Consider the following 144179-nt stretch of genomic DNA (forward strand, 5'->3'; position numbering starts at 1 on the left):
GCTAATGTGTTGAATTTTAATGTTGAGAGTAATGTCTGTTTTTTTTTGAGAACGCGATTTTCTCAACAATTTCGGCCTTTTTATAAGAAACGAAACCCCTATAACTTTTATGATTCAAATATATTGGAAAATGTGTTGAAATCAAGCCCTTTGCAAGGCCAATTAAATTTATGTGGGAATAAGTGTTTGTTGGGTTATCATATGAGTTTATGTGAATGAGTCAGCTGTTGACATACTGCCAGATCCATTGTGAATGAACATTTATTGTCACAGTAGGACATTTTAACAATTGCCGAAAATACGTGAGGAACAATCTGAAAAGTTAGTACATTCTGCGAAGACGTGTGAAGTTAAAATTGTATAAATAAGTTGTATGACGTATGAGAGTACAATTCTAATTCATTTGTCTACAGTCATACAGTAAAAGTCAAGTGAATCAACATGAGCGATACATCTGACGAAGATTGGGGCGAGTCATGGATACCATATAGTCAACGAAATGACTGGAAGGATGTAGTACCCTTGGCACAGGATGATGGAGAGAATCCCGTGGTTGAAATCGCTTATAGTGCGAAATGTAAGTAATGATGAAATGAATGTTTATACCACCAAGAAAATGATTTTGGTATACTTTACCCACTTCCCATTTTTAGTTAGGGAAATATTCGATTATTTCCGGGCAATATTAGCCAATAAGGAGAAGTCTGCCCGAGCTTTGGAGCTTACTACAAACGCTTTAAACCTTAATCCTGCTAACTACACTGTGTGGCAGTATCGAAGAGATATTCTACGTGAATTGGGAAGCGATTTAAATGAGGAGCTGAAATACATTGAAGAAGTTATTACGGAAAATGCAAAGAATTATCAAGTTTGGCACCATCGCCGTGTTATTGTTGAAATGCTGAATGATCCCTCAAAGGAACTGGAATTGACTGAGATGGCTTTGTGTACTGATGCCAAAAATTATCATGCCTGGCAGCACAGGCAATGGGCCATAAGCACCTATAAGTAAGTAGTATTTCAATGTATTCTACAATAATTTTGCAAAGTCATCTCAAACGAATGGAAGGACATTTCCAAATACAGAATATAGTTGAAACCGGAGTAGGACCAAACATAATTCCGTACCACTTTGGCAAATATGATTAGGACCCCTCTATCCCAGTTTGATAGAAGGATGTTTTAACAATACAGAAAAACTCATTTGTACACTCGCAATATGAAACTCTATTTATTTATTTTTATTTTTTAAATATCCATTACTTTGTGGAAAGCCCCTGAGTATGCTGTAAAAAACAATATTTTCTTAAATAATAACGTATATGTAGAAAACATTGATTTTATTTCATACACAGTGAATATAAAATAAGCCAGATAGACCAATACATAGGTTAGGTGGCAACCCGATGTATCAGGTTCACTTAGACTATTCAGTCCATTGTGATACCACAGTGGTGAACTTCTCTCTTATCACTGAGTGCTGCCCGATTCCATATTAAGCTCAATAACAAGGGACCTCCTTTTATAGCCGCGTCCGAACGGTGTTCCACATTGCAGTGAAACCACTTAGAGAAGCTTTGAAACACTCAGAAATATCACCGGCATTTCTGAGGTGGGATAATCCACCGTTGAAATAGTTTTTGGTGTTCGGTCGAAGCAGGAATCGAACCCACGACCTTGTGTATGCAAGGCGGGCATGCTAACTATTGCACTACGGTGGCTCCCAATACATAGATAGGGTGGAAACGGTTTACAGCTGTTCAGTGTTTGATATTTCGAAAATTCATTTAGACAAATTTGAAATATAGACAAAACTGTGGGATTTTATTTATTGCTCATATTTTAGACCCATTGTTATATTAAATTTAGCCGCCAATTATTTATTTATTTATTTTCTTGACCAAGCCGCAAGGCCATATACCGTAAATTCGTATAGTTTTTATTCATATCTCTTTTCAAATTATTTCTCTTTCAGTCTCTATGACGATGAACTGGCATTTGTTGACCGTCTTATATCTGAAGATATACGAAATAATTCCGCATGGAACCAACGATTTTTTGTTGTCAAACACTTTGGTTTCATGCCAGAAGTCATTCAACGCGAACTTCAATATGCAATGAATCGTATACGCATTGTTAAGAATAATGAAAGCTCCTGGAATTACCTTAAAGGTATATTACGACGTAGTGATAACGGTTCACTATCGCAATTCCCTGAAGTCATAGCATTTTGCGAAGAGCTCTACACAAATAATTCAAGATCACCGTACCTTATAGCATTTTTAATCGATGTCTACAATGAGAGATGCCTACAAACTACAGATATGAGTGAAAGAGAAACCTTATCACGAAAAGTATATTCCCTGTGTGATGACATGTCAAAGAAACACGATGTAATTCGTCGCAAATATTGGCAATATGTAGCTGATCAATTAAAAATGAAATTGGACTCAAAAAAATTGTAATAATCATGAACATCGAAGTCGTAGAATGAAGTTCTGCAACAAATGGTCTACTGAAAAAGTGTACTCTAGTTTAGACTCTGTATTTGGAATCAGTCGATTTTTTTTAAAGTTTTTAATGTATGTCATTGTCTATTTTGTATGAAATAAACTTCAACTAAATACGAGATTGTATATATTTTTCTCATTTGAATTTATGTCGCCATAAATATCGCTAATGTTGTTTAGTCAGGTATTTATTTTGCTGTATATGTACAAGATAGCTATCCATGTTGTTTGTCAACAAAATAACAGCGTTATCTGAAACATCCGTCACTTTGTTGAGATATTTCGAAATCAAAATTTGAGATTATATATGTTGGTGCTGTTGATGTATTTCGGCATACTGGTTTGACTTACAAAGTTATTTCGTATTGCATGACCTCTCCTCAAAAGCATTCTAAGACTCTAGAATTACAAATATTCTACTTCGAAATTGAATTTATATTTATCCAGCCGGTTTCCTGTCGTTTCGAAGGAAATTGTTTCATTTTTTCACAAAATCTAAAAATTGATTATTGGTAGATAGCATAGTACTTCTTGTTAATGTTGGAATTAGGTATACGATATGTATCAACAGTAGCACGATAAGAGTTATGAAAAGATTATACATCATTAGATAACATCTTGGGAAATACAATGCGACAAAACGTGAGTCGCAAAAATGGTTTGACTAAAAACAATTTGAACATTTCTTTCTGTTCATCGTGCACATTTGATTTTAATGCTATTCTTCATAGAGATAAGTTCATACAATCGTTCTCACACATTTAGCTTTTTTTAAGGATCCACGCAGTAATTCGTTAGATGTAATAAAAGAAAACACGGCTAACATAAGCCGAATCTGCTGCTGTTGTCCATAAAAAACTGATGACCTCTTCGCATATCTTTCATATTTCAAACGAAAGAAATTTGTTTTTGTGTACTATGATGGTGAAAACTATGTTCGGTTTTCGAGCCGAAAACAAGCTTATTTACGCGGTTATTTTTTTCAATCGAATAATTTCAAGATATGAAATGTCACAAAATCATTGCCCTATATAAACTGGGGATCAAACTGAATATAAACTGAATTGGTTTTCTTCTAAATTAATAATTTTTTCAATGGAAAACTGAAAAAAGCTTGTCCGATTCCAAAGATTTTATCTTTACTGTAATGGTTTGTGCAATGATGTCAAGCCAAAGAAGCCACGACTAATTAAGGATGTATATAAGACGCAATACAAATTCAAAAATTTGGTCTTCAGTTCAGTTTTACGTAAAGATACACATTTTTAAGTTAAATTTCCTAACTGTAAGAACAAAACGGCTTCAGTGGAAAGTTTATCGGCCCTTGGTTAAGTAAAAATATTTTGTATCAGAGAAATGCGTTCTCTGTTCTAAGTAAAACTCGTATACGTATTTTAAGGGAGAGAGATCTTTGAGCTCACTGAGCTCCATTTACGGCACAAGTCTATTTTTCCATAAATTCGTGTAAATGTGAAGAACACAGAATATGTAGTGATAGTTTTAAGGAATAATCTGCACGGTGTTCAGCAAGGCAAAACTAATTCATTCCTCCCGAACGAAACATTGAACACAGGAAGTTCTTTTATAGGTAATGTTGTCTATGTAAGGACAAATTAATCTGTGTTTTTTGTACACTACAAAAGCTTACCCTGTTCCAAAGATTTTGTTTTTGCTTATATTATTTTGATATTGATTGCGTACTTGCTAAGACACACGTCTTTATTTTTTTTTTAGATTTTCTGTTATTTGAATGCTTTTTAGTTTTGTAGTCAAGATACAAAAAGACGAGGAATATAAAGACAATTTCATTAATTTTGAAGAATTTTTTAAAGCCAAGTTTACTTTAGTCCAAGAGAATTTTCTTTCATGGAATGATGCCGATTTTAAAGCCGAATCACCTAACGCCTTCAAAAGCTTATCAACTTTTTGTCAAGTAAAAATTTCTAACCAGCTTATTTCTTTTAGTTCTGTCAGTTCCATTTGTAGACCAAATGGTTGGGCACACACAAGCCGATGTAAAGAATCTTTAATTGCGTAAAACAAAACACCTTAAATCCTGTTTCCGATTGTTGAACGAGCTCTATTGATCGACCGAAATACATAGAAATAGTTGCACCGAAAAAAGTAAACTGTTTTATAGGAAGAATAAACTAACTAAATTTTGCTACACATTTTGAGATTTCCTCAAAGTGTTGTTAAAACCAGGAAAATTTAATGTCCTGTTGTACTTTTTAACTAAAGGGTGATACGGTCAAAATTTGGTCAATATAAACTTGACGTATTTCTTTCAATTTTGCATTTAAAAAACCTGAACACCCCTCATTTTGAAGGTGTGTGTGTGTAGAATGTTGCCCCTATTTTGATTTTGGAATTCACTCTTCAGTTGTCAAAATGCCGTCCAAGCAAGAAGAGCAGCGTATCAAAATTTTGCTCGCGCATCGCGAAAATCCGAGCTACTCACACGCAAAGCTGGCAAAACCGCTAAAAGTTGCCAAATCAACCGTTACAAATATAATTAAAGTGTTTGAGGAACGTTTGTCGACAGCCAGGACTTACAAGAAGGTAGTGACTCCAAATCGCGATGATAAACAAAATACGACGGCCAAAGCGCGATCCCGGAGGCTGTATACGACGATGCTGACGAAGTTTGACTGCGTGGTAATGGACGACGAAACCTACGTCAAAGCCGACTACAAGCAGCTTCCGGGACAGGAGTTTTAGACGGCAAAAGGAAGGGGAAAGGTAGCAGATATTTTCAAGCACATACAACTGTCAAAGTTCGCAAAGAAATATCTGGTTTGGCAAGCCATCTGTACCTGTGGGTTGAAAAGCAGCATTTTCATAGCTTCCGGGACTGTCAACCAAGAAATTTACGTGAAAGAGTGTTTGAATAAACGTCTGCTGCCTTTCCTGAAGAAACACGGTTATTCCGTACTGTTTTGGCCGGATTTGGCATCTTGCCATTACGGTAAAAATGCCATGGAGTGGTACGCCGCCAACAACGTGCAGGTGGTTCCCAAGGACAAGAACCCTCCCAACACGCCAGAGCTCCGCCCAATTGAGACATACTGGGCTATTGTCAAGCGACGCCTAAAGAAGACCAAAAAAACTGCTAAGGACAGCAGCAGTTCAAGGCAATCTGGCTTTCTGCGGCGAAGAAGGTGGCTGTACAAAATCTGATGGCAGATGTCAAGCGTGAGGCCCGGCAATTCGGATTTGGAAAAGCGAAAGCCTAACTGAATATTTTTCCTGAATTTTATACTAATTGAACTTGAAAAAGAAATTTAATTTGATTTTTTAAATAAACGATTTCACCGATTTACACGCGTTTTCCCTTGACCAAATTTTGACCGTATCACCCTTTACAGTTCACGAAATTACACTCTCTTATAAAGGGTGATTCTTTTGAGGTTAGGATTTTCATGCATTAGTATTTGACAGATCACGTGGGATTTCAGACATGGTGTCAAAGAGAAAGATGCTCAGTATGCTTTGACATTTCATCATGAATAGACTTACTAACGAGCAACGCTTGCAAATCATTGAATTTTATTACCAAAATCAGTGGCAGAAAATCCGCTTTTTTATCGACAAATTTTGTTCAGCGATGAGGCTCATTTCTGGTTGAATGGCTACGTAAATAAGCAAAATTGCCGCATTTGGAGTGAAGAGCAACCAGAAGCCGTTCAAGAACTGCCCATGCATCCCGAAAAATGCACTGTTTGGTGTGGTTTGTACGCTGGTGGAATCATTGGACCGTATTTTTTCAAAGATGCTGTTGGACGCAACGTTACGGTGAATGGCGATCGCTATCGTTCGATGCTAACAAACTTTTTGTTGCCAAAAATGGAAGAACTGAACTTGGTTGACATGTGGTTTCAACAAGATGGCGCTACATGCCACACAGCTCGCGATTCTATGGCCATTTTGAGGGAAAACTTCGGAGAACAATTCATCTCAAGAAATGGACCGGTAAGTTGGCCACCAAGATCATGCGATTTGACGCCTTTAGACTATTTTTTTTGGGGCTACGTCAAGTCTAAAGTCTACAGAAATAAGCCAGCAACTATTCCAGCTTTGGAAGACAACATTTCCGAAGAAATTCGGGCTATTCCGGCCGAAATGCTCGAAAAAGTTGCCCAAAATTGGACTTTCCGAATGGACCACCTAAGACGCAGCCGCGGTCAACATTTAAATGAAATTATCTTCAAAAAGTAAATGTCATGGACCAATCTAACGTTTCAAATAAAGAACCGATGAGATTTTGCAAATTTTATGCGTTTTTTTTTAAAAAAAAGTTATCAAGCTCTTAACAAATCACCCTTTAGAAGAAAATATTAACTAAAAGTTAAGAAGAAAATCATTGGCGCCAGAACAAAATATTAACTAAAAGTTAAGAAGAAAATCATTGGCGCCAAATCATGGCCATTTTAACCATACAGTAGTTCATTCTTACTAATTTTTTGGGAATCGTACGAAAAGTTTAATTTGCTTTAGTTCGTATTGAACTTATGTGTACGGTCATCGAACTTTATACTCACGTTTAGTTCATAAAATATTTGAGACATACTTAAAAAAACGAAAATTGCATTGGGCTGTGGAAAATTTCGCAAAAAGTAATAAAATTTAACTACTAACAAATATTTTTTTACAATAAAAATACGTTACATTTAGCGTTAGTTTAACTACGGAAATTTTTTCAGTGTATGTGAACCATTGCACCACGGCATTATAAATTTTTTTTTTTTATGTTATTTTCACATGTCAATGATTGTTTATTCTTTTTTTCTATGAAACTTATTTCAATATTTTGACATATTTTTTGAATAGGGTATGTTATTCGGGTTATATTCCAAATTTGGTGGGTTCACATTCTAAAATAGACGTGTTTTGGAGGAAAACTTGTGTTTTAAACTTGTTTTTAGTATGGCGAAAACGACTCGTTTTGAAGTGCTTATAAAGGGAAAACATTTCAAACCCCAAAACACCGTGTTACTCATAATAGCAAAAATGTTTGCTAAAACAGCAGATTTTGGTTGCTGAAAAAGGGACAACAGTAGCATGTAGTTGTTTCAGCAAACATTCGTTAGTTGAAACAGCAAACATTTTTATACCCTCCACCATAGGATGGGGGGTATATTAACTTTGTCATTCCGTTTGTAACACATCGAAATATTGCTCTAAGACCCCATAAAGTATATATATTTTGGGTCGTGGTGAAATTCTGAGTCGATCTGAGCATGTCCGTCCGTCCGTCTGTTGAAATCACACTAACTTCCGAACGAAACAAGCTATCGACTTGAAACTTGGCACAAGTAGTTGTTATTGATGTAGGTCGGATGGTATTGCAAATGGGCCATATCGGTCCACTTTTACGTATAGCCCCCATATAAACGGACCCCCAAATTTGGCTTGCGAGGCCTCTAAGAGAAGCAAATTTCATCCGATCCGGCTGAAATTTGGTACAGGGTGTTAGTATATGGTCTCTAACAACCATGCAAAAATTGGTCCACATCGGTCCATAATTATATATAGCCCCCATATAAACCGATCCCCCGATTTGGCTTGGGAGGCCTCTAAGAGAAGCAAATTTCATACGATCCGGCTGAAATTTGGTACATGGTGTTAGTATATGGTCTCTAACAACCATGCATAAATTGGTCCATATCGGTCCATAATTATATATAGCCCCCATATAAACCGATCCCCCGATTTGGCTTGCGAGGCCTCTAAGAGAAGCAAATTTCATCCGATCCGGCTGAAATTTGGTACATGGTGTTAGTATATGGTCTCTAACAACCATGCATAAATTGGTCCATATCGGTCCATAATTATATATAGCCCCCATATAAACCGATCCCCAGATTTGGCTTGCGAAGCCTCTAAGAGAAGAAAATTTCACATGATCCGGCTGAAATTTGGTACATGGTGTTAGTATATGGTATCTAACCACTATGCAAAAATTGGTCGAAATCGGTCCATAATTATATATAGCCCCCATATAAAATGATCCCCAGATTTGACCTCCGGTGCCCCTTGGAAGAGCAAAATTCATCGGATTCGGTTGAAATTTGGTACGTGATGTTAGTATATGGTATCCAACAACCATGCATGAATTGGTTCATATCAGTCCATAATTATATATAGCCCCCATATAAACCGATCCCCAGATTTGACCTCCGGAGCCCCTTGGAAGAGCAAAATTCACCCAATCCGGTTGAAATTTGGTACGTTTAAACCAATCCCCAGATTTGACCTCCGGAGCTCTTAGAGGACCAAAATTCATCGGATCCGGTTAAGATTTGGTACGTGGTGAAATTTTGTACATTGTGCAGTATATGGCCGCTAACAACCATGCCAAAATTGGTCCATATCCGTCTATAGTTATATAAGCCGATCCCCAAAAGTAATCTAGCAAAATTTTATTTCTATAGAAAATTTTGTCAAAATTTTATTACTATCGAAAATTTTGTCAACATTTTATTTCGATAGAAAATTTTGTTAAAATTTTATTTCTATAGAAAATTTTGTCAAAATTTTATTACTATAGAAATTTTTGTCAAAATTTTATTTCTATACAAATTATGTAAAAATTTTATTTCTATAGAAAATTTTGTCAAAATTTTATTTCTATAGAAAAATTTTGTCAACATTTTATTTCTATAGAAAATTTTGTCAAACTGAATTATATAGTATTTAATCGACCTTTTTTGTTTAATATATACTCCGTATGGACTAACTTACAATTGAGTAGACGGTGTTAAGAAGTTTTAAGAAACCTTGCCATCGCAAGTGTTACCGCAACCCAAGTAATTCGATTGTGGATGGCAGTCTTTAGTACAAGTTTCAATGTAATCCATGGTGGAGGGTACATAAGATTCGGCCTGGCCGAACTTACTGCCGTTTATACTTGTTTACAGCTAAAATAGCAAACAACTGCTGTTGAATTAGCAAACGTGTTTGCTTAAATTTTTTTGACAAACATCGCTGCTGAAATTGATTGTAGTCCTATTTTTTTTAATTTTTTTAGGTAAATTTAGTGTAATTCTTTATTTTGAGTATCCCTGTAACCGTATATGGCCATTTCGGTTTGGTTGTAAAATGAGTTAAATAAATAAAAATAAAAAATGTATAGAAAACTGCGTTAGTTGAAATAGCTAACATTTTTACTGCTATAACAACTACAAATGTTTGTTTTCCCAGCAACCTAATTTGTCGTTTTTAAGGATAAGTTGAAATGAAACCCGTAAATCATTTAATACAATATCTTCTACATTTATTAAATGTGTGAAATAAATTGAATTCCATCAAAGTATTGGAAGTTGAGTTAAAGTGCTGTACAGGATTTATATTCGTTTATTTTTCTTCTTTGGCCTTATACATACAAAAAATTATCACCAACATTTTTTCAATTAAACACTTAATTGAATTTGGAAACGGATTCAATTAATATGTTAATTGATTCAATTAATTATTTAATCAAATCCGAATAAAATCCAATTAAAAAAATGATTGATATTTGTTACGTTTCCAAATAAAATCTTAATTGATTCAATCAATTTGTTAATCAATTCGGAAATAATTTTCAATTACAAACGTGATTGAAATTTTTTCCGTTTCCAATTACACATGTGATTGATCCAATCACCTTTGTGATTGAAATTGAATAATTTTGAGCAATGGAAAGAGCGAAAAGAGAACAAGAGAATGGGTATTTATTCAACATTGTATGATGGAGAGATCAGTCTGTAGAAGTAACTTGTAACGAACGGTTGGGTTTTTGTTTTTCGCGTAAATTGAAAAACATGATTGGCGACATTCTGTCTGCTGCATTGAAAATGTGTACATAAATATTTTGAACGCAACAACAAATCATAGCAAAGGGTTGAAATAAATAAAGTGTGCAACAACAAATGGCCACGTGGTAGAGGTTTGAAAAAATATATGAGAGAGCGCATTTGAAATTACCTGTGTTTGTGTTTTGTGGTATTGTAAAAATGGAAAACAATCTACGTTTATTGAAGGTAAGAAATTGTGAAATGTGAATACCGTTTTCCATTGAAGCCTGTTTACATTAAACGGACTAAAATAATATATTTTTTATTCATTTCTTTTAGTACCCAATTTTATTTCGTGAAATTGACCAATCAATCCCATCAACTCCATCATTTTATCAAATATGTAAGAAAATGTTTGCAACAAAAAAGTGGGTACCGTATTGATCTTTTAAAATTATAATTTTTTTTCACTCCTAGTTTTCTTAAAACCAAGAACGGTATGGGTTTGTTGGAAGATTCACCTTGAAGTTGCGAAGTGGCGTTGGCATTAAATTGTATTTTTGTTTTACCTGCCTTTTTCAGTTTGAACCCAAGTAGAGAGCAGTATATCTGATATATAAACTAATGAGCTGAATTATGTAATGGTAAAAAAGTTCTTTCTTTTGGATTTACAAATATGAAAAATATTCGAAAATAATAAAAATATGTATTTCCCATTTATATATTTTTTCTATTTTAAGAATTTGCAAAGTATCATCAATATAATACCAAATACTACATTGCTTTCCCATTATTTTTGTCTATGATTGGTTCAAATTTTAATAGACGATTTCAATGTGCGGAAATTTTGGAAAGGAATTGTTACTAAAATTAAATTACCGAGCTCCTTAATACACCTTTTTATGCTAAAAGACTACAACTGCAAAAGAAGATTATAAATCTGCAACCTGGAACTAAGAATTGAACTTGATATTCTATGCAGGTAATGTTTAACAAAATTAACTTTTAATTTAACAAAATTTAATTCGAATTATTCTGTTTACTTTCAGAAAAACTAATTCAGCTTACAGGCTGCAGATTTATTGGAAATCTAGGCGCATCTACATATTAGAAGGACCATGCTAACATGGTTATTATTATAAGGAAGATAATGATTTATATAATTTATGTAATTGTATTTGTAAGTTATGTTAGAACAAACCACAAATGACAAGAACCAAATTTATTTGTCTATTGCATAATTCAAAAAATAATAAAATATTAAATATGTTTTATAAGAAACACATATTTTCTTTTATTTCAAATAAAATTAAATACGATTTTGGGGTCGCAATATATAAATTTTTTGATTGAATTGTATAGCCAATTTCAATTAATTATTTAATTGAATGAATCAAATAGTTGATTGATTTTTGTCGCGAAATTAATTAAAATTTTAATTGATTCAATTAGAACTGTGATTGAATTTTATGTTAAAAATCAATCACGTTTTTAATTGATTCAATCACACAATTAATTGATTCCGTGACAAAAGTCAATTAAATTTTTAATTGAAAATCGTGATGGTTTTCAATCAAAATGGGTGATTGATACTATCATTTTCGTGATTGAAGACATTTCAATTAAAAAAATGATTGAATCCGCGATTTTCGTGATTGAAATCAAAAAAAAATTTTTTGTGTGTACACGAGGATAAAACATAACAATCTGTAATAAAAAGAAGTAAAAAAAGCAATTAGAAATTACACAAGTTTACACTAAAATTTACGTTTGATTAGTGGTTGCTTTTTATGTATTTTCATCTACTGAATTCGAAAATAGAGTTTAACAATTTTTTAATTTAACAGTTTTTGAGATATTTTTATATTTTTAGTTATTCGTCCATTTTTCATTGAAAAAATCATTTCTCGAGCTAAAAATGTACGATTATATCATTAATGGTACTTAAATGCAAGGTATTGAGATGACGAACAAATGTGGATATGTGATAAGTTAAGTGGTTCAAAATATTTTTGATTTCAGCTTAAAACCATGCATGTCTCTGTAGCTTAACCAACAGAGGAAAATAATGTTTGTCAAATTTATTTGGGCAAAGCCCCATACACTGCAAGAAACCAACAATAACAAAACAAAACTAATGAATCTGCGTTAGCCCACTTTGGACTCTGTCCATAGGAGAAAGTCTTAAACTCCGGCTGAAGGCCGGCTACTCTCCCCCCTTGGGTCCACGTTAGCCCACTTTGGACTCTGTCCGGTCGGCCACTTTTCCCCCTTGGGTTAATACTTACAACATACAAAAATTATTTCAGTAATAAAACAATTTTTTTGCTACTCAGAATAAAAGCTCAATAACTAAAAATGGACCTATAAACCATGTTGTACATCAATCGAAAGGCCAGAATATAGGCTTTCAAGCTTTGTATAAAAAATAATAGGGTATAATATTAATATTATGTTGTTAATAGCAAACGCTGTCTGCTGTTTTTCAGCAAACAAAATGCTGCTGTTTTAGCAGTTGTTTTGCTAAAACAGCAAACAATCTGTTATTTTGGAACAGCAGGCAAACTGCAGAAAAGTCAGTAGTTTGCTGAAAATTTCTGCTGGTCCGAATAAAATTATAAATTCACTTCAGTCTATTTGAAAGTAGAATTACTGTTGCAGTAAGCCAAAAATAGTCAAATTGTACACATTAAAAAACTTTAACCCGTATTCACCCGAGTTATAAAATAATCATCCGATTATAATAATGTTTGATTCATATCATGTATAGGCTACCTTTAGTATATATATGAAAAAAAAATTGTCATATCGGGTTTAGGTTTCCGGAAAATGGGTGTCGCAATTAACAAAGAATACCCTTGTTGTTTTTTTTATTTTTTTCTGTGCAGCGATAATGGTACACTGGTGCATTGAATATGCCAATGTTTCTGTCGTCATATGACGACGCTATCAGAATATGGGTTAAACATTAAAAACACTTGGGAACAAGTCGCCGGGGTTTTTACAGAGAGATTTTTATATAACAAACCTCTATGAAAATGTGGTTGGCATAAATATATATTGCCGTTCTATAAAGACCCTTTTTCATTTCACGTGCAAAACCAAACTCGATGAAGATATTCTAGAAGGACTATATTTTTGAAACGGATTTTCTAATACGAGCAGAATAATATAATTTTTTGAGATAGATATTCATGTAATTCATGAGATATATATTCATGTAAATTTGCATAACCAAATCGGAAAGTGGGTAGCCCTTTTGTCCTCGATAGTCTTACGAATTCTAACATATCGTTGAGGTGTTTATTGGATGCTGGGTTGATGACGTTCTTTCACAGGGTCCGACAGGAAGAAGGAAAATCACAAGTATTTGGTGGCTAATTTGCAAGAAAACGTCTCCCGGCCCGGAAACGTTTCCTGCAAAAGAACAACGGTTTGGTTGCTTGTGTGGCACATAATTATTAAATATAAACGCTGTCCAGATCAACACCAACCAGCTGCAACCATGAAACCTAACTGGTGATACAATTTGCGAGAAAAAAAGAAGAAACTCCGCAAGATCACTAAACAAACTAAACAGTCGTACGTTGAGAATGGAGAACCATGAGATAAAATAATTTTGCATTTTGACGTAGACGCCGAGTGGGAAATGAGCCTCATTTGTCAATATGATTTTCCGATGAAAATCCGGATTCTGTGACAAAAAATTATTTTTACCTCCTCTTTCATATGATAGCATGCTTATTTAGTGTTAGGTCTGTTCGCGTATTTTTATAGTAAAAATTATCAGTAAAACCTAGCAAGAGAGAAATTTACTCTCTTTGCTTAAAATTGCAAAAAACTACGCAAATGGCATCCAGTAACTATTTGCGCATTCAAATTTCAGCTTCTAAAACATTAAAGTGAGAGAGACTGCGTTTGACAGTTATCAGATTGAGAAATTGTAAATTTTTGCTAGAGTGTTTGATAAAAAAAAAAAAACACCAGTGAAATGTATATATTCCGCAATTATACTGGAAGCTAAAAAAAATGGATACGTTAAATGTTTTTTATGTTTTAGAAGCTGAAATTTGGAATATACAAATAGTTACTGGATTGCGTTCGCATACTTTTCAGCAATTTTAAGCAAAGATAGCAAAATACACTCTTACTCTCTTGCTAGTTTTTACTGTATATTTTTTGCTGGAAAAGTACACGAACAGACCTATTATGTCAAATGTCAACGCGGCGAAAGCATCACATTTAAAAGACTTTAACACGAGGCAAGCCGGGAAATTAAAAAAAAAATCATATTATTATTTTGTGTTATTTTGGAATATATTTTCCAAAATTTTATTGTGGAGATCATATTTGGTAAGTATTGTGTTTGTCATTTAGGAAATTTCATACTCTTTTAGGAAATGCACATATTGTTTTAACCCTGGAAAGTCATCCTTATTTTTTGTACACTAACGTCATCCTTCGTCATTTTGACTACGGCTTATTTCAAGACGCTATAATTTACATCGTAAGCAAAAATGAGAACCAAAATTGACTTTATTTTCTTATTCTATTTGTGTTTAATTAGTATAAAATAAAAATTCCCAAAATAGTTCAATTAGTATAACTAAAATTTATGATTTCCCAATCGACTAAAATGCATTTTAAATCGAAAATGAAATTACGCGTCGTCATTTTGACGAACGATGACTGTCCAGGGTTAATAATTTTTTAGATTGGAAAATTACTATTATACTCGGATGTATGGGAGCAACCGTCGTACAATCCTTATCATGCTCGCCTTGTTTCGACAAAACACCATAAAATTTTGCAACGGTGGATTACTCCCTGTGAATTGCTGTTGAAATTTCTGAATGTTTTAAAGCTTCTCTAAAATTTTTAACGCAATGGAAATAATGTTCAGACTCGGCTATAAAAAGGAGATTCATTGTCTTTGATCTAAACATGGAATTGGGCAGCAATCAATGATAAGATAGAAGTTCGCCACTTGCGGTATCACAATTGGCAAAGTTCACCTTAAATGTGAGTACTAAACCATTACAACCTTGCTATTTTAGCGAAATAATGCCAACTAAATGTGGCCTAAGTGAATAATATATATAATATATAGGTACTTTTTTTAGCAAAAAATCAAAGCAATTCATACTAAACGAATTGCTTTGATTTTTTGCTAAAAAAAGTACCTATTTTATTGGCCACCTTTGATGGCATCGTTCTTTTCATTACAGGTTGTCTTAACATTGTTATGTTTTATCTGCGTGTATAAGGCCAAAGAAGAAAAGCAAACAAAAATAAATCATGGACAACACTCCAACTCAACTTCCAATAGCTCTTTAATTGACTTCGATGGAATTCAATTTAATTCACACTTTTACATAAATGTAGAAGTTATAGTATTAAATGATTTACGCGTTTTATTTTAAAATATCGTTAAAAAAAGTCAAATTTTGTTGCTGGCACAACAAACATTTGTTGTTGTTATAGCAATAAAAATGTTAGCTATTACATCTAACGCAGTTTGCTATTTCAGCAGCGATGTTTGTCAAAAACGTTCCAGAAGCGTTTGTTTGCTATTTTAGCTGTAAACAATGTTTGCTTTTTCAACTAACGAACGTTTTCTGAAACAGCTACACCCTACTGCTGTCCCTTTTTCAGTAAACCAAAACAAACATTTTTGCTGTTATGAATAACAAACTTTTTTGGGTGTATGATAACAACAATTGTTATCATATACCCGTTGTATTTCTTTGCCTGTAGTAGGTAACATTTTCTGTTATTTTTCTATATTGACAAATATATCCTTTACGTACTACTAATTACTACTTTTACTAGTTTTTACTAGAAACCGTTCCTCAACTCCAAAAAATAGTAAAAGTAGTAAACAATTTTAAGGGAACAATGTCAAAATGCATGCCTCTTTTAAATTTTTTTACTACAAGTTACTCGACAAATTCTTTCGAATAAAAGTAGTAGATATGTCATGACAAAAATAATTATTTCTTTTTAAATTTTGCAAACCAAAGTAGTTCCAAATCGCTTTTTTTTAATATAATACTGTAACTTTTGAATGAATTAAAATATCAACAAAATTTTTTCTTTGTGTCAAAGCCATAAGCGTAGTAAGGCCTCTGGTGGGAGGGCTTAGCCCCCTCCAGAAAAAAATTAGCCCCCCTAGAATGTGAAAACCTATATATGATTTTCCATTATATATTGTTACTGTAGTATAGATAGGGAGGTTAAAAATGTCTAGATACGGCAATGGTCAAAGCTGAGATGTTTTTCTCTATGTTTACAGGTTTGTAGGTCCCTAGTGGGTTCACGGGCTGGCCTATAGACGTTGGAAGTTGGACACCTTGGGTGTATGAAATTTTGTTTTACTTTGCAAACGCGCAATTATGAACCGATTTTTTAGTTTTATGATTAGTTTTATGATCGATTATTGTTATATTTTCTTAACTATGTTCCTTATAAAATTCTACGTTTTTTAGAGGAAAATTATGTGTACCTTTGTGCTTTAGACTCAACGTGTAGACTCCACATTTTGGAATTTCAAAACAATACCGAACAAATACCACTTGTTGCGAAAAAAGTACCAAAACATTGACCGACTCACACCAAATTCGGCAACCTATTAATGGACCAAAAGTACCTCTACGTTTTGAATTTCATTCAAATCGGATAAAAGTTTTTATGTCTATCTGCTGAAGACCCCAACTGGGGGGGTCGGTTTATATGGGGGCAAAATCGATACTTAGGCCGATGTAGCCCATCTTCGAACTGGACCTGGTTGTAGACAAAATACGTGTCCGCGCAAAATTTCAGCACTATAGGTTCAATATTGAAGACTGTAGCGTGATTACAACAGACAGGCAGACGGACAACGTTATATCGTCTTATACACGCAGAGAAGAAACGTGATTGTCACAATCATATTCGAAGAGCAAAATAATATGATAGGAGCTATTTTTGTCCTCATCTAAAATATTTTTATATTGATAAAAAAATTTTGTTTCCATTAAAAGACAATGGTCAGGATCTAAAATGTTATGGTATTCGTCAAAAAAAAGTTTTCCTTCCAGAACATGGTCACAAGGTAAAATGTTTTGATCTTTATGAAAAAAACTTTTTTCGTCGTCGAGAAAAGGACGAGAAAAGAAAACATAAAATTAACTTTATTTATTTATAAACTAATTCATTGTTTATTTGTATTTATAATGTCGTGCAAGCAAACATCACATATTTTTAAACACTCTATTTTGGTTCAATTTCAACAATAAGTAATCATTCCATATTTACTTCGGGCCCATCAAATTACCATCAGACATCATGTAACTGCAAATAAAAATAAATTATACCATAAATTAAAAAAAAAAAAAACAGAACAAAAAACAGGTACATTTTTTTTCAATTACACTTCCATTTTTTTGTGTTCATATAAAACCACGTGCCACTTCTGAATAAATAAATTAACACAAAACACAGTAATTCCGTATTCTCCATCCATTCCAAGAAACAATCAACACACGACTGACGCGCAAAATGAAAATCGTGTGTACCTGCTCAATGCTTTTATAAAATTCTTTTCGCTGCAAAAAACTTAAAAAATTAAATGGTCACGAAAAATGTACATGGTCTTTATGGCCATCCCAGCAAAAAAAGCGTCGCCAAAAAAGTAATGAAAATATTCTTTTTGGATCCGGAAGTGATGCAAAATTGACGCAGAAGCGATGAATTTAACATGGGCTTGTCATAGGACGGAAGTCCTCCATTTCAACAGCCGTAGCACTGAATTTGCATCACTTCTTTAGGTGTGAGTCGAGTTCAATGTTTTGGATGTAAATTAAAAAATTTTGTGATATTTTGTCAAATAAGTAATTTTTATAATTTTTAATGGATTCTAACGCTTGTCGGAAACGTTTGACTTCAAATATTTTTAAAAATTCATAATTTTTTCAGATATGATTTAGCATTTTTTCTGACAAAATTTAAATGATTTGTACCATTTTATATATTCTTACTCTGTTTTTAACCTATTTGAAACAAAAAAAGTTAAAATTACCCATTAAAAGTATGAAAACCCCAAGTTATAAAAAATTGAATTAAAAGAACTTCCTAGATAGTTAAAATAAAGAAAATCATTAGGAGAGAATCTTCTGGAAGTGCTTTTAAAGTTGTGCCTTTGGAAGAACTTCCATTTTTTTTGCTGGGATGTAATGGTTCTAGACATGTCTATACGTAACCCATAAAAATACCTTTTCCCCTGCAAAAAGGTAAAAAAATTGGATGGTCAGTTACATGATTTTCCCGACCCTCAAATTCTATCATTTAAATAATAGAACATGTTGCGGTATTTGACAACCATTTAAATGCTTATTGCTTATTACATGGTTTTCGCGACAATTACATACTCTAGATAAGCATTAAATGGATGCGGCAACCCTGTCCAAACATGTTTTTTCTGTGCGTGTAAATTCTCTCTGTTCAAGACTATATTTACCCTACGGGAAATGGGTCAACCACAGGATGGTGTGTATGGACCAGTCCAAGTTCAATTGGGATATCCGAAACGCACCCAAAATGAAAAAAAACTTTTGAAATATGTCGAATTGAAATAAAATACGAAATAGACGCGTAGATCCAATAAGATTTTAATATCAAACGAGTACGGAAATCAATAAATTACGACTACTTAAAAATTGCAACTAACTGAAGCACCGGTACTAGTTCTTTGATAGGTCCTTCAGTGGCTATTTACACCAATTTCCCGTAGTGTACTTTCTATAGTCAGAAATAGTTATTTGTATGTGTTACAAACCCCCCATATAAGATACTGATAATATGGGCTATTACTGTTCTTATATGGCCCAGAAGCCAGAGTTTTACTTTGATATCAAATTTTGCACAAGGAGTATTATTAATAACACAGTAAAACCCATAGCTCCTTTGCATTGCAATAAGGATTTCAAAGTTTCCTGCAAATAATCAGCAATTTGTCAAAATAATTGCGATATAAAAGTATTTAACTTACCTGTTAAAAAAAAATTAAATCACAATACTTCTTTTGTTTTTTGTTTGGCATTTTTACAATTTTTTACTATATCTTCATTCCTGTACATTTAACAAATATTGAACTCAGAGAGGATTTTCAATATTTCTCTCTTTTACTACTTTTTACTACGAGTAAAGTAAAGGAAGACAGCTGATACGAGAAGTGTAAATTACTATAGCATCCTCAAATAAAATACACAAATTTAGTTTTTTTTTCCAATATTTTCTTTTATTATTTTTTTGTTTCTTTCTGTATCATATTTCTCATCCCTTTCCGTTTGGTATATTTTTTTTTTTTTGCGTTTCATTCACACCAGAACATTTTTTCTTTACTTCCTCCTTTTTTTGTTTAAAATTCATCAGCTTCGGAATTTTGATTTTTATCTTGCAGATATTGTTGTTGCTTTGGGTTCTTTCTTCAAAGTTTTATGTTTTGTTTTTCATAAAACGTTTGCTGTTGTTGTAGCTGCTGATCTGTGGTGTGTTTTTTTTTTTTCTTTTTGTTTCATATATATTTTTCTTGTTTCTTAGGGGGTTTGTTGTTAATAAAAATATTTAAATTTTATTTATCGCTTAACTTAAAGCAGAAGACTTTAATTAAAAAAAATATACGAATTACATTATCTGGGAATTTGTCATTCATTTTTTTGTTGTTTTTATTGTTAATAAGTTGTGTTATTTATTTTTTATTTATATAAATATATATATATGTACGTAAATTTAATAATAAATAGTAAATATTTGGGCAAAAAAGCTTCAAATTTTTATATAAAAAAGAACAAAAACAAAAAAATTACAAGTTCTAAACAGAGTACAAATAAATACTAAGAGACATTTTTAATGTCCTTTATTGTATGTAGTGTAGTTAAAAATGGATAAAAAATGTAATTTTGTCATACACACTAAATTAATAAGATTGAGGTTAGATCATTTGCCATACATTTGGTTGCTGATTTAGGAAAACTAGATTGAGAGTGTTTAAAATTATTTGACTTTTCTGATATTCTCCTAGTAGTGTTTTCTCACTATTTTATCATAAAAAAATTATATAAATGAACGAAATGTATATTTCTAATATAAATTATAAGGTTTTAGCTAATGAGCTGTATAGATATAAAATTAAGATGTATCTTTAACCAGTTCTAGATTTTTTGTTTTTGTTTTTTACTTTAACTTCCAACTCACTTTATAAGTTTGTTAACTACATAGGCCTTTGGATATCATTACGAATACATGCATACATTTGTATTCTTATGTGATATTTTAATAACTTATAGTAATAATCGAATTATGATAATTGAAATCATGTGTTAATAAGCAATATTTCCTATCATGGTTAATGTAACACTAAAAAGGTAGTGGAAAACAATTAGTTGATTAGTTTCTTGACATTATATTCGTGTTGTGTATGTCATCTGTTGTTTTTTTTATATTTTCATATACGATCTTAGAAAATACCCTGTTAATAATTACACACGCCGATTACTGTTTTCCAGTTTACAATTACTTATTTTCTAGCAGTCTTTTTTGCTGTTTGTAATTTGCCGAAAATTTTAGTTATTTCACGCTGACTAAAGTTAAGTTAGGTTAAAGTGGCAGTCTGATTAAATTTCAGGCTCACTTAGACTTTTCAGTCCATTGTGATACCACATTTAACTAAAAGTACCTATTACATATGGGCACTTCTAGTGTTAACCACTGAACCTTCTCTATTATTTACTTTTGTGGAACCAACCAGATTGCTCCAAAAACATTAACAAACTGCTTAAGTTAACGTTTGCATATTTCACTTTTTTCGAAATTGATTTTAACTTTACCCGAAGAAATTTGTTAGTAGACGCAGGAAAAGCAGTAACTGTTTAATGAAATAGCAATCATTGTCTGCTAGTTTTTAAACCCGATTATTCCTAAGGCTTGGGTTGGACATTAGAGGGTTAATAAATTGCTTTTATTTAATTAATTGACCAATTTTCTTAAAGATTTGGTTAATTAATTAATTCAAACGTTTTCGTAATTCATATAATTCAATAACATATTGACAGACAACGAGGATCTAATATGAAGGGTTAAGCAACCTAAATTTTAGGATACACGATTTACACAACATTAATAACAAAATTTCTTTCAAATAAACAAATTTTAATCTAAAAAATGTTCATAAACTTTGCATTAAAATTTATTTCATTAAATTTTTGATTGCAGAGATCTTTGAAATTTGAATACTTCCGTGAAAGCCATTTGTCTTTGAGATAAAGCGAATTTTTCTTAAAGTAACAAAAAACATTTTTGATTTAAGGAAATACCCTCATATGCAAAAAAGTTAAAGAAAACTTTTACCATATAAATTCCTTCGATAAACTGTCAATAAATTATTTTGCATATGGCCAATAGTCTTTGAAATAACTGAATTAACTGTATTAAAAATAAAAAAAGGTTTAAAAATAGGCTAAGATTTATATTGAGGATTTTGAATCTTTGGTTCAAAGTACCTTTTTAAGAAAAAATTTGTTATTTTCAAGTAGTTTCATATTTATTTATTAATTCAATAACGTATTTGTTACAATTTGGATTTTTAAACTGGCATTTATTGTTTCGTGAGTAGCTTTGTTCATACACGCCAATAAGGAATATGATCACATCCCAGATCAGTGTTATTTTTGGATGGGGACTTTGAAACATTTTTGCCGAAAAATTATATTTTCTCGAGCCATTCTTAAAGAATGGTTCGGAATTAATACCAATATTTTTGCAGGAAGTTCAAAATCTTTCGTTGGATCTAAATAAACGTGTAGGTTTAAAATTTACTTTTAATTCAAATGGATTTTATCTATTGTTACCTTTACTTTATTATATATTGGGAGTTAATGTTAACATTTCATAGGGATTGAAAGAGCAATGTGTAGCTTTTCCGGTTCCAAAAAGTTTGCCTTTACACTAATGATTTTGGTTATGATTCCGAGCCATAGAAGCAGAGAGTTGAAGTAAGGATATCTTTAAGACAAAACTCCCTTTTACATTGGAGTTTCGGTGTACTTGATACTAGGAAACAAATTTGTGTTTATACTTTTTTCTTAATGTGCTATCAGAGTCCTTTAACGATGGGTTATCGACAACTTAAATTCCCAAATTCAGACTCGACTTTAAGTAGAAAGTATGCTATGTTTTAAGTAAAAACATCTTAAAAAGAATGTTTTGAAAGGCATCTCCTATTTTTGAATATTGTTCTGCTTTGTTGTCAAGATGCAAAAAGTCAATAACGCTTTCATTAATTTTGAGGAATTTATCAGAATTATTATAGCCAGGATACCCATTTTAAGTCGAATCACTTAAGAAGGACAAATATAAATTCAAAGTCGTATTCAAATTTTAAGGAAAAGAAATCTTTGGTATCAAGATAATGTTTTTTCAGTGTATAAACTTCAGTAGCATGGCTCCTTCAAAATTTTTGATGTTTTGCTGTTTCAGTAAAACAGCTAAAATATTGTAAGCTGAAGAATATCAATCGGTGTTTGCATTAATAATAGAGTTTTTTCCAGTGTATTTTCGTCAATCATTTCATTTAAAGGGAAATTAGATGCTTTCTCCATACAGTCACTACTGCTGATTTTTAGAAATGTTTTTGGATTTTTCACCAGACCTTTTTGTTGTTGGTACAAAAAAGTTCGTTGATTGTGGCCTTATGACCTATGACTGCACATCTTGCAACCAAGGCTGTGGAGTCGAGTCAATTTTGCTCGACTCAGGCTCCGACTCCGACTCCAGCATTTCTTATTAGCCTCGTCTCTGACTCCGACTCCGGAGTCGACTCCAGGTGGTATACCTAAATCTCATTTTAACAGTATTCCAATTGTATTTTTAAGGTTCCAAAAATAGACCGACATAAGTATTCTATTTTGCCATATGTGTTTATATGCCCAAGAGAACTCTAATTTTAAATGTTGATATGACTCAACGACAAACCTCAGCAATTTTGGGATGTAAAGAACTCTACATTTTAATATCAGATCAATAAATTAAAATACGACACAAGACTATACCACAACAATATCCAGAATATGTACATATTTATAAAAACACAACATTTCAATAATAATTAAGCTTCCAGAAGTTTTAGAAGTAAAATTCTGGTATTGGTCTATATAGGCATTTTATAAAAAATAAATTTACATAAAAAAGAAAAATAATAATAAAATCAAAATGTCGGACTAATCAGATAGAATGTTTAGATGTTAAATAATGTAATGTGTCGGATATATAAAGCAAACATAAGCTGCCAAAAATTAGGACAAGCGCAATTTTAAATACAACATACAATATATAACAGGAATAGCTGGACAGTTACGAATTAAAATGGTGAAACATCGATGTAAAGAATTTCGAGTGACTTTCTCCCAAAAGACCAGCAGTGGTTTAATTTAAAATTACAGCTTCCAAAGACATCGGGTGTATATTTCTCAAGTAATTATGTAGGGCTATCTCAAAATCTGGGCCGACGGGAAAATTCCGCATTTGTTTATGAATCTCAAGTAGCTCTTAATTCAAAATTTCTGATAAATCTTATGAAAATTTTAGACTGGAAAAATTTCTTAAAAAAAATCGGAAGTTGAGTTTAAATGTGTTGCTATATCACAAAATCGTCCGGTATGACCTATCTTCGAACTCGACATGCCTGACAAAAATTCAGAACGTTAGGTTCTACTGTTATATTGCCTAACCTAACCTATTGCCTTAAAATTGTACATTTATCATGAGTATATATAGGGTCAAAAATCGATAATTTAATATGTTAAACATGGACAATGCAAATGACCAATTCAGCCCATATTCTAGTCAAAGCTAATTTTTACATCACCGTGAAATTCAGTGGCCTGAAATCCAGTACTTCGTTTTTCGATTGAAAACCCTAATTGAATCTAATTTGTCGAAATATTTCTTTAGTTAGAAAGATATGAAGTGTTTTTCAAATTTTGTTTCGCCGGAGTCGGAGTCGAGCAAAATTTCTACGACTCCGGCTCCGACTCCAGCAAAATCCTCAGACTCCGACTCCAAGTCTCCGGCTCCGGCTCCGACTCCACAGCCCTGGTCGTAACGCCAAATTTCTTTAGGAAAAAATTTTTAAAAAAGTTCATAAAAAACCTTTTTTGCATTTTGGCCACTCAACGATGTCATAAAAAATAAAACCAAAAATTTCCCGTTTTTTTTTTTCAATGAAATAAAAGTGAAGTAGTTTCTTCGCAAACGAGTGCATATTATATTATAAATTAGCCTAATGATTAATTTTAAAATTTCATTTTTTCAAAAATTATTTATAAAAAGAAGTATACTTTTTGGATGGCAACGCAGTACTATACAATAAACATAAGCCTTTGAAAAAGATTGGAATTCAATACATTTGCCCACATTATTCTTCTATAAAGAGTGGAAATTCAAGTATATGACAACCATTTATGGTTTGCTTAATATTTGAGTTCTACATGCTTTCATGCAATGTGGCTTAAGAAAAATGTTCAATTTATAAATTTTTCAAAGGTTTATGTTTATTGGGATAATTCAATTATCTTATGTATGTATGCATGTATTGTAAAGTTATATACGAATAAATTATTACAGTTTTTTTGGTTTTCAATAATTTTGTAACCTAGGTTTTTCTGTCCTTGTTAAATTTTCATGGAAAATGTAATTTTTGTAAAATAATAAATATTTGAAAATCTTTTCTTAAAATCCAATATAGATATAATTTTCAGTTTTTTAGTTGCTGTTCTTTTCTTTTATTTTTTTGTAAGTAGAGTAAAGATAAATTTCTTTTTTTTTTGTTTTCAAAGCGTTAAAATAAATAGAAAAAAGGAAGGATATATATTTTTTTGTGAGGTTTCCTCGCTAGTTGTGTTGAATTTTAGCTTCTTTTGCGTGGGAGGAATTTTGGTTTTGCTTTTCTTTTTTGTGTGTGTCATCAGTGAGTTTTCTCTTTCGTGTTTTCTTATTTCAATATTGTTGTAGTTTATATTAGGGTTTCGCTTGTGGGTTTTCTTTCTTTCTTTTGTTGGTTTTCTTTATTTTGTAATATATGTTGAGTGTATATAGAGAGAGATTCTTTAAATACTTCAATTCATTTAATAATAAACTTAATAGAGCATTGTTTCATTTAGTTTGTGTGTTTTTGTTTCTTTTTGGAAATTTTATTTTATATTTGTTTTGTATATAGTTTGGGTTTTTATTTATTTTTTTTTTTTGTTTCCGCTTTCCATTTCATATATAATAATAATAATTTATTTTGTTTCATCTATTCATCACTACTGATTTGGTTTACGGCTTTTAGCAAGGAAAATTGCAGCTTGCTTTATATTCTTTTTTTTTTTAATAATAAACCATTATTCAAAAATTTTATTTCTGCGTGTATACGTGTGTTTGTTTGTGTGTGTATTTGTGTATGGTGTTTCCTTGATAATCCCTAACTAATTATTTACTTATCCTCACCGATACCTTCATCGGCCGTAGTGGCCTTTTTGGTTTTGCCCGTTGCTTCATCAGCCTTGATATCACACTTTTCAGCCAGCATATCTTCGATGCCTTCATCAATCGGTTGATTTTCTTTATTCGCCTCGGCCGCATCTACCTTAAATTCGGGGGCCGATGGTTCGACAGCACCATTTGTATGCATAGGATATGGTGTCATTTTGACGCGGCACGTTTCAAAAGCTTTTTCAAAGCCTAACTTAGTATAAAGGTTACGAGAAGCATCGTTTTGTGGACGTATCACAACAAATGGTTTATAGCCTCGTTCAATAACAATTTTCGTTAAAGCTGTGGCCAAACGAATGCCATATCTATGAAATATAAAATTAATTATTAATATAATATTATCAAATGCTAATTGATTATGTAATGTTGTCTTTGGGGGAAAAATAATATCTAACAAAGATTCCCTTCACCATAGGTATATATATAAGAAAGTCCCTTGAAGACAATGTCTTGAAACGGATAAGGGCTTGTGAATTTTCGCTCACGCTCCCAAAGAAATTTGTTAGTAGACACAAATTTCAGTCCTTTGTATCCTATTGATGAGTGCTGGCTAAACGCGAACGGCGTTTCGCAGTACAGTAAAACCACTTGGAGAAGATTTGAAATGGTTAGAAAATTAATCAGCTTAACTATGGCAGAACAAGTTTTTGGTATTCCATCGAAACTGGGATTGAATACACGGCCCTTTGTATTCTGACATGCTAGCAATTGCACCACGTAATTCCTATTTTTGGAAAATCGACTAAATGTCTTTTTAAAGTAACCAAACCCGACTTATGGAAAAAGTAAAGAAGTAAATATAAATGCTAATAAGATTCAGATCTCTTTATGCTGAAAACACTAGTTTACAAAATAAATTTCTTTTCGTGTACGTTTGATGAGAGGTGACTTTTCTTATGTATTTTGATCTGCTAAATTCGTAAGATGATACTTAAATGTAAGAAATAAGACCAACCGAAAAATGACAAAGTTATAAGCCTTTGAGTGAATAAATTCGATGCCAAATCATATAAATAAATATATGCTGCAAAGCCTCAGGAACAGTTTTAACTAAGTTTTCTTTTTATTTTACCCATTTTTGTTATGTTAAGGTGTGGTTTACTAAAAGCTTCCTGATATAATGAAGCCCGCCTAAAGGCGGGATTGGGCATTAGAGGGTTAAATCTCTTTATACTGTAATAGATCCCGGCAATAAAAAGAACATCCAAAATGTAGTATGGATCCCTGACTTTTGATCCAGAAGTACTGAAAATTGGGAATTTTACATGGGCTTGTCATAGGATGGAAATACTCTGTTTTCGGATTCTTTGCACAGCATTCGAAGTTATCCAATGGAAGTTCATTTGAATGAAGAATTTTAAAAAGCAAAATACAAAATGCCAATTTCACTTTTTATTTTTATTACATTGTTATTTTCTTATTATCTAATTTTTACAATTTTAAAAAACTTTTTCGGTCCGACCTGGGGTTGAACCATACTCGTCCACAAAGGCAATTACACACGAAAAATTGAAAATTCAAGTATTTGGCAGAAAATGAGCTACCATGGAATTGACCAAAATTTTAAATTTCCAAAAGAACTTTATCGGTAGTGGAAAAAATAGATGTACGATCCCGGGATACACTTAAAAAGAAATGTTTGTGGCATAACTATCAATTTTTTGCTGGCATATGTTTTTTGTTTTAATTTTGATTCGAAATCCTACACACAAAAAATTATCACCGACTTTTTTTCAATTAAACACTTAATTGAATTTGCAAACGGATTCAATTAATATGTTTATTGATTCAATTAATTATTTAATCAAATTCGAATAAAACCCAATTAAACAAATGATTGATATTTTTTACGTTTCCAAATTAAAATATTAATTGATTTAATCAATTTTTTAATCAATTCGGAAATAATTTTCAATTACAAACGTGATTGAAAATTTTTGTGTTTCCAATTACACATGTGATTGACCTTCGTGATTGATTTTTAATAATTTTGAGCGATGGAAAAAGCGAAAAGAGGACAAGAGAATGGGTATTTATTCAACAACGTATGATGAAGAGATCAGTCTGTGGAAGTTACTCGTAACGAACGGTTGGGTTTTTGTTTTTCGCTTCAATTGAAAAACATGATTGGCGACATTCTATCTGCTGCATTCAAAACGTGTGCATAAATATTTTGAACGCAACAAATCATAGCAAAGGGTTGAAATAAATAAAGTGTGCAACAACAAATAGCCGCGTGGTATGTGACAGAACACATTTGAAATTACCTGGGTTTGTAGTATTGTAAAAATGGAAAACAATGCACGTTTAGTGAAGGTAAGCAATTGTGAATTAAACGGACTAAAATAATATAGTTTTTATTCATTTCAGTTTATTCATTATTTTTTATTCATTTCTTTTAGTGTGCAATTTTGTTTCGTGAAATTTACAATCAACTCTATCATTTCATCAAATATATAGGGTGATACGGTCAAAATTTGGTCAAGGGAAAACGCGTGTAAATCGGTGAAATCGTTTATTTAAAATATCAAATTAAATTTCTTTTCTCAAGTTCAAATCCAAATCCGAATTGCCGGGCCTCACGCTTGACACCTGCCATCAGATTTTGTACAGCCACCTTGCCCACCTTCTTCGCCGCAGAAAGCCAGTTTGCCGTGAACTGCTGCTCGTCCTTAGCAGTTTTTTTTTTGGTCTTCTTTAGGTTCCGCTTGACAATAGCCCAGAATTTCTCAATTGGGCGGAGCTCTGGCGTGTTGGGAGGGTTCTTGCCCTTGGGAACCACCTGCACGTTGTTGGCGGCGTACCACTCCATGGCCTTTTTACCGTAATGGCAAGATGCCAAATCCGGCCAAAACAGTACGGAACAACCGTGTTTCTTCAGGAAAGGCAGCAGACGTTTATTCAAACACTCTTTCACGTAAATTTCTTGGTTGACAGTCCCGGAAGCTATGAAAATGCTGCTTTTCAACCCACAGGTACAGATGACTTGCCAAACCAGATATTTCTTTGCGAACTTTTATGTGCTTGAAAATATCTGCTACCTTTCCCCTTCCTTTTGCCGTATAAAACTCCTGTCCCGGAAGCTGCTTGTAGTCGGCTTTGACGTAGGTTTCGTCGTCCATTACCACGCAGTCAAACTTCGTCAGCATCGTCGTGTACAGCCTCCGGGATCGCGCTTTGGCCGTCGTATTTTGTTTGTCATCGCGATTTGGAGTCACTACCTTCTTGTAAGTCGATAGTCCGGCTCGTTTTTTGGCTCGATGCACGGTTGTAGACGATACACCCAGCTTATTTACGGCATATCGGAGAGAGAGGTTAGGGTTTCGCTTGAAACTACCGGCAACTCTCTTTGTCGTCTCAGCGGCTTCCGGGTTTCGATTTCCCCCCGATCCAGACTTCCTGGCTGTCGACAAAAGTTCCCCAAACACTTTAATTACATTTGTAACGGTTGATTTGGCAACTTTTAGCGATTTTGCCAGCTTTGCGTGCGAGTGGCTCGGATTTTCGCGATGTGCGAGCAAAATTTTGATACGCTGCTCTTCTTGTTTGGACGGCATTTTAACAACTGAAGAGTGAATTCCAAAATCAAAATAGGAGCAACATTCTACACACACACCTTCAAAATGAGGGGTGTTCAGGTTTTTAAATGCAAAATTGAAAGAAATACGTCAAGTTTATATTGACCAAATTTTGACCGTATCACCCTTTATAAGAATAAAAGAATATGTTTGTTATCAAAAGGTGGGTACCGTATTGATCTTTTAAAATTTAAAATTTTTTCACTCCTAGCGGTATGGGCGGTATGGGTTTTTTTCGGAAGATTCACCTTGAAGTTGCGAAGTAGCGTTGGCATTAAATTGCATTTTTATTTTACCTGCCTTTTTCAGTTTGAACCCAAGTAGAGAGCAGTATATCGGATAGATAAACTAATGAGCTGAATTATGTAATGGTAAAAAAGTTCTTTCTTTTGGATTTAAAAATATGAAAAATATCCGAAAATAATAAAAATATGTATTTTCCATTTATATTTTCCAGAATTTGCAAAGTATCATCAATATAATATCAAATATTACATTGCATTGCCATTATTTTTGTCTTTGATTGATTCAAATTTTAATAGACGATTTCAATGTGTGGAAATCTTGGAAAGGAATTGTTACTAAAATTAAATTACCGAGCTCCTTAATACACTTTTTCATGCTAAAAGACTACAACTGCAAAAGAAGATTAAAAATCTTCAACCTGGAACTTAGAATTGAACTTGATAGTCTAGGCAGGTAATGTTTAACAAAATTAACTTTTAATTGAACAAAATCAAATTCGAATTATTCTGTTTACTTTCGGAAAAACTAATTTAGCTTACAGGCTGCTGATTTATTGGAAATCTAGGCGCATCTACATATTAGAAGGAACATGGTAGAGGTGTGCACATGAATAATATTTTGCTAACGCTCATGCACACTCACGCACGATATTTTTTGGTAGAACTCACGCTCACGAAAAGAAAATTTGTACTCACGCACGCAAATCTTTTTAATGTCGTGACTCACGAAAAGTGTCGTTATTCACGAAAAACCTCGTGACTCACGAATAATTTTATGAGTGATTTACATATAGAACCTAACTGAAAACAGTATGTATATATGAGTATGGTTAAAATCGAGTGCGTTATAAAACTCTTACCACCTAGGATGTCATTAAAATTGTAAATGAATTCAACTCGTAAGCATTTTATGTTCTTAAGCGGGATTATTTTCGTGAGCATGTTTTTCCGAAATTCGTTACTCACGTAAACTCACGAAGATATTATTTTCGTGAATCACGCTCACGCACGATATTTGGTTGGTTAATCACGCACACTCACGCCATAGCCGTCAGCGTGACTCACGACTCACGCGTGAGTCACGAAAATTTTAGTGAGTCACGACAATTTCGTGTCACGTGCATAACTGTAGAACATGCTGACATCGTTAATATGATAAGGAAGATAATGATTTATATAGTTTATTTTTTAACCCTTTAGTTGTTATTGATCATAATAGTATGTCTAAGTTATGTTATACCTCATTCACATTACACTTCCAAAATCCACTTTAACTAGATTTCAACTGTCAATTGCCTTATAAAAAGGGAATTTCAAATCCACTTTTACTCGATTTCGAGCGTAATGTGAATGAGCTATTAGAACAAAACACAAAAATAACAAAAACCAAATTCTTTAATCTATAGCATAATTCAGGAAAATAAAATATTGAAGATTTTTTATAAGAAACGCATATTTTCTTTTATTTCAAATAAAATTAACTAAGATTTTAGGGGCGCAATATATAAATTTTTTGATTGAAATTTATTGCTAATATCAATTAATAATTTAATTGAATCAATCAAATAGTTGATTGATTTTTGTCTCGAAATTAATTAAAAGTTTAATTGATTCAATTAAATGTGTGATTGAATTTTATGTCAAAAACCAATCACGTTTTTAATTGATTCAATCACACAATTAATTGATTCCGTTACAAAATTCAATTACATTTTTAATTGAAATCGCGTTGGTTTTCAATCAAAATGATTGATACTATCATTTTCGTGATTGAGGACATTTCAATTAAAAAAATGATTGAATCCGCAATTTTCGTGATTGAAATCAAAAATTTTGTTTGTGTGTAGTGGCTTAGAAAATAATGTCATTTACACTACAGAAATACTGTATTTGTGATCACTACACTTCCCTTTTATATACAACAATGTATTCAAGTGGATACATATGTCGCCTAAAGCTATGCAACAAAAATTTTCTAGAGTAGGTAAAAGAGAACGGATGCAATCGGCCAGTGTATTTAGTAAATACCAGTATTTGCAATCTTAAAATACAAATTGGTAAATGAATTTCAACCATCAATATTCAACGCAACCGACAACTGTCGGTGGTTGCTAGTATGAGTGCTGGTCTCTCAAAAAAAATAAAACGTAGTAAAACAACCATTCAAATTGGTTACCTCATATCTCATATTGGTTACCTCATATCTCATATTGGTTACCTCATATTCTCTCAATTCTCTTAAGGTGATGCCAACTGCCGCTAGTAGTTGTTTTTGAGTGCAATCGCACCCTTGAGTGCAATCGCGCCGTGCATTCCTACGATGCCGATTGGTTTAACACCGCCAAACACTGCAAACGAATATTGGTATATACTAGTGGTGTTTTTATTCTTGCATTTATAGTAATGCAAAATATCGTATGGGAATAGGTGTCTTACCCACTGTCACCGACATTTTGTGATTAAGAATGCAATACGAAAAATAGCCATCGGTTGTAGTTCTCTGGTAAATCCCCAGAACTACAAAGTTCAAGTGGTGACTTTCAATGAAATCGAGATAAAATGATTATTAGGATAATTTAAAAAATTAAAAACAGCATTTCACTATTCTGGTCAGAAAAGCCGATACAAATGCATTTAATTTTGTATTTTTTCTTTATGTGAAAGTGTGCCACTTTTTAGTGATAATTGCACCACGTATTATTTCGAGTGTCACCAGTAGGATAAAGACACGCAATGATTATCATCAATCTTCTAACGAGATGGAGGCCAAATAGATTCAACGGTAATTACGATATTCTTGTCTACAACTAGTGATAAATAAAAAAATATGTAATAAGTATAAAACGTTTTCCTCACCCCAATCGTCTGTAATTTGGACGTGTTTGCATAGAAAACATAGCGCCATAGTAAGAATGTACCATCCAAGCGGCCAACTCATTTGTATCCTTTCGGAAGACACCTAAGCCGGGCAGCACTCTTACCAGCACATTAAAAACATCAACGCACTCAATTTCATTGGCCGGATACAGATCGTGTATGTGCTCGCAATCTTCCACTTTGAGTGGACGCATTTCAGCATCTTCGGGCAGCTCATCCAAATTTAAGTCCGTATTGAGTTTATTGCACACATAAATGTCACCCTCTAGCCTCTCCATGACGCCCATTTTCTTATAGAAATCATCCAGGCGATTCATAATAGCAATGTGCGTAAAATTCAGGTACAATGGTAGCTTCCAGTCGATCAGTATGTCTTCGGTTTCCATTAGATCCACATGTTCGATTTGTTGTGAGGGGCAAAAGATGCCAAAACTTCGATATATGTTGTTCTCGGGCTATATAAAACCAAAAATAAAACCAACACCCACATTAATTGAAGAAACATTTGATAGGACCATGAAGTGTAAATTAACTTTACCGTTAGAGTACATCCTGGAAAATGTAAGATGATGGGTTTCTCTGGCCAATCTTTGGAAACATAAAACTTAAAATCCCAAACACGATCATTCAGGTACGTTCGTATTGTTTGATGAAACTGAAATAGAAAAAATATGGAATGATCGTATTAATGGAATTGAAATGGCAGGAAATATGTAGAGAATTTGTTGCAATATTTTTTGAAATTAAACCATTTCTGGGACTTCCCGAACGAATATCAGAGAGAGAGATAATTATAACACCGATGAATCAAAGATGTATGAGAGGCGGAACTGGGTGGAAACAGAAGCTTACCGTTATCCCGCTTTAGTGCCATATTTGCCATTTTTTAGTGTTAACAAATTTGTGCCACTAAATGCAATACTTATTATATTTCTGTGCTACCCTTTGGACATAATGTGACACTTTGTAATTATTTTACTTTTAAAGTTGGGTCTACAGGGAAAGTTTTTTTAATTAAATCTTTTTTTAACTCGTTTTTCATAGTTCTAATAGGTAAATTTAACTTTTTTGTTTCAATTGGGTTAAAAACAGAATTAAGAATTAATAAAATGGTAATTTTATAAATTTTTGAGGTCAAACGTTTCAGACAAGCGTTAGAATGTATACAAAATCAAGAAAAACAAGTAAGAAAAGTAGAAAGTCGGGCGGGGCCGACTATATCATACCCTAAACCACCATTACAGAATTAGTAATCATAAGCATTTGTGGGGTAACATATAGGTCTGGGAGATAAACCGCAGTTGCATATTTAAGAAAATTAAGGGGTACATGTCTATGGGTGCTTTGTGTCAATCTGACTATAAGTCATAGCTAATGTTGCCAGGGAAAATGTTCGGTTTACCCTACAAGGACAAAAAAAGTTCCCTACTTTCCTATACATTCCCAAACAATTTTCCCTACTATATTTTTTTGACAATAAATTCTTTCCCCTACTTCTAGCAACACTGGCTGTGTTGATATTGCACATACGGAGTTAGTATGCCACTAATATTGAGCCCATTATTAAAAAAGAGAAAATCGTTAAATTAGTGTGGGTAATAAATACAAATTTGTAAAAATCGAGCAATATTCTTATGTAAGAGCTACAAGTACGTATAAGTACGATCGGCTAGTACATCAAAATTTGAAATTTGGGTAACATTGGTTAATAAATAAGAGTACTATGGCCAAATTTGGGAAAATCGAGCGATGCATATATATGGAAGCTATATCTAAATCTGAACCAATTTGCATAATATTTTGCGGGTTTGATTAATACCACAAAAGGTTACCTTTTGCAAGATTTGAGTAAGATCAGTTAAGAAATGAGGCCTGTATGGTCAAACATAAGGTTATCAGGGGCGAATTTTTCAAAATCGGGTGATACATATATGGGAGCTATATCTACATCTGAACCGATTTCGATGAAATTTTGCACATATAGTTAGTACTATAGAGGTCTGGATCTAGCCAACTTTTAATAAGATCGGTTAATAAATAAGGGTTCTATGGCCAAATTTGGGAAAATCGGGCTATACATATATATGGGAGCTATATATAAATCTGAACCGATTTCAATGATTTTTTGCACATATAGTTAGTGCTATAGAAGACTACATTTTTTCTTACTTTGAGTAAGAACGATTGATAAATAAAGGTTTTGTGGCCAAATTTGGAAAAATCGGGCGATACATATATATGAGAGCTATATCTAAATCTCAACCGATTTGGATGAAATTTTGCAGACTTGAAGGGCGATGGAAAATATTACCTTTTGCCAAATTTGGTGACGATCCGTTTGAAAAAAAGCGCAACGTGACCCCATTTGTCGAAATCGGGCGATACATATATAGGGAAGCTATATCTAAATTTGATCCGATTTCTTCAAATTCAATAGCGTTCGTCCTTGTGCCCAAAAAACTCCCTGTACTAAATTTCATCAAAATCGGTTAATAATTGCGACCGGAATCCTGTGAACAACAAATACATGGACAGACGGACGGACGGACACCAAGCGCTAGATCCAAAGATAATAAAAGAGGAAGATGGGAGATTTGCTACTGAGCACATCAAACCATTTACCGCATTAGTTTAATACTCGAACCAAACGCGTATACGACAAGTATTGACATAGCATTAAAATGCACATAAAAAGAAATTAAGAGCACGAAATAAATTTCCATAAAGGAGAAAATGTAATTTTTTTGTTGTTGTCTAAAATTTATCATTGTTTCATTAAGAATATTAAATTTTTCATTTAAAAAATAAAAACTAAAAACAACTAAAAGGTTACAAACATGTATTAAACTAATGTGGTAAATGCAACATTTGGTATGACGCAAGCCAATCTCCCATCTTCCTCAAATCTATAATCTTTTGCTAGATCGACTCAGGAGGTGATTCTGAGTCGATCGGTATATATTTTATGGGGTCTAAAATCAATATTTCTGGTAGGCACATTTTTTGGCCGATCAAACTTATTATACCCTGACCACTATGTGGTTTAGGGTATAAAAACTTATATAATTTATTTAATTAGCAAAATATCACAACATTTTTTATTTCACATCCAAAACACTGAAGTCGGATCACACCTTAAGAAGTGATGTAAATTCAGTGCAACGTCTGTTGAAATGGTGAACATCCGTCCTATGACAAATCCATGTTAAATTCATCGCTTCTGCGCCATTTTTGCACCACTTCCGGATCCAAAAAGAACATTTTCACTGCTTGTTTTTTGGCGACGCTTTTTTTTCTAGGATGTTTCCTGGTGATGAGATAAATATATCATTTAGAACAAGAATTTACATGGCAGACATATTTAACGACATATTTTTGGTATGTTCTGCATTATTAAATGTCATATGGAACAATATCGTATACTCTTCCTAGATGAGACCCAAACGTGGAAATGTACTCGAGAAACACCTGCAAATATGAAAGCATTTGGTTACAAATTGAATCTGTTGCTGCATTTGTTACTTAGCGGCATCGGGGAACACATATCACCGGAAGCTATCACCATTGATGTGTGATTGTGTATAACCTCTTATAGGTTGTTGCTTTCAATGCATCATCACTTAAAGTCACTTACAGACAACAGTTTTCCTCTTACATCGAACACTCGAGAGACCTTGTCATTGGAATGAAGAAGGATAATGGTGATATGGGGATAAAGAAAATGACACATAACATAAGCAAACTTTTCGAAGAATGGCATCGACATCAGGAATGAATTTCTAGGTTGGATTATTGTCCATTTGAAATGTTTCGGAATACGCAACACGGCTGCCGTGACATTTCTATTGCCTATTTCGGGTAGAGAAAAAAATGTATGTCAGTTTACATGTAAGGAAATCGTTTGTGAGTTTTTTCACCGACTACTGTTCTTGGGAAATGCGATTCATTTTACAACAACTACAACTATCCCTTTCATTTGCAAAAGGGAATGGTAGAAATGGTCATATTTTCAGCTAACACAACCAATCAAATTCTTTTGGGAGCATTTGCAAAACCTCAGTTATTACACCTTAAAACTATATTTTTAGCTTCAATGTTGCTACCTATCAAAGTCCGTTGTAATTTTGTAGGTTGAATTGGAAAAGGCTATGATCTACCCCCATAGAAAAATAGTCTGCTATAATAGGGTAGTGGGTGTCTGTTGTAATATGGTTGTACTTTAGGAACTAACGAACAACAAATTGTTAAATGGCTAAGTTTTAAAATGTTACCCAAAGCATATTTATGAATCAAAAAAAGCTTATTGTATATTCCTGCTCTAAAATATTTTTTCTGCTGTGGCTTCACATGATAAAGGACGAATTAATGAAAATAAACTCTGGACTCCTTGATATTGATTCCGAGCCAAAGAAGCGGAGAATTGAAGTAAGGATATATGTAAGACACAATTTTCTTTTAAATTTGAGTTTTGCGTACTTCATTTTAGGAAATACTTTTTAATATAATAGTTTTTCACCTTTTTTCTTCGTGTGCTATCAAAGTCCTTTAAAATCGAGTTAACGACAACTTTAATTTCCAACTTCAGACCCGACTTCAAGTAGAAATTATGCTATGTTTCAAGTATAAAGGGTGATACGGTCAAAATTTGGTCAATATAAACTTGACGTATTTCTTTCAATTTTGCATTTAAAAAACCTGAACACCCCTCATTTTGAAGGTGTGTGTGTAGAATGTTGCTCCTATTTTGATTGTGGAATTCACTCTTCAGTTGTCAAAATGCCGTCCAAGCAAGAAGAGCAGCGTATCAAAATTTTGCTCGCGCACGCAAAGCTGGCAAAATCGCTAAAAGTTGCCAAATCAACCGTTACAAATGTAATTAAAGTGTTTGGGGAACGTTTGTCGACAGCCAGGAAGTCTGGATCGGAAACCGGAAGCCGCTGAGACGACAAAGAGAGTTGCCGGAGTTTCAAGCGAAACCCTAACCTCTCTCTCCCAGATGCCGCACATAAGCTGGGTGTATCGTCTACAACCGTGCATCGAGTCAAAAAACGAGCCGGACTATCGACTTACAAGAAGGTAGTGACTCCAAATCGCGATGATAACCAAAATACGTCGGCCAAAGCGCGATCCCGGAGGCTGTACACGACGATGCTGACGAAGTTTGACTGCGTGGTAATGGACGACGAAACCTACGTCAAAGCCGACTACAAGCAGCTTCCGGGACAGGAGTTTTATACGGCAAAAGGAAGGGGAAAGGTAGCAGATATTTTCAAGCACATAAAACTGTCAAAGTTCGCAAAGAAATATCTGGTTTGGCAAGCCATCTGTACCTGTGGCTTGAAAAGCAGCATTTTCATAGCTTCCGGGACTGTCAACCAAGAAATTTACGTGAAAGAGTGTTTGAATAAACGTCTGCTGCCTTTCCTGAAGAAACACGGTTGTTCCGTACTGTTTTGGCCGGATTTGGCATCTTGCCATTACGGTAAAAAGGCCATGGAGTGGTACGCCGCCAACAACGTGCAGGTGGTTCCCAAGGACAAGAACCCTCCCAACACGCCAGAGCTCCGCCCAATTGAGAAATACTGGGCCATTGTCAAGCGGAACCTAAAGAAGACCAAAAAACTGCTAAGGACGAGCAGAAGTTCAAGGCAAACTGGCTTTCTGCGGCGAAGAAGGTGGACAAGGTTAGGTTAGGTTAGGTTAGGTTAAAGTGGCAGCCCGATTAAATTTCAGGCTCACTTAGACTACTCAGTCCATTGTGATACCACATTTAACTAAAAGTACCTATTACATATGGGCACTTCTAGTCTTAACCACTGAACCTTCTCTATTATTTACTTTTGTGGAACCAACCAGATTGCTCCAAAAACATTAACAAACTGCTTAAGTTAACGTTTTCCAGGTCAGCCAGTAATCTAAAGCTATATGCTCCTAAAATTCGCTTACGCCTTACACAAAAAGCAGGACACTCACACAAGAGGTGTTTAATTGATTCCTTTTCCTCCACATCATGACAGCTTATACAATAGTCATTATACTTCGCACCTATAGTTTTTGCAAATTCGCCTATCAGGCAGCGACCCGTTATAGCAGATATCAGGAGTGCTATCTGACGCCTTGAGAACACTAGCATATCTAGTGTGCGGTTTAAGTTAAAATGGGGCCATATTTGCTTGGTGTCGTTACAACCCTTGCAATTTTCCCATCGAATATTGGCCATCATAACAGCCTTCTCACGCAGTAAAAGCTTGCAGGTGGCCAGAGGCATACCAACAGATTCTAGTTCCCCTGGAATATGTAAGGTAGTTCCTAGCTTTGCTAACACATCTGCTTCACAGTTCCCCGGTATGTTCCTATGACCAGGCACCCATATTAGGTGAATATTGTACTGCTCAGCCATCTCGTTGAGAGATTTGCGGCAGTCTATGGCCGTTTTTGAGTTAAGGAACACAGAGTCCAAGGATTTGATTGCAGGTTGACTGTCTGAGTATATATTAATGCCAATATTTGTTGGAACATTACTTCTCAGCCAATTCACCACCTCTCTTATTGCCAATATTACAGCCTGAAAAACACTACAGTGATTAGGTAATCTTTTCGCTATTCGAATTTCCAGATCTTTAGAATATACTCCGAACCCCACTTGTCCATTCAATTTGGAGCCATCAGTATAGAAATCTATATATCTTTTATTCCCCGGGGTCTGTGTACATCACGCCTCACTGTAGGGAATTAGAGTTTCAAACTTTTTGTCGAAAAGTGGTTTTGCCAGGGTGTAATCCACTACGTTAGGCACATCTGGCATTACTTTGAGGACCGAACTATGACCGTACATTTTTTCCGACCACAGCGATAGCTCGCGCAACCGCACAGCCGTTGTTGCAGCTGACTGTTTGGCCAAAATGTCTAAAGGCAATAGATGTAGCATTAGGTGGACAAGGTGGCTGTACAAAATCTGATGGCAGGTGTCAAGCGTGAGGCCCGGCAATTCGGATTTGGAAAAGCGAAAGCCTAACTGAATATTTTTCCTGAATATTATACTAATTGAACTTGAAAAAGAAATTTAATTTGATTTTTTAAATAAACGATTTCGCCGATTTACAGGCGTTTTCCCTTGACCAAATTTTGACCGTATCACCCTTTAAAGTCTACACATTTAACGACGATTTCATTAATTTTTAAGAATTTTTCAGAATTATTAAAACCAAGTTGATCTTAGTCAAACAAGTTGATCTCGTGTAAAGACACACAGTTTTATAAAAACAACGACTTCATTTGAAAGTTTATGGACAAAGAAAACAACTTTACATCAGAGAAATGTGTCTTCTAAGCAAAATTCGTATTCGAATTTTAAAGACATGAAATCTTTGGGCTCACGACAATACACTCAGATCGAAATTGAACTCACCATTAAAGAAAATGTGGGTTTATTCTAGGAAATTTTAATCGTGCTAACTGCTACATGACCAAAATAAGTTTATAATATTTATCAACATGAAGAAAATTTATTGAAAATAATATTTTTTTCTGTTGGTTGAGAAAAATTTCATATTTTGAATGAAAAATTTGGAGCTAGAAATTGTGAAAACGTCTTTAGCTTAGCTTGTTACCACAACAACCAAAGTTATTCGATTGAGAATGACAGTCTTTTGAAGAACTTCGTACGCCATCTATGGCAGCAAAAGATTTGGCAGTATGTATTTGTTTTTTTTTTTTTTTAAACTCTGTTAGTAGAAAAGTCGATTACCAACCATTGTATCCCTATGTAGGTGTACAAATAGTACACATGCCAGTCACATTGCTATAAATTCCAAATAAGGAGGACTTGAGGCGGCTTCGCTAACATAATTTTAGTTTAACCAAAATTATCCTAGGTTCATACGACGAAAAGAACAAGATAACCTTGTCGCTGTTTGTCGCTTCCACCACAATATTTCGATGTATCATTTTTAAATCTGATATAGTTAAGACAATGCTTTTCTGGTGCCCGTTTTTCAACTTTTTATTAGTACTTAACCGAAGGATAAACTACCAGTAGGGGGTTTTCCCGTACTTTTTCCATTCCCGGGAAAGCGGGGTTTTTTTAATTTCCCGGGATCCCGGTCAAAGGGAAACTTTCTTCGTGGCATATAAATATTAAGATATTTGAATAAATTAGAAATCGCCTAAAGCTACGGTTATAAGACGCTGTCTGGATAACTAACAATGTATATTATCTTAATCTATTACATCAGCCATAAATCAAACCAAAATAAGAAATATTTCTTAATACACAAAATGAAACAAAAAATTACAATGGACTCTTTCGGTACAGTGGGATTTTTTGTATCATTAAAAATTGTATGGAAATGAAAGTATGTTATTTCGACTTCACCATCGTAAAAAAGACTCACGGTATTTCACTATATGCACACCCCAGCAAAACATTTGGAAATTTTTCTAAAGGAACAACTTTTAAAGCACTTCCAAAAATGTCCTCCAAAAGATGTTATTCTTTTAACTACACAGGAAGTTTTTTTTAATTCAATTTTTATATTTCGCTTTTTTCATATTTTTAATGGGTAATTTTAGCTTAGGTTAAAAACGGAGTAAAAATTAATAATATGGTACAAACTATTAAATGGTTCTCATATGCCGCAAACTTGTTCTATTATTTAAATAATAGAGAGACCATTACATGGTCGGGAAAATCATGTACCTGACCATTGAATTTTTTGACTTTTTTTAAGGAAAAAAAGTATTTTTATAGGTTAGGTATAGGCGTGTCTAGAACCATTACATGGCCATAAAGACCATGTATATTTTGTCATGACCATGTAATTATTTAACTTTTTTGCAGCGAAAAGGGTTTTATAAAAACATTGAGTAGGTACACACGATTTTCATTTTGCGCGTCAGTCGCGTGTTGATTGTTGCTTGGAATGGACGAAGAATACGGAATTAATATGTTTTGTGTTAATTTATTTATTTAGAAGAGGCACGTGGTTTTATGTGAACACAAAAAAAGAAAATTGTAATTGAAAAAAAATTATCTGTTTTTGCTTATGGTATAATTTATTTTTATTTGCAGTTACATGATGCCTGCATTTGTAAATTTGACGGGCACGAAGTAAATATGGAATGATTACTTATTGTTGAAATTGAACCAAAATAGAGTGTGTAAAAATATGTGATGTTTGCTTGCACGACATTGTAAATACAAATAAACAATTAATTGTTTATAAATAAATAAAAACAAATAAATAAAGTTAATTTTGTGCTTTCTTTTCTCAAGTGGCGTCCTTTTTTCAACGACAAAAAAAGTTTATTCATAAATATCTACTAAAATTGGATTTGAAATCTACTAAAATTGGATTTGAAATCCTTTATTTACAATGAAAAAAGTAGATTTTGGATGTGTAATGCTACAAAAAAAATGTTTTTGTAGTATGTATCCCTCTATTTTATATAAAGTGTTGTAAAGAAAAATTCCCAGGAATTCACGAACTTAATTCCCGGGAAAGCAGGAGTTACCGTTCTCGGGAAAACACCCTAACTACCTGTTAGTAAAATTTTTATACGCGATCAGCTTTGTTATCGACACGATAAATACTAACAAGTTATTGAAAAAGTCGCCCTAAGTAAGCCTAAAATATTAGCCTCCAACTGTACCTAACCCAACTAACGTATTATTTATTTATTACTTAATTTATTATAATTATAAATTATAATAAACTTATTTATACGGGCACTAGCAACTATCGGCCTATAACTAGCGTTGCGACGATTTCCGGTAAAACGCCTTTGATAAATTGCGGCTTAAACTGTTTAAAATCGGGATTGATAGATTTTGCTTCTGTAACAACGCTGGGCCGATCCATCACTTGGAGCTAAACGTTACCAAAGAGGTAACGTTTAGCTCTCTGGTACCAAAGAGACACCAATCGACTATGAGCACTCAACAGGGTATTAAATAATATGTGGAGCGAACTACAACACTTAGCAAAATGTTCGTCTTTGATGTTCCATGACTTTCTACATATACATACAAACTAATGGAAAAGGCATATCTTTCCATGAATATTTCTGATTACCTACATTTGAATTCAATTCAAATGACTGGATCCCAGTCATAGACCACTACGTTATATTAAATAATGTATGTTATGCTTGTGTGCACTCCGATCGTATACTTTAGATTTTTTTTATTTGGCTTCAACCACAGCTACCACCATGGACGAATATAATAAAAATTTACCTTTTGCAATGACTCACGCGAAGTACGAAACCAGGAGAATGGGAAGTGCAAACACAGTTGAATTGGAATGAGCGGACAAAGGTAGTTTAGCTAGTCGCTCAGATACTATAAATCAATCGCATTGAATTTGTATGTGAGAGCTTAAAGTGCTGAAAACATTTCGTAATCCTAAAGAAATCAATATGGCTTTAAAGGATGAAAGTGGAGTACATGTAAGAGCATTTTGTAAGTTATGGCAATGGTGCTATGGTGTTGACAGAATAAAAGTGAGCTACAATAACGGAAGATTATCAATCTTTAGACCGTATACTGAGAGAGTTTTTTTGTTGATTCTGGAGATTTCATACATACATACATACTATCTATACATGAATGTAATTTGTCTTAGGAATTGCAATCAGAATGAAAAGATTTGGCGTATCGATTATACAACTTTTTCAAAATTTGAGATTTCTCGTTTTTACTTGAAAATTTAGAAAAATGGACTATCTGTAAAATTGAACAGGTTTATTTCTCGACTTTTTATACTTTTTAAGTAGCGGTTAAATTCATACGTAATTTAGCGTTGAGTAATTATTGCGAAATGCAAGTGATTTTGTATGTTGAAAGTCGATTAGTCGAAAATGGTCATCATTAAAAGTTGATTAGCAAATTTTCAAACATACAAAAAATCGAATTCCAAAATTACAAAACGTCGATTCTCGACTTTTGTGTCCCTACTTCGTTGTGCATAGTTATTTTGCACGCATTGCACACAAAGCGTTATGGAAATAACCCTTTCTAGGCTCAGATAAAACAATAAAACCATTTTGCAGCACTGGTTACACTCGGCAGTAAGAAGTTCCTACTTCTCTCTCACCAGATGCCCTTTAGAATTAAAGAGTGATTTTTTAGCTATTATCTTTTTGCCCAACCATCAATCGTATTGCAAACGAACAATACTTTGCAAATTATTGAATTTTATTATCAAAATGATAATATCTGTTAAGAAAGTTCATCGCGCGCTTCTCGAAAAATTGTGTTCAGCGACGAGCTCATTTTTGGTACGAAAATAAGCAGAATTGTCGATTTGGGAGAAGCATTGTAATGTATCCAGAAATAGTCACAGCTTGGTGGGATTTACGGGCATCCTTGGACCGTACTACTTCAAAGATTATGCGAATCGTAACGTAACTTTGAAAGGTGAAATGTTATCTATTTTTTTTTCACAAAATGAGAGAGCTTGACTTGCGTGATATGTAGTTTCAACAACACGGTGCCACATGCCAGCAGTGTACTTAACCAAAAACTGTCAGAATTTTTCCTTCTTTTTTTGCTTCCTCAAGCTTCCTTCGTCAGACTTTGTACTACATCCCAGCAAAAAAATCTTGGAAGTACTTCTAAGTGCACAACTTTAAAAGTACTTCCAAAAATGTCCTCCCAAAGATGTTCTTTATTATACCCACACCATAGAATGGTTACGGGGGTATAATAAGTTTGTCATTCCGTTTGTAACACATCGAAATATCGATTTTCGACTATATAAAGTATTCTTGATCAGGGAGAAATTCTAAGACGATATAAGCATGTCCGTCTGTCTGTCTGTTGTAATCACGCTACAGCCTTCAATAATGGCGCTACCGTCCTGAAATTTGGCACAGATTCGTCTTTTGTTTGCAGGCAGGTCAAGTTCGAACATGGGCTATATCGGTCCAAGTTTTGATATAGTCCCCATATAAACCGACCTCCCGATTTGGGGTCATGGGCTTATAAAAACTGGAGTTTTTATCCAATTTGCCGGAAATTGGAAATCTAAAGGTATTTTAGGTTCGGTCCATGTTTTGGTATAGCCACAATATGGACCGATTTCCCGATTTTGCTTCTTGGGCATCTAGAATGTGTATTTTCTATCCGACTTGCCTCAAATCGGAAATCTAGAGGTATTCTAGGACCTTAACGAGGTGCGCCGAAAATGGTGAGTATCGGTCCATGTTTTGATATAGCCCCCATATAGACCGATCTCCCGATTTTACTTCTTGGGCTTCTAGAATCCGTAGTTTTTATCCAATTTGCCTAAAATTTGAAATCTAGAGGTATTCCAGGACCATAAAGACGTGTGTGGAAAATGGTGAGTACCGGTCCATGTTTTGATATAGCCCCCATATAGACCGATCTCCCGATTTTACTTCTTGGGCTTCAAGAATCCGTAGTTTTTACCCAATTTGCCTGAAATTGGAAATCTAGAGGTATTCTAGAAAAATAAAGAGATGTGCCGAAAATGATGATTATCGGTCCATGTTTTGATATAGCCCCATATAGACCGATCTCCCGCTTTTACTTCTTGGGTTTCTAGAATCCGTAGTTTTTATCTAATTTGCCTGAAATTGGAAATCTAGAGGTATTCTAGGAACATAAAGAGATGTGCCGAAAATGGTGATTATCGGACCATGTTTCGATATAGCCCCCATATAGACCGATCTCCAGATTTACTTCTTGGGCTTCTAGAATCCGTAGTTTTTATCCAATTTGCCTGAAATTTGAAATCTAGAGGTATTTTAGAGGTATCTGTGCCGAATATATTGATTATCGGTACAGTTTTTGATATAGCCCCCTTATAAACCGGCCCTCCGATTTGAGATCTAGATTCTAGAACTACAATTAAATGTGCTGAATACTGTGTGTATCCTTCTATGTTTTGGTATAGCCCACATTACACCGAACTCCCGATTTAACTCCTAGGGTTTCTAGAAATTGTACTTTTTATCCGATTTGCCACAAATTGAAAATATACTGGCATTTTAGACCCATAACAAAGTGTATATGATTTAGTTTTATCGGTCCATTTGGACCGATATGGACCTCCATATGGACCGATTTCACTTATTGAGGATATAGAAGGCGCACTGATCATGAAAATTGCTTGAAACTGAATGCAAAATTTCCAGATTATACTTCTCGTAGTCATTTAAATAATTGGGATGAAAATCCGATTATAGATTATAGATTTCAAATCAAGGCGTTATTTCATAATTTTCTTGCACACTTACAAGAGATGTTTATGATTCCTCTAAAACTCAAACAAAAAATGGTTCTTATAAATTCAGAAAGCGTACTGGTTGAACTTATCTGCTTGGGAAAATATCTGTCATCAAACCCCCCTGAAATTTTCAAAGAAAACTATTATATTTGATTCATGGTGGTGGGTATTTAAGATTCGGCCAGGCCGAACTTACTACTGTATATACTTGTTTTAATTACACAGAAAGTTCTTTTGATTCAATTTGTTATAACTCGCTTTTTAAAGGGTAATTTTAACTTTTTTTGTTTCAAATAGGTTAAAAATAGAGTAAGAATTAATAAAATGGCACAAGTTATACAAAATTTTGGCGAAAAAATGCTAAATCCATTCTATAAAAATTGCAAGAATGCATTCTAACGCTTGTTTGCAACGTTTGACCTCAAATATTTTCAAAAATTTGCAATTTTTATAGAATGGATTTAGCATTTTGTCGCCAAAATTTTGTCAAAAAACAAAAATTAAAAATTGTTTATTTATCAAAATATCACAACATTTTTCAATTCACACCCAAAACTCTGGATTCGGACCACACCTAAATCGTGGATATGCGTTCACTATAACAAAAGGGTGTCTACATTATAGCAATCATATTCTTTGTCAAAAAAAGTAAAAAAAGTTTATGTCGGCTTTTGGCTTCAAATTCGACTAATCAACTTTTGCACAAAATCGACTACTTGATATTTGTTGTTTGGCAAAACCGACTTTTAACGACAAAGTCGAAAATACGGCATTAAATGGAAAGAGGAAGAAGATGTAAATATTTCCTATTGTACGTGTAATTGATAGTTTTTCATCGATTAATTAAACTCATCTTGTAGTTTATTCAAGATATGGGGTTAAGCTGAAATTAAATCAGTAATGTGAAGATCAAAGCTCAAAATTAAAAAAAAGTTGAAAAGTTAAGGTTTGCAAAATTTAGAAAAATGAAAAAATTCAAAATTGACCTTTGCAAAATTGGAAAGTCGATTTTTTTCCAACTTTTAAAAAGTCCACCTTTTGGTTCCGATTACAATGCCTGTTTTCAAACTCCATTCCACATTTTGTTGACAAACTCATTGTTATGACAAATAAATTAACTTGTACTCTGTGGCGTATACCTGACGTCTAATAAACAAAAATTACTCATACAACCCCATGTAAACATTTGAACCATATGGTGTGCATGCTTTAACGTGAAATAGGGGTAAAAATTAGGGTGGCTCTATATACAATTTCTTAGGAAACCCTACATTCGTATGTACGGTTCATACAACTTTATTAAAAACCTTAATATTTAATTTTTGCGTTATTGTCACTGTCTAATGGTAAACATTAGGATATTAGTACTAATTGTAAAAACTTTTGGATTATTGAAGATGTAAATCGATGGTGGTTTGAAATAAATTCAGCCAGCACACACAAAGTGTTCATACTAACATATCTGCCAAACTATAAGTGGCAGCTATTGATTGTTTACAATCCAAAAATGTCATTTGCGTCCGAGTTTATTTGGAATGAAAATTAAAAGTCGTCATATAATTCAGTTGTAATAGTATAATATTTTGCCTATTGCACCCTCAAAAAAAAAAAATCGCTTCTCTAACATATGTTCCAAACATATTTTGCAGGAAGCACATATAGTATTGGACACCGCCGAAACATTAATATGTTTGTTTTATGTAAACATATTATATGTTTGGAAGCATTTTGAGTCCAAAATTAGTATATGCTTGGAATAATCCCCCAAAGAAAATTGTGTTCATTCCCTCACATAATTTTCACTTCCACGACATTTTTGAGTTCTTCGCATCTTTTTCTGTAATACAAATATGCTGTTTTTTAATGTCTATTCTCTTGGTTCCGAATGTCTATTCATTATTATTCCGAATACTCATTCTAATATTCAAATTAAATAATATTTAGATTTAAGCATATTAAATGTTTGGCCTTATCATGAAACAGTTTTCCGAAACAACATACAAGCGGTTTCACAGAAATTGCTCTCATTTCATTCTCTCGCTGTGTTATGTTGATATCTTTTTATGCAACCCTCCCGGTTTCCATCTCTATTTCTTTCTCTATACTAACTCTCACAACATATATATGTTTACTCGAAATTTGTAAATTTATATATGTTTACATTCACACATTCATGCCCCAAACATAATATATTCTAACATATTAACATATGTGTCCCAAACATTCTGTGCTAGTTTAGGAACATTACATGTTTGCACTTAAATATATTGTGTTTAAAAATTGTACCCGAAACACATTTTGTTTATATCGGAACATATGAAAAACATATTTTTCTAACAGTGTGTAGACGAGCACAAAAATCCGAAAGCGATGTATCGCACCATAAATCGTTACACCATGGTAACGGTAACAAACATGCAACAGCATTTTGGTTATTTTAGCATATGGGTTATGAGCACCTACAATTTTATTTTGTTTTAGTTCATTTTTAGAACTTTGTAAAATTTTAATTTTAAATTTTTTAATAAATTGAACTAAATGACAATAAAATTTCAATGAATTGTAAAGTAGTTCAATTCCAACTAAAACAGAAGAATTTTTTCGTACACGTCTCAAAAATAGTAAGAATGAACTACAGCGTTGTTAAAATTGGAATGATCTGGCGCTTAAGATTTTTTCTTTATTTTTAGTTCATTTTTTCTTTCCGAGAAAGAAAAATGTCGGAAAATTTTCGTCAATTTAAAGAATCTTAAAATTCGGAATACAATTTAGTTCAATTTTCGCACGAGATAGTTCATTTTTCCCATAATGTAGTTTACTTTTTACCTGTGTACACGGTCGGAAAATTCTACGACACAACACGTTGCAGCGACAAATCTGCTATTATAGGGCTAGTATAATGTTCGCGTATGTTGGAACAAAATCAAACGAACTTTGATTTTTGCATGTTGCATATGTTAAAAAAGTGAGTTCCAGGTTTTGAAAAATTTTGCGTCGCAAACCATGTACCAAGAAGATTGGGCATCGCCACACAATGCACGATTAAGCCAAATTTAGCTAAAAATGATGTTCTTCATTGTCGTCAATACAGTGTTTGTTCAATTTGCTAGATGTCAATCCAATGAAATTTTCTAATTGGACGCAAATATTGTGTATTTTCGGTACACCCTAATAGAGCAATATCTTTTCATGGCTGTATACATGAACTATATGTTTTAACTGATGGCTATTGTAGAGACACTCACAAGTGCAATTATAATAGGTGGTCTATTGCTTTCAATGAACCTTTTTATCAACAGGGACACACTGAACATCTGTCGATGGGTATTATTTTTATTGAGATCCCATATGTTCCACTTTGATAATTTTATTTAGCCGCAGACAAACCAAATATTTATTGAACAATAACATACAAAATTCAGGTATGTGATAATAACTAGAATATATATAAAATATTCATATTCAAGTCGATAATTCCATAGTGTTCTAAAACTATTTACTTTTTTTTGATGAGGTCTTAGTTTTAATTTTATGTTAGTCTGATATTAATGCGGACTGGTTTTACGTCCAAATTAATAATTATGCACTATTGTTACAATTTTATATAAGTTTATTGAAGACGAAAGAATTGGTATTATTAAGTGATTGAAAAGAAAATGCTAGATTGCAATCTACACAAGTCTAGCTATACATCAGCGAATTTCCACAGTACAGATTTGGGGGTGGGATGACTTTGGGTCTTATATGTTAATTTCTAATGGAAATAACATACGCGAAATATTCTTCAAAAACGGAACCAATTCCATCATCATTGTGCAGATGAAATAGATTTTAGTTGAAGGGAGTCTATCACATGATTTGTTACCTTTAGTTAGTTTAGTTTGGAATGTTGCTTAATAGATTCTACTACTCTTAGAAAAATAAAGGATAAAAGGTGTTAGAATACGCAGATGACTTGGCACCAACAGTTTGTGGAGGGGTCTAGGTGTAAAAAAGTCATATTCTGCCAAGAACTTTAGATCGCCATAGTTTAATCAATCTCCTTAGGTGTGATTCGAATTCCTTTGGTGAATGCACAAAGATCAATATATATATATATATATATATATATATATATATATATATATATATATATATATATATATATATATATATATATATATATATATATATATATATATATATATATATATATATATATATATATATATATATATATATATATATATATATATATATATATATATATATATATATATATATATATATATATATATATATATATATATATAAACAAAAGAGTGTGAACTACAATCTATAATTGTACATAGGCAGTGGTATGACATATACAGCATTATCTGATCTAGTTGTCACCATTATCTGGTCTTACATCCTCATAAGAAAAAATCGCCTCTGTAACATATACTCCCAAACATATTTTGCTTCAAGCATATATATTTCCGGAATTTGTTCAAACAAAAAAATGTTTTTACAATGCGAACATATTATATTTCATCCCAATCATATCATTTTTTCAAACATTTCAAATTTTGGTGCATTCATTCGCCAAAAATTCATGTGCAGACGCATTCCAAAATGAATGCAAGCACATCCGAAAAAATATATTTCTCAGATAGAGCACCATTTACCAGGGATGTTAAAGTTGGTACTTTTGTACTAAATTTGGAACATACCACTTTCTAAAAGTACAATTGTACTACACTGACCTATTTGGTACAATTTGAAATAATAATAATTTTGTCCAATAAAAATTATATTGTTCACATCTTCTAGGTGCTGACCAAATTACAGACAAATGGAATAAAAATTGTCCATTTAAAATCTGGAGTTCGGTGTGTAGGGCACCCGTCGACCAAATTCACTGATTATCTTGTTCACATCTTTCAGGTGCTGACCAAATTACATTTAAATGGGATAACGATTGTCCATTTAAAATCTCAAGTTCGGTGTGTAGTTGTAAACGTCGAAAACGTCGAAAACGTCATATACCTGTATAAAACGTAGTAAATGTGAAAAATACTTACAGGATCCTTAGATTTTATTTCAAACTCTTTTTAATAAGAAAATACTTTGAGAAAATGAAAACGCCATATTGAATTTTAGAAAGTTTTACTTAAAAGTAAATAGTAATTCTTTTTCAGAGAATCGGGAATTTGAAAGAAGTCTGAATGCAACTCGTTTTAAAATTTTTGAAACTGTGAAAATTGTTGTAGCAAAATTGATTTAATTGTATTAAGTTACTGAAAAGAAAATGCCAGATACCAATCTTTCATTTGTTTCACTCAATTAATTTAAAATATTTGATGCCTTATTACTAGTTTTTGAGCCAAAATTGTGATATTTCAAGAATCGGTCGTGTTCATGACCCCAAACTTGTTACATGTTTGACTGAATTTATAGTCAAATCTGAGCGAGGTGTCTGCCAGATTGTGAAGTCTCCAACTTAAATATTCAAAAATAATTATCTATCTCCGTCATCTTTATTTTTTTTCTCTATTCTCTCTCGCTCTATCTGGCGTTACTAAAGATATATATGTATATAGGAAGAAAGTTCTAAATTAATATATGTTTACATCCACGCATATTATTTTTATTAAAAATTTATTTTCCAAACACAATATGTTCTAACATATGAACATATACGTCCCAAACATTTTATACTAGTTTATGAACATCTAATTCATAACCTAATGATCTGACTGTTATCAAATGTATACACGTTACAGATTTTGACTAACCAAAAATTGGATGGATTTAACTAAAGTTGCATTATCCATGTATCAGGTGACTTTTCAATTATTCTATAAAGTTTCACGGAAAACTAATATTACCTTCTCAATATATTTAAATTTTTTGTAAATGTAGGTACTATCTAGTTGGATAAACATATACGTAATCGTCGTCATACTCGTATATCAGAGTTTTGATAGAAAAAAGGAATGCCATAAGCTGCGACATACTACAGAGCTTTCTATTACAAATCAAATCATTCACCGGAACTCATATAAACCTATACGAACATATATGTACACCCTCAAAAAAAATCGCTTCTTTAACATATGTTCCAAACATATTTTGCAGGAAGCACATATATTATTGGATACTGCCGAAACATTAATATGTTTGTTTTATGTGAACATATTATATGTTTGGAAGCATTTTGAGCCCAAAAATATTATATGCTTGGAAGAATTTTTCCCAAAGACGATTGTGCTCATTCCCTAACATACTCGTTATTTTCACTTCCACGAAATATTTTAATTCTTGGCACCTTTCTCTGTAATACAAATAATGTTGAAGAAATTATTCACTTTCATAATTTTTTTAAATTTTACCTTTCGCCTGCACGGAGAATCGAACCGAGTACCATACAGTTTGTAAGCCAACACACTATCCACTGGGCTACGTAGCTGTCATGGTCACCAGCAGATAATTATCGTTATAAGTTACATTTATATAGCATAGTTTGCAGCGCCCACGAGCCCATGCAAACATAACATTATTTAACAGAAACATACATTTGTTTGCCACGTGGAGCAGTGGTTAGCATGTCTGCCTTGCATGCAAAGGGTCGTGGGTTCAATCCCTGCTCCGACCGAACACTTTTTTCTTTTTTTTTAATTTACACATTTATATTTATACTATATTAAATTTTTATAATGAAACTTCGAAATGTGGGTTATTAAAGATTTATAGTCATTAACAGTGCTTGATATAAACGAAATTGATTGATTTTTGGATAAAATATTATTTTTTTATTGCAAAAATAACAATTTTGTAACAAAAAACTGTTTTTGGTACAAAACTTTAAAATTTGGAAGGAATTCAAAAACTAACAAAAGAAGAACGTGGAGTCGAGTATAAACATACATAAATAATTTTATAATATAAACATAAATTTATTTAGACGTGAACAGTTTTTTACTAGCATTTAACACCATCGGTCTAAAATGCCTTTTATTTTTCTTTAATAATTAATTCATTTTAAAGAAAATAAACTTTTTAAATTGTTTTAGTTGCAAAACTCGAACTTAATGCCCGCTTTTATATTTGAAGGTGTCCGTCAACTCCTCTTGGACTACTTATTAATAAAGAGGAACTAAACTTTGTTTTTATACATTTTACTGTGTAATTTTTCACTATTTCCTCCTTATTTCATTTTACTGTCCCAACTCTAAAAAGAGTATAGTGCCCTTTCGTTATTTTTATGAAGACCCCTGATTTCTTTAAACGAACCAAGAAAAAATTGTGCCCATAATGCCAAAATGATAAACAAAACACATGTCCACACATACATAAAATGCTGCTCTCAAGGCGAAAACACAGGCTTTTTTTTCAAATGTCTATTCTCTTGGTTCCGAATGTCCATTCTCTTTATTCAAATTAAATAATATTTAGACTTAGCATATCAAATTTTTGGCCTTATCATAAAACAGTTTTCCGAAACAACATACCAGCGGTTTCACAGAAATTATTCTCTTTTGATTCTTTCGCTGTGTTATGTTGATATCTTTCGTCAACTCTCCCGGTTTCCATCTCTATTTCTTTCTCTATACTCTCTCTGTCGCTTTGGATAAAATATCACAACATATGTATGTTTAGTCGAAATTTGTAAATTTATATATGTTTGCATTCACACATATGATTTTTATGAAACATTTATGCCCCAAACATAATATATTCTAACATATTAACATAGATGTCCCAAACATTTAGTGTTAGTTTAGGAACATTACATGTTTGCACTTAAATATATTGTGTTTTAAAATTGTGCCCGAAACACACTTTGTTTATATCAGAACATATGAAAAACATATTTTTCTAAGAGTGTACATATGCGCAAGTTATGAGTAACACACTGTTCACTCGTATCAGTCGTGAACAAATGCGCTTAACATAATGTTTATAAATTCTCTGATTTGATTTCGATATATGCTCGCATAAGATATACTGAGGGCGTATTTATATGTGGCAGCGAATCGCCAACCACTTGTCCTTTCCGATGTCAATACCAACTGCTTGAGCGAAACGTGTTATTGTCACGTTTGTGTAATTAATGATAAATATACACTGTACAAAAAAAAAATAAAAAACCTAAAACATACATGAAAATTGTGTATGTCTCCTCTCTTTTTTTCATCTCTGTATACGTAATGTGTGGTGACATTTTCCCAAACAATATCAGCAACGGAAATGTGCCACATTTATTTCAAGATAATTAGTTACTTATACATCAATGAATATTGTTGAAGTGTATGTTTTCGAGCAATAATTTAATGGAAGAATAATTAAGTGGGTACACGGATGAAAAAGACTGTTTTTCATATGTTTGGCTATAAACATTATATGTTTGGAACACAAATTTTTAAACACAATATTTTTGAGTGCAAGCATATAATGTTCATAAACTAGCATAACATGTTTGGGACATATATGTTAATATGTTAGAACATATTATGTTTGGGACATAAAATGTTTGTAAATATAATATGCTTGGATGCAAACATATATTAATTTAGAAATAGCCTATAAATATATATGTGTTTAGTAGCTTGGAGCGCTATTTAACAGGGAGCGATATTGAATTAAGTTGGTGGTTGTTGCTTGTTATTACAAAATTAACATTTTATTTTCCCTTGGGCAATTGATCAGCTACTTCTTTGATCCTTACAAACTGTGTGGTCCGCTGTTCGAATCCCCGTCCCGCAAAAGGTAAAATTAAAATAAAAAAAATCATAAAATTGAATAATTTCTTCTACAATGTTTGTATTACAGAAAATGGTGCTAAGAACTAAAAAATCTCGTGGAAGTGAGAAAGATGTGAGGGAATATACAATTAGGCAGAAACAAAATTTTGAGCATTCAGGTCGAAAACCTATGTTACCTTTTTATTTTCATAATTAATTATGATTGTAAATATATAAATAAATAAATAAAATTTTGAGCACAATATTGTTTGGGAGAATTTTTTTAAGCATATAATATTTTTGGGTGCAAAATGCTTCCAAACATATTATATGTTCACATAATAACATATTGTTTTTTGGAAGACAACATTATTGAATTTGGATGCAAAAATACAAAATGTTTGGAACTTAGACTACCCAAACATATATTGTTTAGACCAATATGCTTTCAAACATATTATATATTGAAAGAGATCAAACATATAAATGTTTGGGCAATACCCAAAAATGTATATGGTTGAAGCAAAATATGTTTGGGAGTATATGTTACAGAAGCGATTTTTTGTGAGCGTGTACAGAGCTTTCTATTACAAATCATTCACCGGAACTCATATAAACCTATACGAACATATATGTACATATGCGCAAGTTATGAGTAACACACTGTCCACTCGTATCAGTCGTGAACAAATGCGCTTAACATAATGTTTATAAATTCTCTGATTTGATTTCGATATATGCTCGCATAAGATATACTGAGGGCGCATTTATATGTGGCAGCGAATAACCAACCACTTGTCCTTTCCGATGTCAATACCAGCTGCTTGAGCGAAACGTGTTATTGTCACGTTTGTGTAATTAATAATAAATATACACTGTACAAAAAAGAAACTAAAAAACCTAAAACATACATGAACATTGTGTATGTCTCCTCTCTTTTTTCATCTCTGTATACGTAATGTGTGGTGACATTTTCCCAAACAATATCAGCAACGGAAATGTGCCACATTTATTTCAAGATAATTAGTTACTTATACATCAATGAATATTGTTGAAGTGTATGTTTTCGAGCAATAATTTAATGGAAGAATAATTAAGTGGGTAGTTTATGTTAACATTCTGACAAAAAGCAACAAAGTAAATAAGAGTTTCCAGTTTATGTGGAAATCTATTTACAAAGTCTTCGATACACACAAAAAATTATCACCAAATTTTTTTCAATTAAACACTTAATTGAATTTGGAAACGGATTCAATTAATATGTTAATTGATTCAATTAATTATTTAATCAAATCCGAATAAAAACCAATTAAAAAAATGATTGATATTTGTTACGTTTCCAATTAAAATATTAATTGATTCAATCAATTTTTTAATCAATTCGGAAATAATTTTCAATTACAAACGTGATTGACATTTTTTCCGTTTCCAATTACACATGTGATTGATCCAATCACCTTTGTGATTGAAACTGAATAATTTTGAGAAATGGAAAGAGCGAAAAGAGAACAAGAGAATAGGTATTTATTCAACAATGTATGATGGAGAGATCAGTCTGTGGAAGTAACTCGTAACGAACGGTTGGGTTTTTGTTTTTCGCGTAAATTGAAAAACATGATTGGCGACATTCTGTCTGCTGCATTCAAAATGTGTGCATAAATATTTTGAACGCAACAACAAATCATAGCAAAGGGTTGAAATAAACAAAGTGTGCAACAACAAACGGCCACGTGGTAAATGTTTGAAAAAAATATATGAGAGAACGCATTTGAAATTACCTGTGTTTGTGTTTTGTGGTATTGTAAAATTGGAAAACAATCTACGTTTATTAAAGGTAAGAAATTGTGAAATGTGAATACCGTTTTCCATTGAAGCCTGTTTACATTAAACGGACTAAAATAATATATTTTTTATTCATTTCTTTTAGTGACCAATATTATTTCGTGAAATTGACCAATCAATCCCATCAACTCCATCATTTTATCAAATATATAAGAATATGCTTGCAATAAAAAAGTGGGTACAGTATTGATCTTTTAAAATTATAAATTTTTTTCACTCCTAGTTTTCTTAAAACCAAGAGCGGTATGGGTTTGTTGGAAGATTCACCTTGAAGTTGCGAAGTGGCGTTGGCATTAAATTGCATTTTTGTTTTACCTGCCTTTTGCAGTTTGAACCCAAGTAGAGAGCAGTATATCTGGTATATAAACTAATGAGCTGAATTATGTAATGGTAAAAAGTTCTTTCTTTTAGATTTAAAAATATGAAAAATATCCGAAAATAATAAAAATATGTATTTTCCATTTATAATTTTTTTCTATTTCCAGAATTTGCAAAGTATCATCAATATAATACCAAATATTACATTGCTTTCCCACTATTTTTGTCTTTGATTGGTTCAAATTTTAATAGACGATTTCAATGTGTGGATTTGGAAAGGAATTGTTACTAAAATTAAATTACCGAGCTCCTTAATACACCTTTTTATGCTAAAAGACTACAACTGCAAAAGAAGATTATAAATCTGCAACCTGGAACTAAGAATTGAACTTGATATTCTATGCAGGTAATGTTTAACAAAATTAACTTTTAATTGAACAAAATTAAATTCGAATTATTCTGTTTTTTTTTTTTCAGAAAAACTTATTTAGCTTACAGACTGCTGATTTATTGGAAATCTAGGCGCATCTACATATTAGAAGGAACATGCTGACATGGTTATTATGATAAGGAAGTGAATGATTTATATAGTTTTTTTTTCACCCTATACTTGTTATTTATAATAATTGTATTTGTAAGTTATGTTAGAACAAAACACAAATGACAAGAACAAAATTTATTTGTCTATTTCATAATTCAAAAAATAATAATATATTAAATATGTTTTATAAGAAACACATATTTTCTTTTATTTCAAATAAAACTAAATACGATTTTGGGGTCGCAATATATAATTTTGTTGATCGAAATTTATAGCCAATTTCAATTAATTATTTAATTGAAATTGGCGAAATTAATTAAAATTTTAATTGATTCAATTAAAACTGTGATTGAATTTTATGTAAAAAATCAATCACGTTTTTAATTGATTCAATCAATTAAATTTTTAATTGAAAATCGTGTTGGTTTTCAATCAAAATGGGTGATTGATACTATCATTTTCGTGATTGAAGACATTTCAATTAAAAAAATGATTGAATCCGCGATTTTCTTGATTGAAATCAAAAAAAAATTTTTTGTGTGTATAAGACTACAAATCTTATCATCTGTATATGTTAGTACAAGAATTGATTCTTCGGCATTCCAGAAGCTGTTTAAGCTATCAAATTTATTTGGATCCGCATGAAAATTATCCTACGACAAGTACCGGCACTAAAATATTATTTTTTATTGCAAAAAAAAAAAAAACAAAAAAAAATTGTAACAAAAAATGTTTTTGGTATAAAAGTTTGAAATTTTCGAAGAAATTCAAAAACTCTAACAAAAGAAGAACGTGAAGTCGAGTATAAAAATAAATAATTTTACAAAATAAACATAAATTTATTTAGGCATGAACTAGTTTTTACTAGCATTTAACACCATTTTAAATGCATTTAAATTTATCATATTTACGGCCATTTTCATGTAACTCCGTTAGGCTTTAACTGCCAGTTAACAGAAAGTAAAATGGAAATATCTTTTCTCCGGTTAACTTTAACTGAAAAATTTTCAGCAGTTAAGTTTCTAACTCGCATATAGAATATATATGCGAGATGACAGATATGTAGATATCACGGTTTAAAAGTTTGTTAGCTAACGTAGCACTAACGGAGCTTCATTTTTTTCTTTAGTAATTCATTTTAAAGAAAATAAACTTTTTCAATTGTTATTTTGGATCATTCCCCACCAAGCTATAATAGAATTTACCAACAAAGTTATATTATTCTGCTTTTAGAAATTCGAGTTTTACCGCTAAACTGAAGAATAATTTTAGCGGCAAAACTCGAGCTTTATTTTTGAAAGTGCCCGTCACCTCATCTTGCAGTACTTATTAATGATGAAGAACTAAACTTATTTTTTTTCTGAAAATCCCTTTGTAATTTTTATATATATTCCACTGTTCTTAATTTCCTCTCTTCCTAAATTTTTTGACTTAATGCCAAAATGATAAACAAAACACATGTCCACACATACTTAAATTTCTGCTCTCAAAGCAAAAACACATACTGTTTTTTTAATGGTTATTCTCTTCGTTCCGAATGTCTATTCTCTTTACTCCGAATACACAATTTAATATTAAAATTAAATAATATTTAGACTTAAGCAAATCAAATTTTTGGCGAAACCTTATTAACATGCCAAGAGCATAGCCAAAACAAATGAACACATAAAACAGTTTTCCGAAACAACATACAAGCAGTTTCACTGAAATTGCTCTCTTTTGATTCTCTCGCTGTGTTATGTTTATATCTTTCGTCAACCCTCCCGGTTTCCTTCTCTATTTCTTTCTCTATTCTTTCTCTCTCTCTGTCGCACTCTGAATAAAATATCACAACGTATATATGTTTACTCAAATTTTTTTAAATTTATATATGTTTACATTCACACATATTATTTTTATGAAACATTCTTGTCCCAAACATAACTGTGTGTCCCAAACATTTAATGCTACTTTAGGAATATTACATTTTTGCACTTAAATTTATTGTGTTTAAAAAATTGTGCCCGAACACACATTTTGTTTATATCGGAACATATGAAAAACATATATTTTTCTAACAGTGTAGACATTAATATTTAATTAAATAAACTGAAAATAAAACAAAAATTATTCACAAATGAAGCATAAAGATTTTTACATTTTCCACAAAATAGTTTTGAATTTTTTAAACTTTACTACAAATGCGCCCATCTTGAACTTCGTATTGCTCTAAAGACATTTTTGCAGATTTGAAATCCAATTTTTTGTTTATTAATGTGATATTGGCCTTTGTAATACAGTTATGTTTAAAATTTCTAAAATTAACATACATTTTCTTTCCTGGTCGGTTCTATTGTCTTGAGTGTGAACTGTTTATCACAAAAATTCTATACTTCCCCCAAACAAAAAAGATTTTCTTACAGCGGAAAGGAAATCATGTTCTGTTTGTCTAAAAGTTGGTTGAGTGGGCCAGAATTATTTTAGTTTTGAGTGCTTTACGGTTAGTGTTTTGAATAAATTAATTTCAAAAGAATAAGTATTATGAAGGCAATGTGTTGAACATTTTCATATTTACATAAAAAATAAATACAATAGTCTTCATGTCAGTCTTTGCATTTTGTTGCGGGAACCGAACATAGAACTTTCCTTTATATGCTATTTGAGTTTGGAAATTGAATGGCAAATTCCGATTGCTTTTATTCTAAATTTCTTTCAATTATTCATTTGCATTACGAAAAGAATATCGTCAAGAGCCTCATTCGTTTATCATCATAACAATTTAAAAGATTAAATCATCGAGCTGGAGGTCATGTTTGCTTATTTAATTTCAATAATTCCCTCTTAGTCGAAGAAATGCATTGGATAATAGACGAAACAAACAAGAAAGCCACTCAGCTATCTTGCCACAAATGATGCAGATTCTCTGCACCAAAGGATGAAATTCCAAAATAAATAAAAAGAACAAAAATAGGATATGGATGAAGAGATATTCGTATGAATCATTCATACATATTAACCTTGATTTGTTGGTGAAATTTAGTTGGAAATAAATAAAAGAACTTGTGCAATAAGTATATAAATAAATGAGTACTTCAATGAAATACCTACTATGTATTATAGATAATAATAATTGGAAATTATTGTATTTTTTGTTTTTAATATTAGTAGTGAGATATACGTGGTTCCAGATAGGTTAAATTAAGTGATAGAAGGATCTTTAAACTAATTTATTCCAAAAATCAAATAATTCAAATGATCTTAATCTGAGTGAAGCCAATTATGTCAATTCTACAATATATAGATTTATAGCCGTATAGGCCAGACTTTGTGATAAAGACATTGTTTAAGATGCTATGTCAATGATTTACATACTGGATGTTTGAGAAAATTTCATATTTTGATGGAAAAATTTGTAGTTAAAAATTGTGGTGATTAAATTTCCAATTCAATAACAACCCAGCAAAAAAATTTTGGAAGTTCTTCCAAAGGCACAACTTTAAAAGCACTTGCAAAAGATGCACTCCCAATGATGTTCTTTATTTTAACTACCCAGGAAGTTCTTTTAATTCAATTTTTTATAACTTGTTTTTTTCATACTTTTAATGGGTAATTTTAACTGTTTTGTTTCAAATAGGTTAAAAACAGAGTTAGAATTCATAAAATGGTACAAATCATTTAAATTTTGTCGAAAAAAATGCTAAATCCAATCTGAAAAAATTGTGAATTTTTGAAAATATTTGAGGTCAAACGTTTCCGACAAGCGTTAGAATCCATTAAAAATTATAAAAATTATTTATTTGACAAAATAGCACAGAATTTTTTTTATTTACATCCAAAACATTGAATTCGGATCACATCTAAAGAAGTGATGCAAATTCAGTGCAACGGCTGTTGAAAGGGAGGACTTCCGTCCTATGACAAGTCCATGTTAAATTCTTCGCTTCTGCGTCAATTTTGCACCAATTCCGGATCCAAAAAGAACATTTTTCATTACTTTTTTGGAGACGCTTTTTTTGCTGGGAATATATTGGTATTCAATGGGATAGGATCTATCGTGGTGCAATGATTAGCATGCCTGCGTTCAATCCCAGTTTCGACCGAAAGTTTTTCAGTGGCTTAACATAAACTTAACGAAACTTAAAATTAATTTCATGTTGGAAGTAATGGCTAAAACGAAAATGGTTACATAGGAAAACATAGTTTTTGGTTTCAATCACGAAATTAATTCATTCAAGTAATTTCTAATTGAAAATGCTTCAATCTAAATTATAGGATATACAATTTACACGATATTAAGGACAAATTTCATTAATATGTAGACATTTTAGTTAAAGCATTAAAATTTGTTTTGCTTTAAATTTATGACACAAATTTTTGAAATTTGCATCCCTCCGTTTAAGTCATACATCTTTGAAGTAAGGAAAAGATGAAAATGCTTCAAAAATTTGATAAACAAGATTTTTATAAAATTATCTTATATGTTGTATCTTTGGTTTTAAACTTTTTTAAATTAAAAAACCATTAGTTTTTAAGTATCTGTCATAATTTGGGTCTCTACAAGTATTTATTTGTACATGAATATCTTTGTTGAGATATCGCTCCCTAAAATGTTTTCATTTTAAAGAACCGGTATCTTTTTTGTGTACTTGTAGTAACTTTGGTATCCCAACGGTTCAACTTAAAAATGGCTATACTCGTATTAACATGAAACAAAATGTTGTTTGTCTAAGGTCAACTTGGTTGTAATATTTCTTAAAAACTCTCCAAATTTCTTGACTTTAGAATCTTGACTACAAAACTATAAAGCGTTCCAGAATACGAAATGTCTTTCAACACTTTATTTTTAAGTCGGTGTTTACTTGAAACATAGCATAATTTCTACTTGCAATTGATTTCGAATTTGGAATTTTAACACTTTATTAAGGGATTTTGTTAGCACATGAAGAAAAAAGCTGAAGAATGCAAAAAAATTAAGATTTGTTGCCTGGTGTCAAGTACTCAAAAGTCAAATTTAAAAGAGATTGTGTCAAGCAGTCTACATGTCTCAGTCTACACTGTTATAAAAATATGTTTTTCATATGCTCCGATATAAACAAAATGTGTGTTCGGGCACAATTTTTAAACACAATATATTTAAGTGCAAACATGTAATGTTCCTAAACTAACTCTAAATGTTTGGGACACATATGTTAGTATGTTAGAATATATTATGTTTGGGGCATGAATGTTACATAAAAACAATATGTGTGAATGTAAATATATATACATTTACAAATTTCGAGTAAACATATATATGTTGTGATATTTTATTCAGAGAGCGACAGAGAGAGAGAGAGAGAGAGAGTATAGAGAGAAAGAAATAGAGATGGAAACCGAAAGATATCAACATAACACAGAATCAAAAGAGAGCAACTTCTGTGAAACCGCTTGTATGTTGTTTCGGAAAACATTTTTATGATAAGGCCAAAAATTTGATATGCTTAAGTCTAAATATTATTTAATTTGAATATTAGAATGAGTATTCGGAGTAAAGAGAATAGACATAAAAAAAAAAAAAAAAACAGCATGTGTTTTCGTCTTGAGAGCAGCATTTTATGTATGTGTGGACATGTGTTTTGTTTATCATTTTGGCATTATGGGCACAATTTTTTTCTCGGTTTGTTAAAAGAAATCGGAACGTACGAGGAGTAAGTGAAAATATTCAGACAAAGGAAATTAAAACGAAACGGTTGAAATATATACAAAAATTACAAGGGGATCTTCATAAAAATAACAAAAGGGCACTATACTCTTTTTAGAGTTGGGACAGTAAAATGAAAAAAGGAGGAAACAGTGAAAAATTAAACAGTAAAATGTATAAAAACAAAGTTTAGTTCCCCTTTATTAATAAGTAGTCCAAGAGGACTTGACGGACACCTTCAAATATAAAAGCGTGCATTAAGTTCGAGTTTTGCAGCTACAACAAATGAAAAAGTTTATTTTCTTTAAAATGAATTATTAAAGAAAAGTAAAAGGCAAAACAGGGTCATTTTAGAGCAATAATGCCAACTTAATGCCGGCCTTAAAGGTAAAAATGAAATTAAGTACAAAACGATAAGTTTTAAATGCATTTAAAATGGTGTTAAATGCTAGTAAAAACTGCACACGCCTAAATAAATTTATGTGTATATTATAAAATTATTTATGTATGTTTATACTCGACTCCACGTTCTTTTTTTGTTAGAGTTTTTAAATTCCTTCCAAAATTTCAAACTTTTATACCAAAAACAGTTTTTTATTACAAAATTGTTATTTTTCCAATAAAAAAAAATAATGATATTTTATCCAAAAGCTCAGTCCATTTCGTTTATATCAAGCACTGTTTCTGACTGTAAATCTTTAATAACCCACATTTCGAAGTTTTATTAAAAAATTTAATATAGTATAAATATAAATGTGTAACGTAAATTAAAAAAAATGGTGTTTAGTCGGAGCAGGGATTGAACCCACGACCCTTTGCATGCAAGGCAGATATGCTAACTACTGCTCCACGTGGCCAACAAATGTATGTTTATGTTAAGTAATGTTTTGTTTGCATCGGCTCGTGGGCGCTGCAGACTATGCTACATAAATATAACTTATAACGATAATTGTCTATTGATGGCCATAACAGCTACGTAGCTCAGTAGATAGTGTGATGGCTTACAAACTGTATGGTCCTCGGTTCGATTCTCGAAAGATAAAATTTAAAAAAACTATAAAATTGAATAATTTCTTCAACATTATTTGTATTACAGAACTAAAAAATTTCGTGGAAATGAAAATTATGTGAGGGAATGAGCACAATCTTCTTTGGGGAAAATTCTTCCAAGCATATACTATTTTTGGGCTCAAAATGCTTCCAAACACACAATATGTTCACATAAAACAAACATATTAATGTTTCGGCAGCATCCAATAATATATATGTTTCCTGCAAAATATGTATGGAACATATGTTAGAGAAGCGATTTTTTTTAGGGTGTATTCGTACCAAGATATATGTGTAACGTTAAGTACCATGCACACTGAAAAAAAGCATGCCCGGTTCCAAAGATTTTATCTTTACTTTAAAAATTTTGGTATTGATTCCGAGCCAAAGAAGCGGAGAATACAAGTAAGGATACTTTTAAGACACAATTCTCTTTTAAGTTTGGGTTTTGTGTACTTGCTTCTAGGAAGCAAAATTTAATTTTTCGCTTTTTCCGCTTTTTTTTATTCATTCTTTTAAAAACGAATTAACGACAACTTTATTTTCCAAATTAAGAATCGACTTCCAGTACAAATTATGCTATGTTACAAGTAAAAAACGTCTTTAAAATAAAGTTTTGAAAAACATATCCTATATTTGAACGATTTAAATCTAAGACAATTACATTAAATTTAATTAAAAATATTTCTGAATTATTAAAGTCAAGTTGACCTTAGCTCAAACATTTTTTCTTTCATGTTATGATACCCGTTTGTAAGTCAAATCACTTAATTATAAGGACAATACGACTTCATTGAAAAGTTTATCGACTTTTGGACAAGGAAAAAAACTTTATATTAGATATTAGAGATGCGTCTTCTATGCTAAGCAAAATTTGATTTCGTATTTTAAAGACATGAAATCTTTGACCTCACGACAATATTTTTTTCAATGCAGTGACTATAAGACACTGGTAAAAAAACGATAAATGATGATAACTAATGAATATTTTATTTATTATAAGGCAAATTAAAAAGACAATTCTAGTTTAAAAACATAAGGAAGAAACAAAACAATTTTCGTGTCATTTTAAGGTAATTATTTTTTTTAGAGTCAAGAATGCAACTTTTAATTTCAAACGTGATCCAAGCTCACTGCTCGGTACGAATAGGATTAATACTCATTCCAATTATTATTATTAGATTGCTAAAGATCAAGAGGATGATAAATATATATGACACCTATATATTAATCTATATATTAGATTGTAGTGAGCATTGATGTTAAGCCATTTACAATGTCGAATATAAAACATTTTTCGAAATATACATACCCTAATTAAAAAAAAATATATATATATATAATAATAAATAACCATTTTTTGACTTTAGGACTTTTTCTTCAATCTTGTTTACTAATATCCCGCGTGAAATTATATATGTATTACTGAATAGTTTACACTGATTGTATGATAACCGATTTTATTTTCTTATAACAGAAGTTTGATTTTGGCGTCATTTTTCATTCTGATAGATAGTTGCTACAATTATCAAAATATTCAGGGGGATACCTCTTTTAATGGTTAGTTGTTACTATTAAAAGGTATACAAAACATTCATCTAGCCCACTACTCATGACCTACTGTTACCATTGGTCAATTTTTTGTGTCCTAAGGGCATTGGAATTATAAACCAAATTAAAATTTAATAATACAATTGGTGGGTCATTATGGCAGCGGTAAACATGAACACCGAACCTGACCCAATTAGGAAAAACACCACTATCGTAAATGCAATCATCGAATAGACAAAAGAGATGGATTTAGCATTTTGTGGCAATTTGAAATAATTGAGACATTAGCGTTTTTTATTGACAGCCATCAACTTTTTGGAAAATGCAAACGAAATACTTGCAGTTGGGCAAAGGAATGCAAAACGATTTTATTGGCTTGGCATTGATGTAAACTGGTTGGTGTTTACAGCTAGTTTATTTGCTATTACGGGTGCATTATGCGACGGTCATGGTAATTGTAATAAATTCTTACTTTATTTTAAGACTTTTTTAAACTTGATCAGCATTACGATTTGTAAAATAAAGATAAAATGAGAAAGTATAATTCTGATCACATCTTGAACGAGAAGCACTGTGGTCTAAAGCAGTTTTTGGTATAGAATTTCTTTAATCAAACAAATTGAATTTCTGATGTGTACCCATACCCTGTGATACCCTGTTTCTGTATGTAGAATTTGTCTAAAATTGTTTGTACTATCCAAACATAATATGTTTCACCCTAAGCATATCTTTTTTAAAGCCCCAAATAGTTAATTCCAGTAAATTTAATAATGTTCAGAATATTTGGGGAAAGTCGTTCATGTGTCAGACATACCATACCAAAATGAATGCAACCACATTTGTCCACAAAAAAAGCTCTCATTTGATTTTCTCACTGTGTTGATGTGTTTCGTTATCTATCTCTGTCGTCATCTTTATTTTCTTTCTCTATTCTCTCTCGATCTATCCGACATATATATGTATATTTATACGAAATTTCTAAATTAATATACCCCAGCAAAAAATACTTCAGCAGTAAGACTTTAGTTGCGCTTTTTGGTATACAATAAAGTAGGCATTGCATCCACACTGCATGAATAGGTGGCAATAACGTAAACGAGTAATCAAACTACTTTATGATCATTCGTTTACGTTATTGCAACCAATTCATGCAGTATGGATGCATGAAAGGTAGTGCAGGTTTCCTTCACGCCAACAATGCTACACTCAAGATTATTATCACTTCTGAGCAAAATTCCAATAAAAGGGAGCAATGTAGAAGCTGCTATAAATCGGGACATCGCCCACAAAAATCAGCGCTGATTCGGTTGTTTTGTAAACAGTTGGTACTCCCTTACAATCCTGCTGAAAGAGTGCTCCATTTTTTGCTGGGATGTTTGCATCAACGCATATTAGTTTTATGTTCTAACATATTAACATGGTCCAAACATCCCTGTAAAAAAACATCCCTGCCAAAAACGTAGTGAAAATGTTCGTTTTGGATACGGAAGTAGTGAAAATTGGCGCAGAAGCGATGAATTTAACAGGGGCTTGTCATAGGACGGATGTCCAGCATTTCAACAGCCGTTGCACTGAATTTGCATCACTTTTTAAGGTGTGATCCGAATTCAGTGTCGTGTAGTTAAAATAAAGAAAATCTATGGGATAACATTTTTGGAAGTGTTTTTAAAGTCGTGCCCAATGATGTTCTTTATTTTAACTACACAGGAAGTTATTTTCATTCAATTTTTTATTACATGTTTTTTTTTTTAATATTTTTAATGGGTAATTCAAATGTTTTTGTTTCAAATTGGTCAAAAACAGTTTAAGAATTCATAAAATGGTACAAATTCTTTAAATTTTGTCGAAAAAAAATGCTAACTCCAATCTGAAAAAATTTTTAGATTGAAAAAATTTTAGATTACTAGATTCAAATGTTTCCGACAAGCGTTAGAATCCATTAAAAATTATAAAAATGATTTATTTGACAAAATATCACAGAATTTTTTACTCTACATCCAAAACATTGAATTCGGATCACACCTAAAGAAGTGATGCAAATTCAGTACACCGGCTGTTGATATGGAGGACTTCCGTCCTATGACAAGCCCATGTTAAATTTATCGCTTCTGCGTCAATTTTGCACCACTTCCGGATCCAAAAATAACATTTTAATTACTTTTTTGGCGACGCTTTTTTTTGCTGGGCATTTTTTGGGCGAGATGTATCTTTTGTCAGCTAGCAGTGAAACATCAGGGTTGCCCAATCCCGGAATATAAAAGCAACACTCATATTAAAGCCAATTTGACCTCAATTCAAAAGAATTTTCTTCTATACACAAAACAAAAAATAGTTTGTTTAATTTTATTTATAAAATTTTTAAGAAACTTTCCCTAGCCCAATACGTGAATACTTACTAAAAGAGAAGAACTGGTTCGTACAATTCTAAAACAACAACGTAATTATGTACATGTGGTATTATTTTGTGGCATTTCTTAAGACAATATATGGAACATAATATTAGGAGAATCTGTACATGTTTTACTAACTGAGCCTGATATTTAAAAAACACGTCATTGGCTGAATTTTATTTAAAATCATTGGTTGTTGAAATTCTGAGCACCACTGTTGCCACTCGTGCAAAAAATAATCTACCAAAATTTGAAAAAGATTAACCAAAAATCTACCAAACTTAAAAAAATCCAAATTTTATTTTTATGGAAAATTTTGTTAAAATTTTATTTCTATGGAAAATTTCGTCAAAATTTTATTTCTATGGAAAATTTCGTCAAAATTTTGTTTCTATAGAATTTTTTTTCAATATTTTATTGCTATAGGAATTTTTATCAAAATTTTATTTCTATAGAAAATTTTGTCAAAATATTATTTCTATAGAAAATTTTTTCAAAATATTATTTCTATAGAAAATTTTGTTAAAATTTTATTTTGTATAGAAAATTTTGTCAAAATTTAATGTTATTGAAAAATTGGTCAAAATTGTACTTCCATAGAAAATTGATGTAACTCTTATTTAGAGAGGTATATTTTGGAAAATTTACCAAATCATCCAGAATTCTACCAACCTACCATTTTTGGTAAAATTCTACCAACTGTGGCAACCATGGTAGCCACTCCAGTGTTGTTTTACTGTTTTACACCCCACTTTTGCCTTTTTGCATGCACTAAAAAAAAGCATACTCGGTTCCAAAGATTTTGTCTTTACTTTAAAAAATTTGGTATTGATTCCGAGCCAAAGAAGCGGAGAATACAAGTAAGGATACTTTTAAGACACAATTCTCTTTTAAAATTGGGTTTTGTGTACTTGCTTCTAGGAAGCAAATTTTAATTTTTCGCTTTCTCAGCTTTTTTTCTACATATCCTTTAAAAACGAGTTCACGGCAAATTTATTTTCCAAATTAAGACTCGACTTCCAGCAGAAATTTGCTATGTTTGAAGCAAAAAACTTCTTTAAAATTAAGTTTTGAAAAACATGTCCTATATTTGAACGATTTTTTGCTTTGTAGTAAAGATGCAAAAAGACAAAAAATTTAAAGACAATTTCATTAAATTTAAAGAATTTTTCTAAATTATTAAAGTCAAGTTGACCTTAGCCTATACATTTTTTCTTTCATGTTAAGATACCCATTTTTAAGTCACACCACTTATTTATAAGGACAATACGACTTCATTGAAAAGTTTATCGACTTTTGGACAAGGAAAAGACATGAAATCTTTGACCTCACGACAAAATTTTTTTCAGTGTGAGTACAAGGTTGCTGTGAGTCTGAGGTATTATGCCCACTCAATGCCATCTAAGGGGAATCTAGGAATCTTACGTGAGAACCAATTTTGTTTTTGCAGGATTTACTCCTAAACTATTCTCACTCTCCCATTACCCAGTGATCCGGAGCTCTCTACACTCAAAAAAAAAGTTTACTTGGATCCAAAGACACAGCTTCTTTAAGATAAAGACATGACTTTACATTAATTAAAATTAGAATACACCCAGTCAGAAATTTACGATGGTTATAAATATTGAGCGTTGTAACAGCGTTGGAAGCCAACGTTGAAACAACGCTTGCTAAACAAATTAATTGACGGTTTTTAAATAGTAAATTTTCCATAAAATTGTCGTTGAAAATACATGTTCCATCAATGTCCAATGGTTTTTAATGAGTAATGGAAGTATTATTGTTGATATGAATTGATTTATAACAGGATAATGTTCCTTTATCATATAAAGTGAATATGTACATTAACAGTGAAACAACTAGGAACAACAATTTTGGTTAATTTTACAAATGAGGCAATTGTAGAAAGTTTTAACTAAACTAAACGCTGACATCACGCCAAAACCCAAATATAAGTACTTATTTATCGACTAATTGAAGAAATTTTGTTAGACATAATTACTTTTTTTCACAAAAATTTTGTCAAAATCCTATCTCTATAGAAAATTTTGTCCAAATTTTATTTCTATAGAAAATTTTGTCAAGATTTTATTTCTATAGACAATTTTGTCAACATTTTATTTCTATGGAAAATTTTGTGAAAATTTTATTTCTATTTATAAATTACCTCTTAGTTGGAGAGGAATATTTTGCAAAATCTACCAAAACATTGAACATCCTACAAGTCTATCAAGCAGTCAAAAATTTACCATTTTTGCTAGAATTCTACCAATTGTGGCAACCGTGTTCCAAATACACCAGTGTGAGACAGGGAGACGGACATTGCAAAATCGATTCAATCTAATTCTACGTTAGGTTATCTTAGGTGGCAGCCCGATGTATCAGGCTCACTTAGACTATTCAGTCCATTGTGTTACCACAGTGGGGAACTTCTGTCTTATCACTGAGTGCTGCTCAATTCTATGTTAGGCTCAACAACAAGGGACCTCCGAACGGCGTTACACATTGTAGTGAAACCACTTAGAGAAGTTTTGAAACACTCAGAAATGTCACCAGCATTACCGAGTTGGGATTATCCAACGCTGAAAAAAAACATTTTGGTGTTTGGTCGAATCTGGTTTGGAACCCAAGACCCTGTGTATGCAAGGCGGGCAGAAATAACATTTTGACAATATTTTCTATAGAAATAACATTTTGGCAAAATTTTCTATAGAAATAAAATTTTGACAAAATCTTCTAGAGACAATTGGAAAGACGTATGAAATTTTGTTTTTCAGTGCTTTTTAATGATTGTAAAAACCATCGATACACCGTATAACGATGTTATCATTTTGGGGTTGTCAAAGCGTTCGTTAAACCATCGGAAAAGCGTATAAACTATTGTTTTCATGACGCTTTGAAAACGTTGTTAAATACAATCGATACACCGTGGAATGATGTTATCATTTTGGGGTTGTAACAACGCTTTTTCCCACCGTGTATCAACCGTTCACAACGCTTTTCCGATGGTTTTTTTCTGACTGGGCAGATCTCATGTATCGAAATTTCGTTCTTTATGTCAGATGTTGATGTTCGTTATCACCTGCACAGCATGTTCAATGATGTCCAATAGTATAGTATGAGCTGGGCCCTGAGTTTGGGATGCCAGTGGATGGCGTCAAATTTCTTAGGATGGTGACCACATAAGAAAATAAAGTCCACCTGTTTTTGTCGGAGGTGGCTCACAATCAATTTTTTCCACCATCTGCAGCGGCTTGACAGCTAAGCTGACGCAAATATATCGGCTCAGCTTCGGTCAATTATCCATTAAAATATCACACTAAAAATATACGAACTGTTATGAGATAAATCGTACGACCAATCATAAAATCAAATTGACATTTTATTCAAAACTGTGAATTATTACATTTTTGGGTAAAAAAAGGGAAAATTTGGAAGCTTTTACCAGATTTAAGCAATGTACATTGCTTGATTAGCGGCTAAATGTCAGTCAAGATGAGCCGACTTAATCGGCGGCGGCACCGACCGACCAAAAACGATCAGCGGCATGAACCGTACCACACTCAAAATTCGATATTGGTGCCTATTACGATTATACTGATAAATGATAAATTATTCCGATTAATAAATAAAGCATTGATGACCACTACCGTATAACAGAAATTATTTTAAATATGAGATAGAACCATACATTGCAATTATTATAAATTTGTTAAGATCATCATTTTTGAAAACTTTGTATTCTATTCATTTGAAATGGGCTAATCTACGGACAATGTATTCCCACACGATAATAATGATTAGAAAATTTTGTTTTGCTTTAGATAATTATCTATTATGAAAAAATTATATGACGAATGAAAGCTCAATTTTATGAAAATGATTAATTGCCCATTTTATTTTCTGCTCTAGTGATATTGGCAGGGAAATTCTATTCTATAATAGATTCTATTTTTTAGTTGAATTATTTTGTGGGGGCAATTCGTGTGTTTCCTCGTTTGCACTGACATACCTTGGAATAACAATTGAATGAAACAGAAATTCAAAATTTAAAAATTTTGAAAACAGCTGTTGTTTGTAGAACCTATAACAACTGGTCTGACAGATATACGTTCGATTAGATTGACGTCCAAGTATTCAGAAGTCGTATGTATTCGCAAATTACACACAAAAAAATCTTTCCGCTGAAATGAAATGTAGACCAATAAATTTTCCCTTTCATATTGGATTGGTCTCCTTAAATGCAAATCCATCTCTACTTATGACACCCGCTGTCATGTTTACCCACAATGAACTTTGCTTGGCATGAACGAAAAAACTTTAGGTACAAAAAAACTTCGTTGGTCGAAAGTTTCGTTTCCAAGAAAATAAATTAATGATTTGCGTGTAGAATGCCTCAATTTAATTTTTTCATTAGAATTTCTAATGATATTCGTAATTCTGGATGCACTGCTTTAAAATATGTCCTAAGAAAACGAAGCATAGATTCGAATGTGCAATTCAAAACCGCACAATGAAAGAAAAGATTTCGTTTATGAAGAACGAAATTTTATACAAACGAAGTTTTCTGTTGAAGATATAAAAAATCAATTGTTCTTAAAAAAAGTACTTTACCACAAAGGGGAATTTTGTTTGACAAAAATTTCGTTCCGGAGTATTTTTACTTTGTGTCTGTAATAAAAATAGGATTTTTGAATTGAGAATATATAGCAAAGATGCAAACGGACTCGAAGTTTTTTTTCAACAAATTTTTATGCTCCTGCCCAGCAAAAACTGGGTAAGCACTAGTGATTCTTTCAGTAATACCGGTAATCAAAAAGTTATTACTTGCAGTATTACCTGGGATTTAAAAATAATAACTTACCTGTGTAGGCAAAAAGTGATTCTTTCTATTAATACCGGTATTCAAAATCATATCTTTAGGTCCGGGTTCGACTCTACAGTATGCACCGTTAATAGTAGCGATCAGTAATGCCAAATTACATTTCAGAAAAAAATTGCCAATAAAATATACCTTGTTTTCTAAAGTTGTATAGTACATAATTTATATTACAAAATAACATCATTAAATAGATCCATGTCTTTGGAGCGTGGTATAGTGTGTTGGATTACAAAACAACAGGGGTGAGTTCGCAATTTTTGGGTATTTTTATGGTAAAGACATTATTTATGGAGAGCTGGTATGCTTGCGAAGAAGTACTTATTTTTCGACTGCTGGTATGCTAGCACGGAAGTACTTTCCTCCAATGTCATGTCCGTGTAAAAGTATTACCACTGATACGAGTATATGTACGAGGAAGTTGTTAACAATTGTGCGCAGGCATACTTGTACTCATACCTGGTAATAAGAGTTTTTGCTGGGTGATTGTGATATCATTTATAAACAGTGAGCCGTTTGAAAATGTGAAATATGACCATGTCATGGTTTATGATGAAATCTATAAATTAATTTAGTTTTAAATTTAAGTGAATGCATATTGCTTTAAGTAAAATTGATAGAATATGTACAATTCTATATAAATCATTATTCTATATTTACTGCAAGGTGGCTGTTATTGTTCAAAAGCAAAAATGTTGGAAATAACAGTTTAGGATTCGTTTTGGCTACATGACATTAGTTATGGCTGTAAAAGGCTGACAAAGCCATGACTCGTTGAACGAAAAGGACTCTGCGCCATTTTGGTCCATTCCTGTCGTAGCGCCGAGATGACAGACTCTGGTATTTTAGCGCTATCCTTACTCTTGAAATTCTTAGTTGACACGTGCTGAGTCCTTAGGGATGGGCTTCAATATTGTCTTTAGGACATTTTCCCGATAATATTGGATTTTTTTTTGACCACTCGTGCCAGATATAATCTACCAAAATTTTAAGAAAATTTTACCAAAAAACTACCAAATTAAAAAAATCGTATTTTGAAATTTTTGATCAAATTTTTATGGAAAAAAATGTTTTTTCTAGAAAGAAATGTTTTATTTCTTATTTTAGGACTTTAATTCAATATTTGCAATATTACTTATTATGATCCTCTTGGCGACTCTTGGCAATTTTTCGGGTGTATACCTATATCCATTGAATTGTAAGTGTGTCTAATTTTAAATATTTTAGCGAGTTTAGTTTGAACCATAAAGGGAAAGTTACTACTTCAACTTTGATAATATGACCGAAATTTAAAAAAAATACAATTTTTAAAGACATTGAACTTATAGAAAATTTTGTCAAAAAATTAAAATTAATTTCTATAGAAAATTTTGTCAAAATTGTATTTCTATACAAAGTTTTGTCAAAGTTTTATTTCTATAGAAAACTAATGTACCTCTTAGTTGGACAGGTATATTTTGCAAAAACTACTACTACTACTTCTAAACCCGATCATTTTGTTTGTTCACAAACTGCTCAAGTTGGAATTGCTTCTCATCGGAATTGTTACCGTGTTTCGTCCACTTTTTGGACGTAATGCAACATTGCCAGTATCACGGTAACGAACAATGGAACGAGAAACAAAAGAATTATTCACATTTAAATGCTGGATGGCTCTAACGATAGCCACTTTTAGTTTCTAGCCAAATATAAAGAATTCATACTACGCTTGAATTGCACCACGACTAAATTTATTTCTGAATGCAATAGATCTAAATGCTTTTGTAAGCTTGTAAACAATAAAATGAACTGTCACTGGAATGACATATGTCACATGAGCAGCTTAGAAATGATAGCAACCTGAAGTTGGTTGCAATACATATCAGCCACTATGTACCCGCAGAGAATATGATCACTACAAACACGTTTCAAGAGAAAATTATTATACTTAGATAGGGAACATTGAACATTTTTGACGCAAAAATTTTGTTTTCTCGCCAAAAATAAAATGCATACCAAAGTCAGATACATAATTTCCGAAAAAATTACATGGTTGCGCCAAACATGTTCCCCTAAATAACATGACACATGTTTGAGGTGATCGTATTCCTTCTCAGAGTGTAGACGCATTTGGATTATTTTTTTGTGTTAGTGGTTCAAATTAGATACTTTTTTAGGTTCCCACATATCGCCTTAAGTCCTTGGGCTATTTTCAACATGATCATGATCACACAGAAAGATTATATGCTAGAATTGTAAATGTTAGCAATCATAATATTTTGTGTGAAGAAATTCTTGATTTGCTTCATTTACGTAATCGATATTTAAGTAAGTTAAACATATAATGCCTCAATTTACCTTTAATGATTCCGGTAGAAAACGTTCTAGATATACCAATATTTCGGGAAGCTCTGATTCTTTCACCAAACGGAAGTGTCGGCCTTCAGGAATGATTTCCATTTCTAAAAAGAAAAGAGAACAAAATATTTTTATGAATGATTAGGCGAACAATTTTTCTCATATAACACATTTACATTTTTACAAAAATATTCATTAATTATGTTTAATTATTATTCATTTCATTTAAATATACATATATTTAATTGATTAAATACTTAATTAAATCAATGGACAAATAATTGAAAATTTAGTTGAAGTTCAACCAAATATTTAAGAATATCAATTAAAAACTAAGTTAAATTTTTATGTGAAACAACTAAAATTTATCCCAAATGTGCAAACAAAAATCAGTCATTAATTTGAATCAAGAATATTGTTGATGAATAATTAAATCTGTGATTGATACCATCAATTTCAAAACTATGTAAATTCAAAAAAAAAAATAAATAAATAAATAAATACATAATTGGATAGATGAATTTCGTGATTCAATCAGAAAAAAAAATGTTTTCTATGTAGTCTGCACTAGAGAATCATACCTTTGCATACACTAAATTTAATTAAATTATATTACATTAAAACACAAAACATAATCTTATATATAATTACGCGAATAATTCTTATATAATAATTGTCATATCCCAATTGACATTTCAATTAAATGGAATGTGTTTATTTATTATTTATGTAATGTAATTATTCACATATTTTATTGATTAATTTATTTAAAAAAAATCGGTCAACAAATAATTGCAAATTATGTTGAAGTTCAACTAAACATTTGATTGTATCAATTAAAACATAATTAAGTTTGCGTTCAACATTGGTTAAATATTTAATTGAATCAAATAAAAATAAAACCCATTGTACAAACAAAATCACATATTTTAATATTTTTTACGTTTAATTGAGTCAGTTATTGATACTATCATTTTCGTAATTAAATCCATTTCAATTAAGAAATTAATTGAATCTATGGATTTCGTGACTGAATAAGATAAAAATTGTTTTCTGTGTAGATTGCACAAGAAAACGAACCTTTCTATTAACTGAATATAATTAAATTAAAACAAAGACATATTTTTATATATAATTAGGCGAACAATTCTTCTCATATAATGTTTTTAATTTTTTTAATATTGATTATATCAATTGCCCTTTTAATTAAGTAACAAATTTTTATTTATTATTTATTTATTTATTTTCATTATTCATATATTTAATTGATTACTTAATTAAATAAATCAATCAATCAACAAATAGTTTAAAAGTTCTACTAAATATTTGATTGTATCAATGAAAACATAATTAAATTTGCGATCAAGATTAATTAAATTTGTACATGAATCCATTAGTTTATGAATTAATTAAATTATATAAAATTGATATAAATTCAAGTTTAGATCCGATTAATTTTAAGTAATTAATTAATATTGGTGTAAATTGCTATAAGATAAATTAAAATGGATTTCATAAAATTCATTTCAATAAACTAAATTATAATTTAATTACAACAAAGTCAGTTTGTCAGACTAATGCATGCTTACTCGATGTTCACAATGGATACTCAGAAATGACAAAAAAAAAAAACTCTCCTATATTAATACGCGTTTTGAGAAATTAAAAACTTTTCACATCTTATTTTTTCTCCTCTGTGTAATTTTGTCAAATGGTCCGTTCAAGGTCATTCTTTCAAAAAAACAATGGACTCGCGATAAAAACAAAAATTATAATGCAAAAATAATAAAACAAAGAAAACATCAAAGAAAAAATCCTGTGGAAAATCAATGCAAATGATAGGTGGCCAGCTGGATTGTTTGTAGATGTATGGACAAGTGAATGGATACCGCATTCATTTACTTACGAGTTTGAGTACAAACGTAGCTATGTGTCCTAGTTGGAGCTGTGTCGCTGTAAAGGACGATTTCAATCTTATCTAAATAAAATCACAATCATGTCCTTGAATGTCCATAATACTCGCAACAATAATGCTACGGTACGTCCTACGAATAATGGTTATGACGCTGACAAAGATGACATTTGGTGGCTATGTTCATTGCGATGAGATACGGGGTGATTGGGGATGGCAGAACCAGCGGGAGACAATGAATGCCAACGAAGTGGGGGTTTGATGGAGAGAATATGCTAAGGATTATTTACGCATGTTTGTTTTTTTTTTGTGATATTGATATATGGTCAGACGAATGCATATGAATTCCCCAATGTCCCAGCCGCATTTGTTGTCAAGACATTGTGACACAATAAAACTGAAAATAAACTCATGTTATGGCCATGCCATATATTCCACCCATTTATCCACTTACTTAGTATTTGAACTTTGGCCTAAGGCCAAAATGAAGTGAGTAATTATATTCGAACTCTAATATTATTTCTATAATAGCAAATATTTGAAAAGGCTATGGAGTAGAGAAATTCATTACAAGTTTGAGAATCTCCGTGATGAATGAGTTTTTAATATGAAAACTAATTTCGTTACGAGGGAGATTCAATTAGGCCATCGTTGTAAGGTACGTAGGTGGTTAAGGTAGAATTACACACCATGTGTACACCCAAAGAAAAAATACTTTCCCTCGGAACGAAAGGAACGGCAAAAGATATTTCCCTTTCTAATAAAGTATTTTCTTTTAGATCAAATAAACCATCATTTGTGATTGTATTTAATTTGTATACCCTCCAACATAGGATGGGGGGTATATTAAGTTTGTCATTCCGTTTGTAACATATCGAAATTCCGTTTGTAACATATCTAAGACCCCTTAAAGTATATATTCTGGGTTGTTGTGAAATTATGAGTCGATCTAAGCATGTCCGTCCGTCTGTTGAAATCACGCTAACTTCCGAACAACAGACGGACGGACATGCTCAGATCGACTCAGAATTTCACCACGACCCAGAATATATATACTTTATGGGGTCTGTAACGGTAGGTGGTTTCGATTCGTATATGTATTTCATTTCATTGATGGACCAAAGAGACGGCACGACATTAAGAGGCTAGGACTCGCCGGTTGGGGGTCTGGGTTCTTGTCTTTTGATCATCACTACTACAGATTTACAGAAACTGAGTCGTGCCATAAAGTAAGAATTGGGATTACGAGTTATATACATTTAGACTGAAACTAAATCCGAAATTATCATTGTTTGTAAATGGACCGTAGATGTCTTGGCCATGCCCACACCATCCGATGTTTCTAAAATCGTTATCCATTCCAATTTATATTAGAAACCCCTAACTCCAAATCCTTTTGGCTCTCTTTGATTTAAATACTAGTTTAATTCATTTTAAAGAAAATTATGTTTATTTAAAGGTATATAAATTTAACGACAAAAAAACATGTACATATGGGGTTTAAAATAGCTTTGCAAATAAGTAAAATCTTTTTATCAAAAGTAAGAATAAACATAATCCATATAAACAGTTTTATATAATCACTTACTCAAAATCCATTGGTGCAGAGGCCTTTGCAGTAAAGGATGTGTAATATTTGAATTATGTATACTTATACCATATTTTACTAAGTTCTAAATTATATGAATAATCAAATTTATAATTAAGTTAGGTTTTTTTTTCTTTTTTTTTTTTTTGTGCAAGCTTATTAAACAAACACACATACATATATATTACAAACAATTTGTTTCACGCATTCTTTTTCCTTAAAAATTAACTTTTAATTAACGTCTATTAATCAAAATAATTAAAGGAAAAGACACCAATATTTACTTATAGTTTGTGAAGAGAAATCAACTGGTTTGATATTGTAAATATGAAAAGAACACAGTACAAAAAAATTAATTCGTGAAGAAATTTAAGCAACTATATGGATCTATCAAAATAGGGTATTAAAGTGTTTTCTGGAACTTCTCTGCTAGGGCCTATGATTTACCGTACCGCTATATCCATCCATAATGTGAAATTGCTTGTACACTGGATAAGAAGGGGGTTGATGATTGACCCGTTGTTGACTCCAACAAGAAATACAATTCAATGTCCAATATTATTTCTTCTTAATACTATATACACGACAACACAAAACCGTCTTCTCGTTTTTTTTTTTTTTGTTCTTTGATATATATATTTATGTATAGTCTGTACTTTGCGCTCCAATTCAATTAGCGCTTTATGATAAGCAAACCGTCTCCACCTGTGTTCTTTTTCTCAATGATCCCCAAAAAATATCCTCACTGTCCATTTCTATCAATCATCATTTCAGTGGTACAAATCAACAAACAAAAAAAAAACCGCTATGTCCCATTCATATAAAGATTCCATTCATCTAAACTCTCATTCATCTAAATGTCTCATTCAAGAAATAATCCCATTCAAGAAATGATATATTATAATTCCCCACTCTCCACTCCATCGAATCATTCTCCATGATATCTTGTTCTCCCATGGATCAGAGAGAGGCTCTCTCTAAACTTAACGAAGTTTGTGTCATAATCTCAATGAATTTTAAGGAGAAGGCAAAGGCATTAATGTAGTGTAGTGATGAAAAGAGGGTTTGAGAGATAAATAGAGGAAAGAAGTAAATCAACTTGAGAAAAACAAAAACATGAAACCAAGTCTAGGAGACAACTGTATTAAATTAACCTTTTGAGTTGCAAATAAAACAAAACGTACCATAGACCATACCGTCACAACACAGACAAATTTTCTTCATTTTTTTTTTTTTTTCATGAAGTGGTAATTTCTATTATGTTCCAGATGGAGAAAAATTGTCTGGAAACGGCCTATTGTCGGATATCGCAGGACGTAAATCTTTGCCATGATAAATCGCTTCAGATTTGCTTCCTACATCTACTACCTTATAATAGCAATTTCCAATCTTCTCTAATATCTTACATTTTATAAATTTCGGAGCTAATTTGGTATTGAACCTGTTCAACTTATTACTCAATGCAAAGTTCCTTCTATAAATCTCGTCGCCGGGTTTGTAGTCTATCGAACGAGATCTTAAATTGTACCGATTTCGATTATTCTCATACGCTATTTCCAAATTGCGCCTAACCTTCTCTCTTATTATTTGTAATCGGTCGTCCGGCTCGATCCTTTCTCCCACCTCTAGATTATCCAACCGTCTCAGCAATTCATAGGACTGTGCATGTGTAATCATTTGGTTGCCAAATAGAACATAGAAAGGTGAATGCCCAATACTACTATGGATCATACTCCGTAAGGCAACAGAAATCTGACTTATATGGCAATCCCATTCCCTTTGATCCTGTTTTAGATATGATCTAACACCTTGCAATATAGAGCGATTCAGTCTCTCAGACGAATTTGACTGAGGGCTATATAGTGCTGTAAAAATGTGTCTAATTCCATATTTAGACAACAAAGAATTGAATAAAACCGATTTAAACTGGGAACCGTTGTCTGTGACGATGAATTCCGGAACCCCAAAAACGTGGAATATTTGTGTCTCCAAGTAGGAAGAAATTTCTTCGGCCGAAAACTTCTTCACTAATTTCAAAAACGGAAACTTTGTCAGGTGATCTAATACCACAAAAATCCCAATATGACCGGTCTTGGACCGGGGATATGGGCCCAAAAAATCCATAAAAATTCTCTGAAATGGCCGCCCAGATCTAATTTGTCCTCCCATTAGAGGTCTTAAGATGTTATTCGGTGCTTTCGCCAGCCTACAAATCTCGCAATGTGATATGAATTCCTTAACTTGTAGTGACATTTTAGGCCAATAGAGATTCCGACGAATCCGCTCCAATGTTTTCCCGAAGCCAGCATGAGAAGAGTCAGGAGGGCAATGAGCTCTATGAATCACATCTTTGGTTAATTCGGATGGAACCCATAATTTCCACTCTGAAGCCTCATCGCACGCATCTGCCTTGGAGAACTCAGTTCTTTTATATACATATCCATCCACCACACATAAGTCGGGTAAAACGGGATTATTTTGTATGTCCTCACGAAGTTTCTTATATGTCCAGCCATGAAATGCTGAAGAATTGATATCTATCTCGGGTTTCACTGAGTCGAGAGATATGGCCTCTAGACTAAGTCTCGATAAAGCATCGGGAACAGTGTTAAGGCTACCCTTCCTGTGCTCTATCGTAAAATCAAACCGCTGTAGCTTCAATGACCATCGGGCAAGACGACCATTTAGATCGGTTTGCCCCATGAGCCATCGAAGACTAGCGTGATCAGTCACAATTTTGAAGGGCAACCCCTCCACATATTCCCTAAACTTTTCTACACTTTTAACGACCGCGAGGCATTCAAGCTCCGTAATGGAGTAATTTCTCTGGGATTTGTTGAGCTTAATTGAATAATAGGATATTGGCCTCTCTATTCCATCATCGTCAGCCTGTGCCAGCACACCCCCAATACCCACTGTTGAGGCGTCACACTGGATGACGAAAGGCCTGTTAAAATCAGGTGTGATAAGTACCGGCGCTGTGGTAAGCCGATTCTTCAACTCTTCAAACGCATGATCTGCCTCATCTGTCCACACAAAACTTTTGGAACGTTTTGTCAAATCGGAGATGGGGGCAATCAAGGTTGAAAAGTTGTCGATAAATCGCCTATACCAACTGGCAAGACCCAGGAAACGGCGTACTTCCCGGATGGTTTTGGGAGGCTTCAAATCCTTAATGGCAGAAACTTTCGACGGATCAGCCTTTATGACACCGTTGCCGATCAAATACCCCAAGTATCCCACCTCGCGTATACACCAATGACACTTGGATATATTCACAGTCAATCCAGACATCCTCAAACGGTTTGCTACCTCGTTTAGCAGTTCCATATGTTCCTCAAATGTTTGTGAAAATAGGAGCAAGTCGTCCAAATACACAAAAACCCTACATCTCATAACAGCCGGGATCACGATGTCCATCAGGCGACTCATCGTTTGTGGTGCATTGGTTAACCCAAATGGCATAACCTTAAACCGATAGAGCGGTCTGTTGGGAACCGTGAACGCGGTAATGTTACGAGATTGTAGGGCTAATGGTATTTGCCAAAATGCACTCTTGAGGTCGAGTGAAGTGATGAACTGAGCACGGGGTAAACGTGAGAGGATATTATCAATTTTCGGCTGGGGATACGCATCCCTCACGGTAACAGCATTAACTCGTCGTGAATCCAAGCATAGCCTCACTTTGCCCTCCTTTCTCACTAATGTTACGGGGCTGCTCCATGAGCAGTTCGGTGGGGCGGGTTCAATAACACCCATATCTAACATCTTATCTACCTCCGCATGAATCAATTTCTCGATGGCCGGAGATACTGAAAAATATCTTTGCTTTATCGGTCTTGAACCCTCTTGAATCTCTATACTATGTTCCAAAAGCCTAGTCTTACCTAGACCATCTCGCTCATATGAAGGGAATAAAGCAATGATATTCTTCAATCTCTCCGACTGTTGTGGATTTAATTCATGCCTGTCCCCATCGCACAAACCCTCGTATTCCAATTGGCAAATCCCCAAATTAAGAAGTTTGAATGCCTTAACGAAATCCATGCCTAGATATAAGTCATTTTGAAGATCCGGTATTATATAAATTCTTATACGGTGTTCCGCCTTACGGAAAGAAATATCGACATCCACATATCCAATTATCCTATATCTAGCGCCTCCAGCTGCTGTAACCCATTCCCGTAATGGTTTATACTTAAATTCACCTTTCAGTAACTCATTCGCTGCTTTCCCTGATATGCATGATATAGAGGCACCTGTATCAACCAATCCGATTAAATCATTACCCAATAAATGTACTTTCGCATAAGGCCTAATATCGTTATCAAGTTTCGTGAATGAACACACAGATTTAAATAATTCTCCTCTAGTGGTCAAAACATTTTTCCAAAATAATCGCAAGCGTCTAGTGTTACGCCTTTGTCGTGCAGACTTATCATTTCCACATTTATAATCAATTGTCTCGTTAAAAATCCGTGACCTAACCATTTTGTAATTTAACAATCTCTCGTGATAAGGTATCAACGGTCTTAAAATTGGTCTGTCTTTTGGTAAATCGAACATTAAATCTATAGTCTGGGTAGAAATTGATACAAAATTAGAAGCTTCGTTTATTTTTTCGAGCGGCAATCGCTCGCAAACCCGTTTCCCGAATTACCACAATTCAAGCAATTGGGTTTGTACACATTTTGGGCCCCACACCCATAACAGAATACTGCCCTATCCTCCAGACAATCTATGAACCGGTGGCCTGTCTTTCGGCAGTTCCAACATTCAAGTTCTGTCTTTCGTTTCAATTCAGAAACCTCCGACTGCTGTGACTCCTCAGAAAAATCACTAACAACTTCTCTGATTTGCTTCAGTGGTAAACGATTACTTCTCTCCTGTTCCCTTATGAGATTTTCCCGTCTAAGTACCAAAGTCCTTAGATGTGACACAGAATTTATGTGTACATAAAACAACTCCTTCCTTAAATAAGGTTTCAAATTCCTAAGCAATAATTCGACCATATCAGATTCACTAAGCGGACGCCTAAGACGATCACATAATTGTAAAATTGAATTATAGTAAGTCTCGAAGCTCTCACCAGCTTGCTGTTTGCGTTCCCTAATCATTTCATGGAGGTCATGATCCGATAAATGATCTGCAAATTGAGTCCTTAGAGCATTGCAAAGTGGATCCCATGTAACCTGCGGCACTGTTAATCTGTAGCGCCAGTACCATTCCCTAGCACGTCCCGAAAGTAGAACATGGAAATAATCGCAGATCAATTGAAAATTCCCATTTAAATTATCGGAAGTAAGAGTCTGAATGATGAATATAAATTTTCCCACAGGAAACGATGACGAATTGCCGTCAAATTTTATGTTCCAACTATTTATTATTCCTGAAATCCTGCTACTACTACTTAGGTCTGCGTCGTGATCTATTCTTTCGTTAATGGTACGTCGGGAATGTGATGGTAATGTTTGTCGGGGCCATTCTGGCACACTATTCAAATCAATCTCATTCAATTTCTGTGAAAACCTTTCCACCATTTCACGAATTTGTGAAATTTCGCTACGCAATTCATCTGTGACTGAAGTAGAATTCCTCAATTGTTCCCCTCTGTTTATGACAGTGGAGTGTTGACCCCCACTACTTTCTACGAGAGGGCCTCGAGGATTATCTCTGGCATTCCTTTCCATTGCCCTAGTCCTAACGCCTGTTTTTGGAATCGCACCCTGCGAACTACGATCTTGAATTTTATAAACCGTCAATGAACTATTATTCACATGTGATCTACACTCAGGACAATCAGAACTATTTCTTAACCAATTAAGCAAGCAATCCTGATGAAAAATATGTCGGCATTTAGTTATAACTAAGGCCCTAGAATTATCTAATATGACTGAACAAATGTTGCAATCTTGAGAATTCATTTCCGTTACTTGGTGCGAATGCTTTCATACATATTTTTAAATCTCAGAGAAGCCAAAAGAATACTGGAGTATTTTAAATATCTTCCCAAGGAAGAACTACAAACAATGACAAATGGTTGTGATAAATTAAGGCACATCCAATCTCTTGCCTCCAATTCAATTCTCAATCGGATAATAAGACATACAATAATATATCGTTATTATATTCCACATTGAAACTAAATTGGCCAAGAAACTGTTAGTGATAACTATTGACCCTAAAACAAACAAAAAGGAAAAAGCAATGTCCGAATGAAAAAAATGATTACTTCAAAAAAAGGATTGATTAAACCTTCACCTTACAGTATAATTTAGTCAATATTTCCATTAATTTCCGTAGTCTTATTTCATCCTGCATTACATAAAATGTTTTGAGGCCGACAGGATAATCTTGGATATCAGGTCTTACTTAGAATTTTAAATTTCCTTGATATATATTTTCTTTTTAAAGATTATACCATCGGGCCCCACGTTGGGCGCCATTCTGTAACGGTAGGTGGTTTCGATTCGTATATGTATTTCATTTCATTGATGGACCAAAGAGACGGCACGACATTAAGAGGCTAGGACTCGCCGGTTGGGGGTCTGGGTTCTTGTCTTTTGATCATCACTACTACAGATTTACAGAAACTGAGTCGTGCCATAAAGTAAGAATTGGGATTACGAGTTATATACATTTAGACTGAAACTAAATCCGAAATTATCATTGTTTGTAAATGGACCGTAGATGTCTTGGCCATGCCCACACCATCCGATGTTTCTAAAATCGTTATCCATTCCAATTTATATTAGAAACCCCTAACTCCAAATCCTTTTGGCTCTCTTTGATTTAAATACTAGTTTAATTCATTTTAAAGAAAATTATGTTTATTTAAAGGTATATAAATTTAACGACAAAAAAACATGTACATATGGGGTTTAAAATAGCTTTGCAAATAAGTAAAATCTTTTTATCAAAAGTAAGAATAAACATAATCCATATAAACAGTTTTATATAATCACTTACTCAAAATCCATTGGTGCAGAGGCCTTTGCAGTAAAGGATGTGTAATATTTGAATTATGTATACTTATACCATATTTTACTAAGTTCTAAATTATATGAATAATCAAATTTATAATTAAGTTAGGTTTTTTTTTCTTTTTTTTTTTTTTTGTGCAAGCTTATTAAACAAACACACATACATATATATTACAAACAATTTGTTTCACGCATTCTTTTTCCTTAAAAATTAACTTTTAATTAACGTCTATTAATCAAAATAATTAAAGGAAAAGACACCAATATTTACTTATAGTTTGTGAAGAGAAATCAACTGGTTTGATATTGTAAATATGAAAAGAACACAGTACAAAAAAATTAATTCGTGAAGAAATTTAAGCAACTATATGGATCTATCAAAATAGGGTATTAAAGTGTTTTCTGGAACTTCTCTGCTAGGGCCTATGATTTACCGTACCGCTATATCCATCCATAATGTGAAATTGCTTGTACACTGGATAAGAAGGGGGTTGATGATTGACCCGTTGTTGACTCCAACAAGAAATACAATTCAATGTCCAATATTATTTCTTCTTAATACTATATACACGACAACACAAAACCGTCTTCTCGTTTTTTTTTTTTTGTTCTTTGATATATATATTTATGTATAGTCTGTACTTTGCGCTCCAATTCAATTAGCGCTTTATGATAAGCAAACCGTCTCCACCTGTGTTCTTTTTCTCAATGATCCCCAAAAAATATCCTCACTGTCCATTTCTATCAATCATCATTTCAGTGGTACAAATCAACAAACAAAAAAAAACCGCTATGTCCCATTCATATAAAGATTCCATTCATCTAAACTCTCATTCATCTAAATGTCTCATTCAAGAAATAATCCCATTCAAGAAATGATATATTATAATTCCCCACTCTCCACTCCATCGAATCATTCTCCATGATATCTTGTTCTCCCATGGATCAGAGAGAGGCTCTCTCTAAACTTAACGAAGTTTGTGTCATAATCTCAATGAATTTTAAGGAGAAGGCAAAGGCATTAATGTAGTGTAGTGATGAAAAGAGGGTTTGAGAGATAAATAGAGGAAAGAAGTAAATCAACTTGAGAAAAACAAAAACATGAAACCAAGTCTAGGAGACAACTGTATTAAATTAACCTTTTGAGTTGCAAATAAAACAAAACGTACCATAGACCATACCGTCACAGGTCTTAGAGCAATATTTCGATGTGTTACAAACGGAATGACAAAGTTAATTAATATAGAATTATTTTTCTAAATATGACGTTTAGTTAGGTTAGGTATAGTGGCAGCCCGATATTTCAGACCCACTTAGACTATTCAGTCCATTGTGATACCACAGTGGTGAACTTCTCTCTTACCACTGAGTGCTGCCCGCTTCTATGGTTAGCTCAATGACAATGACGTTGCACCACGGTGGACGTTAGTTCCGAATTAAGACGGATTGGAAGAAATTTCCTGTCAAATATTGGTCTCAGTTTATATCGGAGCCCTGTAGAATTTTGGACACATATGTTTCTGTTTTGGTGTGGTTGTTAGAAGGCGGATACTGACATCCCATTCAAAATCAAATCTGGGGATCGGGTAACATGTGTTGAGAGAAGTAGACTACTCTGATATATCAATGAATCGAATAATCTAAGTAGGCCTTAAATAACGGCAACCATACAAACAAGGGATCGGGTAACATGTGTTGAGAGAAGTAGTAAAAAAGTAAAAAAAACGTGTACCGAACACGTCTGTCTTTTGTTAGAGTTTTTTTGAATTTCTTCGGAAATTTTAAACTTTTATCACCAAAAAAACTCGTTTGTTACTTTTTTTTTATTTTTTCAATATAAAAATATTTTTGAACCAAAACACAGTCCATTTCGTTTATATCAAGTACTATTCTTTTCTAACTTTAAGCCTTTAATAAGACACATTTTACAGTTTCATAGTAAAAATTTAATATAGTAGTATATAATGTTGAACATCTTTTCGGAATCTTCCGAACATATCTGGAATATATGTAGAAAAAAAAAAAACAAACAAAAAACGATCCCTGCTTTGACCTTGTGTTCGGTCGAAGCAGGGAATAAAGTTTGTTTAACCGGCTCGTGGGCGCCGAAAACGATGATATATAAATATAACTGTTTGACTGTTGATGACTATAACGGCTACGTAGCCCAGGTAAAAATTAAAAAATATATAAAATTGAATAATTTCTTCAACATTTTTTTTTTTGTATTACAGAAAAAAGTGATAAGGACTAAAAAATCTCGTGGAAGTGAGAAAGATGTGAGGGAAAATGCAATTTGCCAGAAAATATTGTTTTTTTTTTGAGTTAGTCTTTATGGAATTGTTTTTACATCCTGAAAAGAATAAACGTTTAACACAAAAAGTATTTACTTTTCTTCCAAAAAATCTTCCTTACAGCGAAAATGAGAAACGATCTCTGTTTGTCTAAAATTTCGTTTGGGAGGAAAGAATTATTTTTTCCGTGTACTTAACCCTGATTTAACCTGGTTTGGCTGATCGTATCACCACCTAAAGAAAGAATATGATCACTTCATACGTGCTTCAAAAGCAATACGAGTATGTTATTTTTGAACGGGAAACATGTAGCATTTTTCATCGCAAACGTGGTATTTTCTGGAAACTATTTATGTTATATGATTTTGACAATTCTGTATGGTATATATTTGTCGAGAAAAGAACATTTTTGTCTCAAAAATATTCCATGCTACCCGTCAAAAAATAACATTATACACTTGAGACCCGCCTAACAGCATCGACCAAAGATATTTATTATGGCCTTAAGCCAATATTTTGATAAAGATGCCATACAGATCGAGGCCATGATTTCAATCCGAAAAAAATCCAGATCATTCATGATATTCACTCATTCTGAAGTGGTATCCTAAGTATTGGCTAACATGCCAACATCCCTATCATATAATTTAAATTTTGGAATACATAATAAGGAAAGCCTTTGCCCTTTAAATCCACAACAACACCTAAGTAATAAGGTTCCAGTGTTGGCATGTTCATTGACACTTCATGAATGAAAACTTTCAAAGGACATGCAACGCATGCGATGGATTGCCTATTTTCTCAAAAAAAGTGGGAAAATAAAAAAAAAACATTAAATTTCTTTTAACAATTTGTTGACCAAACAAATAGAGAGTGACTGTACTTTACCCATTCCAATGTAAATAAATATTTTATGCCTCATTTACCGGTTGTATCGTTCACTATAGCATGCGCAGGTGTGGGAGAGGGCAGAACACATGCTTTTTGAATGGTTTGGGGATGGGTAAATTTTGTCGCATTTTTCGGTATTCAGCCACAGTGGTAGCCTATCAACCCCAATATAATGGCGATAGCAACAGGCATTTTTGTGCGAATGGAGGAATATGAAAAGCTGGCCCAGGATGTCTGGTGTCGTTCGTAACTAAAGGTAATCTAATTTACATCAAAGCTACATTAAGCGTTTTTTTTTTCTCAATTGAATTTCTTGTTAAACAAATTTTTGTAGCAATCTCTCAAATTGAGTAATTTTCCAAATTTTTTAATTCACTTTGAAACATAGGGTTATACGGTGCTGTGGGAATTTTTCCTGAAGTGTTTATGCCTAAGTTAAGGCGTTTCAAGTAAACTTAGTGATCAATTGTAATTACTTTCGTGTATACACAGGAAAAGTGAACTGTTTTATTGCAAGAATGAAATACCTTTTGTGAAAATTGAACTAAATTGTATTCCATTTTTTAAGATTTGCCGTAATGTATTTTTAAAGTAACAAGAAATTACTAAAGTTTTGAATTTTTAACTAAAATTTACAAAATTCTTCATTCTCATAAGAACAATTGATTAAAATTAAAAATCATTGGCGTCATACCATACCATATTTTTGAGAGTTTTTTCTTTAATGCGTTACAAATTAAGTATCCTAAAATTAAGGATATATATTTTTTTATATTAGGTGGGCAATGTTTGGCACGCCCATTTTGCCCACATATTTTTTGCCATTATTCTAGACCCAGAATAACATCAAACAACAGAAACTAAAGCAGGCGAAATTTTTGACTACTCCACTCCCTTTGGCAAGTGGAACATTATACTGTATTGCATGCCTTTCAGAGTCAGAACTACATAAATCGGGTAGCCCTAGCGGATAAGTTCAACACAACTCGTATCACACTGGACTTGAGTGTGTGTCTGTAACAAAAGACAACCAGCAAACATAACCTAACATTTTGTAGACTTCTGTACAGTGTTTTGCACTCGAGACGTCCAATATCATTGATAAACAAAATTTAAAAGTAGTTTAATTATTCTATATAGAAAAAATTCCGTAGTTAAACTAATACTAAATGTTTATTGCAAAAAAATTGTAATTGTTGTTTTTCGCAATTTTACGCTTCTTAAAAATAAGAGTTTTTCAGTTTTTTCGAGCTTGAGATCTATTTGTATTTTTATTTTACTTCAATATTTCGCAATTTCCTTGAATTGCTTCTTCAGGAAGTATTGATATATAATAAGTATATTATAATAAATTAAATTAATAGCTTAAACTATATGATAACAAACTTGTTTTTTAATATTAAATACATTTACAACATAAATAATAAACATCTCAATATAACACATTGTACTAGGCGAATTATATCTACCTACATGTTATGTTCGCCTAATACAATGTGTTATATTGAGATGTTTATTATTTATGTTGTAAATGTATTTAATATTAAAACAGATTGTTATCATATAGTTTATGCTATTAATTTATTATAATATACTTATTATAGATCAATACTTCCTGAAGAAGCAATTCAAGGAAATTGTGAAATATTGAAGTAAAATAAAAATACATATAGATCTCAAGCTCGAAAAAACGGAAATATAGATAAAAAAACAACAAAAACAAACACTTCTCAAAAATTTTATGAACTAAACGTGGTTATAAAGTTCAATGACCGCAAACATATGTTCAATGTGAACTAAAGCGGCATAATATGTTTGTACGATTCCCAAAAATAGTAGGAATAAACTACTGTATGCCTAAAATGATCATGATTTGGCGCCAATGATTTTGTTCGTTACCTTTGGGTAATTTTTTCATGCATGAGAGGGTGTAATTCCGTGAGTTGTAGTTAAAAAGAACACCAGGGCATTACATTTTCCTGGTTTTAACGACGCTTTGGGGAAATCTCAAAAAGAGTACAATTTTGTTCAATTTTTGCACGAGGTAGTTAATTTTTCCCATAAAACAGTTTACTTTTCTCCTGCTCTTCTTGAGATTGACTTGATTTCCACTTCACAAAAAGTTCTTTTGAAATAATATAAAAATCATTTGTTTTACGCACTTTTATTAATAAATTCAATTTTTCTGAATTTTACTGTGCGTAAAACACGACAAACAAAAGAATAGAATTTCACAAAAAAATATTTAAAATGGTCATAGATTCATTTCTCGACAGACTTACAATTTGTGATAAAATATTGCCTAGTATTATTTAAAAAATCTTTACGTACACATAAAAATTTTTTTTCTGATTCAATCACGAAATCAATTGATCCAATTAATTTTTAATTGAAATGTCTTCAATCACAGAAATGATAGTATCAATTAAAAAATTAATTGAAGGTCAATTAAAAATTTAATTGATCCAATTAAAAAATTAATTGATACTATTATTTTTGTGATTGATTTTTGTTTCAATTAAAAAATTTGTTGAATCAATTAAATTTTTAATTGAATATTTTTTAAAACTCAATTAAAATTTTAATTGGAAAAATTCGTGAATTTTTTTTGTGTGTAGAGATAAAAGTCAAAAATTTTTTAATGAATTCCGAAGTATTAAAATAACAGCAGATGATTAAAACGATGACTTCCGCTCTATGACAAGTTTATGTAAAATTCATCGCTTCATTTAATTTATTTGACTTATATTTTCAGTACAACAAGATACAAATCTTATAAATTTAGTACTAAATTGACATTGTTATAAATAAACAAGTAAGGAAAGTCTAAAGTCGGGCGGTGCCGACTATACTATACCCTGCACCACTTTTTAGATCTAAATTTTCGATACCATATCACATCCGCCAAATGTGTTGGGGGCTATATATAAAGGTTTGTCCCAAATACATATATTTAAATATCACTCGATCTGGAAGAATTTGATAGACTTCTACAAAATCTATAGACTCAACATTTAAGTCGGCTAATGCACTAGGGTTATTAAAAAAAATGTTATTAGAAATGTTATTAGAAATGTTATTAAAAAAAATATGGGAAACGTTTAAATCTGAAGCAATTTTAAGGAAACTTCGAAAAAGTTTATTTATGATGTATCGCTCGATATATATGTATTAGAAGTTTAGGAAAATTAGAGTAATTTTTACAACTTTTCGACTAAGCAGTGGCGATTTTACAAGGAAAATGTTGGTATTTTGACCATTTTTGTCGAAATCAGAAAAACATATATATGGGAGCTATATCTAAATCTGAACCGATTTCAACCATATTGGGCACGCATAGCAACAATGCTAATTCTACTCCCTGTGCAAAATTTCAACTAAATCGGAGTTAAAAATTGGCCTCTGTAGTCATATGAGTGTAAATAAAGGGAAAGCTATATATGGGAGATATATCCAAATCTGAAACGATTTCAACCAAATATGGCACGCATAGCTACAATGCTAATTCTACTCGCTGTGTAAAATTTCAACTAAATCGGAGCATAAAATTGGCCTCTGTGGTCATATGAGTGTAAATCGTCCGAAAGCTATATATTGGAGCTATATCTAAATATGAACCGATTTCAACCAAATTTGGCACGCATAGCTACAATGCTAATTCTACTCCCTGTGTAAAATTTCAACCAAACTGGGGTAAAACTCTGGCTTCTGGGACCGTATTAGTCCATATCGGGCGAAAGATATATATGGGAGCTATATCTAAATCTTAACCGATTTCAATAAAATTTGGCACACTTGACTATAGTACTAATTGTTCTTCTTGTGCAAAATTTTAAGCAAATTAGGGTAAAACTCTGGCTTCTGGGGCCATATAAGTCCATATCGGGCGAAATATATATATATATGGGAGCTATATCTAAGTCTGAAACACATACTTGTGCCAAATTTGAAGTCGATTGGACTAAAACTGCGACCTAGACTTTGATTACAAAAATGTGTTCACGGACAGACGGACATCGCTATATCGACTCAAGAGCCCACCCTGAGCATTTTTGCCAAAGACACCATGTGTCTATCTCGTCTCCTTTTGGGTGTTGCAAACATATGCACTAACTTATAATACCCTGTTCCACAGTGTGGAGCAGGGTATAAAAATAGTAAAGATAAATCATACAACTATTATTAATATTTAATTCGTTGAAAATTTATATTTGAATAGGTTATGAAAGAAAAAAAATAAATGTATATATAAATTATTTAAATGAGTTTTTATATGTATTCCCTGAGAAATAGTGAACTCTGTTAATAGGTAACTTCAAGATTCGCTATAGATTTTAATGACATTTGTTTTGAATCTATAATTGCTTCTTATGATTTGGGAGTTGGTTCCAGAGACGGATAGTACGAATCAGGAAGTGTTTCTCAGATGAACTACGACGATGGCTTAGTATAATGGTTCTCCCCCGAGAAGATCTGGCAAAGTTCAGTTTTTATATAAGTATGTTGGCTTGCATGTGTTTATTATTTTATGTAAAAACATCAACGACATCGGATATTTTTCAAGAGGCAACTTCAGGACATTCGGCGAAAGGTGAGAGACTCTGTCAAATTTTCTCAACCCATACACATATCGTATAGCATTGTTAAATGTTGTTTGCAGTTTTCTGTAGTCCGAAGCATTACAGCTCGTAAATATCTCAGCGGCATAAAACAAGGTACATCCAGAGAAGGAATATGATCACCTCAAACATGTTTTAAGAGCAAAATGTTATTTTTGGGTGGTGACCATGTAGCATGGTTTTCGCAACCATGTTATTTTCTCGGAAATCGTGTATCTGGTTTCGGCAAGCAGGTTATATTTGACGAGAAAATAACATTTTAGTGAGAAACATGTTACATGGTCACCATACAAAAATAACATTTTGCTCTTGAAACATGTTTGAGGTGATCCTTCTCTGCGTGTAGGAAGAGTATAGTTTTTAACAGGAAGTAGCCTAATATTTGGGTTGTCCACAAATTACGAATCATAGAGTATAATTTTCCACAAGTGGCAGTTATATGATCAGACCAGTTAAGATGAGCATGCCCGCCTTGCATACACAAGGTCGTGGGTTCGATTCCTGCTACGACCGAACACCAACAAGTTTTTCAGCGGTGGATTATCCCACCTCAGTAATGCTGGTGACATTTCTGAGGGTTTCAAAGCTTCTCTAAGTAGTTTCACTGCAATGTGGAACGTCGTTCGGACTCGGTTATAAAAAGGAGGTCCCTTGTCATTGAGCTTAACAATAAATCGGGCTGCACTCAATGATAAGAGAGAAGTTCAACACTGTGGTATCACAATTGACTGAATAGTCTAAGTGAGCCTGATACATCGGGCTGCCACATAACCTAACCTATTGCTTTGGATTTGCTTGGATTAAGCAGTAAACCGTTACTTGAAGCCCAATATTGAATTCTAGAAAGATCTTGATTGATATTTGACACAGAGTTTTCTATAGAATCCAGGTGACATGATGAATATAATTGTACGTCATCAGCATACATTTGAATATTAGAAAATTTCACTTGATCAGACAAATCATTGGAATACATGGAGTAAAGAAGAGGGCCAAGAATTGATCCTTGAGGAACCCTTTCGCTTCGAAAAGAAAATTTTCATTGTTTTTTTGGAAACGCTTTTTTGCTGGATATCAGTGACATCTGTGCCAAATGTCAACGTATTCGTAAAAAAGAGGCATAAATAATAGGCCTACAACTCTTGGTTTCTGTACCTTGATTTTTACACCATCAATTTACATGATTTAGATCCGTGTGACTTCTGTTCACCAAAGTCAAACAACTGAGCCTTTATCGTATAAACCCTTTACGCGGCTATATATGGACCAGAATAAATTATAAACTTCTGAACACAGTCTTACTATTTTTTGCCCACACTGTTATGCTAGTGAAACACCTGAAACGATGAGTGGTCAACACCCAGAGCCCTCATGAATACCCATAAGTTAGAGGACAGGGCAGACAAAGACAGATAGGAGTGAGCACATTGCTCCAACAGACCAAGCTAACAACATACATCTGAAGTCTGCACAGATTTGATGGTATGAAATCTCATTCGTCATTTCTTCTCTTGGTCTGTTAAACGACATCGGCCGGTGGAAGATCTGGGTTACATTCCTGTTTTATATAGACTCAGGATCAGGATGGTTTGCAGTTCACAAGAGGGTTTGGGTTCTCAACTAACTCTAAAGCAGCTCCCCCCAAACTTCGCCAATTAGCATCAACGCAGTACTAAAGCAATCCACAGCTCTCTGGTCCGCAAATGCGATTGACTTAATTGTTTTTGATACTATACAACCTCTTGACGGACCTCTTGGTTCGGGGAACTTCTCTATAACCTGTGAGTAGACACCAGACATTGCATTCTCAATTTCCCCTTTGGAACCATACCGTCCAATGCTCTTTTGCAACTGAGGCAAACGATCTTTCATCCCATTGGGAAGAGGTTAGCTCATCCAGCGTTGCCTTTTGCTAGCTTCAAGAATTACTTGCGCCCATTTTAAATAATTATATGCCAGATGAGAGAAGACCTTAGCAAACCGCAATCTCCTCGATTCTTAATTGGCAGTTTATCACCACTACATTTACTTGTAGCGACTACCCACTACAAAATGTCGACTACCGACTCTTTATGTATGTCTCAAACTTAGTAGCCGTTTTGTAACAGTTTTTTGTTTGATTTGCTATTGTCCAAAATATAGTTCGACATGGATAATTGTGTCAACTGCACCAGTACTATTGTAAGTAGTGGCAAGAACTTGCCACTCAATGAATAATGGGGCGACTACGATAGTAATGTCATAGTAACACCACAATAACAGTGCCAAAGTTCGAGGTATAGACAGTCGCTTTGTACTACAAAAATCTACGAATAAAATCCTGCACACATTCACAGAAGTTTATTTAAAAACAAAAAGGGGGTTAAACATGTTGACATTTATAGAATAGCTGACACGAAGTATTACATATAACAATATTATTGTGCGAAATATTTTTTTTTTATTCAAATGATAAAAATCGGTGAAAGTATTTTATCTAAATTTCGGAGCTCTTATCGTATAAATTCAAATTTGTTTTCTAGTATAAAGTACGCAAAACTTAAATTTAAGAGGTCTGAGTTCAATTCCTCCTGGCGTCATAGAGATTTTCAAACTACAAATTGTACCACAAACATAAACAGGCGGAGACAGAGAGGGTCGAAAAATACCGAGAATCAGGGTTGATAAAATTGACACTTTTGTACATTTTTGATACTATTTGAGTAAAAACGCACGGTGGTACCCCCTCGAAATATCTTGTAGTTTTTTAATATCTTTAAGCGCACAAAATTTTATTTGTGAAAGCTTATGTGGATGATTGTTTATGGTGCGAATATACAATATTACAGTAACAAATATATCTGAATTCGAATGATCCTAGGTCACGCTTAGGCGAAAGGAGCATCACCAGTTAAGTCCATAGTTCCATTTAATTATCGTCATGGCGGATTTTTTCATAAACAAACAGAAGAAGACTTTCATCAAAACGAAGAAAGGTACCTTTTTGGCTAAAAAAGTACTTTTTCGATGCTGGTTCAGTATAATTTCAAGAATACAAACTATAAGAGAGAATAAATTCTATATATAAAAATGAGACCAACATAAATAGAAATTAGACTAATATTGATTCTTTTAAGTAAAATAAGCACAGAGGTATCTTGGCTACACATTTGGTACCTTTTTCAACTTTTATATATGTATTAAATATGCAGAGAATATGAAATATCTGCGCTGTATGAGACAAAAGACGGAAACGTTGACAACCAGAACATGGGATTATAACGATGATAAATACGTTGGTATCCGAATGAGAGACATCATAAGTCACGATTGGTTCCAACTTTCGCCAAATTTCACAAAGTTTTTGGTACAAGGGAAATAATCAATCAGTAATTCGCTCGAACCGCTGCCTTTTTATAGTTTTTATCTTTTTTTATACCCTAAACCACATAGTGGTCATGGTATAATAACTTTGATCGGCCAAAAAATGTGCCTACCAGAAATATTGATTTTAGAACCCATAAAATATATACTGATATACTCAGAATCCCTTGGTGTCCGTCCATGGCGAGCAAGTGGTTACTGAATGTGGAATACTGGGTAATATGAGATTTTGCTGGGTATAAGCAACGTTTAAAGTCATTCTGTTAATAGATCATATTCAATGTATGTACCTACAAAAAAAAAATTCGTTTCGTTTTCTTTTCAATAGTTTCGTAATCAATCAATCCCTCAATCTTTCATGTCCAATAGCTCGTATTAAAAATTGTAATAATAATATGTTAAGATTTAAAATGGATATGTGATGCATTGCATGGTACAATATTAAATTTTTGTTGTGAAAAAGTGTGTCCTGTTTGCACTATAAATTTGAACTTTTTTTTAACAAACTATGAAAGTTTTTTTTTTTTTTATATAAAACACCAATTTGTATCTACACACTGAATAAACAGGAACGAAGTTTTAGGCAAAAACAGTTTTCATTTGTCTTTTTATTTTTTTTTTTTTTGGTTTTTAATTGTGATTTTGATGACTTCGGGATTTTGTGATAAGATTTTTGATCAAAAGTATCTAGCAACACTGCTGCAGCCTTGATGAAAACGATTGGAGACTGGGCAATGGTGGTCACTGCTATCGATACCATACCATGTACTACTATTTAAGCCTGCGTACGTTATAAACTGAATACATTACTAACTCACTATGCTTGCTAATAATTTAATTTGAGAAGGAAACATGTAAAGTTTATATATGTTAAATATACATGTTTATGTACAAATCTAAAGGAATAAATATATTTATTCGTTTACGATACTAGAAATAGACACAAATCACTGTTGCTATGTTCCGTTCTTTGTTATTGTTTCCTTTTCTTCTTTTTTTTGTGGTGGAGTGGTGGTGGGGTTTGCACATTTTGATAGGTTTCAAAATTATAACAGAACTATACAAAAAATAGATATTATATTTTACCACGATTATCGATAAAAATCAACAACTGACATACACACAAAGAGAATTGTGTTGTTGCTAATACGAGTACATAACTCAATATACTTTGGCTAAATTGTTTGGCCTACATCGAATTCTAGGTTGATTGGTAAGTTGTTGCATTGCATATAAAATATTGAACTCCATCAAAGGAATTCGAAATGTGATTCGATGTCTTTATTTGGAAATTTTACATATTTTTATTTGTTTCTCTCTAAAAGATTGTAGAGCTAATATAGAAAGGCCATTATTCGAGCGTTTTTGGTTTAGTCACAAAAATATCGATATCTTCGTCACTTTTAATTAATTTTTTTAATTTATTGAGACAACTAAATATATCCTCCACCGTAAGCTGAGGGGTACATTAACTTTGTCATTCCATTTGTAATATTGATCTTACACACCATAAAGTATATATATTCTGGGTCGTGATGTAATTCTCAGCCGATCTAGCTATGTCCGTCCGGCTGTCCGCCCGTCTGTGAAAATCACGCCATCTTCTGAACGAAACTTTACCTATATCGGCCCATAATTATTTAGAACCATAAAAGACTAACTTAATACACTCACTCACTCATCCATTAGAAAATGTTATTTTTGTACGGAAATCGCGATTTATATCAATTCAAAAGTTGTACACCGATTGTAATGAAATAAAGCTCATTTTATTCGAAATATATTTAACTAACTGTTTCTGGGCCAAAACTGTGATTTTTGCCACATTTTTATTTTTTAGGAACGATATCTCTAAAACTACTTGGAAAGTTGAAAAACAATGTAAAGACGGCTGAAAGAGAATATTTTTTGGGATTTTCGGATTTTTTTTTAAAATTTAATTTGGTGAACCGTTTTCAAGTTATTCCAATATATGTAGCGGAAGTGCCTTGATTTTGAACATAAGGGTATATCTAGAAAACTCGAGCTGATAGAAAAAAAACCTAGTGCAGATTTGGATTCAACGTCCCAAATAACTTTAAAAACTATATTCAGTTCTTAATCAACAGAACCATTGTTCGCTTGTGTTATAGGTAAATAATATTATTATGTATAGAAGTTTAATTTTGTTAATACTATTTCTCTGTATTTGATATTTACTTATACAATGCAAAATGGATAAATTTCAAATGACATTAACCCAATGGTCAACTCATATATTAAATATTTATTATAGTATTATAATAATAAAAAGTATATACAGCAGTAAGTTCGGCCGGGCCGAATCTTAAATACCTACCACCATGAATCAAATATTAGGGTTTCCTTTGAAATTTTAGTGGGGTTTGATGACAGATATTATCCCAAGCAGAGCAGATCAACTAGTACACTTCCCCAAGATAAATTTCAAGATTTTACCTATGAATACTATATCTGATTCTGGATTTATAAGAACCATTTTTGTTTGAGTTTTAGAGGAATCATTAACATCTCTTGTAAGTGTGCAAGAAAATTATAAAATAACGTCTTGATTTTAAATCTTAAATCTGTAGATTTTCATCCGAGAAGTAAAATCTGGAAATTTTACATTGAGTTTCAAGCAATTTTCATGATCAGTGCGCCTTAGAAGGCGCATGGGAGTATAGATACTCTCAAGAAGTGAAATCGGTCTATATATATTTTATCCAAAATTGTTTACAAACTATTTGATTGAATTTAAACAGTGCAATATATGTTCAGTGAGATAGAAAATAAGAATTGTATTGATATAAACCGAAGACTATGACCTATGGTCGTCAGTCCCTTTGTATGTTACATTATTTCTTAGAAAAATTTTAAAGATTAAAAATTGAATTCGTACATCAATTCTTCTCTGTAATTTACACAAGTTTTTATAAAGCTTGCAAGTACTTTCCAATTTATAACGAGACCATTCAAAATTTGTATTAGCTCATTCTCATTAAGCGAAACCTTTTGGAAATATTGGTATCGAAATTCATTTAATGCTGGGCATTTGCATAAGAAATGCTGCAAATACTAGAATATTTACAATTTCCGGCAAATCGGAGAAAAGCTACGGTTTCTAGAAACCCAAGGAGTTAAATCGGGAGATCGTTCTTATGGGGGCTATACTAAAATATGGACCGATACTCACCGTTTTCGGCACACCTCTTTATGGCCCGAAAATACCTCTAGATTTCCAATTTCAGGCAAATAGGATAAAAACTTCGGATTCTAGAAGCCGAAGAAGTAAAATCGGGAAATCGGTCTATATGGGGGCTATACCAAAATATGGTCCTAAAATACATCTAGATTTCCAATTTCAGGCAAATTGGATAAAAACTACGGTTTCTATAAGCCCAAGACCCCAAATCGGGAGGTCGGTTTATATGGGGACCATACCAAAAAATGGACCGATACTCACCATTTTAGGCACACATTTTTATGGTTCTAAAGTACCTCTCGATTTCCAATTTCATGACAATTGAATAAAAACTGCGGATTCTAGAAGCCCAAGAAATAAAATCGGGAGATCGGTCTATATGGGGGCTATACCAAAACATGGGCCATTACTCACAATTTTCGGCACACCTCTTTACGGTCCGAAAATACCTCTAGATTTCCAATTTCAGGCAAATTGGATAAAAACTACGGTTTCTATAAGCCCAAGAGGTAAAATCGGGAGATCGGTCTATATGGGGGCTATACCAAAACATGGACCGATGCTCACCATTTTTGGCACACCTCTTTATGGTCATACAATACCTCTAGATTTAAAATTTCAGGCAAATTGGATAAAAACTACGATTTATATAAGCCCAAGACCCTAAATCGGGAGGTCAGTTTATATGGGGACTATATCAAAACCTGGACCGATATAGCCCATCTTCGAACTTGACCAGCCTACAGACAAAAGACGAGTTTGTGCAAAATTTCAGCACGATTGCTTCATTATTGAAGACTGTAGCGTGATTACAACAGACAGACGGACATGGTTATATCGTCTTACAATTTCTCCCTGATCAAGAATATATATACTTTATATAGTCGGAAATCGATATTTTGTCACCATTCTATGGTGGTGGGTATAAAAATCCATTATCTTCCAAGCTTTTCTTTCTCCTCGAGAAATAGACATAAAGAAATAAAGTGGGGAGCAAACCCGAGAGCATGTTTTCACTTTTTGCAATCTATATTAAATAGAAAATGTCTAGTTAGGCCCACAAAGATTGGACCGTTGATGACTGGAAAAAAGTTCTATGGTTAGATAAAACAAAAATAAATAAACAAAAATAAACCGCTTTCCATACAATGCAAAAGAATGGTAATGACTGGTAACGACAAAGTCTCCATATGATATTTTGCAATCACATTTGTCTAAGTTTGTGAGGTTTGCGCCTAACTTGATGTATTGTTTTTCATCAAGACGACAAACCCAAGCATACTTACTTAGTAAAGAAATGGTTGTCAGAGCAAAATTTTCAAATGCTCAAATGGCCACCAGAAAGCCCAGATTTCAATCCTATTGAGAATTTATGGTCTCTGGTTAAAGGCGCTTGAGTTTAGACCAAAGAGCATCAAAAATAGCGATGAGGTCTAAAGCCAAGTTCGGCACAATTAATCGGATGTTCCAAAAGAAATAATAAAAAACAATACTTTCTACTAAGTATGACAAGACGAGTTAAAGTGCAAAACTGGATGCCAGTTTTATTTGTATTTTATTTTAAAAAATACAGTAGCATAGGTATATAATTTATCTGAATGTACAGTTTTGTTTGACAATAAAGTAGAAATTAAAAAAATTGCGCTCCGTTTTGCTCCCCACTGTATGTGAAGTTGGACTGTTCTTAACAAGTATTGTGAGCAGACATTTTCGGTGGATATATTTTGAGTTTTAGTATGCTAAATATTCATGATCAAGTGGATGTGTGATAGGTATCAACTCAAGTGTTTTCACAAATGATTCCTTAGACTATCTATACTTTTCTATACTATTGTTGTTGCTGTTGAATATTCTCTCGGGTTATTTGTCCAAGTAGTTTATGGTCAATTAGATCTGGGTTGTGTTACTAGATTGTTAACATTTTCTCTGTGACATTTCGCAATCAATTATTTTTCTAATTAAAATTGGCTACCAAGGCAATGTTTCTGTTTTTGATGGAATGACAAACAAATTAACATTACTAAAGCTTCATTCATTTCCCTTAAAGAATCATACTCAGAAGCTCTATGGTTTTGACACTAGACCGGATCTAAGGCATTGCTAAAAAACAAGGATTTTATTGTGGGGAAATTTCTATCGTGATGGAACTGAAAATCAACAGGAATTAAGAACTTTAATGATGAGAAGTAGCGAAATGTTGCCAAATTTTGTTACCATACAAAGAATTGTTTTGAAGTATTCGATTGTCATCTGTAAAGATCAATACTAAGTTTGTGTTTCACGTGTGAATGTAAAAAATTTTTACGACCACTTATTACAGTGAAACCCATTCTTAAATTAACTAATGTTTTTAATATTTATAACGTGGAACGTATTTTAAACAAATAGGGTTTCACTATTTGTTTAAAATACCTTTATTATCAAAAAACAAGTAAGGAAAGTCTAAAGTCGGGCGGGGCCGACTATATTATACCCTGCACCACTTTGTAGATCTAAATTTTCGATATCATATCACACCCGTCAAATGTGTTGGGTGCTATATATAAAGGTTTGTCCCAAATACATACATTTATATATCACTCGATCTGGAAGAATTTGATAGACTTCTACAAAATCTATAGACTCAAAATTTAAGTCTGCTGATGCACTAGGGTGGAACACAATGTTAGTAAAAAAAATATGGGAAACGTTTAAATCTGAAGCAATTTTAAGGAAACTTCGAAAAAGTTTATTTATGATTTATCGCTCGATATATATGTATTAGAAGTTTAGGAAAATTAGAGTACTTTTACAACTTTTCGACAAAGCAGTGGCGATTTTACAAGGAAAATGTTGGTATTTTGACAATTTTTGTCGAAATCAGAAAAACATATACATAGGAGCTATATCTAAATCTGAACCGATTTCAACTAAATTTGGCACGCATAGCAAAAATGCTAATTCTACTCCCTGTGCAAAATTTCAACTAAATCGGAGTTAAAAATCGGCCTCTGTGGTCATATGAGTCTAAATCGGGCGAAAGCTATATATGGGAGCTATATCTAAATCTGAACCGATTTCAACCAAATTTGGCACGCATAGCAACAATGCTAATTCTACTCCCTGTGCAAAATTTCAACTAAATCGGACTTAAAAATTGGCCTCTGTGGTCATATGAGTGGAAATCGGGCGAAAGCTATATATGGGAGATATATCTAAATCTGAACCGATTTCAACAAAATTTGGCACGCATAGCTACAATGCTAATTCTACTCCCTTTGCAAAATTTCAACTAAATCGGAGCAAAAAGTTGGCCTCTGTGGTCATATGAGTGTAAATCGGCCGAAAGCTATATATTGGAGCTATATCTAAATCTGAACCGATATCAACCAAATTTGGCACACATATCTACAATGCTAATTCTACTCCCTGTGCAAAATTTCAACCAAATTGGGGTAAAACTCTGGCTTCTGGGACCGTATTAGTCCATATCGGGCGAAAGATATATATGGGAGCTATATCTAAATCTGAACCGATTTCAGTAAAATTTGGCACACTTAACTATAGTACTAATTGTTCTTCTTGAGCAAAATTTTAAGCAAATTAGGGTAAAACTCTTGCTTCTGGGGCCATATAAGTCCATATCGGGCGAAATATATATATGGGAGCTATATCTAAATCTGAACCGATTTCTTCCAAAATCAATAGGGATCTATTCTGAGCCAAAACACATACTTGTGCCAAATTTGGAGTCGATTGGACTAAAACTGCGACCTAGACTTTGATTACAAAAATGTGTTCACGGACAGACGGACATCGCTATATCGACTCAAGAGCCCACCCTGAGCATATTTGCCAAAGACACCATGTGTCTATCTCGTCTCCTTCTGGGTGTTGCAAACATATGCACTAACTTATAGTACCCTGTTCCACAGAGTGGCGCAGGGTAGAATAAAAAAGAAAAATACATCTTTAGCGCTTGCAAAGAAAAACATGTCAAATGGCGCCCAAAGAAAAAAATATTTTTCACAATGAGCATAACATTTTAGGTTATGATAATGGCATTTTAGATTGTGCAAAGAAAAAGGAAAGAAAAATCTCTTAAATGGGAGAAACATTTTTCTCAAAGATCATAACATGTTAGATGATGATAATGATATTATAATAGGACCAAAATTCTTTTCTTCAAGGTTATAACATCTTAAATGACCAACACTTTAATTTTATTAGCACTATGCTCACTGGTCGAACAGGGTTGCTGTAAAAAACATAACATGGTCGCCACAAAAACGCTCCAATCAACCATGCCAAACATGTTTCTTTTCTGCGTGCAATTCATAACTATATTCTCCTAAACGATTTTTTTTTTGAGAAACGAATGTCCTTTTCATGATAAACATGGTTGAAATCAATTTAATAAACACTCAAAAAAGTTTTCTTTTTTATTTTCTAACTCAGAAAAAAACTCAACGAAAATTTCTATAGCCTATTTAACTCTATTTCTGTTAATGAAAATTACGCAATATTATTTATACTTTTTCAAATATGAGACACTTTTCTTATTTTAATTATTTTTTCCTTACTTAAATGACCTGAACTAAAAATTAACTAAAATTCCAAATTCGCATAGTTTTCATCAAAAACAAAGTAATATTGAGGAATGTGTACATCAAGAAACGGAATATTAGTTTTGTTAATTTACATTTTATAAAACATAGATGTATATACACAATATCTTTATTTAAAAAAGAACACCGTCTTTAATTGGAATTTCGAAATCAATACCAAAATGACTTAGTGATGGTGAAACATTCTTGATCCAAGAATGTACCGAATTTGTGATAATATATTTACTACAAATTCGTTACATTCACCGATCTAAGTAAGTCACCAAATAGTAGTTTATGTTATCAAAATTCTCGTACGGACCACCTATATCACAGTGTCGGAAACTTCAATTAATATTCTTTGTTTTGATAAAATTTACGAGATATTCTCTAAATTGTTTGCAAGGATCTCACTCATCTCAGGTTTCACCGAATGCCAATGTTTACTGGGCATTTACAAACATACCCACACACTTATATAAACAGCAGAAAAAACTAGTGGGAACTAAAGAGATATATACTATACACAGACCGTTTGCACCATTATTACAATAAACAAAAACGACTACACCAAATACTAAACAATGCCATCACTCGCATTGCACATTAATATTGACATGCACATGTGCTTGGACTGCAGATCTCACCGTCTGTCTGTCATTTCATTCGTCCGCCAGTTTGCAATCTTGGCCCTTCAAATCTCTTCTCACCTTAGAGAAATAGCCAGCCACCTTTGGGTGAATGAGTGAGCGAATGCTTGGGTAAACTTGTAAATAGTTTCGTTCTCGCGTGTATTCTGTGTATGTTTGTTGGTGCATAAAAAATCCCCCCACAATAAGAGCCAAGCAAATGGAATAAAAGCTATCATAACGGTATAATGATGACAGATTTTCATAATTACAGGTGAGAAGTCGGAAGGAGAAGAACAAAAAATAATTGAGCACCCTAAACAAAAGCAAAAAAGGATGGCGATACTTACAAAAAAAGGTTTTGGCTAAAATGCCACGAGCAAGAGAAAAAATAATACGATGATGTTGTCAAAGATGCTGATGTTACCGTCGCCGCTGCTGTTTCCTTTGCTAGATGCCGAGGTTGTCTGAAGTCTTGCAACAGTTGTTGTTTTTCTTTGGTTGCAAAAGGTGTTTTTTCTTTTGTTTAATTAAGTTTTGCAATGTGGAATTTCTTATAAAAAAAGGTGCACAGAATATTGATTTTCTTCTTAATAAGTGCAGTGTATTAAAAATATTTTTCTTTTATTAAATCACAGATTTTTTGTTTTATTCAAAAAATATTTTTTGCTTCTAATTTTTTTATTTAATTTAGGGAATGTATTTCAATGGTAAACGAGGTATTCGAAGAGTAGAAAGGAGAAAAATACAGAGGGTAAACAACACAAAATATTGAAGGTTAAGGGCGGCCTTTTTATGTTGGAGATGACGGGAGGCTGGTTATTGTTTGGTTTTGTCCTTTACCGTTGTTGTGTAGCTGTTAAAATGTATTAGTAACCTTTCGCATATGAATTTACTTCTTTTTTCATTTGATTATTTGCATTGGCGACCTGTCAATGCTACAGAATACTTCTCCACATGGTTTGTTGGGGTATTGGGATAAAAGGAGAATAAGAGCGAGTGTTTTAGTTTTACTTTTGGTGTGTTTTAACTCCCCCCGGAGCACCTCCAATTGGCCTGACCCAAAAAAGTATGGCTGGCTGTTTTGTTTGTTTAACGTGTTACTTTCCTCCTTTTGCACACACGTACTTTCTAGTTAGCTGCCGTTTTTTGCTTCTGTTTTGCTTTTTTTGCACACAACACAACTGTAGTTTTTCTTCTCTTCAGGCGACTTTGCGCTGGTGAGAGATGGATGGATTATGGTTTAAAGTCGCGTGTTTCGCTAACGCTGCTGGCAACTCTGCTGAGGCAAGTAGAATATGTGTATAGTTTATGGTTTGTGATATTTTTGTTGCTGGTAGTGTTGCTGTTACTGCTTCCGCTGCTGCAGTTGAAGTTGTCGCCACTGTTGTTTTTGAGGGCTATTGTTGTGTGTTGTAACACTGCGTGACTCAGCTTTGGCTTGTCGTTGTTAAGTGGCGTTTCTTCAACACTAACTCTCCTGTATGAATCTCAGATTTTGGTGTGTCCTTGATTTGGAATAATGTGTAAAATATTTTTATTTGTATTAAAAATTGATTTTATTTTAAAAATTTCACTATATCTCAAAGAACAAGCAGATGTCACTCACACACAATGTAAACAAGTCCAATCTGTTCAACGACAAAATGGTGTTCAAATCAGATGTTGCGACACATATGTTTCCCGATAGATAATTTTCGCTATACCGTTCGTGTCTAGAGGAACAACCAATCTTTCTGAATTTCACCAACTTGCAAATATTTAGATATTAACTACAAAACACTAGGTTACCTTTCACTTTTGTTAATTTTTTCTAGTCTTGTTTTTTTTTTTTTGTTTAGCCTTAAGAAAACTAAATTTCCAGATATTTATGTATCTTTTTCTTTGTTGAATACAAAATATGTATGGTCTGGACACTTTCCTGATTTTATTTGATAATTTCTCTAATTTGTTTAATTTATTTTGTTTTCTAAATTTTGTTTGATGTTATGAAATTTTGAAATCTTCGGTATACAGTAGATTATTGCAAATATTCTTCTTTTCTTTTTCTTTAATAAATTGTGATGTTCACGTTTTGAATGTCTGCAATAATTCCTACTTATGATTTCGTTGTTCTTCTTCGGATACTGACTGGCGTTGTACTGATGTTTGCCCAAGGAGCAGATGTTGCATTACGGCTCTTTTCCACATTTTTTTGCATGCCTTTGTGTTTGTGTGAGTATAATAAGTGAATAGGATAGGGTTCTCTGTGTATCTCAGAGTGAACGCTTCAATGTACAATAATAATGTGTAAGTATTTTTGCTCCAAGTTTTGTTTTCTTATTTCGTCTCGTGACTTTTTGTTGTTGCCTCGTTGCGGCTGTTTTTATTACACCAGAGTACGAATGACAACAAGGGGCGGCTTTTTTTGTGTTGCGCTCATTCGGTTTGCATGTCGTCCTATAAAATTTTGCCAACAAACCATGGTGTTTTTATAGCAGCAATTCTTTATTCTCTCTCATTCACTAGCTCCGCATGTTGTTGCTTTCTTAGTACTAATTTAACGGTTAGTTTAGCTAAAAGAGAGCAGGAATTTATCTCACTTGGTTTGTACCACCCCTAAATTACAGTAGTTTGTTGCTTTAGTCATATGTTATTGTTGTTGTTGCATTTCACGAATTGACATTTTGATAAGTGTACACGTGCCGTTGATGTTGTCCGCCACATTTGCCGGTATTTGTATATGAAAAACTTTGTATGAGTAATGTTGGCATGTCTGCCAAAGCCCCCTATTAACCCTTTAAGGCCCAAAAAATATAGGTCTAATATGAGAGATTATTTTACCGAAATTTTTGGACACAATATTTATTTAAAATTAATTACACTTAATTAAAAGAAGTTTTTGCTGGTAAGTAAAGGGCGGTTTGTTTTAATTGACCAATTTTGAAGCAAACGCAAACTGTATAGGAAAATTTTTATAATTCAGTTTTACTATTGTCCCTGTTCTGGTTTACTATTTTCTTCTAACCATATAATTTGAACTACAAAAAGTTCTAATTCCAAATTTTAAGTCTCCAAGTAAAAATTTGAATTCATTCGTTTTACTGCTTTTTTCTTCCTGTGCTGTCAATGTGGTTTAAAAGCGTGTTAACGAGAACTTAAAATCCGCTCCCGCTCCGGAGAAAAACAAATCGCTTCGCTCCGAAAAAAAATGCGCTCCGCTCCACGCTCCTTCTTAGAGAAAATTATTTATTTATATATTTATAATCATACTAAATTTGAAAATAAACATCCATACATATTCTGCTTCAAGCTTATATATTTTCAGAATGTGTTCAAACAAAAATTGTTTGCACTGTGCAAACATATAATGTTTCACGATAAGGATATCTTTTTTAAAACGCCAAATAGTTAATTCCAATTTTTAAATATTTGTTTGCTTGCAGCAAAATATCTTCATATTTGTCTACACGAAATTTCCAAATTAATATACATATGTTTGCATCCAGAGATATTATATATAAAAAAATGTAATGACCCAAACATAATATGTTCTAACATATAAACATATGTGTCCCAAGTATGTAGTTTATGAACTTTATATGGTTGCACTTAAAAATTATGTGCTAAAAATTTGAAAATGTTTACACCGAAACGTATGAAAAACACTCTTTTTCGATCGTGAGGTTTTCGACCTTTATTTGCGAATTCATTTTTATTTTTCGAAAACATACTACTACATACTACTAAATCCCGTAAGGAAAGTCTTATGTCTGGCGGATCCGATTATATTATATCTTGCACCACTTTCTAGATCTACATTTTCGATACCATCTCAAACCTTCAAATTTGTTGGGTGCTCTATATCTTGCTTTATTTTCCCATTAAAAATTTTCTCTAGACATGAATGGAGAGCCACCGTGGTGCAATGGTTAGCATGCCCGTCTTGCAAACACAGGGTCGTGGGTTCAAACCCAGTTTCGACCAAACACCAAAAAGTTTTTCAGCGGTGGATTATCCCACCTCAGTAATGCTGGTGACATTTCTGAGTGTTTCAAAGCTTCTCTAAGTGGTTTCACTGCAATGTGGAACGCCGTTCGGACTCCCTTGTCATTGAGCTTAACATGGAATCGGGCAGAACTCAGTGATAAGAGAGAAGTTCACCAATGTGGTATCACAATGGACTGAATAGTCTAAGTGAGCCTGATACGTCGGGCTGCCACCTAACCTAACCTAGTGATATACGAAGTTCATGATGGACGCATTTGTAGAAATGTCACCAGCATTACTGAGGTGGGATAATCCACCGCTGAAAAGCTTTTTGATGTTCGGTCCCCTGTATGCAGGGGACCCTGTGTATGCAAGGCGGGCATGCTAACCATTGCACCACGGTGGCTTTGGGGGTCGACAATTTTTCAGTGTAAGCACATCTCATATAAGAGCAAGTTGAGATTAGAGTTGTTCGCGTGCTATAAAAAAAAACAAATTCATATAAGAAACAAGTAAGGAAAGTCTAAAGTCGGGCGGGGCCGACTATATTATACCCTGCACCACTTTGTAGATCCAAATTTTCGATACCATATTACATCCGTCAACTGTGTTGGGGGCTATATGTAAAGGTTTGTCCAAATACATACATTTAAATATCACTCGATCTGGAAAGACGACTTCTACAAAATCTATAGACTCAAAATTTAAGTCAGCTAATGCACTAGGGTGGAACACAATTTTAGTAAAAAAATATGGGAAACATTTAAATCTGAAGCAATTTTAAGGAATCTTCGCAAAAGTTTATTTATGATTTATCGCTCGATATATATGTATTTGAAGTTTAGGAAAATTAGAGTCATTTTTACAACTTTTCGACTAAACAGTGGCGATTTTACAAGGAAAATGTTGGTATTTGGACCATTTTTGTCGAAATCAGAAAAACATAAATATGGGAGATATATCTAAATCTGAACCGATTTCAACCAAATTCGGCACGCATAGCTATAATGCTAATTCTACTTCCTTTGCAAAATTTCAACTAAATCGGAGCAAAAAAATTGGCCTCTCTGGTCGTATGAGTGTAAATCGGGCGAAAGCTATATATGGGAGCTATATCTAAATCTGAACCGATTTCAAAAAATTGGCACGCATAGCTACAATGCTAATTCTACTCCCTGTGCAAAATTTCAACTAAATCGGAGTTAAAAATTGACCTCTGTGGTCATATGAGTGTAAGTCAGGCGAAAGCTATATATGAGAGATATATCTAAATCTGAACCGATTTCAACCAAAATTGGCACGCATAGCTACAATGCTAATTCTACTCCCTGTGCAAAATTTCAACTAAATCGGAGTTAAAAATTGGCCTCTGTGGTCATATGAGTGTAAATCGGGCGAAAGCTATATATGGGAGCTATATCTAAATCTGAACCGATTTCAATAAAATTTGGCACACTTGACTACACTACTAATTGTACTCCTTGTGCAAAATTTCAACCAAATTGGGGTAAAACTCTGGATTCTGGGACCGTATTAGTCCATATCGGGCGATAGATATATATGGGAGCTATATCTAAATCTGAACCGATCCAAAATCAATAGGGATCTATTCTGAGCCAAAACACAGACTTGTGCCAAATTTGAAGTCGATTGGACTAAAACTGTGACCTAGACTTTGATTACAAAAATGTGTTCACGGACAGACGGACATCGCTATATCGACTCAGGAACCCACCCTGAGCATTTTTGCCAAAGACACCATGTGTCTATCTCGTCTCCTTCTGGGTGTTGCAAACATATGCACTAACTTATAATACCCTGTTCCACAGTGTGGCGCAGGGTATAAAAAGATATGGGTTACTATGTCTTTATTAAACCGTGATCTACTGTAGTTCAACGTTAGTACTATTCCCGTTGGTTGGCATCACTCACATATATAAGGGCATCTCTATTTCCGCTTTTATTTGTGAGCATGGTATGTGAAAGCATGCGGTACGATAAAGGCATCCTACCCCAGTGAATGGCGAATTCTCCTCGATACTATTGTGTTCTGCGACTTGTATGAATAGGAAATGCATTCATTTCATTCTTACTTGTATCTCTCAGTAATCTGCAGGGGTGGTTAACTCAGCCATTACATGCTCATGCTCTGTGAGAGGGGGAGAGAAAATAAATATAACGATATTATTCTCCACCTTGAAAGTTATGAACACTTTTGCTATAAAATTTATCGAAAGCGAATCTGCATTGCACGTGCTTCCGTTTTTTTCCATTGCTGAAGATTTGGAACAACAACAGTCTGCTGATAAATTCCTCATATTCCCACGAGCGGTTCCATATGAAGCATAATTGTGTCTGTATCCATAATTCGGAAATGTAAATATCCGCAATATCTACATGCATACCAGACAGAATTCCTACTCTTATATGTGTGAGTGTGTGTGTGCGTGCGTGTAGGTGGAATGGTATACATAAACAATTGTCAAGTAAACAATTGAGTAGCTCAAATCGCTTTATCCAATTCCTCAACTGATCTGGACGAATCACGTGGAAATTAGGTGATGCAAAGTGTGAGGAAGTATGAATCATTCAATCAAAAGGTGGTTTGTTGTTCACTCAATCCAAGAATAATGATTAGTTGACACATTACGACTTAAGATTATTAAAGCGACCGCATTAATTAGAGACTTGCTATTATATTCACACGCCATAACACACGCTATATATATCAAACTCAACGATTGGCCTATTGTGCAGTCATATAATCGTTTCCCACGTATTTTTAACCTCCTCAATACACACAAAAAAGTTTCTTGAAAATTTTTCCAATTAAAGTTTTAATTGAGTTTTAAAAAATATTCAATTAAAAATTTAATTGATTCAACAAATTTTTTAATTGAAACAAAAATCAATCACAAAAATAATAATATCAATTAATTTTTTAATTGGATCAATTAACTTTTTAATTGACCTTCAATTAATTTTTTAACTGATACTATCATTTCTGTGATTGAAGACATTTCAATTAAAAATTAATTGGATCAATTAATTTCGTGATTGAATCAGAAAAAAAAATTTTTTTATGTGTATGTGTAGACATTTCTCAAACTAACCTGCTCCATAATATTGCCAAGAGTAGCTCGATAATATAGGCATTATTAAACAGAGTATAGTTCTATTCTCTCCTTTTGGTCCGTTAATTAGTCTCTAAATGTTTTCCATAGGATTAAGCTATCAGACGTAAGGTTGTTTTTCGCAAATAAACGACGCATTTTATTGCATTGTTCCCAACGTTTTGACAATTTTTTGTTGTCTTAATCATTACGAATTATTTAATTTAAATTACATTGAATTATTGTATACACGAAACATATAAAACAACATAAAGCATAAATTAAAACTAATATCACAGCCGGGGTTTTAGGATATCAACACTATAAACAGCATTTATATTGTCACTTATATTGACTTATATGTTATATAAGCTCTTTTAATTCATATTTTTATAACTCGTTTTTTAATGGAAGTTAAAAACAGTGTAGGAATTAATAAAATGGAAAACATTTTTTAAATTTGTAGTAAAAATTCTAATTTTTGAAAATGTTTAAGGTCAAACGTTTCAGACAAGCGTTAGAATGCATTGAAAATCATAAAAAAGTTTATAAAAAATATTAATATGGCAAAATATCACAAAAATTTGTACTCACACCTAAAACACTTAATTCGGACCACACCTTAAGAAGGCAATTAAATTCAGTGCAACGGCTGTTGAAATGGTGGGCATTCATTCTATGAACTCACACCTAAAACACTTAATTCGGACCACACCTTAAGAAGGCAATTAAATTCAGTGCAACGGCTGTTGAAATGGTGGGCATTCATTCTATGATAAGCTCATGTTAAATCCATCGCTTTTGTGCCAATTTTACATCACTTCCGTATCCAAAAAGAACATTTTCACTGCTATTTTGGAAACGCTTTTTTTGCTGAGCCTTTATAGACACCCTAATATAAACCGATCAAGAACTAAATAGGATAATATATATTTTGTTTTTCTAACCGCCACCCACGTAATTCGATTGACAGCCTTTAGTAGAAGTTTCCGATCAATCCATGGTAAAGGGTAAAAAAGATTCAGCCGATCTTACTGACGTATATATATGTTTTTGTTATAGTCTGCAAAGTATACCCCCTAATTTGACTGAGATTTGTGCGCAGGAAGCGAAATGCGTAAAAACCAAAGGTTAGGCGGATACCTCTAATGATTCGGTGGCTAAACGAGATGTTTGGGCCGGCACATTATCATGATAAAGATAATTTTCTTTGTGTCTCCATTGTGCATGGCCAAAATTTGAGAAGTAATGTAATGAATTTCTCAAGAGTTTCCCAATATGTATTCTAGCATAAACTGTAGAAATATATGTTTGAAAGTCTATTGAATATAAGCAAGTCTCCAACGTATTAAATAAAGGCAGTGCATAATAAAGACAGTCATTAAAACAAAGGCAAATATTATAGTTTTGACGAAATAATATTCAAACCTCTTAACATAAGTTGGATTCCACTTGCATTAGCTATTTCCCATTTGGAACACAACAGTTTCACTAGAATTCTCATCGGAAATAATGTGAGTAAAGGATATCACAAACGTCAACATGCATGTATATGTCTCCGTTGACAAATGATGATTTTATAATTTCCTGCACGAGATTATCATTAATTGGTATTTCCCCACTGGACCAACCAACACTGCTTCGGAGCAATATATTATCGCTCCATAAGTAGAACGTTTTTCTTGATTACGTGTATTTGGATCATTAAAAGTTGTTGGTGACCTGTTGGTAGGGCTAATAAAAAATAGCACATCATTAGTCATGACTTCTTCTCCACGGTGAGATTTGATCGATGGCTGTGGAAAGCTAATAATCCTTGTAAAAAAGTCAAAAACAGCTAAAATCCCAAACACTAGCCGAAGAATTTGATACAAAGGGCAAGTTGGAAAATGCGTCACGCAATTTTGACTTTGGCAACAAATTTTCTTATGTAATATTTACTTTATAGGATTGTAAATGTGTACAGTGACTCAAAACAAAAATTTAATTTTGAACGAAAGGGAAAATGAAAATATGTATATTCGCATCCCGTAGTTGTATATTTATGCTCCTCTCAAAAACTCGACTGACATTATTCGTATAGATTAATAATCGTAAATAGCTCCCAAAATAAATCCTCAGATATAAACATTCTAAAGCTTCGTGGATGTGGACATTCTGTACTGAAAGAAGAGTTTTCTCTTTTAGACATTCGAACATTTCTTTAGATACTAAAAAGCTTCTCTTTGAGAGCAAATAACTCTGATTTCATGATTTCAAGTTTAGAGACAGTCGATTGTCACGAAATCAGATTTATTTGCTCTCAAAGAAAATATATTACAACAAAGGGGAATTTGTTTTATTTGCATTGTTTTACATATATTGTCCCAAACAGTCCCAACAGTCGATTTTATGTTCAATGCATCGTAACATTTGTAAAGGGATCCAGGAATTAATTAATTCCTGGATCCCTTTAATTAAAAGGAATTAACTAAAAAGTGGCACAATAATCTAAAAAGTGTGGCGTTTAGTGACACGACAAGAGGCACAATGGTAATACTGGGGAACATCTACCAAATACACCGATTTTTCTAGTTTTCGTATTTTTCTTTAAAAAAAAAGTCATTTATTGGCCAAACATAAATAAGGAGGCCTTCCCAGGCCACTTTTTTCATGCGATGATAAGGATGGGGTCGGTGTCTATGCCCTTGTCGTTGTTTTCAAGCGAACATGTGTACCACTTGTTACCGGATTACTTCCCCTAACTGATAATTTCAAGGAGCGAATCTCGTTATTACGAGGGTTGTCTTTTATATTTCGTAATTGGAGAACAAAAACAAATATTGATCAACGAAAATCGCTTTATTGCTTTAAAAATATTCCCCATTGAGATCTATACACTTTTGCATATCTTTGAACAATTGTCGAAACACTTTTGTCACTCTGGTTAATGTATCTCCAAAACATGCATTCTGAACACATCACAAACATTTCTTTTAAAGCGCATCCCGCGATCCCCTATCAATTTTTTTCACTTCCGATGCAGTCCTGTTGGACAAGCTTTAGAAAGTACGGAATTAGGCCCTTGTAAGTGAAAATTTTAGTTTTGACAATTAAATTTCGCAAAAAAAAAGAATAGAAAATCAATAAGAAAGTAAAAAAAATAATAAACAAAAAAATTATCCCGCTGGGATTTGAACCTGTACCGTTTGCCTTTTTCAGTTCCCTGGAACTTCTTTTGAGAAGGTTTTGTAAATTAAAAACATATATTTTAACAAAAATATATGCCGAAGATAAGAAAATAAACAAGTATATACGGCCGTAAGTTTGGCCAGGCCGAATCTTATGTACCCTCCACCATGGATTGCGTAGAAACTTCTACGAAAGACTGTCATCCACAATCGAATTAATTGGGTTGTGTTATCTTAAAACTTCTTAACATCGTTTTCTAAATTGTGAGTTAGTGGTATATTAGACAAAAAAGTTATGTATAGGTAAGTCTACAAATAATTACGAATCGATATGGACTTTTGCACGGTACATAGAGAGCCAGAATTGAAATATGGGGGACGCTTATATGTGGGCTATATACAATTGAACTTGATATGGACCAATTTTTGTGTGATTGGGGATCGATTTATCTGAGGGATATATATATATATATATATATATATATATATATATATATATATATATATATATATATATATATATATATATATATATATATATATATATATATATATATATATATATATATATATATATATATATATATATATATATATATCTATAGACCGATATGGAACTAGTTAGGCATGGTTGTTAACGTCCATATACTAGCATATACTAGCAATGTACCAAATTTCAACTGACTCGGATGAAATTTGCTCCTCCAAGTGGCTCCAAAACCAAATCTCGGTATCGGTTTATATGGTGGCTATATATGATTATGGACTGATAAGGACCACTTTTGGCATGGTTGTTAAATATCATATAACATACTAACATCACGTACCAAATTTCAACCGAATCGGATGAATTTTTCTCTTCCAAGGGGCTCCGGAGGTCAAATCTGGGGATCGGTTTATATGGGGGCTATATATAATTATGGACCGATGTGGACCAATTTATGCATGGTTGTTAGAGACCATATACCAACACCATGTACCAAATTTCAGCCGGATCGGATGAAATTTGCTTCTCTAAGAGGCTCGGCAAGCCAAATCGGGGGATCGGTTTATATGGGGGCTATATATAATTATGGACCGATGTGGACCAATTTGTGCATGGTTGTTAGAGACCGTATACTAACACCATGTACAAAATTTCAGCCGGATCGGATGAAATTTGCTGATATGGCCCATTTTCAATACCATCCGACCTACATCGATAACAACTACTTGTGCCAAGTTTCAAGTCGATAGCTTGTTTCGTTCGGAAGTTAGCGTGATTTCCACAGACGGACGGACGGACATGCTTAGATCGACTCAGAATTTCACCACGACCCAGAATATATATACTTTATGGGGTCTTAGAGCAATATTTCGATGTGTTACACACGGAATGACAAAGTTAATATACCCCCATCCTATGGTGGAGGGTATAAAAACGATGTATAACAAAAAAATATTCGATAAAAAAATTGCCGCTGGTAAGATTTGAATCAGTGTTCTTTAGTTTTTCATTCATAATAAAAAAGAACATCTCAGGAAGTAGTGAGAATTTCATGTCGTGGTGTCGTATTAGGTTCATATCTCAAACATTTGAATAGACGTTTTGATGCATCGTGTTCAATGGCGTTTGTGACTGAGTGTGCTAAAGCGTTCCTTTACAGTGCCAAAAGACTTCAACCCCCGGTGGAATCGAAGAAGTTTTCAATTTGTAAAAATTAGATAATAAAAGTATAACAAAAAAATACTGATAAAAATAAAAAGGTGAAATTGGAAAAAAATTGTTTTTTAGTTTTTTCTTTTAATTTCTTCATCCAAATGAACTTCTAAAGCAATAGGTTTGGTTAGGTGTCAGCCCAATGTATCAGGCTCACTTAGACTATTCAGTCCTTTGTGATACCACATTGGTGAACTTCTCTCTTCTAAAGCAATGCAAAGGATCGAAAAATGGATACTTTCGTCCTATGACAAGCCCATGTAAAATTCATTGAAGATGATCCAAGTTTGTACTACTCCCGGATCATAAATTGGGGATCCAAACTACTTTTTTGGAATCTCTTTTTTGCTGGGCTCTCCTATAAGTTTACGTACGGGAATAAAACGAAGTCATTCGGTGTCAAGTCAGGATTATACGGCGGGCGACCCATCAAATCGATGTTTTTAGTGCTCCAAAATGCAGTTGTTTAAGCCGATGTGTGAGGGATCGCATTTTCGTGGTAAAGAGTGATCCATCTTCGGCTGTTGGTTTTCCTGATGTCTCGTAAGGTAAGACAACTGGCAACAAAACGGTTGTGTAAGAATCAGAATTGACTGTTCTGCGTTGTTTTAGTGGTACGACATGACCGGATTTTCCGAAGAAAAAGTGGCGACCATTTGCTTTGAAACGCTTCGAGCGCGTCCAATTTTGTTGGATTTGACCCATTTTGAAACACCCGTACAGTCGACTACTGTTTATTTTCGGGCTCATACGCGTAAACCGTAAATAAATTTTGTACGGCCGTTAAAAAAAGTTCAAAGCTAACAAAAGCAGAAAAAACATTTTTACACTTCTCAATGTATCTCTCATAGTAAGCATGAACTAATATGGTAATGATTTGGCCCCAAAGATTTTTTTTTTTTAAATTTTGGTTGATATACACTTTCATGACAAGGAAGAATTACGTAAATTCTCGTAAAAAATCCAAATCCATGTTTAAGAAATAAAATACAATTTAGCTCAATTTTCGCACGATATAGTTCATTTTCCCCATAAAATAGCAGACCTTTTATTTGTTACATAACTTAAAGTTATTTTACAAAATATGCTGAAGTAAATTAAATTAATTTCTATTTTTTTTTGTTTTTTTGAAGCAACTTTACCAACTTTCCTGTCAAAAATCCTATTAACAGGTATGAATGCAGCCTGTGTAAGATTAAGTTACAACTTCGTCTTCGGTATACCAACAATATTACTTTTACATTGGAATATAATTGGAGGAAAGTGCTGCGGTGCAAGCATACCAGCAGTCGAAAAATAAGTACTTAGTCGCAAGCCCAACAGCTCCTCAAAAATAAATAACAGTTTTACCATAAATATATTCAAAAAACGCAAGCATTTTGCTCTCTTTTCTATTTATAGATTTTATTCTCTCATGTTGTTAAGATTTGTAGTCATTTTCTACCTCTTCCTCCGTTTATACTATGGTACAATTTGTATATTAAAACTTTCATTGCCGCCAGGAGGAATCGAACTCAGAACAATTAGTTTTGTAATCCAATACACTATACCCTTCTTCACGGCCTGAATCTATTCAATGGTGTAATTTTGCAATATAAATGATATATTACACACAAAAAAATGCTGTTTCAATCACGAAATTAGTCGATTCAATTAATTTTTTAATTGACATGTCTTCAATCACAGAAATGATAGTATCAATTAAAAAATTAATTGATCCAATTAAAGAATTAATTGATACTATTAATTTTTGTTTCAATTAAAAAAATTGTTGAATCAACTACATTTTTAATTGAATGTATTTTTTCTGTATATGCCGTATTTTTGCATAACTTAAAAAACAAGGGTATGTTTTATTGACATCATATCAATTAATATGTTGCTACACGGACTAAAAAGACTGTTTTTCATATGTTTGGGTATAAACATTATATGTTTGGAACTCAAATTTTTAAACACAATATTTTTGAGTGCAAACATATAATGTTCATAAACCAGCATAATATGTTAATATGTTAATATGTTAGAACATATTATGTTTGGGACATAAAATGTTTGTAAATATAATATGCTTGGATGCAAACATATATTAATTTAGAAATAGCCCATAAACATATATGTGTTTACAAAGAGAGACAAAGTGTATGCTGGAAGTAAAATAATGAAAGTAACCAATTGGCGCATTACAAATATATATACACAAAGAAAATTTCATTAAATATAGGAAAAATACTACGTGTGAATATAAACAAGTATAAATTTACATATTATGAGTAAACATATATATGTTGTGATATAAGACTTCGCCAAAAATTGTATATGCTTAAGTAAAATATTAAAATGAGTATTCGGAGAGAAAATTCATTCGGAACCAAGATAAAATATATTTGAAAAAAAGAGCATGAGTTTTGTTTATCATTTTCGCATTACGGGCACAATTTTTTTGTTTCGTCAAAACAAATCGGAACGTAGGACGAGTAAGTCAAAATATTCAAACAAAGGTAATTAAAGGTATCTTCATAAAAACTAACGAAAGGGCACTATACACTGAACAAAAAGCATGTCCGGTTCCAAAGATTGTGTCTCCACTTTAACAATTTTGGTATTGATTTCGAACCAAAGAAGCGGAGAATACAAGTAAGGATGCTTTTAAGACACAATTCTCTTTTAAATGGGGTTTTGTGTACTTGACTCTACGAAACACATTTCAATTTTTCGCTTTTTCAGCTTTTTTCATATGCTATAAAATGTCCGTTAAAAACAAGACTTCCAGTTGAAATTATGCTATGTTTCAAGTAAAAATGTCTTTAAAATAAAGTAATGAAAAACATATGCTATTTTTTAATGATAGTTTCATTAATTCTAAAGAATTTTTCTGAATTATTAAAGTCAAGTTGACCTTAGTCCAAAAATTTGTTCTTTCATGTTATGATACCCATTTTTAAGTCAAATCACTTAATTATAACGACAACACGACTTCATTGAAAGTATCGACCTTTGAACATGGAAAAAACTTTATATTAGAGAAATGCGTCTTCTAAGCTAAGCAAAAGTTGTATTCTTATTTTAAGGACATGAACTTTTTGGCCTCACGACAATATTTTTTCAATGCACTCTTTTTAGAGTTGAGAAAGTAAAATGAAAACAGGGCGAAACAGTGAAAAATTAAACAGTAAGATCTATAAAAACAAAGATTAGTTCCTCTTCCTTAATGAGTAGTCCAAGAGGAGTTGACGGATTTTTTCGAAAATAAAAGCGGGCGTTAGGTTAGGTTAAAGTGGCAGCCCGATTAAATTTCAGGCTCACTTAGACTATTCAGTCCATTGTGATACCACATTTAACTAAAAGTACCTATTACATATGGGCACTTCTAGTCTTAACCACTGAACCTTCTCTATTATTTACTTTTGTGGAACCAACCAGATTGCTCCAAAAACATTAACAAACTGCTTAAGTTAACGTTTTCCAGGTCAGCCAGTAATCTAAAGCTATACGCTCCTAAAATTCGCTTACGCCTTACACAAAAAGCAGGACACTCACACAAGAGGTGTTTAATTGATTCCTTTTCCTCCACGTTATGACAGCTTATACAATAGTCATTATACTTCGCACCTATAGTTTTTGCAAATTCGCCTATCAGGCAGCGACCCGTTATAGCAGATATTAGGAGTGCTATCTGACGCCTTGAGAACACTAGCATATCTAGTGTGCGGTTTAAGTTTAAATGGGGCCATATTTGCTTGGTGTCGTTACAACCCTTACAATTTTCCCATCGAATATTGGCCATCATAACAGCCTTCTCACGCAGTAAGAGCTTGCAGGTGGCCAGAGGCATACCAACAGATTCTAGTTCCCCTGGAATATGTAAGGTAGTTCCTAGCCTTGCTAACACATCTGCTTCACAGTTCCCTGGTATGTTCCTATGACCAGGTACCCATATTAGGTGAATATTGTACTGCTCAGCCATCTCGTTGAGAGATTTGCGGCAGTCTATGGCCGTTTTTGAGTTAAGGAACACAGAGTCCAAGGATTTTATTGCAGGTTGACTGTCTGAGTATATATTAATGCCAATATTTGTTGGAACATTACTTCTCAGCCAATTCACCACCTCTCTTATTGCCAATATTTCAGCCTGAAAAACACTACAGTGATTAGGTAATCTTTTCGCTATTCGAATTTCCAGATCTTTAGAATATACTCCGAACCCCACTTGTCCATTCAATTTGGAGCCATCAGTATAGAAATCTATATATCTTTTATTCCCCGGGGTCTGTGTACACCACGCCTCACTGTTGGGAATTAGAGTTTCAAACTTTTTGTCGAAAAGTGGTTTTGCCAGGGTGTAATCCACTACGTTAGGCACATCTGGCATTACTTTGAGGACCGAACTATGACCGTACATTTTTTCCGACCACAGCGATAGCTCGCGCAACCGCACAGCCGTTGTTGCAGCTGACTGTTTGGCCAAAATGTCTAAAGGCAATAGATGTAGCATGACATTAAGGGAGTCTGGCGTTGAGTTCGAGTTTTGCCGCTAAAATTATTTCTCATTTTAGCGGCAAAACCAGAATAACATTACAACTTTTTCCGGTAAATTGTATTATAACATGGTGGGGAAAGATCCAAAGCAACAATTGAATAAGTTTATTTTCTTTAAAAGAAATTATTAAAGAAAAGTAAAAGGGTAAATTTATTTGTATTTCTAAATTAATGGTGTTACATGCTAGCAAACAATTGTTCACACCAAAATAAATTTATGTGCTGTTGTAAAATTACTGTTTAGAATTTAAATATAATGTGCTTTTGAATGGTTATCGTTAACCTTAGGATTCGATGGAAAAATATTTTTACATACTCGAATTCACGTTCTTCTTTTGTAAGAGTTTTTGAATTTCTTCGAAAATTTTAAACTTGTATACAAAAACCTTTATTTGTTACACAATTTTTATTTTTGCAATAAAAAAATAATATCTGATTTGAACTCAGTCAATTTGGTTTATATCAAGCATTTTTCTTTTCTGACTCTAAGTCTTTTATAAAACACACTTTACAATTTCGTAGTAAAAATTTAATATAATAGTATGTAATGCTGAACACCTTTTCGGGAACTTCCGAACGAATCTGGAATATATGTTAAAAAATATATTTAAAAAAAAATGGTGTTGGTCGAAGCAGGGATCGAACCCAGGACCCCTGTCACGTAAGGCGGACGACCAACCACAGCTCCACGCTGCCATCAAATGTATGTTTAACAATATTATGTTGTTAAACAATGTTATGTTTGTATCGGCTCGTGGGCGCCGCAATCTATGCTATATAAATATAACTTATAATGTTAATTATCTCTTGATGACCATAACAGCTACGTAGCCCAGTGGTTAGTGTGCTGGCTTACAAACTGTGTGGTCCGCTGTTCGAATCCCCGTGCGGCAAAAGGTAAAATTGAAAAAAAATTATAAAATTTAATAATTTCTTCTACAATGTTTGTATTACAGAAAAAGGTGCTAAGAACTAAAAAAACTCATCGAAGTGAAAAAAATGTGAGGCAATATACAGGAAGAAAAAATTTTGAGCACAATATTCTTTGGGAGAAAAATCTTCTCAGCATATAATATTTTTGGGTCCAAAATGCCTCCAAACATACAAAATGTTTGGACGGAAAAATACAAAATGTTTGGAACTTAGACTACCCAAACATATTATATTGTTTAGACCAATATGCTTTCAAACATATTATATATTGGAAGAAATCAAACATATAAATGTTTGGGCAATACCCAAAAATTTATATGCTTGAAGCAAAATATGTTTGGGAGTATATGTTACAGAAGCTATTTTTGAGGGTGTATGTGTTTTGGATTTACTTTTCGCTACGAATAACAATGCTCACAATGTTAAAAAAAAAAAAATCAAGAAAAATTAATTTAGATGATCTAAATAAAATTTTCTCTTGAAGGATGAAAATCATTTTTAAAATTTGGGGATTCGGCAGGATTCGAATCCGGACCTAAAGATATGTTTTGATTACTGGTATTAATAAACTGAATCGCATTTGGTCTACATAGGCAAGTTATTATTTTTAAATATCCGGTAATAATACAAGTAGTAAGATAATGCTGCAGGAATCACCAGTGTTTTTTGTTGGGTGTTCTTACAAATGACACTTTGGGTGATCCTGTCTAGAAATTCTCAAAGATAACGCTGGTGACGTCGGTAGATGTAATGGGCTTCTTGAAAACCCGTAAAACTTTTCAGATTTTACGATAGTTTTGTTCTTTGAGCCACTGTAGTGTACATTCAATAAAATAAAGTTCGTGTGGCTTTGACTTTGTGTGCGTATCTTTTGTTAATGAAAATATTTTTGTCATTCTAGTTGTTTTGGTATGTAGAGAAAATTTGGCAAAAAATTAAACATTTGCTATAAAAGGAAAAAAACACATAACCACCAAGCCACACACTGAATCTTACACATCAGATTTTTGTAACAACTTTTGGGAGACCGGCGACATACTAATGGGGCCAAAGGAAATACACACTCATGCGAATATGAGATGTGGGACTGAAGCAATAGGTGAGGAATCTTTTATTTGGGCATTGTGTTTGTAAGCGTTTCACATTTTGTTTGTTTGAAGATTTTCAAGGCCACAGCTACTCAGACTGATTTTCCTATTTGATTTAAAGTAGGATACATATTTAGTTACAGAAGTTAGTTGCTTTAGAGGAGATTTAAAGTAGATTCGATTAGGTTACATTGAAGATTGTTACATTGATACTTCACTCTCATTTAGATAATTAGACTCTACATAAATCCAAATTACTTTTTAAATTTAATTTTAATAAAATTTTTATTAAATTTATATAAAAAGAAAGCCGTTCTTGATGTTGATTGAAAACCAACATGATTTTCAATTAAAACTTTAATTGACTTTTGTCATGGAATCAATTAATTGTGTGATTGAATCAATTAAAATGTAATTGGTTTTTGACATAAAATCCAATCATTGTTTTAATTGAATCAATTAAAATTTTATATAACTTTCGCGACAAAAATCAGTCAACTATTTGATTGATTTTTGTCAATTATATTATCAATATTAATAGATATTGGCAATAAATTTCAATCAAAAAATTTATGTATTGCGCCCCCTAAATCTCAATTATCATAATTTTATTTGAAATAAAAGAAAATATGCGTTTCGTATAAAAAATATTCAATATTTTATTTTTGTGAATTATGCTATAGACAAAAGAATTTGGTCCTTGTTATTTGTGTGTTTTGTTCTACCATAACTTAGACATACAATTACGATCAATAACAACTAAAGGGTTAAAAAATAGACTATACACGCAAAGAAAAAACGTTTGGAAAACGTGTACCGAAAACGTTTTTCTTTTGTTAGAGTTGTTTGAATTGCTTCGAAAATTTTAAACTTTTACACGTTTGTTACAAAATTATTACTTTTTTCAATAAAAAAAGTTATTTTTGAAACAACAACACAGTCCATTTCGTTTATATCAAACACTGTTCTTTTCTGACTTTGGGAAGGAGCTGCTCTAGAGTTAATCGAGAAGAAAGACATACCGGCTAGACCAAGAGCACATGCGTGGATACCTGCAAACCCTCCTGACCCTGAATCTATTTTAAATAGACTGAAACAATGCAATCCAGATCTTCCAACAGCTGATTGGAAGGTTGGCTGTTTGGATGAAGTGGATGGGCCAAGACGGCATGCAGTGTTTATATTGAACACTCAGTCTTTGCCACATCTTGCAAAGTCTCAGGGCCGTGTATGTTATGGCTTTCATTATATCCAAATGAAGGTGTATAAAAACGATCAGCTAAAGGATTCAGAAATGGACAAGCCTCTGTCTGAATCAGAAGTAAGCGGATCCTCTTGCGAAGTCGAGGGAGATACCAAAGTTGAAGACATGGATAGATACCGTATACGTGAGGAGGCTTCTACTGCCTCAGAACTCACCAAAGTTGAACCTATGGTTATTGCGAGAGTCACCGATATCTCTGAAGAGGACATTCTTGATGACTCGATTGAAGCGGCTGATGTGAAGGTTGTTGAAAATCTCGATTGTCCTACGGATCCTCCAGATAAATCTTCATCATTGTAAGGCTGCATGTGCTGCCTTAAAAGTTCTCCTGATGAACGGGGACATAGACATAGTTCTTATTCAAGAACCATATGTTTATAGAAACAAAATATGTGAATTAAGTACTCCGGGGTTCAAACTATTGCAGTATACTGGTAATAATTCGAGCCTGTATAATTGCTAAAAACGAGCTTAACTTGTTTCTGCTTCCTTCAATGTGCAATGCAGACACTGTCGTTGCCAATTTAGAAATAGCCAAATGCAAATATTGGGTATCTTCGGTCTATATGGGACATGACAGGGAGATGCCTCCATGTGCCGTTAAGACCTTAGTTGAGGAGTCACTGAAAACAAAGACGAAACTCATTATGGGATGCGATGCGCACCATAGTATATGGGGAAGTAGTGATACTAATGCAAGGGGAGAGTCGCTAATAGAGTTTATTTTGCGTACTAATCTGGTAGTTTGCAACAAGGGAGATGCCCCAACCTTTGTCACTAAAAACAGGCAAGAGGTTTTGGACATCACCTTGGCCTCGCAAGAACTGAATGAAATGATATCTGAGTGGCATGTTTTAAGTGAACATAGCTTCTCAGATCATCGCTACATCAGTTTCAAATTTGATGTTCATACCACCAAGACCATATTTCCTCCAAATGTTAGGAAAGCTGACTGGAATAGGTATAGGGAATCGTTCAATATGATGATACCGGAAATACCAGAGACAACACGCAGTGGACAGGATTACTAAGGCCTTCAACATTTCACTGAAAGCTGCATGCCCTAAAGGGAAGCCAAGGGGGAAAAATCGACCACCATGGTGGTCTACGGAGTTAGGTAATATGAGGAAATCGTGCAGGAAGCTCTTTAACAAAGCAAAGTCCACCAGAGCTCCTGTGGATTGGGACGCTTACAAGAAGAATCTGAGAGGATACAAGCGAAAACTGAGAAAGGCTCAGCATAACTCTTGGAATGATTACTGCAGCAGCATTGAGAATACGTCCGAGGCTTCCAGACTACGGAAGGTGCTAGCATCCACGAGCTCCGCTCCAGGTTTCATTAAAACATCGGAGGGCAATTGGACAACGTCCAGTGAGGAGACGCTGGAGGTACTATTGGACACACATTTTCCCGGAAATCAGACGGTTGAACCATGCACTGGCGGTGCCACAGCTTACCAATCAGCTTATCATCATTCCTACTTAAGACTCTGGAGAGGATGATAGATATTTATCTTAGAACTAGCGTCGATTCAAGTTTGCTCTCGAAACGACAACATGCATACTCGAAAGGCAGGTCTACTGAGACCGCATTACATGAACTAGTCAGCTTTATTGAAAGCTCACTATCTGTCAAAGAATACACAATCGTGGCATTTCTAGACGTCGAAGGGGCGTTCAATAACGTCCATCCGAGCTCGATATTAAATGGACTGACAACTCTGAATGTTGATCCAAATATACTTAGGCTGTTAGACGAACTTCTAAGGAAGAGACGCATTTCAGTCACACTAGGACAAGCAAACATACAAAGGTATGTGAACAGAGGCACTCCTCAAGGAGGAGTTCTATCACCTCTTCTTTGGAATGTTGCTATAAACGACCTTCTGGTTTCCCTAGAAAAAGAAAGGATACAAGTGGTGGCATACGCAGATGATGTGGCGCTGGCAGTCAGGGGAAAATTCCCATCAACAGTTAGAGATATTATACAGAGAGCCCTCCGGATGACTGAGAAATGGGCGAAAGATAATGGTCTTGGGGTAAATCCTGCAAAGACGGAACTAGTCATGTACTGCAAAGATCGCAAAACTCCCATGGTTAGGGAGTGTGCAAAATATCTTGGCGTTATTTTAGATAGGAAGCTGAACTTTAAGTTTAATATTGAAGAAAGGGCGAGGAAAGCAACGGTAGCTTTATACTCGTGCAAAAAGCCAATAGGGAAAAAGTGGAGACTAAAACCAAAAATTGTACATTGGCTATACACGGCAGTGGTTAGACCTATAATGCTATATGGTGTTGTAGTCTGGTGGCCGGCACTTCACCAGCCGACAAGTTTAGACAAAGTTCAGCGTATGGCATGCTTGTGTATCTCAGGTGCATTCAGCAGGACAGGAACAAACTCCTTTAATGTCATACTGCATCTATTGCCTTTAGACATTTTGGCCAAACAGTCAGCTGCAACAACGGCTGTGCGGTTGCGCGAGCTATCGCTGTGGTCGGAAAAAAGTTACGGTCACAGTTCGGTCCTCAAAATAATGCCAGATGTGCCTAACGTAGTGGATTACACTTTGGCGAGTCCACTTTTCGACAAAAAGTTTGAGACTCTAATTCCCAACAGTGAGGCGTGGTGTACACGGACCCCGGGGAATAAAAGATATATAGATTTCTATACTGATGGCTCCAAATTGGATGGCCAAGTGGGTTTCGGAGTATATTCTAAAGATCTGGAACTTCGAATAGCGAAAATATTACCTGATCACTGTAGTGTTTTCCAGGCTGAAATATTAGCAATAAGAGAAGTGGTGAATTGGCTGAGAAGTAATGCTCCAAGCAATATTGGCATTAATATATACTCAGACAGTCAGCCTGCAATAAAATCCTTGAACTCTGTGTTCCTCAACTCGAAAACGGCCATCGACTGTCGCAAATCTCTCAATGAGATGGCTGAGTAGCACAATATTCAACTAATATGGGTGCCAGGCCACAGGAACATACCGGGGAACTGCGAAGCAGATGAGCTAGCAAGGCTAGGATCTACCTTACATATTCCAGGGGATCTAGAATCTGTTGGTGTGCCTCTGGCTACCTGCAAGCTCTTACTGCGTGAGAAGGCTGTCATGATGGCAAATGTTCGATGGGAGAACTGTAAGGGTTGTAACGACACCAAGCAAATATGGCCCCATTTAAACTTAAACTGCACACTAGATATGCTAGTGTTCTCGAGACGCCAGATATCACTCCTGATATCTGCTATAACGGGTCGCTGCCTGATAGGCGATTTTGCAAAAACTATTGGTGCGAAGTGTAGTGACTATTGTATTGATGCGGAGGAAAAGGAATCAATAAAACACCTCTTGTGTGAGTGTCTTGCATTTTGTGTAAGGCGTAAGCAAATTTTAGGGGCATATAGCTTCAGATTACTGGCGGACCTGGAAAACGTTAACTTAAGCAGTCTGCTAATGTTTTTGGAACAATCTGGTTGGTTCAACAGAAGAAAATAATCGAGAAGGTTCAACGGTTAAAACTAGAAGTGCCCATATGTAATAGGTACTTTTAGTTAATGTGGTATCACAATGGACTGAATAGTATAAGTGAGCCTGAATCTTAATCGGGCTGCCACTTTAACCTAACCTAACCTAACCTTCTGACTTTAGGTCTTTAATAAGACACATTTTACAGTTCAAAATTTAATATACTACAATGTAATGTCGAACATTTTTTCGGAATCTTCCGAACATATCTGGAATATATGTAAAAAAAAAAAAAAACTTTGGTCGAAGTAGGGATCGAACCCACGACCCTTGGCATGCAAGTCGGACGTAGCAACCACTGCTCCACGGTGCCAAACTAAATGTTTGTTTCTGTTAAATAAACTTTGTTCATTCGGTTTGTGGGCGCCGCAAGCTATGCTATATAAATATAACTTATATGGACATTTATCTATTGATGACCATAACAGGTACATAGCTCCGTGGTTAGTGTGTTGCCTTACAAAGTGCATGGTCCGCGGTTCGATTTTTAAAAAAATTTTAAAAATATATAAAATCGTATAATTTCTTCTACATTGTTGGTATTACAGGAAAAGGTGTTAAGAACTAAAAAAACTCGTGGATGTGAGAAAGATGTGAGGGAAAATGATATTAGCAAGAAAACAATGTTTTTTTTTGAGTTTGTCTTTATGAAATTGTTTTTACATCCTGGAAAAGAATAAACGTTTATCACAAAAAGTATATACTTTTCTTCCAAATACACTTCCTTACAGCGAAAAGCAAATGAGAAACGAACTTTGTTTGTCTAAAATTTCGTTTGGGAGGAAAAAATTAATTTATTGCGTGTATAAATGATTATCTTCCTTATCATATTAACCATGTCAGCATGTTCCTTCTAATATGTAAATGCACCTAGATTTTTAATAAATCAGCAGCCTGTAAGCTAAGTTAGTTTTTCTGAAAGTAAACAGAATAATTAGAACTATTTTTTCTTCAATTAAAAGTTAATTTTGTTAAACATTACCTCCATAGAATGTCGAAATGCAAGTTCCAGGTTGCAGATTTATAATATTCTTTTGCCGTTGTAGTATTTTAGTACAGGTGTTTTAAGGTGCTCGGTAATTTAATTTTAGTAACAATTCATTCACATTAAAATTTGAACCAATCAGAGTCAAAAATAATGCCAAAGCAATACAATATTTGATATTATATTGACGATAATTTGCAAATTCTAGAAATAAAAAATATAATTGGAAAATACATATTTTTATTATTTTCGGATATTTTTCATATTTTTAAATCCAAAAGGAAGATTTTTTTTTACCATTACATAATGCAGCTCGTTAGGTTATATATCCGATATACTGCTCTCTACTTGGGTTCAAACTAAAAAAGGCAGGTACAACAAAAATGCAATTTGATGCCAACGCTACTTCACAACTTCAAGGTAAATCTTCCAACAAACCCATACCGCTCTTGGTTTTAAGAAAACTAGGAGTGAAAAAAAATACAATTTTAAAAGATCAATACGGTACCCACCTTTTGATTGCAAAAATATTCTTATATATTTGATAAAATGATGGAGTTGATTAATTGACCAATTTCAGGAAATAAAATTGCTTACTAAAAGAAATGACTAAAAAATATATTATTTTAGTCCGTTTATTGTAAACAGGTTTCAATGGTAAACGGTATTCACATTTCCCAATTGCTTACCTTCAATAAACGTAGATTGTTTTCCATTTTTACAATACCACAAAACAAAGGTAATTTAAAATGCGTTCTGCCATATATTTTTCAAACTTTTACCACATGATCATTTGTTGTTGCACACTTTATTTATTTCAACCATTTGCTATGATTTGTATTTGCGTTCAGAATATTTATGCACACATTTCGAACGCAGCAGACAGAATGTCGTCAATCATGTTTTTTAATTCACGCGAAAAACAAAAACCCAACTGTTCGTTACGAGTTACTTCCACAAACTGATCTCTCAATTTCAATCACAAGGTGATTGAATCAATCACATGTTTAATAACAAAAAATGGAAACGGAAAAATTTTCAATCGCGTTTGTAATTGAAAATTATTTCCGATTTGATTAACAAATTAATTGAATCAAATAATATTTTAATTGGAAACGTAACAAATATCTATCATTTTTTATTCGGATTTGATTAAATAATTAATTGAATCAATTAACATATTAACTGAATCCGTTTCCAAATTCAATTAAGTGTTTAATTGAAATAAAATCGGTAATAATTTTTTGTGTGTAGGAATGTGATTGAGTTACATTTAGTTGGAAAACCTCAACCGGGAATTTTTAGCGAACTCAAAAACCCTAAAGTAAACATAATATTTGCGTTCAACATATATATTTTCACTCATAATATGTAAATTTATACTTGTTTATATTCACACATAGTATTTTTCCTATATTTAATGAAATTGTCTTTGTGTATATATATTTGTAATGCGCCAATTGGTTACTTTCATTATTTTACTTCCAGCATACACTTTGTCTCTCTTTGTAAACACATATATGTTTATAGGCTATTTCTAAATTAATATATGTTTGCATCCAAGCATATTATATTTAAAAACATTTTATGTCCCAAACATAATATGTTCTAACATATTAACATATATGTCCCAAACATGTTATGCTAGTTTATGAACATTATATGCTTGCACTCAAAAATATTGTGTTTAAAAATTTGTTTTCCAAACATATAATGTTTATAGCCAAACATATGAAAAACAGTCTTTTTCATCCGTGTAAAGGGATCTTCATAAAAACTAACGAAAGGGCACTATATACTGAACAAAAGGCATGTCCGGTTCCAAAGATTGTGTCTCCACTTTAACAATTTTTAAGACACAATTCTCTATTAAATGGGGTTTTGTGTACTTGACTCTACGAAGCACATTTCAATTTTTCGCTTTTTCAGTTTTTTTTTCATATGCTATAAAATGTCCGTTAAAAACAAGACTTCCAGTAGAAATTATGCTATGTTTCAAGTAAAAAATGTTAAATTAAAATAAAGTATTGAAAAACACATCCTATTTTTTAATGATTTTTGCCTTGTAGTCAAGATGCAAAAATGCAACAAATTTAAAGACAGTTTCATTAATTTTAAAGAATTTTTCTGAATTATTAAAGTCAAGTTGACCTTAGTCCAAAATTTATTCTTTCATGTTATGATACCCATTTTTAAGTCAAATCACTTAATTATAACGACAACACGACTTCATTGAAAGTATCGACCTTTGAAGATCTATAAAAACAAAGATTAGTTCCTCTTTATTAATGAGTAGTCCAAGAGGAGTTGACGGATTTTTTCGAAAATAAAAGTGCGCATTGAGTTCGAGTTTTGCCGCTAAAATTATTTCTAATTTTAGCGGCAAAACCAGAATAACATTACAACTTTTTCCGGTAAATTGTATTATAACATGGTGGGGAAAGATCCAAAGCAACAATTGAATAAGTTTATTTTCTTTAAAAGAAATTATTAAAGAAAAGTAAAAGGGTAAACATGGCAATTTTAACGCGATAATGCCAACTTTATACCGGCCTTAAGAATTAAATTAAGTACAAATTATTCGTTAATAAAAATTCATAATTATTTGTATTTCTAAATTAATGGTGTAACATGCTAGCAAACAATTTTTCACACCAAAATAAATTTATGTGCTGTTTTAAAATTACTGTTTAGAATTTAAATATAATGTGCTTTTGAGTGGTTATCGTCAGGGATCCGGAGCGGAGCGTGGAGCGGAGCGGAGCAAGCCCTTTTTTTGCCGGAGCGGGAGCGGAGCGGGAGCGGCATTTCTAAAATCCGGAGCGGAGCGGGAGCGGAGCGGTTTCCAAATGAAAAACCGCTCCGCTCCGAATAAAATATTACTTGAATGAAATGTGCAACTTTGAAATTACACTGTGTAGGAGATTTAAAATATAGCTAGTACTTAGCGTAGTGTGAGTAAACGTTTAAAATGTACGATATGTATTTTTGTACGTACGTACATTGGGGAAAACAGAACGTGTTTTTTCAGTAATTGTTTTCAAAAACGGCAAATGTCAAAATATATCTCTAGTATGTGTTGTAAAAGTAACAACAGTACTTTCGATCAATTTCATCCCGTATTACTATAAAGATGTTTGTAATGAACGTCATATAAATGCAATTAAACGATCTTATTTATATTTAATTTTTTAGTTTTCTACATTGAAAAAAATATTGTCGTGAAGTCAAAGATTTCATGGCCTTAGAATAAGAATGCAAATTTTGCTTAACATGCAAGACGCATCTCTAAAATAAAGTTTTTTCCTTGTCCAAAAGTCAATAAACTTTTGAATGAAGTTGTAATGTTCTTATGATTAAGTGATTTTACTTAAAAATGTATATCATAACATGAAAGATAAAATTTTTGAGGTAAGGTCAACGTGACTTTAATAATTAAGAAAAAGTCTTTAAAATTAATAAAATTGTCTTTAAATTTGTTTCCTTTTTGAATCTTGCCTACAAAGCAAAAAATCGTTAAAAAATAAGACATGTTTATCAAAACACTTTATTTTAAAGACGCTTTTTACTTGAAACATAGCATAATTTCTACTGGAAGTAGAGTCTTAATAAAATAAAATTGTCGTTAACTCATTTTTAAAGGATTTTGATAACAACTGACGAAAAAATCTAAAAAAAAAGAAAAATTAACATTTGCTTCCTAGAAGCAAGTACATAACCCCCAAATTTAAAAGAGAATTGCGTCTTTAAAGTATCGTTTCTTGTATTCTCCGCTTCTTTGGCTCGGAATTAATACCCAAACTGTTAAAGTTAAGACAAAATCTTTGGAACCGGGCATGCTTTTTTTCAGTGTAAGGACATTCATATTTGCTTTACTATTGTACTATATCCTAGCATTCTCTTATTTCTGATATTAGTTCTCGAAAATTTAATTAAAATTATGGATAGTTTCAATTTTGGTTGAAAAATGCATACCCGGTTCCAAAGATTTTGTCTTTACTTTAAAAAATTTGGTATTGATTCCGAGCCAAAGACAATTCTCTTTTAAAATCGGGTTTTGTGTACTTGCTTCTAGGAAGCAAATTTTAATTTTTCGCTTTTTCAGCTTTTTTTCTTCATATGCTATCAAAGTCCTTTAAAAACAAGTTAACGACGACTTTATTTTCCAAATTAAGACTCGACTTCTTGTAGAAATTATGCTGTGTTTCAATTAAAAAACGTCTTTAAAATAAAGTGTTGAAAAACATGTCCTATATTTGAACGATTTTTTGCTTTGTAGTTAAGATGCAAAAAGGCAACAAATTTAAAGACAATTTCATTAAATTTAAAGATTTTTTCTAAATTATTAAAGTCAAGTTGACCTTAGCCCAAACATTTTTTCTTTCATATTATGATATCCATTTTTAAATCAAATCACTTGATTATAAGGACAATACGACTTCATTGAAAAGTTTATCGACCTTTGGTCAAGGAAAAAACTTTATACTAGAGAAATGCGTCTTCTATGCTAAGCAAAATTTTCATTCGTATTTTAAAGACATGAAATCTTTGACCTCACGACAATATTTTTTTCAGTGCATTTATTTTAATTTTTGCTCACATTGAAAACAATTGACTTGATTTGTATTATTGCATGTTATCTACTTTTTTTTGAGAACGAACATTTCTTAAAAACGCTGTTCGAAAATGTATTTTTACAATAAAGGGGAAAAAGCGAAATTAGGTAACACTAGATCTGAGTAAGAATATTCATAGGTATACCACAGACTGATTTCAATGGAGGTGTTGCAAACATAAACATACACACACACATTACAAATATAACAAAACCTCTTCTCTGCGTCTGTTGCAAAACAAACAAAAAAACTTTCGGAGAGTAGTTACTTCTACTCTGTATATAGACTTTCAATTCCAATCAGCGTTGCCGTTTTGGTCCGATCGGACCAAAATTGGTCCAAAAGATTTCTAATTTTTAAATTTGGTCCGATGGTCAGAATTTGGTCCATTTTGGTCCATTTTCATAAATTTGGTTTCTACCACACATTAAATAGTAGATGGTGCACCGCAAAGAATATTGTCGGGAGGCCAAATATTTCACATGCTTAAAATACGAATACGAATTTTGCTTAGAATAGAAGACGTATTTCTCTGAAATAAAGTTTTTTCCTTGTCTAAAAGTTTCTAAACTTTTCAATGAAGTCTTTTTGTCCTTATAGCTAAGTGATTCGGCATAAAAATGTGTATCCTAACATGAATGAAAATTTCGTTTTAATGAAGTCAAAATGGATTTAATATTTCTGAAAAAATCTTCAAAATTAATAAAATGTTTCAAAACATTGTTTTAAAGTCATTATACCCTAAACCACATAGTGGTTAGGGTATAATAGGTTTGTCCGAAGTTTGATCTGCCAAAAAATGTGCCTACCAGAAATATTGATTTTAGACCCCATAAAATATATACCGATCGACTCAGAATCACATCCTGAGTCGATCTAACGCTTGGTGTCCGTCCGTCTGTCCATGTATTTGTTGTTCACAGGATTCCGGTCGTAATTATTAACCGATTTTGATGAAATTTGGTACAGGGAGTTTTTTGGGCACAAGGACGAACGCTATTGAATTTGGAAGAAATCGGATCAAATTAAGATATAGCTCCCATATATATGTATCGCCCGATTTCGACAAATGGGGTCACGCTGTGCCCCCATAAAATAAAACTCAATTGAACAAATAATACAATGTTTGTACTATAATTTTTTCGAAGAGGAGCGGAGCGGAGCGTGGAGCCGAGCGGAGCGTGGAGCCGAGCGGAGCGATTTATTTTTTCTCGGAGCGGAGCGTGGAGCGGAGCGGTTTTTTTTCTCCGGAGCGGGAGCGGAGCGAAAAAAATGGACCGCTCCGGATCCCTGGTTATCGTTAACCTTAGGATTCGATGGAAAAATATTTATATATACTCGACTTCACGTTCTTCTTTTGTAAGAGTTTTTGAATTTCTTCGAAAATTTTAAACTTGTATACAAAAAACTTTATTTGTTACACAATTTTTATTTTTGCAATAAAAAAATAATATTTGATTTGAACTCAGTCCATTTCGTTTATATCAAGCCCTTTTCTTTTCTGACTTTAAGTCTTTTATAAAACACGCTTTACAATTTCGTAGTAAAAATTTAATATAATAGTATGTAATGCTGAACACCTTTTCGGGAACTTCTGAACGTATCTGGAATATATGTTAAAAAATATATTAAAAAAAAAATGGTGTTGGTCGAAGCAGGGATCGAACCCAGGTCCCCTGTCACGCAAGGCGGACGACCAACCACTGCTCCACGCTGCCAACAAATGTATGTTTAACAATGTTATGTTGTTAAACAATGTTATGTTTGCACCGGCTCGTGGGCGCCGCAAGCTATGCTATATAAATATAACTTATAACAATAATTATCTCTGGATGACCATAACAGCTACGTAGGCCAGTGGTTAATGTGCTGGCTTACAAACTGTGTGGTCCGCTGTTCGAATCCCCGTCCGGCAAAAGGTAAAATTAAAAAAAAAATATAAAATATAATAATTTCTTCTAAAATGTTTGTATTACAGAAAAAGTGAAAAAAATATGAGGGAATATACAATTAGGCAGAAAAAAAATTTGAGCACAATCTTCTTTGGGAGAAAATTCTTCTAAGCATATAATATTTGTGGGTTCAAAATGTTTCCAAACATATTATATGTTCACATAAGAACATATAGTTTTTTGGAAGACAACATTATTGAATTTGGATGGAAAAATACAAAATGTTTGGAACTTAGACTACCCAAACATATTATATTGTTTAGACCAATATGCTTTCAAACATATTATATATTGGAAGAAATCAAACATATAAATGTGTGGGCAATACCCAAAAATTTATATGCTTGAAGCAAAATATGTTTGGGAGTATATGTTACAAAAGCGATTTTTTTTGAGGGTGTATGAACGGCCACCTAAAGTATTTTCATGTCTCAAAGGTTGGTACTAGTAGCTGTGACTACAGGGGGCCGCACTCCAATCGTTTTCTTATTATTGGAAGCTGCTGTGGAGCCCTAGGCACGCCAACATTTCCATGAGCGTACCAACACAAAGCAGGTGTAAACAAACACTCAAAGATAAAAATGTTTACTTACTATTGCTCTTTTATTACAGTTTCTTGAATATCTCCGTCTTTTAAAGTTGTTTTCCAAAAATTTTATTTTTGCAATTAAAAAAAATAAATTTTAAATTGATAAATCACATGTCTTAAATAAGACACATTTTGAGTTTTCTTAGTAAAAATTTACACTTTTTTTGTTTTTTTCCAAAAGTTAAAATGGAGAAAATGATATTTACAAGTAAAGTAGTTTGCCTTCTTTATATTAAGTATCTTTAAATTTATTTGTGTATGCACTACAATCTACAAGTGTCTATAAATAGAATTGCTTGACGATATACTTAGATGGTTATAGGGATATTTGTATGTTGATAGACATAATAGCTAAATGGAGATGGTTTCGTGACGGAACTAAAACTGAGAAAAAAAGATGTACACCGAAAAAAAAGTAAACTGTATTGTAGGAATAATATACAAATTTCCGAAGTTTACTTAAGTTTCTGAAATGATTCAATTTTCCTTGAACTTCATAAAGCACTAAAAACATTTTAACAATTGTTAACTTCATGGTTTTCTTTCAAAATATCAAACTTTCTTAAACAACAGATTATTAAAAAATTATTATTTTTAATAAAATTTCTTCAACTTGACAAAAAATGTAAAATTATTTGTATCATATTGCAGTAAATTATTTTAGTTACAATTTTGTAAAATAAACCTACATTTCCTTTTATGTGGAGTTCACTTTTTTCTGGTTGTAGAATGCGGGATTTGAAGCTGAGATTTATTTCTTCGGAACCGTAATGCAATGGTTCCCTTGTCCAGTTGGTTGAATTAACAGCCGTTGCACTGAATTTGCACACTCAAAAAAAAGTGAACTCTCTATTTCACTAGATCCAATTTAACTTTATTTTAGTTCATGGAATTATTATGTTTGGAGAAAGTTTCCTTTACTCTAATAATTTTTTGTGTACGTTAGTTAAATTAACTAAAACTGAGGAAAAAAATATACTCAAATGAAGCATAAGGATTAACTAAATTCGTGTCTTCCACAAAATAGTTCAGAATTTCTTTAAATTTGTAAATTTTACCAAACATGCGTCCATCATGAACTTCGTATGTCACTAAAGACATTCTTGCAATTTTGAACTCCAAGTTTTTCCTTCCAACTACAAAATTTTCTTTAACAAGTGAAAAAACTTAGTTATGTCTAATAAATTTTTTTGAATTTGTTGAAAAATATTTACTTATTTTTATGACATCGGCGTGATGCCAACGTTTGTAATACTGTTTAGTTAAAATTTTCTACAAATATTCAAAATTTTCTAAAATTAACCGAAAGTTTTCTTCCTGGTGGGTTCACTGTTTTTTCAGAGCATTACTTCTTAAGGTGCGATCTGAATTCAGTGTTTCGGTTATGAATTAAAAAATTTTGTGATAGTATATTTTTAGCATTTTTGTCGACAAATTTTAAATAACCATTTTATTAATGCTTACTCTATTTTTAACCTATTTCAAACAAAAAAGTTAAAATTACCCATTAAAAATATGAAAAAAGCGAGTAATAATAATTGAACTTCCAATTTTTTTTGCTGGGGTGTTAATCAAAAGTTCAATTTCCAAATTCAAATTCGACTACACAAAAAATCGGTAGTTAAACTAACGATGAATTTAACTTGTTAAATTTTATTATTTGTTTGTAGTCGAATTTTATTATTTTATCGAACTTTTCCACAACTTAATGAAGTATTACTTTTTTTAAGTATGTCTCAAACATTTTATGAACAAAACATGGGTATAAAGTTCAATGACCGTACATATAAGTTCGATATGAACTAACGCAACAGAAAATTTTCGTACGATTCCCAAAAATAGTAAGAATGAACTTCTGTATGGTTAAAATGGTCATGATTTGGCGCCAATGATTTTCTTCTTTACTTTTAGTTAATTTTTTATTTGGTGAGAGGGTGTAATTTCATGATTTGCAGTTAAAGAATAGACCAGAGCATTAAATCTTCCTGGTTTTAACAGCGCTTTGTGGAAATATCAAAATGTGGTGTACAATTTTCGCACGAGTTAGTTCATTCCTCCTACTTTACTTTATGCGCTTTGCAGACTATCAGTTATTCCGGACGACAGTGCTCGTGTCGAACATATCCCATATATTGTGCACATTATAAGTTAAGTCCGAAGGCATAATCGATACTGCTGCATGTTTATGGGATCGATAACACATTCACAGATTACACCGAAAAAAAAGTGAACTGTTTTATAGGAAGAATGAACTACCACGCACGAAAATTAAACTAAATTTTACTCCACATTTTGAGATTTCCACAAAGTGTTGTTAAAACCAGGAAATTTTAATGCCCTGTTGTGGCTTTTTATTATTATGAAAAACTTTCAGATTTATAGTCAAAGTTATTTACAAGTTACAAAGATTAATCGAATTTGAATACAATTTCTATAATATTGAAGGTTTGTTCCAGGTTTTTTAAAGTCAGTAAAGTAATTCAATAAACTTTTCTTTTATGGAAAGATAACAATTTTAAGGACAAAATACCTTCATTGAAAAGCTCATCCACTTTTGGTCAAGTAAAAAATATCAGAGAAATGTGTCTTCAATTCTATACAAAAATTGCATTCATATTTCAATGATACCACACACAAAAAATTCTGATTCAATCACGAAATTAATTGATCCAATTAATTTTTTAATTGAAATGTCTTCAATGACACAAATGATAGTATCAATTAAAAAATGAATTGACAGCCAATTAAAAAATAAATTAATCTAATTAAAATATTAATTGATACTATTAATTTGTATGATTGATTTTTATTTCAATTAAAACCTTTAATTGAAAGTCAATTGTATTAAGTGTATTAAGAGTAATTTCATTTTTTGTGCAAAACTAATAAGTCCAATGTATTGGAGAATAATAGCGAATATACTGTTTTGTTAATCTCTTGTAGACACAAAATGATTTCCGTTATTGAATTTCCATTGCCGCCAGTATGTCTGATCCTAGAAGATATTTGCCATAGATTTCTATGTGTTTTTTCCGTCGACGTAATTCATTGAATAATTTCCAAATGGGAAGCTGTTAAATAGTCATAAAATAAATTGTGTAATCTCGTATGTCCTTGAATCCTTCTTAATATAAATTAATTTGATAAAGAGGCACAGATTTTTGTGTGTGTTCGTGAAAGTATATATTGTCCTATTTGGGTAAAGGAAAGCGTTTACACACTATGTCATGCACTACTTCCGAGTTACATTCAAACGTGGAAAAGGTTTGAGTTTAATGATCTTGGAAAGCAATCAATTATTTACAATTCTACAAAAACACTTCTCTGGCTCAACGAACATACTTCTTCTAAAAATATGTATCCGGCGAATATGTATAATATAGATTGTTTCACCGTCATAAATTTAACAACTTTAATTTTGTTTTTTACTTTTTGGTAGACTAATTCACAATGATTTAATACGAGCTTCGAAACTTTTTTATATAGTGAGAAACAAACACGTCTTTAAAATAAGATTTTTTTACGTGTTCAAGACAGAATAAAAACTAACATAGGTATTTTAACTAGATACACCGAAAAAATATTGTCTAAGCACAAAGATGTCATGTCCTCAAAATACACAAAAATTTTTTACTTGAGCAAAAGTTGATCAACTTTTCATTTAAAGCATTTTGTCTTTAGAGCTGTGGGATTCGATTTTGAAATGGGGATCTTTACATGAAAGAACATGTTATTGATCTAAGCTTAACTTGGCCTTAATAACCTTAATTCGTTGACACAACTTGAATACAAAGCTCCAAAGTGTTCAAAAGTAGGTGACGTTTTTCAAAACTTTATTTCAAAACCAAATTTTATTGGGAAAATAGCATAATTTATACTTGAATCCGAGTTTGAATGTTAAATTTTAAGTTGCGATTAACACGTTTACGAACGGCAAGACGAAAAATATAAAAATAACAACTAACAAATAAGGATGTGTGGCCTAGTTAGGGTTTTCTTTTTGCCATACTTTTTGCATTCCCGGGAAAGTGGGAATTTTTTCGGATTTCCCGGGATCCCGCTCAAAGGAAAACCTGCTTTGATGTGGAATACATTTAAACATTTGAATAAATTAGAAATCACCTAAAGCTACGGTTATAAGGCGCTCTCCGGACAACTAACAATTAATTCTCGTACATCAGACATAAATCATACTAAAATACGAAATATTTTATAATGCAAAACATTTTGACAATGGTTAAGGCAGTCTCTTTCGGTATATTTTTCGGAAGAACACTATTAATATAGTGGGATTTTTTGTAACACTAAAAAACTTTTGTGGAAATGAAAGAAACTTATTTCGATTTCAACATCGTTAAACGGGGTCACTAAATGCACATGTTCAGTCAATATTCCCAAAAGGGAAACACTATCATGTAATGCGACATTCACATTACACTTCCAAAATCCACTTTAACTAGATTTCAATTGCCGTATACCATATAAATAAGGGCTTTAAACCCCAATTTTAATAGATTTCAAGTCTAATGTGTATAAGATATGTATTTGAAATTAAAGTGACTATTTTAAAAAAGGTTAGAATTTTCTTATTTCATAAAAAACATCCTTGCAAAAATTATGAAATTTTGAAACTATGCAATTGCCAACGTGGGTTTACTCAGTCTACCAGTCGGAATGTCGGGTTACAGAAATATGACAATCATAAATTAGGAAGTGCAAACTTCTTTTTTACAATTGGGAGCCCGTTGGAATCTGGATTAGAACCCAGGACTATGTATGTTCCACAAGGCATCTGCTACGACTTGGTATCATAGTTGTTCACATTACACTTTAACTAGATTTCAACTGTCATTTGCCACATAAAACCCTCTATTATAAATAAAATATTGTAAAGAAGAGCTGGAGCGAAAAAATAGCAATTTGCGGAAATACCCGGGATCCCGTTCCCGGGAAAAAAACCCTAGTCATAGTATCAGGTACGCAAAATCTACTTATGCCAAAATAATTTAAGTAAATACAAAATCTTTGGAGCTGATCAAACTTTGTTTTCGATAAGAAGAAATTAATTTCTTATGTATACATCGAAAAAAGTGCTTTCGAAAATAAAAGAAATTAATTCAATTTTATTTCCGTTAAGTTAATTTTTTATTTAAAATAATAAAATTAGCTTGATTCAATAAAAATTTCGAAACTGAAAAGCAGTTAGAAATAGTTCATAAACTACACACAAAAAATGATCAGTTTGAACCCAAGTAGAGAGCAGTATATGTAATATATAAACTAATGAACTGAATTATGTAATGGTAAAAAGTTCTTTCTTTCCATTTTAATAGACGATTTCGATGTGTGGAAATTGTTACTAAAATTAAATTACAGAGCTCCTTAATACACCTTTTTATGCTAAAAGACAACAACTGCAAAAGAAAATTATAAATCTGCAACCTGGAACTAAGAATTGAACTTGATATTCTATGCAGGTAATGTTTAACAAATTTAACTTTTAATTGAACAAAATTAAATTCTAATCATTCTGTTTACTTTCAGAAAAACTAACTTAGCTTACAGGCTGGTGATTTATTGGAAATCTAGGCGCATCTACATATTAGAAGGAACATGCTGACATGGTTATTATCATAAGGAAGATAATGATTTATATCCCGGTAGGAAATTGAGGTGACTTGAAGTTAATAAATTGTTAGTCATAACTGAGTCACAGGTGACTCAAATCCTAACTTATTTCTCATGTAAAATCCTATTCAGTTTCAACACGTGTTGTCATTGAAACGAGTCAGTCCTCACTCAAACCTGCATAAGCTTCAGCTAACCAAAAGTTAGCTCAAAGTGAGTTAGCTTTAGGCTGATAATATATGAGCATACTATGAGTTATCTCTTAACTGATTAGTTTATGGTGAGCTCTTTGTGGATAATAAAATATTTTGTTTTTGTTTTATTATTTTTGATTCATTTTATTTTGAATTAATTAAAAAATAATAACAATTCAGATTTTTTAAGATTATTTTACAATAAATAAAATATAACGTAAGTAAAAATTCGGATAATATTAGTTGAGTTCATCTTGTCCTGAGTTTGAGTGTTGTGTTAATTTTCTCGTTTAACTCAGAGGGAGTTGTACCTACTTTTGTAATGACGCACATTGAATGGAAGTGGCATTCGTCAGGGAAGTCCAAAAGGCTTAAGTGTATTTCCCAATATCTTCGTCCTCAAACAGCCATTTAACACTTTTATTCGAAGTTTCCATTTATTCCTTCACTGATAATGATGGGTTCTAGTGGAAATAAGGAAAGTTTAATTATGAAATTGCGTTTGAAATATGCATTTCTATGCTACTTACCGCTAACCGTGACAAAAAATTACAAAAAATCTCTGAAAATAAAAGCTAAATTGAAACAAATATAAAAAGCCAAATCCAAATTTACAGTTATAGAAGTCAATACATATTTTTTTGTTTGTTTATTTGAATTGTTTCCATTTACTTCACTTAAATATGCATCAGCTTAGAGTGAGTAAAAAGGTAACTCATTGCTGATCGAGAAAAAGTGAGTTTGGGAAAAATTCAACTGACTCAAGACTGCATAAGTAATGAGTTTGCTTAAAGTCGCCTCAAATTAGTTAGTAAAAAGTTAGTTTGATTTTGAGTGAGTTCGAACACATTTTTGTGAACACATTTTTTTTAATCAAAGTCTAGGTCGCAGTTTTAGTCCAGTCAACTTCAAATTTGGCACAAGAATGTGTTTTGGCTCAGAATAGAACCCTATTGATATTGGAAGAAATCGGTTCAGATATACCTCCCATATATATATATATATATATATATATATATATATATATATATATATATATATATATATATATATATATATATATATATATATATATATATATATATATATATATATATATATATATATATATATATATATATATATATATATATATATATATATATATATATATATATATATATATATATATATATTTCGCCCGATATGGACTTATATGGCCCCAGAAGCCAGAGTTTTACCCTAAATTGCTTAAAATTTTGCACAAGAGGAACAATTAGTACTATAGTCAAGTGTGCCAAATTTTATTGAAATCGGTTCAGATTTAGATATAGCTCCCATATATATCTTTCGCCCGATATGGACTAATACGGTCCCAGAAGCCAGAGCCCCAATTTGGTTGAAATTTTGCACTAGGAGTACAATTTGCAGAGTAGTCAAGTGTGCCAAATTTTATTGAAATCGGTTCAGATTTAGATATAGCTCCCATATATATCGTTCGCCCGCTTTACACTCATATGACCACAGTGGCCAATCTTTTATTCCGATTTAATTAAAATTTTGCACAGGGAGTAGAATTAGCATTGTATCTATGCGTACCAAATTTGGTTGAAATCGGTTAAGATTTAGATATAGCTCGCATATATAGCTTTCGCCCGATTTGCACTCATATGACCACAGAGGCCAATTTTTTGCTCCGATTTAGTTGAAATTTTCCACAGGGATTAGAATTAGCATTGTAGCTATGCGTGCCAAATTTGGATGAAATCGATTCAGATTTT

General features: G+C 32.8%; 2 protein-coding genes and 2 long non-coding RNA genes across 6 annotated transcripts; 3 read left to right on the plus strand and 1 right to left on the minus strand.

The window, feature by feature from the left end:
• The first annotated feature begins 231 nt into the window (after positions 1 to 231).
• Positions 232 to 2631, plus strand: Fnta (farnesyl transferase alpha). Of its 2 annotated transcripts, none has more exons than XM_075295967.1 (4): positions 232 to 321; positions 414 to 577; positions 654 to 1008; positions 1976 to 2631. In XM_075295967.1, the coding sequence occupies exons 2-4, from the start codon at positions 442 to 444 to the stop codon at positions 2463 to 2465; spliced, it is 981 nt and encodes a 326-aa protein (XP_075152082.1). In that variant the 5' UTR covers positions 232 to 321; positions 414 to 441; the 3' UTR covers positions 2466 to 2631. The 2 variants fall into 2 exon arrangements, with proteins under 2 accessions (XP_075152082.1, XP_075152083.1); XM_075295968.1 differs by having other exon boundaries at positions 260 to 358.
• Positions 2632 to 11042: 8411 nt separating this feature from the next.
• Positions 11043 to 11573, plus strand: LOC142226094 (uncharacterized). The gene is made up of 2 exons (XR_012719603.1): positions 11043 to 11270; positions 11338 to 11573. It is a non-coding gene; the product is annotated as an uncharacterized LOC142226094 (long non-coding RNA).
• A 7965-nt stretch (positions 11574 to 19538) lies between these two features.
• On the minus strand, positions 19539 to 107305 carry LOC142226095 (uncharacterized). Of its 2 annotated transcripts, none has more exons than XM_075295970.1 (6): positions 106942 to 107305; positions 105501 to 106658; positions 75084 to 75187; positions 33094 to 33210; positions 32535 to 33010; positions 19539 to 26160 (listed from the first exon to the last, which is right to left on the minus strand). In XM_075295970.1, the coding sequence occupies exons 3-6, from the start codon at positions 75183 to 75185 to the stop codon at positions 25797 to 25799; spliced, it is 1059 nt and encodes a 352-aa protein (XP_075152085.1). In that variant the 5' UTR covers positions 75186 to 75187; positions 105501 to 106658; positions 106942 to 107305; the 3' UTR covers positions 19539 to 25796. The 2 variants fall into 2 exon arrangements, with proteins under 2 accessions (XP_075152085.1, XP_075152084.1); XM_075295969.1 differs by having other exon boundaries at positions 106760 to 107305.
• On the plus strand, positions 56851 to 57209 carry LOC142223897 (uncharacterized). The gene is made up of 2 exons (XR_012718947.1): positions 56851 to 57082; positions 57154 to 57209. It is a non-coding gene; the product is annotated as an uncharacterized LOC142223897 (long non-coding RNA).
• Positions 107306 to 144179: the final 36874 nt, after the last annotated feature.

The sequence above is a fragment of the Haematobia irritans genome, chromosome 2 (genome assembly GCF_050003625.1).
Source record: "Haematobia irritans isolate KBUSLIRL chromosome 2, ASM5000362v1, whole genome shotgun sequence".
NCBI lineage: Eukaryota > Metazoa > Arthropoda > Insecta > Diptera > Muscidae > Haematobia > Haematobia irritans.

Coding starts and splice junctions, on each gene's coding strand:
- LOC142226095 (XM_075295970.1), bottom strand. CDS start 75,185: ATGGAAATCATTCCTGAAGGCCGACACTTCCGTTTGGTGAAAGAATCA. Junction 33,211..75,083: donor TTCTACCGGAATCATTAAAG/GTAAATTGAGGC, acceptor TTTCTATTTCAG/TTTCATCAAACAATACGAAC. Junction 33,011..33,093: donor TTCCAGGATGTACTCTAACG/GTAAAGTTAATT, acceptor GGTTTTATATAG/CCCGAGAACAACATATATCG.
- Fnta (XM_075295967.1), top strand. CDS start 442: ATGAGCGATACATCTGACGAAGATTGGGGCGAGTCATGGATACCATAT. Junction 578..653: donor AATCGCTTATAGTGCGAAAT/GTAAGTAATGAT, acceptor TCCCATTTTTAG/TTAGGGAAATATTCGATTAT. Junction 1,009..1,975: donor TGGGCCATAAGCACCTATAA/GTAAGTAGTATT, acceptor TTTCTCTTTCAG/TCTCTATGACGATGAACTGG.